Consider the following 144,179-nt stretch of genomic DNA (forward strand, 5'->3'; position numbering starts at 1 on the left):
CAAAAGAGTGGCTGGATTCGAGTGTGCTGAGCTTACAAAAACGGTTCATATGAAAAAACATAGAAATTCGGAGAGATTCAACAAAACTCTAGTTCGATCAGCGTCGTCAATACGAACAGAAACTTATGGTATTGCTATTTAGGGCTTGTGTGAAAGCACAAAGTGATAATTTTGAATAAAATTTTATACATCAATAAATTTATTTGAAAATGTGTATTATGATTCATTCTTTCGCATTCATTTTTGAGGCGGTCTAAACTTGTAACAGAACTTTTGGCTAGACTTTTCAATAAGCTCATCTAAGAAACTATTTTGGCAATAGAATATAAAAAGACATCTGGAAAATATGTATATTTCTAAAAAATTAAAATTGTTCTTTTGCACTCTGGTGGTTACGTTTAGACATATCAAAAATTTCCGTTATACGCTAAAGACAGGTTTTTATAGTGGCACCTTACGTTTCGTGCTTCCAGCCGTTGTACAGTTACGTTGCGAAAACAGTTTTTTACATTCTCAATATTTTCCGTCTAGTACTTTTTGAAATGTCCTCTCTACCCCCCAACCAAGTGAAATTTACCAGCATGTGTAAAACACCAAAATAAATTAAACGAAAATATGCTCTAAAGAGAGCATTAGCAGAGTCTGGAATTGCTTAATTTAAAAAGATTTATAGTGACATTAAGAGCGGGTGCGTGAATGTGTGTGCATCCAGAGATGCATTGATGACAGTTATTTCTGCTCGAGCTCCATCTGCATTGTTTTCTTATGAATGCTTTACACATTTCTTACATATACTATGTATATCTACTTACATATAGAAGTGGAGAATTTTTTTATATAAATTGTTTTCAATGGCAGAAAAACACTTTAAAATAAGGGATATTAGTGAAGTTTTTTTATTTTTTCGATGTTGATTCAAACAGGAATCGAGCCGTACTGCTTCGTAATGGTTACACTACTCTGATCTAGGCAGCCACCAAATTTCTTTTAGAATATATTTATTGATTTCAACTTTAAAGTTTTCCAGATTTATACGTTGCTCTGTGCTTTTGTGTGCAAATTTGTTCTCAGTGTACTCGTTGGTAAGCTTGAATGGCATTTACTGGTGATTATCGGGGTATTACAGGCTCAATTAGGCATGCCGAATTGAATCAAAATGAAATGGAATAAAATCCTTTATGCAAACATATTCACAAGCGAATTCATACACACATGTGCCTATACATACACTTATATAAATAAATGATTGTTTACATGAGTGTGCCGTTAATCGCCGTTCGCTTTGTTTTAATTATGAATCCACCGCATTGCGGCAAATAGCAGTTGTTCAGCTTCATGTGAACCTCCTGGTACAAGGAACAACAGTTAATTAACAGTTAATACCACGGGAAAAGGGTAAAATTCCGTTATTTTTGAAATTTCATTAGCTTTATATTTATATTCGGACTTTTCGCTAGTTCTTAAGAGCACAAAAATAATTTTTTCCCCATTTCTGCACATCCGTTAAAAAATATGGGTTGTTATCAAATTATGAGTTCAGAGAACAATTTTTAGTTATTCGCTTAATTTGCCAAGTTGTGTTCGAAACAAAATGCAAACACTTCTTTATGAACATATAATATTTCAAAGCAGCGATTCGAGCTCTGCTACTCTCTACTTAGTTTGTGTCGTAAATATCTAATATAATCGTCTACTTTCAAATAGCGACTAGGTTACTGTTAAATTGTCATCAACAAGCTGCAAACCGTCTCGCTCAAATCGGCTTTGAAAACTGAACTGCCGTTCTTATAGCCGAATAGAGAGCTGAGACCGAACACCAAAAGCGGTGCAGATGTGGAGGCTGCTCTTGGAAGCTGCGCTGCTCTTTGACAATGTGTTGGTGTTGGCGTTTATCCACGTGGTTCCTGACGCTGTTAGTGGCGTCGCTACCGTCAAAGTTGCCGGCGCCGCTGATTCCATCGTTCTCTGCTAGCAATGCTGTTAAATTAACTGCAGGAAAATCTACCAGCTTTTACAGAAACTGTTATGTTTACGTTGCCTGCGTTTAGGCGCATTTGCATTTGCGATAAGCCCAAGAAAGAGCTTCTGCTTCGTGAACTTGAGTTTCTTTGCGTATGGCGACACTAATGTTACATAATAAATAAACAGAAAAGTAAAAGCATTAACATTCAATAAAAGGGTTCTAACATTTCTTTGAAATTTGCGCTTAAACTGGATGTTGGTAGTTTTTTCCAGCTATTCTTAGCTCCCATATGTAAGGGAACGTTTACGCGCTTATTCTGTTAACTCCTCAAATGTAAACAAAGAGAGATAGACTCGCAATCACGTGTTCTTCCCAAAGCTGAGAGCATGCAAAGCTTTTTAGAGGGTGACTTTTTTAGAAATTTTATAAAAATCTAGAATTGGTATAAAAGATACTTAAATTTGTATAACCTTTTGATTTGAGTAATTAAATCTGTATTTAGTGGATTAGATTTTCATGGTGATTTTTTCAGATTTGTCTCTCTTCTGATCTATACGGTAAGAGGTGGTAAGGAAAAAAGTCTCATAATCGAAATTTGGTCTACAACTGGTTTTCGAAACTAATATTTTCTTTTTAATTCGAAGAAAAATATTGAAAACTTTGCTAGAAATTATTTCAAAAAAAGGATACTTTTAATTGGCAACTGCACTGCAACAGCAAACCTTGACTTTCAATGAGGACGTGGAGAGAAAATTTGGCACGTGTGCCAAAAAGTTAAGTGAAATATACTTTTTTGGTTGTAATATAGTGTACCGTTAGTCCGCAAGTTATAAAAAATTCTTCAATTCCGTTTAATACAGCAAAACGATTGATGGTACTTTAAAGTACCGTCAGAAGACAGGGTAACCCCTTCTTTTTGTTATGGATTCCAAGTAAGTAAGTGATCACGCATATAAAAATAGCACAATAACACAATACTAAAAGAAAGGTAACTGAACCAGCATAAGTGAGACGTGTCTGTAAGTCTAATGAATAATGAATGAAAATGTTGGAAATTCGCAGATTTTCATTTTCGCGCCAGCTGCTTCTCATTCTAAATATCTCAGTATGTGCACGTGACTCGCACACAAATGTTGTGAATAGACTCATTCAGAAGACCCCAATATTATCTGGCGGAACTGAGTTGTATGCGTTAGCGCCACGTTTTTACAGGTCTATATAAATCATCAACACAGATCTATTGCCAATTTAATTTGTAGGTGCAACATGTGATAAAACTCACGTTGCCAACGCAGTACTCATTCACACGCGTTTTTTATGCTAATTTATATTGCTACACATTCGCATTTGACATATTTGGTATTGCGATAAGCCCCAAGGCGATGTATTTTACGTGCCTGGAAATTCGCCTTAACAGTGGCAACAAACAATTTGCATTACAAGCAGGATGAAGAAGGAATTTGTGGATTTCCTTGAAGTTGTTGATAGAGAGCACAATATGTTTACGAGATACAAATAAACGGTATGAGACGTAACAAAACACATACGTACACATATATGCATATTTATTGGCTGAAGATATCATACTTATATATTCTGTATTATTATCCACAGCGAAGTTAGTACGAACGAATTTATACGGGTAATAATCCAAAATAGTTTTTCGTCCATAATCCGATATTACAACCGAAAAATTTGCATTTTCTGTAAAATTTAAAATTAAATGCACTGTGTAATTTCTATAAAATCGATAGTCAAGTGGAAAAATGGCAAACTAACTTAAATGCTTATTTGCTTAAATTATAAAATTCAGATCCCAGATGTACACAAATCCGAGAATAACTTCCAATTAACAAAGTAATGCAAGAACAAAGTATAATTTTGCCACTATTCATTAAAATTCATACACACTCACACCCATTCATATTTGATGTATTGAGTATTACTACATGCACACATTTAGGCCAAAATAATTAAATGTCACAGTACATACGTTTTTCTATCAAAACTATATTTACACATCTGCCTTGGATAACAAAACATCTACGGATGTCATACAGGTAACAAGTTAGTGTGACCAACGTCAACGAGGACAACCGAAATGGGCAACAATCTGATGGGGTGATCAAGTTTGCAAATATCTGCAAACACATTCGCACTTTAAGGAGCTCGGTCAGTCAGCTCAGAGAACAGAAATCAATTATGTTAATCACATATACAATAAATATAAAGGCGGGCCACTAGGAGATTCAACACACATCTTGGTTAAGGCAACATTATTCCAAGAATTTGTTGTTGTTGTTGTAATGGCAAAAACATTCCGGATGTAATTTCTATGAATGATGCCGATTTGGTAGTCTTTGGTGGATAAAATTCCGGCTTCGTTCCGGTTGCTTCGATATACATCCATATATGACAGTGAATCAGCGACCTTGAGTAATTCTTAACTGATGTCATCTACTCGTCGAAAACTTTTTGGTATTATAGATTCCCAAGTTTGGTTTTCTTTGTTGTAATTCGTAAGCCTTCGTGTACAAATTGATATGAGAATTAATAATTCAGCTTTGAGTCTTCAAAATACCCTTGCGAAGAAACCTTTACGTCTGTTTAATTTGGAAATTGCGGTCGAGTATGATATTATGAATATATTAAAGCTTAGGTGATTATCTGATAGTTTTTTTTTTCATATTAAGATTTTTCACACGGACACTGGTTATGGAATTTATATAACATAACACGAATTTGTGGGCAATGTGTCTGATACTGCCCATATGATATAATAATCTCTTCAGAGAGCTTCAAGAGAGATAAACACTTACATAACTACAAGTATATTATGTATTACTCTATAGTATAACAACACATAGGTGAACAAAGCTATTATGCTCTGTGCAACATAAAAAAAAGGCATTATGGTGCCAACGGAAGCAATTGCCGTTCAAAATTTTTCTAAAAAAAGTTGTACTTTTGCTCTTCTCTGTTTTTTTAGCCTAATTTATGTAAATATTAAGATAGTTTTAAACTGTGATAATAAATCAACTGCTCTAGTTTGAATTGTGCTTTGAACAGTCGGAGCTTAGAATGTTTTCATGAATTCCTCTTGAGAGGGGGGAGCAAATTATTCAATGAAACTGCTGCAGATGAGATAATCAAAAGCCCCACATTGCGTTCTTGAATTTTAGGCGAACACAATAGGAGTAATGGAATTAACTTCTAAAATGTAGAAATTTCAAATTTGTTTCGATTTCTCCACAAACGAATTTAGAACCTTGTCGTAAACAAAACCGCTGCAAATGTATTTACTCATTGCCAACAGCTTCAAGACAAATGCATAAATTTTATCGACAATTATCGCGGAAGAGAGTCGAAAAAAAGCGACTCTGGCGTTCGGCCAATTTAAGATGTAGTGTACTCACGCGCAGTATGAGCGATGGAGAGGTCAGCAAAGAAGGCATTGTCAAGAGGTATTCAAACCAAAGCAACGCCTGCAACAGAAGCGAAATAGGAAAACAATTTCCGTTTTCGTTTGCAATCGAAAGCCATTTCCTGTGAAGTGTAAGTGGCGGATTGTCGGCTTGACCGTTTCTGTTGGGTGCTTGGCATTTCTGTTTTGGATACTCTGAAGCGATTACTGCCAAGATGGTGGCATGCAATTCCATTGTGGGTTATTCCTTTATGTTTAACGCACTGACTTTCGCTTTTCACAGATTTCCATTGTATAGTCTTTGCCATTACACCTCGTAACCGATTAATCAATGCCTGGACTTTAGTCTACAAGTGGAAAGTGAAGCTGAAGCATCGAGTGCCCCTTAACAAGGGTGGCAACAAGACTTGAGGTGAAACCTGTTTGAAATAATATATTGTCGACTATTTTGAACTTTTTTATGTATCGACATAAATTTCAATAAATTGCCTTCCACATTTTTGGATATTGAATAAATATAGACCTTCTCAGTAAATATCTGTTAAGTGGCGGTTCAATGATGTCAAATGGTTATGTCAGCTTGCAACCTGTATTATTTTAATAAGTGAAGTCATATTTTAAAAACTAATATCGACGCTGCTTTAACATATCCTCTGTATCATTCGAATTGATCGTAATAAGTTCACATTTACAGATTCGAATTTCGACTACATATTTATGCATATTTAAAACTGTCGGTGACATCGAAGTGTGTAAACATTCGCCTCCTTTCTCCGCTCTCAGCATCATTGCTGAAATTATCTTTTTATTTTCCACTCTGTTTCTCCTGCATTCGGCCACTTACACTTGACAAAGTGAACAATCATTTACACAGAAATGATTCCCAAATTGAATTTAATGCCACATTCATCATATTTTTATGACAACTGCGCTCCTGAAGGCAGCAGTACATTTTCCGCTAACCGTAGTTGAAAGTGTCGCTTTGAGATTTGTGCTTATGTCAGGCTGAAAGTTAGCGGGGCAGCTGTTTGTCAGCAGACTTCAAGTCCCAAAGCACTTGAGAAGGAGACCTTGAAAATTTTGTTGCAAGTTTTCTTGAGTGACGTACTCAAAATTTTGAAATTTATTTTGCTAAATTTGTTCTTTGTAGAGTAAGTTAGAAAGCGATACATAAAAGTTTTAGAATAATTAATAAGTTCTGAACAGTTAATAAGTGTTAGTTTCTATAAATTGACTACAACTTTATAATAAAAATATTTGAAGGATTTTTCTAAACTTTTTTATTACTATCCAAATAAGTGTAAGAATTCAGGAGCTTATAAAAGTATTATGTGGAAAAGAAATACCAAATAGAGAAATGGCAAATCTGCTAAGCTTCGACTGACTTCTATATATAGCTACTAAACTTTGTCTAAAGTTATTGTCCGAATTTATTTTCTTATTAAATTATGAGTTGAGTGGGATTTTCGCTTTCACTTTACGAGGTCACGAGTTTTAAAAAATCCGATTTTTTTATTGTCTTATTAAATTCTACAAAAACTCTTTAATATTGTCGTTAAACGCGTTTTTCTCGAAACTGTGTTTTTGAAGTCCATTGACAAGATTTCTCAAGAACTACTCAACCGACCTTCCCAAATTTTACACAGGTCTTTGTAGATACAATTCTTATAGACTTGGACGAAGGCTCTTTTCGATTAAAACTAATATTAAAAAAATTTCGCGAAATTTGCACTGAAATTTTCATGTTTTATTTTGTAAAAATATTTGCCAAAAATCCAATCCTTTTTTACCTTTTTCCAAGTTCCAAAATATTTTCTTCTAAAAATTCGGAATTTCTTTGTCAACATTCTATGTTCGTAACAATAAAAAATTCTAATAAAATGTTTCATTTTTTAAATGAGAAAGTAATTTAAAAAAAAAGCTGTTTTTAACCCGAGGAAATACATGGGTTACATGGAAACAAATCAGCCTATTGCTACCATAAACTCTAAAACCAATATTACTTATATTATTCCAAATTCATGTAAGTAGAATCTGCACGTAGATTTGAATGAATGAAGCCCCTGGTATTTGGACCCGCTTTTGCCTTCTGCAAATCCTTTGGGGCGATGAAAATCTTTTAAGGTTTTTTCCCATCTTAGCACACGCCATCACATAAGAGATATTTACATATATTAAGAATAAAAGCAATCCCGAAACTTAAGGTAGTTAGGTTTAATGTTCTTCAGTTTTTATAGATACTATAAAGTATGTTTCTACCCAAGTGTTGCTTGAATGCTCAACCTTTGGACCCTCCACTATTTCAATGAAGTTTTATAAACTATTAGACTAGAATATTCAGATTTTCATTGAAAAGACATCTTTGATTCATAGCTGAAAATGCTTCATCGATTCCTGTATTGAGAAGATTTTTTGTGCTTAGCCAGATGACACCAAAGCTGTTCACCTAACACTCAGCATCATATTGAAATGAAGTGCGCGCCAAGTGGTGTGTTAATATTTGATTACACCCTATAAGGCACTTCATTTATAGGAAAGCGTGTACTTAGGAAAATATAAGAGGCGGTGAATCAGGGTATGTAAGTCGTGTAAATGCAATTTGCAAGCAACAATCGACGTGCAATAATTCTTAGAACAATGCGCCCAAACTTAAAATACTTTTTGCTTATATTTGCATATAATGTATTTTATTGTTTCCTAAAGTTACGTACAAAGGATGCTTACCCAACCTTTCGCGTTATGGCATTGAGCTCATAGAATATAGAGCCGAACCGCTTTCTTACTTCTTGTTTATTCAATTTACCATCTAAATGGTAACGAAGATCACCTTTTTTTCTGAGGGAGCCAGTTAGCATTCCAGAGAAAATATAATTTCTTGAAACTTTGATTCTTTATTAATTTATTAAAGCAAATATAATAAAAATTTATATGAACTTTCAGGTTAATCAACTTGACATTTTAATTTTTCGTCCCACCGCACTCAGTGCATTAAAACACTTTGTGGCATTAATTGCCAGTCCCTACCGTTCACGACTCTTAAAAAAATCACTGAAGTTAAAACAGACACGCAGAATAAATCGCACTGCACTTGCAACTTGTCGCACTAATGTAATAACACGTTAAAATGCTGCATAAACACAAGCTAACTAATAGCAAAAATATACTCTTGACAGAAAATGCTTCATCTACCGCTCACTTTCTCCTCTCATCTATTGGCGCTGAATCACAAGCATAGATGCCATTAAAAGTGACACTTCGGCTTTTCACATTTTTTAGTTGACTTTCCTGTCACTAAGCATCCATATAAACTCTCAGATAACAACGTCAGGGGTGTTAATCAGGTTCAAGGTCTCTCGCAGAATCAAAGTCGTTCAGTATGTATGTATGTCTGCGTGCTGGTAAGAGGAAAAATACTATCTGAAAAGTAGAAACTATGAAAGGCGGCGCACGAAAGATCTTAGCGTAAAATATACGCAGTGAGACAGCAAAGTTAATCGTCGAAGCACTTGGGAATTACTCAGAATTCAGTGCTTTATTTCAAAGGTACTAAAACACCATCTTAAAGTCCTAAGTTATATTTTTCTTAACAGATTTGTTTTTCTTTCAATTGCTTTATGAAAATGAAAATCTGGACTTTTCAGAAGATTTTACTGGCCTCAGAGCTTTTCAAATATAGAACTAACCATTATGCTTTTCCTTCACTGAAGTGAGTTGGTGAAGCTATCTTCTTTATTAAAATAAACTTCATTTATAATTTGCTTTTTTTTTAACTTCTTCCGTTGACTTTTTTGCTATTTCTTTCCACCTTTTGAATTTACACAGACGTTTCACTGGCACTACAAGAGCGATTAACGAAGACGTCAAACCGTTTATTGTGACGCCATAAAACAGAGCCTTTAAAGCGGTCATCATCAGTGACATAAATCCAATGTGAGAAAAACGACTGATTAGACTGGTGTTTTGGTGGCGGCGAGTACTTCGACCATTGGCCAACAGTAAAGGTCGAGGAAACCGCAGCACAATTAAAATGCTTAGCTGCAGCTTTGCAGTAAAATAAAAATTAACATTCTACAACGTTCTTGTAGCAACGAGTCAGAGAAGCATTAAGCTCGTAGCACGTGATCGCAATCAACAAACGTTTTATTTGTCATCACAAACTAAATTTTATTGCTTGGTAGCCAGACTGCAAAGTCGGTTTATATAGTACCGTAAAGATATTGCAAGAGGACATGTAAAAAAATTATTTTGTAAATGAAAAAGCTAAAAAATGTCAGACAAAATCTTTATATACCGTCCTTTTTGTATAAATCGAGAACGAATGTTTATTAATTTATATTTTCTCTGTTTAGCAAGCTGTACTCTACGTCAAAGAAATAAAATTTCTGCATCTCAAATCATATTTGTTTCTACTTTCTAATTTATTATCTGCTTCTTTCTTGCTTTAATAATGGAAACTACAAGCGACGCAATTAAATGCTCTTTTGGGTTTACCACTGCAGCTCAACGAAGTGCACAACAACCACTTCGCTCCTCTCGCGGAAATAAATACTCAAATTTAAATTTCGCTTAGGCAAACAAATACTCACACTAACTTATTGTTGTAGTAGTTTTTAGTGCGAAATTCAAGACAAGCGACGGCAATAATGCGGTTGCTTATTTACTCAGTTTGTTACCGAAAAAGGAAGAGTGGAAAACCCATTTTGAAAAGTGTGCTGCAACTTATTATAAAAGCAAATTGAAAGCAGAGCAGAAGCGGGAGGGGAACCTTAGCATAATCTCCTTTCCACAGTACGTTTTGTGCTACAGTTCGTCACACACGCCAGGATTTGGTTCGTACAAAAGCAAAACGAGAAAAGGTGTTAATCAGCATTTATCGCAAGCAAAAATCCCTCAACCTTCCACACTCTGTTTCATATTTTTCACTTCCACTTCTTAGTCACATAAATACCGCACTAACTTTACATAATTTCACATTTTCAACATCCATCTTTCGGAAGAGACTTATTATTTCCTGTTTTGTTTTTTTTTTTTGGTAAGTTAATTCCGCACATAAAAACTCCATTTGCTCCCTCCATAACTAGTGCCAACTTTCATTCTTGGATTTTTTCTTTGCTCTTTTTCTAAAGGCATTTTTGCAAATTTTTATACTTGAATTTATTTCGGTTTTGCTACTTTTCTGGTGTAGGGTTAATTGGGTTAATTTTTTCCATCAAAACTTATGCAGCTGAAACACTATTTATGATTTGATGCTTTTTTCCTCAACAGAATACGAAATATGAAAAACAATTGGTTGATCACTCCATCCACAAAGATTCATATGAGTAAGGAGGGATCAAAGAAACAGAGCAATGGCAACAGATTTTATTGTTGCAGTTATAGAGGGGTTTCCAATAAAATATATATAATTCGTTAAAAGAAAATAACCAAATTTTTAAGGAAATCCAAATGTTCTGATTATAACATCATTCAAATGGCCTCTACGACTTCTTTTGCGGGAACGAATTCGATGAACCCAATTTTCAAGTATTTTTTCACTAATCATAGTGATTAATAATCAACTTCTACCAATTGCGGCCATAAAAAGTTAGTTATCGTTGATCTTTACTGCTCTACATTGACGGGTTCCTCCAAGCCAAAAACCACACCAAACTGTTAATTTAGGTTAATGTGATGGTTTTTTTGTAAAATAATTTGTAGATTTTTTTCGCACCAGAATGCACAGATTTGTTTATTTACCGCACCACTCAAATGAAAGTGAGCATCATCGGAGGCGATGATTTTCTTAATAATTTGTAATTATTATGATAATAAAATTGAATAATTTATGAAAATTGTTTTTGCGTATATCTTTCCACGATGAAATTATAATAATGTCCGAAACGACACTTAGAAATGATATCATTCCAATAGGAGAACTCGATAATTTTATTGGTTTTACTTCTCTTTAGTTAGTTTTCGGTAATTTTTGCTTCATAATTAAGTATTTTGTTCTTTGACTTGTCAATTTTGAACTCACCAAAGCAACGTTTAATATTATTTGAATTTTTATTTACTTTTACCGCATTTGTCAGTTACTCCGTCGTCGTCACATTGCCGTCCAAATAACTTCAAGTAATTGTGCATTCGTGTAACAACTTCAGCTTTTAATTACCGCTCAGTTTCACAGCAACTACAATTACAATGGCCAAAGTCAGAAGATTCTTCGAACTTTCTTCACTTGGACATTTGTGGAAAAAAACTTGTCTAGTTGAATTCAAACAACTTTCGATTGCCTTTCCACGTCAGTCAAACGCAGAGAGCTTCAAAAAAGTAGAGAGAAAGCGTTGTGTCACTTCGGAGTTGTGTTTTGAGCAATCTATGGATCAACTACAACAATAGTTGCAAACTTGGTACAGCTGAAATTGACTTTCTTTCAATTTTGCAATTTACTCCAATGAAAAAGACGAATTTCGCCTGCAATTCGCAAATACATTCATTCATCTGCGACCAATGGAGCCTGGTGTGCTGACAGAATTATAATCACAACTCGATATTGTGATGCCATGATGCCTGCCTTATTGTGTGAGCAATGGTACGAATTCACATTGATCCCTTGTGGATCGTTCCACCTTCCTTATCGCTCGACACATTGCCTCTGTCCTTAACCATATTGCATTGACTTTTGAATCGACGTGCATTCAATCCATTCGAAGTACTGGTATTTCATAAGTCATACGTCAGAGGCGGCAAAAGCAAATATGTAAATTGAAAAGAAATTTTCAACAATGTGCGAAGCAAACTCAATCGAAGTCTAGTTTGAATGGTGGTAGTCAAGCAATGGTTTTATGAACTGTGAATGGTAGAATTATTTATTGGTTTTTCGTTTCATACCCATGTATAATGGCTTTACATCCAAAGTCAGTTCAGGTGGGTAACATCAAATACCATGAAAACTATAATTCATATCGCAAAAATTTCGTCCACCTGAGGAGCGTCAAAAGCGTTGAGGAAATTGTTTAATAATTTTTGCAGTGGATAATAAAGTAACTTTCTCTTAGAAGAGGTGTGCAGCCGTTACTAGTAGTACTGTTTAGGGTTTTTTTTTTGTACTGATCCACTTCACAATACAATAGTTTTGCCTCTACAGCTAATGGTTTGCAAAGAATTTACACTAAAATTAATGTTTTTTTAATGCAACCATAAGGAAAGGAAGACATTTACATGCAAATACATAGGTGACAAATAAAAAATATGCGAGTAGTGCTTTAAACTAAAATGAAAGTGTAGCGGCAAGATGTTACGCGTAGACAGTGGCACCCACTTTGATTTACTCAACTTGAAGCATATATGCTACCAATACCGAAATACGGTAAAAAATCTATAACACATATACTCGTTACCTCACCTATATTAGTCCTGGACTAATGGACTCTTAAATACGATCTGCACGAATTGGGCAACTTCGAAGCAACAAAACACCTCTTATGGCTCATGAGGTTGGTGAAATCGAATCATACGCCACCTGTTTTATTGCACGCTAGTGCCTATTAAACGGTCTATAAATAGGGAAGACACAGGGAAGAAATAGAGCTGTGTCCAACTTGTACGAGGTTCTAAAAAACTGTGGAGTCCAAAGCCCATCATCTCCTAATGGTGTTTACTTACTGCTTATAAAGTGATGAGTGACGGTGATAACACATTTAGACACACACAAGAGGCATGAAAAGAGCTGGCAACAGAGAATGAGCGAGTTCTGATAAAAAAATGCCACAGCATAAATTATGCAAAATACTAGAGCCTTTTCACAGACTTCTTCCCCGCCACACCCATAACGTCCCACTATAGGGCATTCAGATTCAGTCCGACTCGGCGGAGCCTGAACACACACTTTGCATACCTATGTATATGCAGCGATTAGGGGAGTCAACAGACACGTCTAAAGATAAACTAGAAGCAGTATGCTCTGCTGCCGTGATTAACTTTTACTATGCAAATGCACTTTAATATATATATCCATTACAATTTGCACTTCTGAGTGTTAGCTGCACAGCTTTCACCATCTGCTGCGAATCGTGAGTATTAAACACAGATATCTGCAAATCCAAGCTAAAATTTTTTTCCAAGAACAAACTTCAGTTTGTATTTGAACATCGAGGAAGGCATATGGAAACAGAAAAGTGTTTTGAATAATTATGTAAATTCGAATCGGTCCAAAGACTATTAGACTAACTATTCAAATATATGAATGATTATTATTATCTTTTGTTAATCACATCTTTGGTTGTCTAGCAAATCGCAATACAAACTTATCCTTTCAACTAGAGAACTTATTCGTTATGCATTTCATTTTAGTATTGCAAATATTTGGAAAGAGCGCTTATATAAGTAACAAATTGTATTAATGAGGGACTTGATAAAAACAATGCACTTTCTTAAAAAATACCAGGGGATGTGGATGAAGATACTCCAAACTAAAGTAAAATTTACATTTAGACAAATGGCATAAAATTAATGAATGCGAACACGAATAAACGAATGCCACACAAAGTTAACAGAAGAAGTATAAAATTATTGTGGAATAATTTATACAATCCTTTTGTTCAATTGTGCACAAGTAAATAGAATTTCCATATTTGTACTTATGGAGCTACAAATAAATGTTTTATTATTTGATATGACAATGAATTATTGGCTTAAGGGTAGGGTAATCCTTTTTCATTTTTTTTTGCATTTTCTGTTCCCTTATACCCTTAGAATTATGGTAGAAACCCACTTTACGATTGGAAGGTTTCGAAAGAGGCCCAAAAATAATAATACCGCTCGTAAAAAACATGGGGAAAATTAAAAAAAAAAAACGTTAAGACTGTTTTTATTTATCAACATTTTTTCAGGATTAGAAATGCAATGGTGAGTTTAGTAAATTGCTATTAGCGCAAAATAATGTTTCTTTGTAGAAAAGCAAATCGGCCTAGCTTGTGCCATTTCAAGTACGTTAAAATTAGCAAAAACAAACTTATTGGAAACCAATTTATTGCACCGATCGAATAGGTTACCCAGCAGTCACATCCCAATGGGATCATAAACTGATGGTATGTACATATAAATTTTATGTACAAAATTTAGGCACCTTCTGTTTTCAATGAAAGTTTTAGAACAGCTTTTCCAATAATACATTTGTCATGAAGTGAAAGTTTTGGAACGAGTTTTCACAGAGTTTTTCCAGTACTTTAACCTTCTTATTCTTTCATTTAGTCTAAACAAACAACATTTCTAACTTCACAGTTTAGTCTGAGCAATAAGATTCATTTAAATATTTACGTCAATTACTCTCCTGCTCTAAATTACCTTTAGTATATTTAACAGAACACCCTCAATGTAGCTTTACTTGACTTAAGAAACCACATTACATTTAATGCTAGGCGGCTATGGTCATTGAGATGTAGACATACTCAAATATGCAAATAATTATATGTGTTTTTAGTAGTAAGTTGGGATATATATCAAGTTATGGGCTCAGGTTGCATCCTAATACCAGTGATTACATTCTAGAGTCGTCATAACTAATGCAATTTGAACTTGTTTTGCGACATACTGATTAAGTGTAGATGCTTTTCTCAGAACTGATTTAGTCAGCATTTCAGGTTGCTCCTACGCCAAGGTATACTCTTCAAATATTTATTCGCAAGTGGCTCTGAACCAAGTGAGACACATGTTTAGCTAAAAAAAAAGAAATTAACTGGAAATTCAGTTTCTAAAACGCTAAACCGCTTTTGTCCTTTGACAAAACAAAGACAAAACCACAAAGGTACGGAAAGGCAGGGAAAAATGAAACGGAGGAGAAGCTTGTTAAAATAATTCGCACACAGCAGTAAATTGTGCATCCCATTCAATCCAAATGCTACCCAGCATCGCATACGCTGATTTGTTTCCTTAAAACGAATATATGTATAATTTATATCGATATTTTATTTTTTCACTAAACATAGTACTTTACTAAAATTCACTTATTAGTGTATATAGAAATATATATAGCTTGTTTTTAAAGAAACGAATTCTTGCAACACAAAACCAACTCTTTTGACCTATTCGCACCACCCTGAATGGATAATTTTCTTAATAAAGCTGCAACTGAAGCTACGCACTCTCCAATGCAAATTTATATAGCCACATGTAGTCGGGATATATAGCCCTACAAAGTTAGAACACACATACCGTTACTCTCAACATTCATAGGTCAATTCATAATTTTGCTTCGCAAGCCGCTTGTAACTTGCCATATCTAAACAAGACACATATCAAGTGGAATGTTACAAATGAAGCGACAACGCGGAAATACTGGAAAAATATGAAAAGCTCCCATCTTGGTTTTTACACAAAGTTCTGAGTTGTGCAAAAGGGCAGTTCCAGAGTAGAGTATGAGTATTTGCATTCACATGGAATGGAAGTAGAACTTCAGCTTCAGAGAATCAAAAGCCAATTCCATTTATAATTTCAAATATTTCCCATTTTCCTACATTCAAAGTTTAGGGAACTCTCCATCAAAGAAATACAGCTCAGGCAATACTCGCTGCCTTGTATTGCCTGAGCTGCATTTCTGGTATTTTTATGCATTTACTTAACTGCGGTGAAGGGTTAGAAGAGAAAGAAATAAAAAATTAAAAATTAAATAATTTGTCATTTTGTGAGGAAATGATAGTTGTGGCTTTTGCATATGCATATAATTTTTGCTTTGTTTTGATTTATGCAGGTTCATCCGCTTAACGGTTTGTTCTTCTACCTCTCCTCATATGCTGGAAATGACAAATTCATCAATGCTGGTTGTGTTTCGGTGACGATCATTAAATGAGTTGCTGTAGAAATGAAATCACTGGCGGATTGTGGCAAGGACGAGCAGAGAGCAGCTCGTCCTTACATGGCATATATGGTGGCATTCATTACAGTTGCAGTGACATTTTTATGGTGACATTCGTTGTAGTTTAGTTGCAATCAATAATAATATGAAATTAGAATGTACCTTATATACGGGTATGTGTGAGTGCTTTGTTGCTTTGTTGCTCATGTTCATAAAAATATTTTCTCCCAAACAGATAAAATGCATGATTTCGCCAAAAACAAAATCAATCATCAATGCTGCTGACAGCGCCGGAAAGCACACCAAAGCTGCCGCTTATATTTTTGCAATCAAAATTATATTTTTTCTTGTTTCGGCTTTTCCAGCATGTGAGCTCGCCTTTTGTACTCTCGATGGAATACGTGCATGGGACAATGCTTTTAATGGAATTTGTGCACCTGCTGATTTTGCTGACCCGCGCGTTTCACTAGGAAACGGTGGCTGTTGTTTGCTTCTCTGTGATTTTTCCATCACAAAAGTGTAGTCTAAAGCCGAATCAACCAGCAGTTTAGGGCAAACATTTCCTGCATAACTGTTCTATTTTGTATTATGATTTCATTTTTATTCTGCTGAATACGGCATTCAGAGCTCTCATGTACGCTTAGATGCACAAAGTGCTGCGATACATTCCTGCAACGATCGGCATTTTTAAGCCATAGAATTGTTTGCTGGGCCGAATGATTGTTGATAAAAAACATTTTTTGTTGTTGTATTTACTAGTTCAATTCGTAAAACCGAAACAAAAAATAAAGAATACAGGTAAATTTAAGAAGCTTTTTCAATGCTTTTAAGGTTTCAAATAATGGCTTTACCTTCAATTTACGAACTAAAGTGTTGTAGAGTGTTAAAAGGTTAATTTAGAAATTAAACCATGTATCTATTGTAGTTATGTACTCAAGGTCATATTATTTCAGATATACTGAGAATAAAAACCTCAAAACTCGAAATCACTGCTCTGTTATAAGTGTTGATTTTACAAAAGCTTTTGATCGTATAGGTGTCCACTCTATACTCAATCAACTTGATCAGTGGAAAGTTAGTCCAAAAATCTACAACTATACAAAAGCTTTTTTATCAAATAGAACATTTATGGTCAACGCAAACGGAAATAAATCAAACTTAAAAAAATTAGAAAATGGAGTACCACAGGGTTCTCCCCTAAGGGTGGCGTTATTTCTAATCGCATTTGAAAAAATAAATGCTTTAATGGAAAAAGTTGATAACACATCCCACTATTTATAAGCAGATGATCTCTATTTTGTTTCGAAAATGAATGATGCAAACACTTACATTAATGATTTGGAAAAGTTGTCTACTTTATCTACAAATTGGTCATTAACATCGGGTGCATCTGTTAATTTTGAAAAGTGTAAGCACCTACATACATATATGCAACATATATTTCAAAATCATATAATAGAAAGTGTGCGCTATCTTAAAATCCTACGAATAACCTTCGAACAAAAACTGACTTGGAAATACTAAATTGCAGACCTATGTCAAGACCTTTCAAAACGTATAAATCTACTCAAAATCATATGCAGAATGGAAAGTGGTGCACAGCCTCTATTAAATATCATGAAAGCCTTGATATTGGTGAAAATCTACTATGGCCTCATTATATCGGGTGATTTTTTAAGAGCTTGATAACTTTTTTTAAAAAAAAAACGCATAAAATTTGCAAAATCTCATCGGTTCTTTATTTGAAACGTTAGATTGGTTCATGACATTTACTTTTTGAAGATAATTTCATTTAAATGTTGACCGCGGCTGCGTCTTAGGTGGTCCATTCGGAAAGTCCAATTTTGGGCAACTTTTTCGAGCATTTCGGCCGGAATAGCCGAATTTCTTCGGAAATGTTGTCTTCCAAAGCTGGAATAGTTGCTGGCTTATTTCTGTAGACTTTAGACTTGACGTAGCCCCACAAAAAATAGTCTAAAGGCGTTAAATCGCATGATCTTGGTGGCCAACTTACGGGTCCATTTCTTGAGATGAATTGTTCTCCGAAGTTTTCCCTCAAAATGGCCATAGAATCGCGAGCTGTGTGGCATGTAGCGCCATCTTGTTGAAACCACATGTCAACCAAGATGCTAACAAACTTTTTGTTGCCAAAAATGGAAGAACTGAACTTGGTTGACATGTGGTTTCAACAAGATGGCGCTACATGCCACACAGCTCGCGATTCTATGGCCATTTTGAGGAAAACTTCGGAGAACAATTCATCTCAAGAAATGGACCCGTAAGTTGGCCACCAAGATCATGCGATTTAACGCCTTTAGACTATTTTTGTGGGGCTACGTCAAGTCTAAAGTCTACAGAAATAAGCCAGCAACTATTCCAGCTTTGGAAGACAACATTTCCGAAGAAATTCGGGCTATTCCGGCCGAAATGCTCGAAAAAGTTGCCCAAAATTGGACTTTCCGAATGGACCACCTAAGACGCAGCCGCGGTCAACATTTAAATGAAATTATCTTCAAAAGTAAATGTCATGAACCAATCTAACGTTTCAAATAAAGAACCGATGAGATTTTGCAAATTTTATGCGTTTTTTTTTAAAAAAAAGTTATCAAGCTCTTAAAAAATCACCCGATATATGGCAAAACATCCAAACGCTGTTTGCAGAAAATCAAAAAATATTACCACATGGCAGCGCGCATAATTAGTCTCGCGTTTCGAACAACTCCAATTGCAAGCATACTCTTTGAACTGAAACTCCCTACTATTGAAGACCGCATTTTTAAATTAACTGCGAATAAAATATATAACTGCATACAAAACTCAGATAACATCTTGTACACAGACTTTAAGGCTCCAGCTCACTCGAAAAGGTGCCTAAAAATTAATCCTACAATCACGGAAATCTTCAAAATGGATAAGAAGATGGATGGTTTGGTTTACCAAAAATAGAACGAACCCACTTGCTTTAAGGAAACTACATGCTGAGGTAGTGGGAAATGCACCTCGGAAATTGCAGCAATTGAAGAAGCTGCAAAATTAAAACCCAAAGGCCGTAATCTAATAATATGAGCCGATAGTCTCTCATCAATAAACGCTTTAAAATCGGCAAATATTAGCGAAATTCTCACACATAGGGTCAAAGAGACTCTCAGACGAGGCAAAAACATAAAAATTTTATATACGCCAGCACATGTAATGTGGTAATGAAAATGCCGATCAATTAGCAAAAGACGCACACACTCATCCTAACTAAACTGAAAAAGATATTAAAAGGTAGTACCTCGCAAATTTCATTGAAAAACAACGTGTCTCAAATTATGAAAACAAAATTAATGCTCATTATAAAACTATGGATAAGTTATCTCAACAACATGGCAGCAAATCGAATTTTAAGACAAAACTCTGGTGTTTTGATGAGACTTAAACTCCGCCATACAGAACTAACGCACGAATATCTACTTTCAAAAGAATCACCACCACTTTGCAACAACGACACATCGCAAAATGTTGATTTGAATACCGCTACATATAGCAACACTAGATTACGATAATATAAGAAAACATCTACCTTCTGTACTATTAAAATTAATTTAGAGTTGAAATGTAAATATAAGTAAATTAATATGTATCTATACAAATGGGATGAAGGCCCTTTCTTTTTTTTCCAGTATGTCTGTAAATTTATTTACAGTTCATATTAAAATAAATAAATAAATAATAAAAACCTTAACGATGCAATTTATTATTTTTATTCAAAGTGTATAGAGATTCGATAAAGTTTTTCAAAATTTCTAGATAACTACCATAAATAACACAGTTCTACAAAATACAATATTTTTTGTTGCCCTGGATGGTTTCAAATGTTCAAATTATGAATCTGTTCATGAATGTATTGAATATGATCATATTTTCGATATTTTAATTTCTAATATTTTGTGCCATTATTGGTAGCAATGAAATATGAGTATCGAGTTAGAGCATATCCGTAATCATCTGGATACATTTTCGGATAATTTGGATAATTATAGTGTGGTATGGAGAGAGTGGTTCCATTAAAATCTAAAGGTAATTGAAGAAGGGTAATATAGTTTGATAAGTTCACCCTGTTATGGCATATCTAATAAAAGATTGTCTGCTGAGAAATTATTATGGAAAAGCTCATAAAAAGCATTTAATTGAGATACAACATAGTATGTTTTTGACATAAGCCTCTCTGTTTTATTCGATGCTTACCTCAGACTTACTTATGATACATGAGAACTGTCACTTCATTGTGTAGGTTGAGAAACCTCAGTAGAGTTCCCAACTCTCAAAACACGTTCTTCCTATTTTTAATTAATTATTTAATTTTAATTATTATTAAAATAAATAATAAATTATTTTTACATTGGTTAAATATTTAATTATAATAATATTTATTGATATAAAAAGTCCAATATTACTGAAATAATAATACATATTTAATTATAATTAGAAAATAAAAATCGTTATGTGCAAAGGTGCAACAAATTTTTGTATAACAAAAATAGATCTTTAAATAAAGTAGTAGGGTCAACTTTATCACTTTGAAAAAGATTTGAGATTAATATGCCTACTGCAAAGCTATGAGTGTATAATATAAAATATATATATAAATTATAATATGTACATAAGAGATTCATAGAGCAAAGTATAAATACATACACTCGTGGTCACGCAAACCTTACCACTCAAAATTTTTAATTATTGTGCATATTTGACTCCATTTTATAGCGGTACTTTTTGCGGTATAGAAATTTTTTATTTACAATGACATTAATAACATGTCAAAAATTTTAAAAATTTAAAACAAAACACATTCAGCTATAGATAAATAAATTGAAAGATAGTGAGGTACAAATGTACGAAACTAACATGCGTTAAAAAAAATTATATTTTTTTAATTTAATTTCATTTACGCAATATTTGAAATTAATATTTTATTTTATTTTTTTTTTAATTGAAACACGAAGTTTAGTAGGTGTATCACTTTAAAAACAATATAATCGGCCGCTTTTGTTAAGAACAGAAAAGCTCATTTGTGTTTTACTCATTAAACGTAAAAATATATAAACTATAATTATAATTAGAGAATATATTTTAGTTTACTTATACTTACTTAAAAAATAAAAAATAAACAAAATTGAAGAAAATCTCAAAAGAACAAAAAAGTCCGAAAAAAATTTTAAGAAAGTATAGTGGTACAGTTTGCGTGGCCACGAGTGTATTTATAAACTTCCATTTATTTCAAAATGTTTATACAAAATTTGCATTTTCGCTTTCAGTGCCTACTAAGAGACGCAACTTTTATCTTAAAATTCAGAATTATACTTTAAAATAAGAAACGTGTATTTCAGAAAGTCTTTGGAGCGAAGAAATCCAGAAAACCATTATGCCACAATATCACCAACTGTTGTGATGTAGTTAACTAAAATAAACTTACATGGAACAAGCTCTTGGCTATACTGAAAACAAATTAAAAAATTAAAACAACGCCGAAAGAGAAATGGCTACATATACTCTATTGCATTATTTCCACTATATTTCTGTGGCCACTGCAGATAATTATCTAAATTTACAGCCAAATGTTTGAATCTACAATATATAACATTTTATTGGCTTAATTAGCTGTTTATCGAAAAGAGAGAAATTTTGCAAGATAAGTGAATACTGAGAAGAGTCACAATATTATTTGAGAGCTGTATGCCAATAGTTCGAGAGTTGGTATATCTCTAGGCCTATTTATTAGCGAAATCTTCTTCGATGTAGCAGATTTTGCAAGAACTTGTTTCGATGAATATAAAAAATCAGTGAACAGAATTAATACAAAAAAATTTTAGTTTTTCTGAAACAAAGGATGCCTTTAGTGTCAGTAGTGTTTTTTTGTCTGAATATGTGTCCAAAACAATCTAAAGTTAAGAGACAAATCGGAAACGAAGCACAAAAGTATGACTCGCTTAATTTGTTTTAGGGAATTCGAAGGAAACTTATTATAATTTTTTGGCAGAGGTGAATATAATATTAAAGTTGGGTCAAATAAATTTTAAAAATTAGCGTTATATATATTACTAGTAGTTCACCTTATCAGCATCTTAATTATAATCTTATCTTTAAACCATAGCAAACACGTAGAGGGACATGTATTTTAAGCTTAATAGCAAGGACATACACCTACTAAATTAAAGATGACAAACTTACTAAGCTTTAATGTTGCTATGTTAGTTACACTAATATACTTGTATGCCATAACCATTAATGCAGGTAAGCTTGGCAGCCTTTAGGGAAGCTTTTGTAGTCCCATTTGCAAATCGAACAGCTTTGAAAGTTTCCTTCAAGCATAAAATTGAACTTTTCAATATTAACCTTTGAACTTCAATCAGCTAAATACAGTTACACAATGAACCAGTTACAAAAAGCTCGGTATATAGAATTTTTGAATAGCCCGACCGTAAGGAAAGAGTTGCCGACTGATATTCATTTGAAATTCTTTATTGTACTTCAATTTATTTATTCCTTTCAATCATTATGCTTTGTCACATTATATGTATGTATGTATATATCATCAATATAATCAATATATTTGTTTACCATAATAATTTATTTAATAATAATAATAATTTGTAATAATTTCTTCTTGCTTTTTGTTTTAAATCATTTATTTTTTGGTTTTCCGTATTTTTGCTGCAGTTTTATATATTTTTATGCTTTATTTTGCCTTATTTCAATCAATCAACATTTATATAAATTAAGTACTAATATTTTCTAATCAATCAATTGTTATTTTTTGTTCTGTTTTGTGTTTTCTTCATAGCGCTAAGTTAATACGTTTTGCTTTGACCCATTCAAGTTGTCTCATTTATTGTTTGTGTGTGTATATGTATATGTGCGTCTTGTTCGTGTAAATATGAGCTAGTTTCATGGTGATCCAACTAATCTAAATCTATATAAATTAGTTTGTTAATTACGCTACTGCTGGTTTGTTACTCAAAGCATTTACTTTGCAAGTTTTTCTAATTTTCTGTTTTTACACACAGCACATACATATAAGTACATGCATATGTCCTTGTGTGGGTATGCATCTGATTTACCTATGAAGTTATACGTATTAGTACTGGCTTGCGGCCGTATTTATCAATTTTCAACTTTAGGTTTCTTATTTTTTTTTTAATATTGAGTACATTATTTGTCATATTTTTGCTGTTTTTGCTTTCGCATTTGACTTAGGAAATAGACAAAGTTTCTCTTTTAGTGTCCTTCTGCTATTGAGTTTGATACGTAATTCTAATTCATTATTTTGGCTTAATAGGTAGATAGATAGTTTTTAGTTGTAGGATTTAAAAATTATTATTTGTTTGTGTAAATGTGTGGGTAAGCTAAAATAGTATGTGTTTATGTAAGCAAAAACGTTCCAATACAATGCAAAAGAGATTTTCTTGGCTTTTAGATTTTGAGTTTTACTTCAATTTCTTTTGCTCTTATAATTTCTGTTTCAGTTTCTGCATTCTGTTTTATTTTCTGTTTCTATTTGTATTTCAATTTCTGTTCGTTTTAATCTCTGTTTCTGCTGCATATATTTCCTTCGCATTGTGTAGGGTGGTTAGTACTCAATTATTCGCTGCTGTCAATTTTGTTCACCTTCACTTTGTTTTTTTTTGTGTATTAATGCTTTAAATGCTACATGGGCTTTGCCACACCTTTAATAATAATGTATATATTTATAACCATGTTTGTAAGGCTAATTATCAATTATACGCAATAACAACAATTACTAGTTCTATCATAAATATTAGTTGTAACCTTTATCCTTATAATTAACGAAAACATATCATTTAAATATTTTTAATTTTGCTCCGAGTTCCCAAGGTCAACTAAGGAGTTAACCGTAGGAATTTTCTTCGCTTGGCTCTCCTTGGCTCTTTCTTTACTAATCTCTTTCCATTCTTCCATCTCTCTTCATAGCACTCGGGCATATATGCATTTACACATATCTTTCTGTTTATCACGTAGCGTATGCTAACTGTACCGTTACACTTCAGCTGTTTCAAAAATTTCGAACAACAAAAATTATAATTTTTTTATGTTTTCTCCAACTAGTTAGATTGTTTATTCGTCTACCCCTTCAATTAATTAATATAGCTTATATTTTAGTAAAGTATATAGATCCATATTTCCCGCTCTGTTTTTGCTCCGTACTCTGCTCCTCTTCAAAATCTCCATTTTTGTTTTTTTTCATAAATGTATAATTTGGCATTTTAATGGGTTGAGACTTGACGAGCATCTAAACTAACCACACTTCCTACATTCATACCTATTTCTACTGCTAATTCTTCTAATTTATTCTATTTCTGCTCTTCTGCCTTTCTGCTGGGTCCATGTGACCTTGTTTGCTTACTTTACCCTTGAGTTATTATTTATATGTATATTTTATTGTTGTTTTTTTTTTTTGCTTTAGGTTTCTCGCTTCGCTTCATTTGGTGAGTGGTTTTGAACGGTGGTTTCAATTATTTTCTGTATTTTTAGAAATATTCAACATTTACTTTGTTGTGGTTAATTTTTCTAAGTTTTTTTTCAGTTATAACTTGCTTACTTAATAAATATTTTTTTGTTGTGGAATTTTCTCAGTTATATTTGCGTTTTGTCATTATACGTGTGTGAGTAAGTTATCACCTTTAAATTCAGCCAACTCTTTTCTAATTTTGATTTGTTTTATGTTTAGCTTTTTATATAGTTAAGTACATTGTAATTGTAAATAAAATAGATACTCGAGCGAGCTTAATGGGAGATAATTGTCTAGCCAACAACCAATTGTTACTTATTTCCTTTAGCTCGTTTTTGATTGAGAATCGGTAGTAGCTCTGAGAGTCTGAAGTTCAGTGTGCGTGAGAGATTGAGGTGAGTTTCAGAGTGTGATGTGTGGATGTTTGTGACTGACTGTATTCGTATGCGTGAAGCAGATCAACTTAAGCTAAATGAAAATTAAACTAAATAACTTAGAAAAGCTCCCAACAGTTTTTGGCAACTTGTTTGCATAATTTAACAAATTAATAAATGCCATTTTTTATACATTTCTTTAAAATTGCTGACCTAAATTTTTTTTTCTTGGTATTTGAAAGTTTGCGAGTTGCTCTTAAATTTTTTTGGTATCTACGAAGTGTTTTCGCCTTTCGTACACAAATATTTTTAAAACTTGCCTCTATCGTTAACTAATAAAGCTTATTTCTAAGAATGCTTGTAAGCATTTATTTTCTGTATTTTATTTTAGTTAAACACACAACATTCAGTTAGTAACTCCTTCAATCTAAGTTGTTAAATTTTATACTGGAAATATATATGTATGTATGTATGCTAAATGCTAGGAATATACCAACAATTTTTTTTTCTAATTTTCAAAGATTTTATATTTTTTTATATTTTTTTTGCGTTTTTATAGTTTTTTTTTTCGTTTTATTTTATTTATTTGATATTATTTTGCGTAACATTCTTTATAAGTCAGACACTTAAGTAAACGGCTGCAAGCGAAAACTAGTAAGGATTGATTAGTGAATATTGTGAATAAATGCAACACCAAATTTGCCAATTTTACTTGAATAAACAACGAACACTAAGCCCTTCCAGGCAATTGCTTATAACATAGTAGTGTATATATAATTTTTCTCAACAATCGAACAACGATACATTTGCTTAGTTAGTGCATTTTAAGTAACGTAGTAGCATATTCAGCATGCAATATATTTATCATATTTATTAATAATAGTATATTCAATGACCCTAACAGCTGTTGATTTTCCAAGCGGTTGTCGTCTCGTAAAATGCCGTTTTATTTGCCTTGGCTCCAGTCTGTTCTAAAGAGGCACGGGCCTCCTGTGAGGACTTCCACCGTGTTGCCGCAGTTGCCTCGCATTGTTGGTATCTCGCTTTCGTTGCATACATTTTGGGGCTCGAAAGTTGTGTGTGCACGAACGCAAAGATATTGCAGCTGGAGCTGTCCCACCCACACACATGCATGCGGAAGGTGCATAAAAATGTGTAGGCGGGGTGTGAGCGCGTAAAGCATCATTTTACAAAAGGTGTGCGTTCTTACAAAAGTTTTCAAAAATATTTGTGTACTAGTCAGGAAATTGAGAATTGCAAAAATTGAAAATTTTTGGTCAGCTGACCTCATATTCTCGTTTAAATAGCAAACTTTTGATCAGTAATGGAAATGATAAAAGGAATTCAAAAGTTACATTTATTAAAAAAATTATTTCTCTTAAAAGTATTTTTTATATGGGTTACCTAACATATGTATGTATATAATACTGTAAATAAGTTTTTGATAATTATTTGAAGGAAACATAAAAGAAATTATAAATAAGTAAAGAAATTATTATGCTCATAACTAAAATTTGCTGTTGTTAGTTTGTAGTGTTTTGCTTATACTTTGCTTATTGTCGCACTGTTTTCCTTCACATTTACCTAAAGTGGGAGAGTGTGGAGCAAAGTGCCAAAGTGACAAATCCTATACTCGCTTTTCATCTCTCTCTTTCTAATTCTTCTTTCAAAATAACCTATTTTTTCTCATTCAAATTTCTCTTTGTTGAAGTTAATTCATCACACTTCGGCTCCGTACGCTGTTCGGCTGTGGCACTCAATTTTTCCACCTAAATCTCGCTCCCTCGTTTCCTTAGAACTTTTTAGCATTATTATTTGTTAAATGTCTATAAAAACTAGTTGTGGTGGCATTCAATAACTGTCTACCACCGCACATCACTTTTAAGGTCCGCGCCAATAGCATAGAAGTATCCAATATGTGATCTCATTTTACGAATCACCGATCGCTAAGTTTCTAAATACTAATAATAGTTATGTAACGCAAATTCCTAATAATTTTTATATTTCCTCTTCTCTGCACTTGGTTGGCTTCGAGGTCTACTTAAATAATTGTGATTTCAGCAATAGACAATTCTCTTTATATAGCTTAAACATTTAAGCAATCAATTCATCTTATCATCATATTATCAGTTCTTCTTCTTCTTCTGGAGGAGTACTGAATAGAGTATATGTGTGTATGTGTCTGCGAATGGTAAATGTATAAGTGATTGGTGTACATGTATAGATGTCTTATTATTAATTTCTAATAGCAGATTTATTTATTCTATTCTTTAGTGACGGCTTAGTGAATGTGGCGCGTGTGTATTTGTGGGCGTGCTATAAATCGACAAGCTGAGAGCAACTCTACTACTGTGTAAATCGAAAACAAAATCATGGTAACGGGTTCAGTGTTTTGCGTAAACAAAACACTTCAAAGGAGAGATCAATCCCATCAGTGCTCATTCTAGCGCTGAAGTGTGTATGTTTGCTGTCTATGAACGATTACGTGTAAGTTTCTGTGTATGTGTTTTGGGTTGCGTTGCAAAACTGTCATTTCTTTTGATTTTTCTTTTTCTTCAGTATTTTGTTGACCACGGACTTGAAAAGGTTCTGCTTTATTCATAAATATCCGAGCGTGGCGTATGTCTTCACGAAAGTACCATCACTGGTTGTAACATTTCTGAAATATGAAATCGCGAAATAATGGTTAATTATCCACCCTAAAGATGTCACGTCGACTGCACTTACTCGTCCTCCCAGGGGCACACCGCATTGCGGTCAGTCTCCGACTTTGCTCCGCTGACAACTTCTGTAGCTCCACCGGCCGATGTACTCGCCTTTTGCTCCTTTTCATCCACGGATAGTATCTTTTTGCCTTCGGCACTGCGCTTCTTTCGTCGCTTTTTCACCTCTTCAGTGGCCATTGGAATTACACTCTCAATGATGGTCGGCGACACTTCGTACATGTTGACAGTTGGCGTTGGTGTTGTTGGTATTTCCGCCAATTCCTGCAAAGAGCACATTTCTTCGCATGGCTCATCGTCTACGGTGTCAATATCCATTTCGGCAAGTGGTGCCATGGATGGCGCCGGCGTCGATGCTGGAGGTATATAACCGGCTTGGCTGTCAGTGTCAATGATGTCATATTCGTAGTCTTCCTTGCCATCGGTATCGAATTGTAAGCCCTCTTGATACTCGTCTGTAGTTGGTGAGAGTTCATCCTGTGTCTCTTGTGCTGCTGCTATTTCTTCCTCAAAGCGTAGCTGCTCTTCCTCTTCCATTGGACCGATGGGTGGCGGTGGTGGCGGTATCACTGAAGCGGTAACTAGCAGCGCGCCCGAAGATATGGACGTATGCAGTTGTGGCGATTGCAAAATGTCCGGCGTGGTGGCAGCTGGTAGCGGCTTCTGTTCAATTTCTGGCGTTTCCGGCCGCGAATTACCTCGGCTGGTTGTGGCCGTTCTTTGAGCTACAGCCTCGATAAAGTCACCTTCGGCCGGCGTCGGCTCTGTAAACATTACGTTTGCGGTTCTTTATTGAAAGTTTTACATAATTAACTCACCTGCAACTGGGTCCTCAATTGGCAAAACTTTCAAGTCCTCTTCAATCTGTATGGAGGGTGTTGACAGCTGCGGACTTTTTCCTTCCTGAAGGTCATAGCTTTCAATTAGCTCTATTTGTACCTCCTGCACAGCTACCTCCACATCTGTCTCTGATATGACAATGCTACTATTGTCGCTATTGCCGCTTCCACCACTTCTTTCTGCGCCGCACACATGATCGCTTTGAGAACTCTCACAAGATATCACCTCAACTGGCTGATAGTAGGAGCAAATATTTTCGTCCGGAGGAGGTGGTGTCACCTTAGTAATGGGAGGTGGAGTCGGAGTAGGTGGTGGCAGCGCACACATTTCGGATGCTGAAGATTCACTATTCCTCTGCGATACAGTTAGCTTATTCAGCTCCTCCTCTACTTCTGCATCCGAAGAGGAAGGAGGATCCTTCGTCACAATCGTCGATGAGCTATTAATCGCCGTTACTGCGGCCATGGTCGCAATACTTTGTGTGAAGAGCGGTGGCGGAGGTGCTGGAAGCGAAGAGTCCACAACACTTTGGCTACCCACTGTTGGCGATGGGCTAGAAGAAGTTTTCGCTGAAACAGATGTCTGACCGAATTGATATTCCGAAAGACGCCTGCGAGATGTACATATATAAAGAATGCTGAAAATATTACAAAAATTAAACTTACGACTGTGTGAAGGACATTGAAGCTCTGCGTTGTTCGGTGAAGTTTGGAACAAGACGTTTACTCGCCTCGCCGCTGTCTACGGTGTTCTGATGTCTTATACCCAAGTTGCGTTGACTGCGATCCGATACATCAGTGTTGTCCGAAGATGTGCTAGAAAAAAATAAAATAATTAATGTTCTGACTTAGGTATCTATTTGTTGAACTTTATACCTGGTGAGACGGTGTGTCGCTGACTTTGCAATATTAGCTGCGATTGGCGCAGGGTCGCTTTCCTGCTCCCAGGGACATATGGACAATTTAATTTGAGACTTTTGGTATGGCGTGGGTGCCTGTGTGTCAGGAGGCTCATCTGGCACATCCCATGGGCACACTGCGCTACTGGAAGACTCCACCGTGGTCTCCAAGCGAGCAGGCTTCGACTTGGTCGTCTCCCTATACAATTTTAGTAATCGTTTAACGAAAAGTGACTTGGAAATGCCTGCACACAACGGCTTTAGTAGGTCTTTACAAGTTTTATCATTTCCATAGCAAACAAACACACATATTTACAACAGTGCGGAAGTAATATTCAAAAATTTAGCATAGCAACCAAATTACAACAGATTTAAGAAAAAAGAAACAAAAGAAATATGATTGATTTCAAAGATGAAAAATATGGGTGGTTTCATCAAGTAAGAAAATTAGTACGGTTTCGTCGGCTTGCGGAGATATTATATAATAATCGATAAAGTATAATTGAACAAAAACACAACACTGAAGTGTATGAGCAATGGATCGGAGCAAGATATTCATTAAAACGAGCAACTAAAAATGAGGTTAGTAGAAAGTATGTGCGATATAGAGGTGATGAGTTACGATGGAGGGTCCAAAGTAGACCCCCTATCAGGTATATGGTTAATACAACACGCCAAGTTTGACAACAATTGTAGTTTGGTAAATTGTAGAGCAACAGCAACATCAGTTTTGAAGCAGTGGGTAGATAGTTGAGAGTTGATCAGAGATGCTGGTTGGGTTAAAGAGCAAATAACGGCTTACTGAAGCGAACGTGAGCTGCTCTCGCGAATTCCGAGTGATGAATTTTGAACAGCGACATCTGTGACCTGGAGTTGTGGCATATCTCCTCTATAAATGGACTCACTGCTGCGAGATCCAATTCATATTTGACATTTGCATTGGAATGTGGATTGCCCAGTATTTTATGTAGGTATAATTTTTTTTCGGGTGCACACAAGGCGATTGCATTTGATTTGTGTTTCGAACAAAAATTTGTGTATGAAAATATGCGAAAAAGAAAATCAGATTGAGAATTTGAATTTAAATGTTTAACCAATTAAATAGTGTTTTAAGCTGCTTAAAGATTTATTATATTTATACTTTATTAGATAATTATTTAGCATTAAATTTTAGTTACATAATCTAGCAAAACAATTCATAAAAATTTTAATGGAAATTATAATTATAAATGTATGTACTTAATATTGCAGAAAAAGCTACATTTATGAGTATTGCATATTTGTCTCACGAGTCATGTCAACTGAAGCTTTTGCGTGGAACCGGCAAAAGATTTCGTGAGCCTTGAGATCTTCCAGCCAACTCACCTGTATGGCATCTCACTCAAATTGCTTTGTGAGTGCGAGTGTGGCACTTTAGAGGTTATGTCCTTATTTACGCCAATCACAGCCAGCTCGTGAGCGGAGCCGGTAAGGCTGCGGTCGCTGCCCCGTCGTCGCGCCAAGTTGCCTGGAGGTGGTGCTGTCATCATCGAGCCGCTCGCACCGCCGATATTCTTCGCAGTTGTGCCGTCACCAAGATTGGGTTGGCTGGAGAGTGCGGCTGTCATCTTCTTCTTGGCACCTCCCACACCACCGAAGTTAAAGAAGCGTTTCTTGTGTGATGGGGGTACGCCTGCCTCCAGTAGACGCTTGTAGTGGTCGGATCGTATGAAACGTGGGTAGCAGTCCTTCTTTAATAGCAGCGTGTAAATATGTTCCGAGGCGGAATCAAATGTGAAACGTGATGGATTTTTTAGACCCTTCAGCACACTCTCCATGGTTTTACCATCAATATTGATTTCGCATGGCGCGCCTGGTTTCAGAAACTCTCTGTACACAAGAAACGAGACCAAATATTAATGTCAAAGTACAAATATGGAATAAAAATAAAGCCACAAGATTAGCCGATCTTACTCATAAATTTCTTTAACTTTACGCGCCACCTGAGAGTGAGCCGAGCGACGCAATCGATTCACTGCGATCCAGAAACGTATATTTTCGTGAGAGTACTCTTTCTCCAAAAAGCTTGTAAACTCCTGCAGTCCTGTTGGATCGGAAACCAACTCTTCTACTGAGATAGCCCAACGCTTAACTCGCTTCTCAGTGGGTGTATCCACAAAACTGTTATTCAGCTGCCAAAATGTGACATCTTCGGTCACCCAAGGATTGGAGGGCAGTACCGGCTGCAAAAAGAAGTCATACTCGGCAAACGTCTCCGAATATGCCACGAGGGATTCGCAAGCTTGTGACATCTTCATGCGTGTGCGATTCAACGACTTGCGTAGATAGTCCACCTCGCGTTGCACATCATCAACTGTTTTCTTCTTATTAGGCTTGAAGCCTTGACGATCACGCGAAGGTATGGGGCATGGTTCCAAAGGTGTGAATTGGCCGGGCGGTGGACGGTGTACACGCCAATAGGCGCGCTCCTATTTGACCAAATTCCAATTAAACAAAGCTAATAATTTCATATAAATTTATATTCTTACCTGTGAGTCAACGACGATCTTATCACCCTTCTTACGTTCCTTCGCCAACCGTACCTGCTCTTCAGCTTGCATAGTGATGAAATCCCACTTACCTTTCAAGCTCTTATGTAGCGATGCCAAGGCTTCAGTCTCGTACTCTTCCAAGGCGTGACGTTGCTTATTGCGCAACGAGCGCTTCGCCAGGTAAATGGCGTACTCCACATTGTCGGGAGGTTTGTGCTGCCATGGCCAATAGTATGGCGTCTGAAAGCGATACAGCGAAGAGTCATCCTTCACGGCTAGTGTTTTGGTGTCATTGACGGGAAAGAAATAGCCATGCAAACAAAGTTGGTTGGCGATGCTCAATGCCTCGGACTCCTCAATCATCAAGCGGTCCATCATCCACTCTATCAAATCATAGCCTAAAGCAGAAACATGTATTGAATCTCACAGGCAAATGTTGAAAGTGGCAAACCTACCCATGAACGCCGATGGAATATTGCTGAGAAAAGTTTTCTGCACTCGCACTGGTACGGGTTTTTCATCATTCTGCATAGTGCGCACCAGTGCCTCCATCTATAATGTTAAAGAAAAGTGATGACTATGGACTGTATGTGTGTATGCAAACACGAATAAAAGTTGAGTTGGTAACGATAATGTGCCATCTGTCTTCTCTGACAGATTACTCATTCACAAGCAATAGTTGAGATTTTGGCCCCTATGACACTTGGTTATGAGCGGCTGCCATGAAATTATGCACCTGAATCAGTCAATTTGAATGAATCCACTCGAATCCATGAGAACTCGTCGATGGATTCAAGTGCCACACAATGATGCACCCCGCCATGTGTGACGTGTGTGTTTAGAAAACATTTCAGATCTGTGCATAACTATGCTTAAAATCAAATTAATTAAGTTTGAAGGATGCAGCAGGCCAGAGCCATACAGTGATGGCTGCGGCATTTGCTGCACCAACTTGGTTTTGTTTAGTTGTAATTGCTTCTTTTCGTCATTGGTGTTGTTGTTTTCTCTTTGTGGTAAGGTTTGAAGGCTCAACTAAAATTTTTTCAATCAGCTGTCAACGTCATCGGCATCAATGTCAGCTGCGAAATCCAGTTTATATAAATTATATTTGTACCACTTGGGGTGCCGTATGAGTGCAAGGTCAACGCAGAGTGAATGAACGATACTCGAGCGAGTTCTCGAATGCACACACGCGCACGTTCTTAAAGTTGTTCGTGTGTATGCTACACACAGTCGGCAAATTATTCGATAATGGGACGCAAGTTAAAGGGCGAAGAAAACTGTATGAAAATTGATGAGCTCTAATGGGTTTCTAATACTCCGAAACGTTAGCAGAAACTGCCTAAAGGCGTTCGGCCAAGCAATTATTGATTGGAAGTTGCAACATACATATAGAAGAAGTTACTTAGAGCTACATTTGTATCCTATCTTACATGTAAACAGTCAGGCCAGTGTCCAGTGTGTAATATGCAAGCTCCCAATCCCTGTGCCGTAGGCTCAAATTAAACTTTAACTCATGTACCCCTCACTTATTCGGATGATCAGTAAGACGTTCTACATATACTGGCATACTCTACTGTTTCAGCACTTGTTTTTCTACTAATAAATTTGTGTTCCTCGCCTTAAAAAGCAAAGCGAAAAATTCCTCCTCACTTTCAAATATAACATACATACATATATTTTTCAAGCCAATAAGGCATATTTTTAGAGACTATAATCCGTCAGCTTACAACAAACCAACGAAACTGCATATGTATATTCAACGCAAAATGCACAACACCAGTCTATTGCTCATTTTCAGCGTGTGCCTTAGTAAGTATTTCGTGGTTGCCTTCGTAATTAACTCCTGAAGATTTACAGGTCTGACCCTGGTCGCAGTTACATTTCAGCAAACGGAGGCGCTGCGCCGCATCAAGCGCGGCTCTACTGTCTCCCAAAACAAAACCAAGCTTTCCAGTGACCTTCTGTCGGATATAGACAACACTTCAACCGACGTGCATTTTAGCGGACATTCCACGACTGCCCTAGATAATCAAGAAGGCATAAAAAGCCGCAATGAGCACACATGGGCCAAGAAAGCGGTGGCCGCTGTTGAGCATGCCATTGATAAAGGTACTCACTCGCTCTAGGAATTCTTGGTGTCAACTGCGTTTTACTAAAACACGTACACGTTTTGTATTTCCTAAATTACTTTAGCGTTTGCTTCACTCAGCCACAAGTCCGATGCCGAAAAAACGAAGAGGAGCGCACACAATCCCAGCAAGCCCAAAGATGGCAGCATCGCCGGCCACGAGGTGCACATGACTGCTCTATCGCATCTGCTAGCTAAGCGAGGCATCGGCTCACGCATTTTCGAAGACATGCAGCGCGAGGCTGAATTCGCTTCCGGCGAAGGCCCCGCAGAAGTGCTCATCATTGACAATGGCTTCCAACCGATGATGAACATGCAACACGGCATCAACTCTTATGCATTGCATCAACCAAACTTACGAAACGTCGGCGGTAGCCTCAAGCACTTGGCCGAGATTAGCAAGGAGTCCAAGTTAAACAATCAGCAGAGTCCAAAACTAACTTCTTACACCTCCGATATAAGTGACGACGTTATGGCCATTAAGCATAGCAACGATAACGGGATTACTGAGTTGAATGGAAACAAAGAAGTTGCAGTGGTCAAGAACAACAAGCATAGTGATAACAATGATGATGACAGCAGAGGCGAGTACAAAACGGTCGACAGCCACAAGCGGAACAATGACCATGTGACGCTCACAATTGGAGCACACAATGGAGAAGCAAAGCACAATAGCATTAACAACAACAACAACCATATTAAGAGTAACAATGATGAGCTTATCGCCGACAAAACTCATCCTACCAATACTCTACAACAACACAGTCAACAATTGCAGTCGCAAAAACTACAAGAACAACCGTTGGAAAACAAGGATTCATTTCCTTCGTTATTATCGCATTCGCAGAAGTCGGTCGAAGGCATAGGAGCGACGAACAAATTGCAGGAGGAATCAGAGGGACTACAACAACGAAAGAAGCACGAAAACGACAAATCAGTGGAGGTTGGAAACACACACAACGTACAGCAAGCGACCGCATTGGCAACGCCACACCAACAGCAAATGCAATTCGTTAAACATTCCAACGGAAAAATGCTGCCGATGGAAAGCTTTCTCAAGTTCGCAAATATGATGCTTTATAAAATGGGAGCCGGTAAGGAAACTTGTTGTTCCTTTCATGGACAATTAAGTATCACCCTGTAACACAATATTTAGCAGAACAATGCGATCCGCCTTAATTTTGAGCTTCTTTCTATTTCCATGCCTTAAACAATAATTCAGAAGCTGCTTAGATCAAAATATTCCTCATAAACTTAAGTAGTGACCAGTTTTTAATAGGCAATATATAAGTACCTAAAAGGAATAGCAATAAACAATTTACCAAGCGATAGAAGCATCAGTCAAAGTCAGAGCGCTTCTTAAGCTCTAATTCACGTATAATTAAGAGGAAACGATGGAGATTTCATTTTTATAAGGTTACCTTATGAAAGTGATCTTAAGACGTGCGCACTCCTCATGAAAATACAAAATAGAAAAAGTTTGTGTTTAAAATTATATAACAACAACTCTTAATTTCTGATATACTATATAAAATTATAGCTAAAACATTATGAGAAACTTCTTATGAGCAGTAGGTTTGCTCTAAATTCTCAGAGATGCTTAATTTATGTTCTCTTGCAACTAATATTACATTTATTAAAACCATCTCGAATCAATTCTTTCCAGATGGTATTCCAATGCATGCGCAGGGTGCTCAACTCGCTGTAAGCGGCAATCCAACAACATCTGTCATAAGCATTGGTCCAATTGTGGATGGTGCTGAAGAGGCAGGTGCTATGGATTACCTGTACAACCCATTCGAACCCCAACTAAACTTTTTACGTAACCCAGGATCGTTCGTCGCTCCACCTACCCTAATGGGAGGCTCTACCAATACCGCTTTAGTCTCGCGTCCCTACTTGCTGCCCCCATACAGCTTAGCGAGTTCTAACCAACCTATTAACTTAATCGAAAACGCTTTAGACCTTCTGTTGAATGCCGAAGAGGGAGGAAATGACGAAATGGAATTAGTTTGCCCCATACATCATCCGAAAAAGAAGTCCAGCGATGGCAATGTAGATGGAAAGGACAAAGATGGCGTTATCCAAGTATGTTCGTGCCGCTTCTTCAAAAAGAACAAGAACTAACGCTGCTCACATAAATGCACTTCTGATGTGAATATATTTTATACGAGGCTAACGTTCAGATCCTCAACATTCAATTCTATGCAATAAATATATTTGTTCTTTATATTTAAAATGCCACATACAGTTATCATTACAATAATGTTCTCCCCTCACCTTATCGAAAGCCATGGGTCGCGCCAACTTCTCGATGGTTTGTTGCTGCCCACCAACCGAAGTGCTGCTGCTGCTGCTGGCCGAGATACCACCAAACAGGGACGAAGTTGTCGACGAGTTATGCGCACCGTACGTCTGTGGCTGATGGTGTGGCAGATGGTGCATCTGATGCGTGGGATGGGGTGGATGATGATGAGGCGGGTGCTGATGATGCGGCGTGTGCTGCACACCCACCGCGCTTCCGCTGAACGCGGTGGCCGCCTGCGTGGTGCCCGATATCGCTATGGCTGCAGACGCCAGTGCGGGGCTGGTACTTGTAGCCATCGCCGTGCTACTGTTGCCCGCAGCGATTACACTAACAACGTTACTCGCGGACGCAAGCACAAGTGCATTGGTGGTGCGGATCGATGTGGTAGATGAGGCAGCGGCATTCTCAGTAGAGGCATCTGCAGCCGGCGTTGTGGCAATAGTTGAGGACACGGCCTGGTCCTTGGAGTAAAGATTCAGTGCTAGGGTCGGCTTGACTTGCGGTACCAACGGTACCAGTTGTTGCTCCTGCTGCTGGGGGCGCAGCACTAGTTGTCTGTCTCGGTCCGGCGGTAACCCACCAGGAGGCTCCATGGCCACTGCACAAATGAACAATTGCGCCCTGATTGACACAATTCGCACCTAACCGTCAGCTGCGTTGGGGAATTTATTTTGCTCAATTTTATGCGTAAACGCCAAGTTTGCGGCGTCCCTGTGGCTGTAGCAACACTATGACCGAACTAGACGACAAAGTGCGAGCAACGTTGGTGGTATTAAATGATATAAGTTCAGTGGTTTGCGCTCAAGTAGAGTCAAATTGATACAGTCGGATTGATTTAAGTCAAGACGAGACGCGGTAAGGTGGCGAATCAATTTGAGACAGAAATTAAATTGAATTCGCGCAAGATAAGAGAATAGTTACGTTAGTTATACTTTTCTATATTTATGTTTTTATGTTTATTTATATGTTTCTTATTCTTTATACTTTTTTGGAAATTTCTTCACTTTTTCTTTTGATTTCGGCGTTTAATTCATCGGATTCTCTTTAGCCGTATTCCATCATATCCTTATGTATAAAAATATTTGCTGCAATTAACAAAGCACAAGAGTTAATAATTAGTCGCAAAGTTGAAATGAAAAATAACAACAGTTAATAATTATCTCTACCCAAGGCCACGAAGGAGTAATTAAGGTACAATCAGTAGAGTTTTGCTTGCTGTCATTTTCACAAGTTCAGTTGTCCCTTTTTGAATGATGCTCTCATTTCATTTTATGCAAAAAACTACAACATTTGTAGAGATTAGATAAACCTTTGTCAAATTCCAGAAAGCAAAACAAAAAAATATCCCCTTATTTACTAAATTTGTAAGCAATGAACTACAAAAATATGAGGTTATGTCATTGGCACCACCTTCTTCATTCCATCTTGCTCAAGGCGAACTATTACAAGGTGAAAACAGCAGCACAAAAACAATTGCACAATAAACTAACAAATTTGGCAATCAGAACATGAAAAGGAACGAAAAAAATAAAATCATCAATTCTTCCCCTTGTATGAGTTCGCCTTCTCTCCCACATCTACGTTAGCGGCTATCGTACTTACAATGTTTCATTATCTTAGGTTTTTATTCCGTTTGTTCTCCTAAAACAGCATTTGTCGTTGTACCCGTTTTCTGTTATTGTTTTTCCTTAGTTTCTATTTCACCTGCTTCTACTTCGGGCGACTTGATGCCGTCGCTATTGGCAGCAGGGAGGTTATGTTATATTCGCCTGCTTCTTCGAAACAAGCTAGTGTTGAATCTGATGGCACATTCGCGGCTGTAACGTCGTGGCCCCACAGCGTCGCTTGTGACTCCAACTACGGTGCTATAGGGACGAACTGCGGCGTAGCCTTTGGCGGCGTCAAATGTGCCTACTTTTCGGGTATAAAAAATGGGCCAATGGCGGATTCTGGAAATGTTTGGTTTTTCTCGTATTCTATTTGGAGTTGTTGGTGTTTTTTCTGAAGCTGCAGCCGTAAAAGCCACTGTTGCTGCTGACGTTGGCGCTTCTGCTTCGGTAGCTGCTGCCGCTTTATCGGCAGCCTCAATAATGGGTGCGAGTGTTGTTTTGGTACTGAAGAGCGCCCACTTAAGGCCGCAATCCATTGCGTCATCACAATGGCATCAATTGCAAAACCTACAACGAATTGGACAGAAATACATATTATTAATAATTGTAGGTTATGTAATTTTACACGTAATATATGTAGACCAGAGCAGAAGTCCTTTGAAGTGAAACAAATTCGTAATAGGTTGAAGCTCATTGGAAATGATAGATCAAATACCAAAATGAAAATAAAAACTATTTATTGGTGATCTGTGGTCGAGAAGGTTTGAATTTTTAGGGGTTAAAAACGGTTTAGCTCGACTTCCTGCAAAACCACGACGACTATTTAAAACCGTAAAGTGATAAAGTTTTAGACAAAAAACAAATCGACAAATTTTTTATTAACACCTTTTGAAACATTTTGAATGGTCCGATGTCCAGGACTAAACAATAAACCTTCCAATGAAGTTCATGTAAAAGATCAACAAATTTTGGACCTCCTCTATTTTTACAAAAAGATACACAAATAAGCAAAGAAAAAATTAGTTCAAGTGCAGGCGAACACTACAGGGTTTGTCCGGAAGGTATTAGGACTGAGTCGATTTAAAACAATTTATTTAACTAATCGTTGCAATTCTTTAAAAACTTTCAAAATATAGTATGCTACTTATGCGTCGATGCAGCGCTGCCAGCGCCATGTATTGAAGGCGTCACGTAAGGCATTCTCCGGAATAGCCTTGAGAGCCAAGGTACGTGCTTGGACCCCCTCTGTCGTCTCAAAATGCTTGCTTTTCATCGGCCTTTTCAGGCAAGGACACAAAAATATTACGGCCTTGGTTAGGTAACTGTTCATAAGAAAGGAGGTGTGAACCAGGCCGTTGTCGTGGTGCAACTTCCAATCGGCTGCGATGTCTTTTCCGACCCGATTGACCCTTCGTTTGAGTCTCTTGAGAACTTCCACGTAAAACTGGGCGTTGACAGTTTGTCAAGGAAGAACAAATTCATGGTGGACGATGCCTTTGACGCCAAAACAACAGAGAGCATCTCCCAACACAGTCTTCATCAACGACTTCTTCTCGGCCCTCCAGAAAGGCCTGGTGCCACCGAAACACACCACTTCTTGCTAAAACAACATCTGGGTAAGCCTGCTTAATCATATTAAACGTCTCTGTTGCAGATTTACCGTGTTTTACACAGAATTTAATCGCGTACCTCTGCTCTAACGAACGATGCATTTTCAGCTTGCACCACTGACAGAAACACGTCGGGCGAACATGTTTGTCTTGAGACAACTGACCAGCCGCTCGTTCGTTGCAATCGCGGCGGCAGAAAATCAGTACTATTACTTTCCGGACAAACCCTGTATATACGGTAAGTTACAGCCCAATATCCACCACCCTTCCATGGAATTAGCATCAACCTTCTCCACAGTAGCGATGTGGACGGTCATGCCACACATGTTCACCAGAAAATCAGACTTTCCGCATTACTCGCGTTTAATTCCTGATTCTTCCATATTCATAGCTCCACTCAGCGCACAATGAATAATGATGACAGCAAAAAGTCACATACATGACGCATAAAGCAGTGCATACAAATATACACACATACGAACTGGTCAAGTATTGTTTGTCGCTTACTGCTGCCTGCTGAAATCTTCGGTCGTTTTCCCCCCTGGAGAAATGCTAAAAGGTATATTAGTGGCTGCTCTTTACTGCCAAAGCAAAAATTAAACGCATGCACCTGCTTACAACACACAATTCTGGTCAGCGCTTTTGGCCCACTTTTGTAGGCCTTTCATTTGGCTCGTTCATGCTTAAGTTGCCCCCACGCGACTGTCGGCTGAGTGGCTCGACATTCGACTGGCTCAATAAGCATGTGTTGTTGGTGTTGTTGCCTTTTTCATTGGTACTCAACGGAAGTCTAATTAATTCTGCAGGAAGCACAGTTAATATGGTAATTTCCGGTTACCTGCACACATGTATCTACATGAAAGGGGCTAAGTGAATGGCAGCTGTGTGTATGTGTTCGCACATATGAAAGTGTGAACGTAAAGTAACCAGTGTTAATGGGCATGTATATTCATTCACATATAGCAGTGCAACTCATTATGGTAATACGGATATTGGCAATTTTCAGTATTAACGAAGCACCCTTTTTCACCAGAATAAAAATTTTGATTTATTGCGATCTTCGCAAAATTGTATTAAAAAGGTGCGAGCTCCTAAAACTAGACTTCAATTTATTATTTTTGTGATTTTTTTGTCAGTGTTTTATTGCAAGAAATAACTTAAAAAAATAAATTACAGTTTGTTAGAATTAAATAAGTTCATTCAATAGAAATGTGAAACATTTCCAGCCGCGTTTGGCCAAGATTATTCATCGACTCCCCAATTCTTGATAGCTGGTCACATTCTGTCACTCCTTTCGATATCTTGCTTAATACTTCAAGATCATCCTGGCTATCAGTGTGTTGCAATTATTCGTTTTAAGGGAAAGTATCATTATTTTTTATTGCAAACTATTTTGACGTAACCTTTTCAGGAACCAAGCTCTATTCAAATATTTGTATTATGTATAAATTCGTAAAAAGTGGCAACTAGTAGTTTTCCAACTATCACTGTAAGCTACATTTGTCTTAACTGTAATTTTTTCTTGCTTTCGTCCTTTGAGTTTGTGTATTTTTTGCCAATATCTAAATATTCTAATCAAGCAAATGCACCCAAAACAATACTAAGTATAGAAAAAGTTCTGTATTCTAGGGTCAGCAGCAATAACAACAGCAGCAGCAGCAGCAGCCACAAAAGACAAGGCAACATAGCTGTAAACAACTATCGATTGTTGTACAAAGTTTTGACAACACAACGGCGCTGTTCGCAAGCCAACGAATCGAAACACCTTTAAGGGCCTCGTTGCTCTAGGGGTAATGGAGTGGCAACAACTTCGGTCAGGGCGGAACATTTACTTATTAACATTAAGGGTAAGGTCGCTAGTAAGTTTAACTGAAGTGACAATCTCTGCTGTTTTTCCATCACTCATTCATGTTCCCCATGCGACCTTTCTAACTTTCTTTCTCTTTGCCCTATCTTTTTGAAACAAAAGTTTTACTTATAATTTGTTCGCCAGCGTGTGAATTGCGAGATTATTCGGGTTCAAGTTCTTTAAGATGAAATGACAAGTATGTCAAGAGTGCGTCCACATGTGTGAGGGATGTGTGCGTGCGGCTACACTTACAAGTATACTTACGCGCATATAAGAGAACTTAAGCATTAGCGCGCGCTCGGAATCTGCCATTTCATGCAACAAAGGGCACTATTTGTTACATGTCAGAAAAGGCTGCGCTACACGAGACGGTGAAGAAGAACGAAAGTGCTGTTAGTTTAGTTTTGAAAATTAGAAATCTACTTTTGAGTTACTGAGGTTTAAGGAATTTGTTCGAATAGCTTTCGATGAATTTAGCAAACTCTACTTTGTGCGCATAAAATATTTAATTTTTGCTTCGAAAACAAAAAAATAAGAGAAACAATGGTTTATATTTCAGAAAAAATTAATAATCAACCCAATATATTTCTATTCTACAAATGGCCAACGAAACAAAGATTAAAGTACCACCATTTTATAGAATTTAGCGTTATTTTCTTGCAATCTTTCTTGAATTGCAAAATCCTAATTGCGTGAAAAGTTTGTGTCGCGACTTCCACATCCTTTGTCAGCACTTTCCTTTTTTGTGCGCTGTCACACTAAGTTTTCGTGATAAGTTTTATGGCATGCTGAATTTTAGCACTTCATACCAACGCACGAAGCTTGCCCTTCCAATTTGGGATACATAGATACAAGTTTAAGTTATTCCAGCGCGTTTAGAATGCGCGGCAATTAACAAGATGATGATTCGCTCGAAGGATGGAGGAATAAAAACTTCTCTCCTTCGAAATTTGTCTTTTTGCTTCTCTGCTTCCGGTCACAATAAAAGTGAACCGGGTGACCGGGTTTCATTGCACTCTAGTTTGAAACATTAAGGCATGTGAGTAAAAACTCAATCTAAATTTGCTATTGTTTATTATTTATATCTTGGACTCTCTCTTAGACTCTCAAAGCAAGCATTCAATATTTGTTTCGTGGGCGACTTGCAGAATAGGTATATATTATTAAATAATAATAAATAATAACGGAACAAATTATTAATTTTGTAGATTTGAAAAGAGAAAGAAAACAAAATCCGAATTTTTATTAAACAACTTAAAAAGAGTATCATAAAACGGGTTTTGTATGTCGACATTGGGAAAGGTCGTAAGTAAAATTTGAAGCTTTTTCATTTACGCTTAATTGATTTGGCTTACGCTTCAAATATTTGTTTTAACAAATATGATTTTATATAATTTTGAAAATTTTCATTTTCCGCGTCATACCCAACGGTATTTATGCAACCAGCCTCCGAGCAAAAACAATTTCCAACAAAGTTTGCATGTTGACAGTAAAAAACTACCTAAATGAAATTATTTAGAAATTAAGTACACACACATACATATATTTAAGCGAATACCGTTGAGTTTGCTTTGCCACACGTACTTCCGCTTTCCGACTCCCCTTTTGGGGGTCTCCAAAATGTCTGTTTGTCTGCAGAATATTGTTTTTGTATCATTACATAACGTCGATACTTTGCAATATGCCCGAAGGTGTGGGTATGAAAATGCTGTGTATTCAGCAAGCAGTTGGCAAAAGTTGTCAAAGTTCATTAATTTTTAATGAATTGCATGTCACACGAATTACGATAATTTTCAAAACAACGTACATATGCATATATTAATGTCCATCATATGAAAATCGTCCTACTAATTTGATGCTGAATTTCTAGTTCTATAAACGTAGACTCCATGCCCTGCATGATGGAGGTAACAGATTTCACAGGCACAATATATGTTTTCAGCTGTTCATCAGCACATTCACTGCAATTTCAAAGTAAATGGGAAAGGCTAAAGTTAGATAAGAATAAACTTTCGATATTGTAGCCGCTTTGAAGTATCGTAATGCCGACCGAGCGAAAGCGTATACCAATTTTTCATTAACAACGACCAATATTCTCTCATATTTAGAAAAAATATTTTAATTTTCCGAAATTTAGTATTTATACTTTTGCAAGATTTTGATAGATCAGCTTATATGCCAGCTGTTGTAGTTCAATAAGCAGTTCCTTTGGACGAAAAGTACGTGTGCAAAATTTCATAAGGATATCCTGCATGTTTGGAAAATGGAAGGACTAGTTTGTGTAACTCATACTACTACTCTATCTTAAATTCACCTCAACGCCTTGGTAGTAGAAAAAGTTTTTTCGTGTTTCTAACCAAACTTCGACTTATTTTTTTATATTTATACTATAATGTCCGCTAGAGGCCTTATTCTACATATATACGACTGTAACGAAATCTATTGACAAAATACGAAAAGACTTTTTCGACTATCCGATACATAGTTAGTTAATCGTTAGAATTAAAACTTTTAGGAACATTATGATTTTATTGAAGGGAACAATCATAAGTTCTCTGCAAAGAATAAGGTTTCATTAGGCGTCTTGGTTGCTATACAGTAACGAAACGTAATAGTCCTGCTTTCAAAGATTAACCGGTGGTTTGTTGCAGCAGCAACCATCGTTTAAAGAATCCGAATGAGTCATTAAAGTGTAAACGGCTTTTAAGTCTCAGTCGGTGTCCGCATGACGATTAGCACGCAGTATACCGATTACGGCATAAATTGAGTAACATGTAAAAATTAAAGATCAGTTGAGTCCATTTTAGGGAGCCAAAGATTTTCCTTGCATTTCAAAAAAAACGAAAATTTTATAAATTTGCCAATTGATTCACATCGCTTTGACTTTATGTTTGAAATTGGTTTCAACATTGTTCTTCTTCTTCTTTACGGGCGTAGAAACCGTTTACGCGGTTATTGCCGAGTTAACAACAGCGCGCCAATCGTTTCTTCTTTTCGCAATTTGGCACCAATTCGAGATACCAAGTGCATCCAGGTCCTTCTCCACCTGATCTCTGCAAAAGAGTAGAAACTTCCCCTTCGCAGAACTTTTCTCTCGAAAACTCGCAACGTCGACTCATCAGATGTTGCCATCGTCCATGCCTCTGCTTTAAATAGCAGGACGGGAATAATGAGTGACTTATAGAGTTTTTTTTGCTCGTCGAGAGAGGACTTTACTTCTCAATTGCCTACTTAGTCCGAAGTAGCACCAGTTGGTGTGTGTGGATGCGAGTTCCAAGATAGACGAAATTATCTATAACTTCGAAGTTATGACTGTCAACAGTGACGTCAGAGCCTAGTCGCGATTGCGTTTGATGACAGGAGATATTTCATCGTGCCCTCGTTCACCACCAGACCCATTTGCCTCGCTGTCTTCTGAAAAAAGCAGAACTAACGGCGCGGTTATGATATCAATATCATCAGCATACGCTAACAGCTGTACACTCTTATAAAAGATTGTACCTTCTCGGTTTAATTCTGCAACTCGAACTATTTTCTCCAGAAGTAGGTTAAAGAAGTCACACGACATTATCCAACATTGTTCAAAGAATTTATTTTGTTCCAAGGCAATGTAATACTGACTTTTTACATTCTTGACTTCCCAGCGTGAAAGAACTGGCACTAATTAAAAGCAAAATACACCATCGACACCCTTCACTTGGAGATGTTCAATATCTAAATTGAAAGCCTGAAATTGAAATCATAAAAATTCTCATAAGAATTGCAGCGATTATTAGTGGAAGAGGGAGCGTTTCTTTGCTATCATTGAATTTATTCATTAGATTTGTCCACGAAAGGCATAAAAGTTGAATAGACTAAATGTCACCATAAAACTAACAGAATCACGAAGCTGCAAGGAAGAAAGCATCAATAATAAAAGGAAGCCGAAGTGAGAGCGGGTGTAGAGCGAGAGCGCAAGTTGGCAGAGACACGTTCAACGCATAAAATTGCCTACTCAAGTCAACACGATAGGCAAGTTTTATTGTCAAAACCGGTCGGTGGGGATTCATACAAGTGACCGCACATGGCTGCCAAATGCCGCTCTTCGTTAGCTCTATTGTTCCGAAAACGCACGCATTCACCACATTCGTGCTGGATTCATTCGAGTGGAAAATGCTTTTCAATTCTTCAGCAAAAATAGAAAATTTTCTTCAGCAATTTCTTCACGCTTTTAGGTGGCTCCTGCCATATCTCCAAGTACATTTAGTAGAGTTCGCTTATGTTGTATTGAATTTTAATATTTGTTTATACCCTTGCAACATGTTGCTATAGAGTATTATAGTTTTCTTCACCTAACGTTTATACGTATCAACCACTGCCACGCTCACAAAACTCTATTAAAATAAAACCTATAAAGTGCCATAACTAAGCACGTAATTAAGATATAAAACTTGCACAGAAGATACATAACGCAAATATTATAAGAACTCCTACCGACAGTGTGGAAATGGATGTAACCGGACGATAACCCCGCTCGCTGTCCATAGAACGGAGCTCGAATTTCAACCAAATTTGGTATGCCTCTGACTCCTGACGCTTTATGGTGCAGTGTAATATATCGAGATAAAACTTTGCACGAATAATGCCTTTGAGATGTGCCACCTTATGACTAAAAATTGCCCTAATCGATCCAAAGCTGTTTCAGTTTCCTGAATATGTGGACCCAGTGCATATGGTTGACTTTTTACCAAAAATATTGGTCAGTGTGTCAGATTTATAACTGAAATTCAGAATGAATTCTTTCCTGACTACAAATGGGTTGAATAGGGTCAATACTTCCTTTGGCACCCATATACCTAATATAATGATTTTCTAATCTCCGGGTCACTTAATACTACATATGTCGACCAATATATGAGTTATCTTAATAAAATTTTGACAGTGCGTTTTTCATAAAACTATGCATTTTTGTGATTAGACTGAGTGAAATCGGTTAAAAACTCGCCCTTGACCCCATATAACTTACAGGCCTTATGTACCTGAAGATACTACCCTGACTTTAATCTTTGCAAGTAGCAAGAGTATGAAAAGTTTGGTTATACCCGAACTTAGCTCTTCCTTACTAGTTTTTTGAAATTCATCGATGACCATCTGTGGGCACTATTAGATAAATTGCATGAACTTCGTCGATTGTTGGAGACTGCCGTACCATGGTAGGGCAAAGGACGACGTTTGTATGATTTGTTGCATGCACCATCACTTGCCACATCGACAGCCTCTTAGCATTGGACATTTTGCTTCTGTCAGCATACCGCCCTCAACATGGATGGCTTACTGCAGCCGGCGAACATCTCCTTGATGCACACGAATCGACAACAATTCGAATAGCAGAAATGTGAGAGCTCAAGCATGCCTACATATCTGGCGATAGATGTAAGTGGTGTACATTAATATATTATGTACTGACGGCTGCAAGTGGAGCGAGAATTTCCAATTGAAAAATCGAATGTTTCGAACAGAGTATTTCATAGCATCGGAACTGAAACGGAAATAAAATCCATAACATTCAGACAAGTACGATAAGAAACGCAGTCGGTGGCAAGAGTGGGCGGATATATAAAAAGTTTATAAGGAAAGTAATGAAGTAAGCGAAAAAAGACTGGGTCTGTAGAGGGTAGAGAAGGATATAAACTTATTTTAAGTGGAAGAGGAACTTACAACTTCACATATAATATAACACTCTAAAGTTAACCAGAAGGACGAATATTACCGTGTTGAGTACTTTTCCAAGTTATCTCTCTTTTCATAGATCGACGATTTTTAAGGGGGACGCCGAACAAGAAAAGCTCACCAAATTAAAGCGAGACAAAAGTAGTGTTCAAGATTTTAGAACAAAAGTCTCCAGATGAGAAAACTGGAAATAGATTAAAAGTATTGAATTCCATTTTTTATGAAATTTCGGAGTCCAGCTTACCGTAACTCTAGTCTTAAATATCCTACGTCTCAATCTTCTCAAGGCCTTCGGAAATTGTGGAATATTATCAGTATTAAATTCGGTGAGCAATTTGAAGCACACTTGACACAAATATGTCTCCTAGTTTACTTACGTAATGCATGCACCAAGCCATTCTTGCCACACAACCATACATCGTCATGAAAGTAATGCAGTGAGCCAAATAATTTGGTGAAAATAAGAATAAATTTTTGTTCTGAAAAATCAATAGGGATCACTGAGGATTTCAGGCGTTTAACGAGTATTTATGTAAGTGCAGCTGCCAACTAACTACTAGCGCTAACGACCGTCGGATTGCCCCGACAGCAGCTGCAAATGAGGTGCTGCGCAGCTACGCCCCCGCAAGCCCCAACCAGTCGAAGGAACGTCCAAGTACAATAGCAGCAACAACAATCGAAAGTTTACTTTGATGTTTGACACTCAAAATTCCACTGGCACTCGCAAGTTCAGCTGACGTCGCCAAAGGATTACGCGGGTGTTGCATTCTGCGAAGAGGCCGTCAGTAGGAATCACTTGGCGCGCAATGTAAACTTGCATACACACCCTGCAGGAAAATATTAATCAGACGGATGAGTTTTAAGGCCTAGAGCGTTGAGTGCCACTATCGTAAAGACTGAGGGAAACTGCACACACATTTAAAGAGTGCGATCTTGTGGAATAAACTACGATTTGAGTTAGTCATGGCTGCAGTTTCGAATATCGATGAGAGAAATTAATGTGCTTTAGCAATATAGGCTCTAATATTAGTAAATATTGGAATTTATTCATGTTGTTCAGTTATTCAGGTGATTGTATGGAAAGTAGTCCAAGTTACAGTAAGTAGTGATGCCAAGTCCGTTGAAACTACGGTCTCTTCCTGATGGGCATGTGGAATTTATCTAAACGCATATATGATGGCTCTCTTTCTACATACATTCAAGCGACATATTTATTTTTATGTGCTTGAAAACTGAAAGGAATTTAAGTGCTCTGTGCCTTGCAATTTGCGCTTCAAGTGGGAACTTATATAATATATAGACGCCGCTGACTTGTGAATTGGCAATTTCCGATTGGAGCGAGTGCATCAGATCGCACATGCATTTGTGTGTGCAAATATATTTATTTTTCTTGTGTGTATATGAGATTGTACTGCGTGTGTGGGCAGATGCTGTACTCTGCCAACGACCCAGCGAGGCGCAACCAAAATGGCAAAACCAGCGTCATATTGGCTGTGACTGAGGTTCTACTGGTTTTTCTGTTTGGCTCGCCACTGACGTCATTCCAGTGATTTGTTCGCCAGTGTTTGTCAGTGCGTAGTATTCTTTTGTGACATCTTGATTGTCACTCGCCAGGCTGTCCGTGAAAATTTTGATGGAAATGTCAAAAACATTATTTTAGAAGTGAGGAAGTGCTGAGTTCGAGTGCTGCTTAACCTAAGGCGCGCACGCTGAATGATATTTGCAAAACTTTATTAAAACTTCTTTCAAATAAAATCTAAATTGATATTTGTGCAAAATGTGAGCCGAATGAGCTCTTAACTGGCATTAGGTTTACTTAGACAATGGTTAACATTTTATTAAAAAATATGTTCATTATGAATCTAAGGAAAGATATAACCTATTTTTTCAACTTTCCCTTGAAATACCAACTAAAGTCATAAAGTATCTTCATCTTCCGACTGATATACGGCTAAAAGTTAATTGGTTGAACAAAGGTTATCTTCAGCGAGTCTTAACCGATCTCACAAGTGGAAAGTAATTCAACTGTTGCCACTCATAAGTATCAGTAGAAATGTTTCATAAAGATTAATGCTATCCCATCATGGTATTGATTATCCATTCTTTCTTTTTTCACGTTTCTTTAGCCTTTTAAACTCTTGTACTTTCTGTCAACAAAGCAAATGATAATTTGGAAAGCTCATGTTGAACTAAGCGATAATAAAATCGAAATGAAATTTCATAGTTAATTTTCAATTTCAAAACAGAGCAAAACATTTTTCTTTCCGCTGCCACCACCGTCCCACTCTAAACATCAAACGCTGCCAACCAAACTAGCCACAGCAAAGCCAACCAACATTTACGAAGAGAGAATGTGGACGGAGAACTATCGTTTGGAGCAGCTAAAAATAACCCGTTTCCAGGTATTAAATCGGAATTTGCATGAATATGCGCGAAGATAATTACTTCATTCGTTCTCGAAAGACTGTAACTACATACAAACACACGAATTATCTATGAAAGTATGACTGATGCGGCATGACTAAACTTTTAAATCGGCTTTGACTTACACAGAACTAACGAATTCGGCTCAGATATATGTCTTGCTAAGATTTTTGGAGGCATATGAAGACGGGGAATAACTAAGCTTGTAAGAACCTGTCGGGCAGTGAAATATCTAACGGAGATAATTAAAAAGACATTGTAACTTATCGGACCTTAAGGTATTTAAACCAGTAGATATTTGAGTTGCAGGATCTGGATCAATACAGAGAACAAGGAGAGAAGGTTTAAAAGAATCCAAAATAAAATAATTCCTGGGAATATAAATTGAATTGGATAGATAAATTAATTAATGACTTTGACTTACTGGGGACTTTATTTATGCGTCTCAATTTAATAATAGCTGGGATTGTGGTTATTATGTTATATATCCTTTTTGACTGAAATGAAAGTGATGTAATTTTGACCGAAATTCAGGCAATTGGCTTGCTTTAAAAACCATTCGGCTAACTACTTGAGCTTCTGGTTTATAGTAACTAGTTTTAAAGTAATCTATAACTAGTTGGTTTTGCCGCAAACTATCGGGTATACCTATCTACATGGCACAATACTAAATCTCTATGACGTCGTGTGGTTACATAAAAACAGACAGAACAAAAACACATTCACACAACAAGCTGAGACACAGAGCATCAGCGTGACGATAACAAGGCACCCGCTACTCGCTTCAGCCGCAAAAGGGGATTGTGAGAGGGTTTGGATGATGTGTTCAGTTTTTTAGTCTAAAGGTGCGCTCTTGAAACATTTTTATTAAAATTTGTAGAATGTTGACAAGATATAAAATGCCACTCAACCTCAGAGGCTCAGTCGGATGCAGCAGCGCCACAGTGTGGGAATGAAAGTGGTGGCGAAATGCTCATGAAAGCTAAAATGTAAAAAACGACAAAAATGTTCAGTGTATGTCTGTAAGTGCCAAAGCGATGACTGCAAACGACCACAGCGCACGAGTGAATGTGTTCATTGAAGCCAGATTTAGTGTGGCTGCAAGCGCACCCAACAGAGACTATGTGCAACAACGAACAGATACAGATGTGTGCAATGACATTTGTATTCGCATGAATGTATGCCTTTGGCGTTTACAGTTACATTTCGTTTTGTATTATCGCACGGCACACAACCGAAAGCATCTCTCGGCCAAGCCCAGTGGCAGCATCTGCCACTTGCAGCACCGAAGCCATGACACGCTCACGCGACACATGTAATTGCAATGGACCCAGCAGCTGTAGGGAGAACGTGTGTCGGCATTTCGGAAGGCGAAGACGGGGCGCGTGAGCAGCAAAGAATGTCACCAAGCGCCGGTTAATGAAAAGGCCACTTATAAAGCACTTTGCCTCGTATGCCATGCCTGGCCATTGTCACTGCTCGGCGTTGTGTATGCGTGTGTGTGGGTGGGTGTAAGTGAGTGCGCTTAGTCTAACCAGCGCTACGCTCACGCTCACTTATTCACGCATGCAAATGTTATTTCTATGTTTATTTATGTCATTTACAACTTGTAATTACATTAAGTGCACGCACATAATTACATATTTTTACACAGATGCATGAAAACTCAACCAGCCGCCGCTTCCTACATCAGGGCTCACATGTTCACTACACGCATAAAAGCTTTAAAAGTGCAGAATGTAGGAAAGTTTTTGTAGTGGAGTGTAATTCATTATGCAAATAAACACACACGCATGTGCCCATTTGCGTTTGTTGCTTTTAAATATGTTGAAAGCACCACACTTTATTTCAGTTACATACAAGCATCCGCGACCAAGGTCTAGCAGTTAAAGAGTGAACCACTTCAATGGTTTGCTGGATGGTTGGATGAATGATGAAGCATAGCGAAGGGAAAAGTAAAAACTTTTTCACGTATTTGAATTAATTTTTGTTGTTACTTAGCGGCAGAATTAAGCTTTAAGACGCTTCTGCTGGGCTTAAACATGGGAATGTTCAATTTTATAAACAGAGATCACTCTTTTAATACCTTTGCACCAAAAGAAATAAGAACTGACGCTCTGCTATTAGGTGAGATCGAAGGGTGCTGAAACTAGCACGGTGTTCAGACTTAGTCAAACCGCTTCTAGAGGAGTGAACATTGGTGAAATGTTTTGACGAATCTTGATTTTTAATCAAATATTAAGGCAGCTAATTCGATTATTGAAACATCAATCGTGACGAGCTGCTTCGGTTTACCAATATTCGTCTCTGTCTGTATATTCGCGAACTAGTCTCTCAGTTGCAGTATGCATATGTTTATATGAAATTGATATCTCCAGATATCTTATTTGTCTATGTTTTAAGGTCATTTGTTGCACGTGTCTGCACGTTATACGCTCGGATTTAAACTGACTTCGAAAGGTTGATGTATTTTTACTATGTAGTTATATCGGTCAAACGAAATATGCAATTCGTTACAGGGTGTCTGCTAATGCGTTTTTAAAAATGTAACTCATACGACATGGAGTACCCAAACGACAGAAACCGATAATCTTACGCATGAATGTATAGTATGTATGAATTGCATGCCGCAACGAATTAAGCACAAATTCATTATACTCTTGCAACCAGTTGCTACAGAGTATAATAGTTCTTTCACCTAACGGTTGTATGTATCACCTAAAAATAAGCGAGATAGATATAGGGTTATATATATAAATGATGAGGATGGAGAGAAAAGTTGATATCCGGTGACTGTCTGTCTGTCCGTCCGTCCGTCCGTCTAACTTGAGTAAAAATTGAGATATCTTGATGAAACTTCGTATGCGCGTTCCTTAGTACAAAAACACAATTACAAGTCCGCAGATGAGCGTAATGGGACTACTGCCACGCCCATAAAACGCATTTAAAGGAAAAAACCCATCAAGTCCTAAGCACTAAAATATGATTTTTGGGCGTGGTCCCGCCCTCTAATAGGTTTAATGTACCTATCTCGTAAACCACCAAAGCTATAATAGCCAAATTCGCTTCTTCTAAGGACTACTCCCGACAGTGTAAAAAATAATGAAATCGGATGGATGGGTAAAAGCGCAATAAATCAATAACTAAAGACGTGAGAGACAATAAATGTTGCGCCCGAGATGGTATGGTAAGATTAGATGGTACGTGAGGGTTTTTAAGAGCCGATTGGACGATGGGCATGGCACTGCCCACTATTAGGTAAAATCACCTGCTCGATTTATTTCAATCAAATTCGAGAGTAACATTCTTCTAAGATTACTATATTACAGTGCGAAAATGGGTGAAATAGGACTGCAAGCATACCCACTTCCCAGGTAATACATTTTTAAAATCCAATGGACTCTTTCCTTTTCATTTTCACGAGTAATGCCTTTAGCGTATGCCACCTTATAAACTGTTAAAGCCTCTAGATACCGAATATTTGAGCCCCACTATAGGTACATTGTTGACATTTTATAACAAACATCAGTCAATGTCCCAGGTGACTTTATACTTTATACTATATATCGGGCAACATGTGAGTTCTTTCAATCAAATTGAAAGAGCGTATTTTACTGATAACAGTTTATCTTTTTCCTTGTAATGAGTAAGATTGGACGAAAACTTGTCTAAGCCCTAAATATCAGGATCAGGATTTTCGAACTCCATATGATTGTGATTGTATGTGAGATACCTTAATGAAACTCAGAGAACATTTTATTAGTATGTGTCATACTCGGTGTATGTATTGGCAAAAATATATAAATTCGAGTCGATACCACCCCCAACGCCTACATAGTACATATGTATAATGATCTTCGTTTTTGGTCGAATATGTCGATCAGTGTAAGTGTTATATACGAGTACTATATATACACACACAGCAACAAGAGTCACCACGAATCCCACGCCAAACTCCTTTATATGGCCACTGTAGTAAATTCCACAAGGACCTACTCGCCTCAGTCTTTGTCCCGTCCATCGCGGTGATGTCAGCCTTCACTCTAACGAGGACATCAACCAGCAGGGCAGCGGCACCTTCCCAATTAAGGGACCGAACGTTCCAGGTGCATGCCCTCAAATCGTAGTCCTTATTTCGTTTGCCATTGTCGTCATCAAAACGGGGTCTCTCATCCGAGGCAGTTGGTAATCTTTCACTGGGAATGTTGTTTACGTGGCGGGTCCCAAACCCAGCGCACAACCCTGTGAAAGGGGTGTTTCGCCTTCTCACTTTAGCTCGCCTTCTAACGGATTTTCTTAGGCTACACAGAGGATACTTTGTCAAAGACCGGAAGTCGTGAGCTGCTTGAGCCATATGTAAAAGAATCGTTTCTGGCCACTCCCAAGTGAATGGGGATCAGAGAACTTTCCTCACTTGCGTGAACTTCTACACATGACTTCATCCTCCTACATATATCCTAATATATGTATTTATATATAATTGCTTGGACTCCGATCCTCTGGTTGACGTTTTGCGGCTGAAAGTCTTTCTTTGGCTTTGATTCTTTGCAAGTTACAAGAGTACAAAATGTTCAGTTCCACCCGAACTCAAGCACTTCATTACTTGTTTTAATTATGTTTTAAAAAATTGTGCTACCTCAAAGTAGAGAGTTTGTAGAACTAGAACCGGAATACATATAATGGAATCATTTCTGAAATAATTTAATTAGTTTTGTATATTAGAGCACATTTTTGGAAGTTATGGCAATTTTACAGATTACTGTAGGAATATACAATTTAAATTTTCGCTGCTTCCGCGCTACAAGATATTTGAGTGGTTGAGAAATAGGTCTGCGTTCCTTGACGCATAACCAAATGTAAGCCTCTTTTAATGCCAATGTAGATATTTACATGACTACATGACTCATTGCATACACATTCTCACATTTCGTTTTATGTGCTCCTTGTAATGTTGTTCGAGTGCGTGACGCACGGCAAACGGTTGAGACACCGAAACGTCTGCGTCTACAAATAAACAACTTGCTTGGGCATATGTGATGTAGTCGTGGTTGGCTGAGCACATACCTACAAACACACAAACACACTATTAGTGCACAAACACGTTCATCTGGGCGAAATGGTCTAAGAAAATAACAAATAACAAGTTGGCTATGTAGTGAATTAAATTAAAGCAAATAAACAAAATCGTAAAGTGAATTTGCAAAAATGCCCACATAAAATCCTACGAACTCGTAAGTGAAACTCGCACATGTTCATCTATGCTTTGGTAGAACATGTGGGCTTCCTTTTGCCTTGGCAATTGGCTACATTTACACTCAACCATGCGCGTGTTTTCGTGGAAATTTATTTTATTGAAATCTCTTCACCATAAATAAAGCTTTTCTCTGCCCAATTTGGTTGCTCAGTGTGTAATTGCTCTATCAGCTATTACTACTGTAGTCAAAGACAAGGACATTATAGAGACCTTGGTTTCTACAGAAGAAGTGAATGAAGTCTTCATTTTTGACAAGTGGTAATGCTTAAAACCTTTTACGAAATTTAAGGAACGGACTTACAGTTATAAGTTTAAAATATGCTTCTTAATTCATTCACACACTTCTTGAATTCCTCGAGGTTTACTCCTCAATGAAAAAGAAACTCTCTCGCTATAACTATTCTGGGCAAATCTGTTACTATTCAAGTATTAACTCAGTTTCACTCAAAAATATTAGTTTTTTAATCACCGCTGCTCAAAACAGGGACCATGATGGTATGAGAGGAAACATATTAAAATTTCAGACACATTTAATGAAATTCTTAAAATTGTTTAGCAGTTGCTGTTTAAATGATTAAAATAGGTAAGCCTCTTCGAACATGCTGATAACATCTTAAAAAATAGCAGTGATTTATTTTACGTTTTAGTTGCTGCACAAACAACAGGAGAAAAGGTTGCTCGGTTGTATCGATGAAGCGCGAATCAAAATATATTTTTCATTTATCTTAGAAAACGAAAGCTCCGCGTTTTCATCAATTCCGTTAGCTGTCAATATTTATTCTACCGTTTTATAGATTTTCTTCAACCGATGCCTCCTTTGATAAAAGGTCCAGATAACAAAGTAAATATAACGGGTGATCCAAGTAGTCTTTTTCGAGATCACGCGTGAGTCGAGTCAAGCTGTCATATAATTTTTTTTAGTATTGTTTGTCCTTTATTACGAGAATTCCCGTTCTGTAAAGAATGTGTCTCGCACCTCGCTCAACTTATGTTCAACATAATCGGCCTACTGAGCGTACTATTCGCAACACTATCACCCATCTTGAGACCCAGCATTTATTATTAGATAATATACGAAATAGAATAGATCACGTCCAGCATGCAGTGCAGAAAATCTAGCAGTCGTAACTGAAGATCGTACATACCAAAAACAGCTTATGTGAGAACTGAAGCTGCTCGACCTTCCCAAGCGATACCACTTCGCTGTATGGGCTCTTGAAAAGTTCCAAGAAGATCCGATATTTTCGAGCCAACTTTAATTAAGCGTTGAGACCCATTTCTGGCTCAATGGATGTATAAACAAGCAATATTGTCTTCATCCCAAAAGCAATCTGTAAACATTCAAGAGCTGTCATTTCATCCAGAAGTCAGAAAAAACAACGGTTTTTGCGCGGAATCATATATATTTCTTCAAAAAATGATGCCGCTGAGTACGTAACCATCAATGATGACCGTTACGCCACCGGCGACGCCACTTCCCACACATCGCTTTTTAGATTTATTGAATGAACACTTCGGTGAGCAGATAATTTCAGGTGTCAATTAGCCACCAAGATCGTGTGATCTCACACCGTTAGTTTGTGGAGATGTGTAAAGTCAAAAGTCTATGCGGAGAATCCCCCTTCGATGTGTTTGAGCGAGTCATCGAAGGTTCAACTCAACGTATGGATCATCTGAGACGCAGCCGCAGCCAACAGTTAAAAGATCTTCCGAAAAAAATAAATGCCAAAGAATGTTCTTTCAAATGATAATAATGATTCTCCTCTCTGGTTTTTCTTTAACAAAGTAGAGAGCCTCGAAGTGGATCACCCTTTATATGCGCTTCAGGATGGAGCAGTTATTATCAAGCGCCAAAAGCATTGTAATACTCACACATATATACATATATATATATATATATGTATATCGACCATACACACACACACTCACACTCAGTAATGCTTTCGAATGATAAATAAAAAAATTGAAGAAAAGCAATCGGCAGCAACGACGCGACTAGAGGCCCATGAAAACCATTTTAGAGTTTTCTCACGTATAAAAGCAGAAGTTGTAGACATTCAATGAGTATTCTGTGCAAGCAATTCGGCATGTTCGTGCTCTTGCAAGCGTTTCTCGCTAATGCTCGAATGAAACCTCGCGCTACTGTGGGATTCGCTCCATATAGAGCATTTAAAGCATGCATGGGCTGTTTGAATGTTTAATTCTTTTGTTTTTTGTACGTTTCTCTTGAAGAATTCTTGCAGGCAATTATTTATCAGTTTATTTAAACAGATATTTATTTCGACTATTTTCCTAACAGATCTGCATAATTTGCTATAATTGAATGTTTTTAATAATGGTTAAAGGAGCAGCAAAAATGAAAAGAATAGTATGTTCAAGAGTTATTCAAACTTTAAGGTGAATTCGAATTTCCGAAGCTACTCCCTCGTCCATGTTCACGATATCTTTAAGTACATAGTAAAATGTTCAAACTTTTTTCGAAGACTATTTGCCTCCCACTTGCAACAAAGGTTTAACATCCGTTATTGTCCACCCAAAAGTGACAATCTGCATAATTTCGCTGTCACTATGAAAGTCGTGCCTGAGCTTTCATTCGGCTGTTTAAATATCTGTTACTTAATATGACTTTTGTTGTGTGGAATTGATTTGCTCCCTTTGAGCTAATAATAGATGGAAAATCCTTGCCTGCTCTCTATTTTTTCCATTCTTTCACATGGCATGAGCACATATGCATGCATGCGCTTAAGTGCTTGAGTAATTCAATAACTGCAGCAACAGTTGCAATGCCTAATCAAACAACAACAGTTGCCAATGCGACCGCAATAAAAAAGTGCGGAGCGGTGCGGTGATGGTGACGGGTCCTGCCAGCCATGCTACAACAACAATAGCGACAACAACGAACACAATGGGCCGGCAGCAACAGGCCGCACACAGGCTTAACCGATCGACCAGCGCTGAAAGACAGTCTGACACGGACGGACGGGCGCACAGCCAGGCGTAAGCGGCCAGCCCATTGTGCATGCGAGCATGCAATAGCATGAAATAATGCGAATACCAGGTAGTGAGCGGCGGCTGAGGGCGCTTGTGAATAACAAATGGCGCAGTAAATGCATTTCTCATAGGGAGCGAAGGCAGCAATCACATCAGGAGCAACAGCGCCGCGCAGTATGCAACAATTGAATTGTATTGGATTGGAATGCTTTTTTATTCCTCTTTTTTGCTTCATTGTTTTTGTTTTTGCTTTGTCTTCTGCGTGTGCTGAAAGCTCGTATTATTATTGCGTTTCAGTTATTCTGTTATTTCACATTCTTTGTATTGTATAATTACAGAAGGAAATTCTTTGTCAACCTGTGCAGCGATTATTCATCTGGATGGGCAGCTTTCACATCTCACATTTTCCATTTTCATTCTCGCATTTCCCATTTATGAACAATGGCCATGGCTGCTTATTGAATAAGGTCACGTGGAAAGATGTTTTCTCGGGAATAAGAGCAATTGAATGGACAGAAAATCGCTATTCATGCTGCATTTAAGAAAAAGAAGAAAAATAAGTAATCTATGCACTTTTGCTTCGTAACCATAATTATGATATAAAGGCTTTCAAGAATTATCAATAAGTCTTCAAAGACTTCCAGAGTGAACAATTTCTCTTTTCTTCAATTAAAAATCTACAGAAGTGATATACAAGTCAGTAAGTGGACTTACCTTAGACCCACGGCACGTGTCAACGAAGTAACTGGTCACTTCCAAGCCAGGTTCTGTTGGTGAGCTTAATTCGCCTAGAGCTGAAATTTTTCGACGAGCAAGAAACTGCTGAATATTGAACGCGGCCGTTGGCCAAACCAAGGCACAAGTGTAAGTGCCAATAAAAACGAACCCACACACGCACACAAGAGTCAAATTTGTTGAAAAGCAGCTAAAGTTATGTTTCAGGTGAGGATGAGGTGTGGCCGGCGCTAAAAGGGCTGTAACGTTGTTATTGTTGCTTGGTTACTGCTTCACTGCAGTTCGTAAGCGTATCACAATGACTCCCGAATATTTATCACCGAATTCTCGTCTTAAGACACATTCACACGCACACACAAGTGGCCAGCGCTCCACGTGTGACCTTACTTTTCGCAATGCAGTCAACTACACAACGTCTCCGGATGGCCTCCACGCCAATTGTAAGTCCACAAAATTCGAGTTCGTTCGAGTTTGAGCGAAGAAACGAAACGAATTTCCGAGGCCTTTTATTTTCACACCATCAACTGCTGCCCCGTTTTGCGTTTTTAATTAATTTGCTTGCGTTTAATTGTGCGACAATTTTAATGCTTCTACCGCGCCTTCCCCGGTTGCCTTTCGGTACTGTGCCTCGGCCTAACACAGTCAACACCTCTATTATTGTTGCTCTTTTATATAAACTTTATGGTTGTTGTTTTAGTTGCTGTGTGTATTGCTGTATCAAACTCAAACTCTTAACAGTTGTGCGATTTCATATTGCGTCGCTCGAATGGTTGTTGGTATTTGCTGTGCTTAACTCTAGACACCGGAAATGTCCGTCCAACGAAAGAACCGCTCGCAAGCGCTTATGTTTAAACGTATTTTTTTGTTTTATTTTGAATTTTAGTTGTGGCCGCGTGTTGCTCCTTTCATCACTTCGTCATTTTTTAAGACTTTATTAGCAATTCACCTTTAATGTCTGTACTATTTATGCTTTGTCTTTTCTCCTTTACATATTGTGCAAAAAAAATCCCAAAAATTATTAATATCATAAAATTTTAACACTCACTTATCATCTTAAAACACAATTTATTGTTTATTTTCATTTGGATTGATTTTATACTGCGATTATAAAGAACGTAATAGGTTACTCATACGCCACGTCGTTTCCTCAATTCTGCTCTCGAAATGTATGTATATGTATGCAGCAAACAGTTAACCGGAAAGAAAGAAAATTTTTACATTGCATATATGGGAGCACACAAACTCAAAGATTCCAAGGCGATTTTACTCAATATTCACTCTAAATCATTTCAATTGATGACGAAGCCTGGGTATATACCCGCTGCATCACTCTCATTTAAATTTAACATTTCTGCAAAGTTCCCACGTAGTTTTATTTTAGTTTATATTTACATTAAACAAACTTTTTTCCAAAACAAAATTCCCAGTTAGCCTATGGATAAGTCATAAGAGACCAATAGGTTTCAAAACCATGATGCCACAAGTTGTTCTTGGGTGTAGCTGTGGTCTGATTTCGCACATATAACTTACTTATTTGTATGCCAAGAAAGACTTGTACAAAGTTTTATCAAGATGCCTCAACTTTAACTCGAAAGTACAAAATATATAAATTTGTAAGTGGAGGCAGGTAATATACAAGTATTTCTACCAAAATATTCACCAAGGAAATGTAAAGCGCGTAAATTGATTCCCTGAACTGGGCTTTGAAGCTGCTAGCTAACACACAAATTTAAAAAGATTTATTATATCTTTATATATAAAAATTACATGTCACGTTGCTTGTTGCTTGTCCGCGATGGACTCCTAAACCACTGAAAGGATTTTATGAAAATTTAGCACACTGTGTCCAGTTTGAACCAACTTAGAAGATAGGATAGAAAAAACAATTCATAAATATAGGGCATAATGAAGGCTCTATTAAATGAACGCTATATTAAGCGGACATCTCCATTAACCAAGCACATTGGCCGATCCCACAATTTGTTGATGCTTATTAAGTACAATCTATAAAGCGGAAAACTCTATTAACTAAACAGAAAGGCTGGTAACCAGTCATTTAAAAAGCAGCATTTCATTTTTATTTTCCAATGAAATTTATTTGCATGAACATATTGAAAATTCAACCTCAAGTACAATCCCTTGGTTTATACCGACAAAAACGAGAACAGAAAATATTTCCTGAAAATTACGTTGGCTGCGAAAGCATTTCGAAGCTTTCTTTTTTTCGTCCTTTAAATAGTTCAATAATGCTATGTAATAGTCACTGCTGATTTTCTTTCTTTTTTCAAGGTACTCGATCAATATTATTCCATGCGCATCCCAAAATACAGACGCCTTAACCTTGCCAGCCGACTTTTGCTTTTTTCCATGCTTTGGGGCGGTTTCATCGTGTGCAGTCCACTCCGATGACTGTCGCTGGATTTCGGAGTGAAATTATAGAGCCAAGTTTCATCCATTGTGACACTGCTCTGAATAATCAACTCGCCGTTGTTTTTGGTCAAAAGCGAGCTCGCGTGGCACTCACTTTACACAAAACATTCTCACCAACTCTACCCAAATATTCGTCAAAGGTATGATGCACACTTTCAATTGATATTTTTAGAGTACCTGCTACCTTCAATAGCTTTACTTTACGGTTATTAAAAATTATTTTGTGGACTTTTTTGATGTTTTTATCGGAAACAACCTCTTTCAGTCGTCCACTGCGTTCACCGTCTTCGATGCTCATTTCACCACGTCTAAACCAAACCTTGATAGTCCATTCTCCTGTACCAGTGTCCGAAAACTTTTCGTCAAGCCAAGTTTTTTCCCCTTTAAAAAGCAAAATTTTATCAACACGCGAAATTACTTTTTATCCACTTTCACAATAACAAAACTGCTTCACTCAAAATATATAGTAATTCACAAGCTAATGAGGCGACAAATTTATTCACGCGCCTTTTTGAAATTAGCAGGGATTTAATTCTAGTGGCGCCATCTATGTGTGAAGCTGGAGACTTTTCAATTGACCTGTTTTGTATTATCTAAGCCATTTTTTAGAAACCACTCTTCCCCCGCTTTGACCATATTAGAAGCCCTTGGCGTGCAACGGACCCACTACGAAACTTTTGCGTATCTAAGTTGCTAACGGTAGTCACTGAGTAAATTCTTGCCATAGTTTCACCAAGTTTATTTACTTTAATGCAGCATTTGAGTTTATTGACTTTTGACAATTTGACTTTTTGTTGTTGTCTCATCAAGTGACGTTGCGGCGCATAATTTCGGAAGATAATACAGTTATTGATAAAGACTCTGGCATTAAACCAATGTTCCCACAGAGCAACCATAAATGGAACAACTTTTGTGTAGATTTCTCCTGCGAACATTTACACGAAGTCCTCTGTGTATGTACCTGTGTATCAGCACACTCGAATTGACATTTCTTTGATCAATGTCTACTAGACTACAGCAACAACATCAACAAGCTACTGAACGCTAAAATTTCGCTAATATGTGCTCGTTTTTGTTTCTCATTTATTCTTGCCGCACACATGGCACACACACACTCAGCTGTGCCCATCTGAAGGAAACGTGAAAACGTCTGATGCTGGCAGCTGGCTTCGCCTACAGGGGTTCATCGAGCCCCATCGGTCTGGGCGGCTTGCCGATACAAATGTATCCAGCACAGCCATTGGCCGGCCGACGGTTGGCGTTAATGTAAATAATTTATCTTGAAAACTTTATTATCTTAAATAATTAAAAGGCAAAAACAAAAGTGAAAGGCAAATCATGAATAAATCAAGACAAGTACAGCTAGTGCCAACTAAAGCAACAAAGAAGAAGCGACGGGCAACTTTTACAGGTGCCCAGTCGAAACTACGAACAATGCAAACATACATACAAGCAGACATTTCGACAAGTGTGGTCAGCGAATGGTGAGCGAAATTTCGGGATTAGCACCAGAAAGAACTGTATGAACGCGAAAATGTGTTGAAACTGGAGCTGAGCGAAAGTTATTGCCTTCAGAATATACAGGGTTTGTCCGCAAAGTAATTGGACTGATTTTCTTCCGCCGCGACTGTACTTCAAAGCGTGCGCGCACCGACTGGATTCGGTAAAGGGCGTTCCTAGCTATCGAACGAGTGGCTGGTCAGTCTCCGAGCACCTGAAGAGTCAGAACAAACATTTTCGCGCGGCGTGTTTCTGTGAGTGGTGCAAGCCGAAAATGCAGCGTTCGTTGGAGCAGAGATACGCGATTAAATTTTGTGTGAAACACGGTAAATCTGCAACAGAGACGTTTGATATGATCAAGCAGGCTCACCCAGATGTTGCTTAAGCAAGAAGTGGTGTGTTTCGATGACACCAGGCCTTTTTGGAGGACCGAGAAGATGTGGCTGATGAAGACAAACACCGACAATGTAACTCGTGGGCGTAAAATTTTAAACTCGGCTCTCAAGGATATACCTGAGAATGCCTTCCGTGACGCGCTGATCAAGGCTGAAGTAGCCTACTTTGAAAGTTTTTAAAGAATTATAACGATTGGTTCAGTATATTCTTTTAAATCGGCTCAGTCCTATTACTTTCCGGACGAACCCTGTATGTGGATAATAAACGATTTCATCGAGATCAATCAATCGTTATTAGTCGAATGTAAATTAAGCTTCCAAGGCTGTAATGCTTCCAGAAAATATAATTTAGATGAAAATGTTTATGTTAATGCTTGAGTATTTAGTCAATATTAATTCACCTTAAAGTAGCTCTCCCAATCGGCACGACTGTAGTCTTTATTCGCAACAATATTCTTCGGCGAATTGATTTTTACACTAGTCCACTACTTCTCAGTTCAAGTTGAATGGGTTGGTCAGCATAGTGTATTCAGAAGTTAGTAGCTTCTTCCAGAGTCTTTCGATGACTAATCACTTAATAATTTCAAATTCAAGAAAAAAATTTAAGAATGGTGGAATGGAACAGAGCTGTTGAAATGTTTGCATTACGAAAATGAAATTACATGATATTTGAAATTTACTTTTCTTTGAATTGAAAAAATGCATGTCTTTACAATTAAGGAACTTTAGTATAAGTAACAGAAAAAATTAATGAACGAAGTTGTAAACAAAAGTAAAGAAAAGTACAAACAAGTCGTTTTAGACATATTCGGCAAAAAGTTATCTTAAATTATATGGATATCTCCCATAGAGCTTGTTCGATAATATCTGATCGATAATTTGAGTTAAAAATAAAGATTTTAAGAAACGTGAATATTTGAAGAGCTTGAAGGAACTTGGTCCCTATTTTTTCAAGCCCCCCAAATTGTAATGAGAGTGGTATTCGCCTTTGTTTCGCCCGTCTTCAAAGCGGTACTACTAAATATTTTCGCTTGATTTTTTTAGCGATCTAGCACAATGTACATATGTATGTACGTATATAAAAAAAAAGTTCCGTCTTTTTTGTTTTTTTTTTTTAATTTTTATTCCATTTTACTATACCTTGTTACGAATTATCAAAAAACACAAAACGAAGGCTGGCTTTCAAACACTTCTTTCAAGATGTTTAGGTGATTTAAAAAACATTCGTAATTCTTCGTGGTATACGCCCTCAGCCTATACTGAACGCCTCGTATTTACAGATTATTTTCACTTTTTCACAAAAATTATTTATTTTTGTTGCCTTTAGTCACACAATCGCTGAGGTTTTCATTAATGGATTCGGCCGGTGAAGGCAACTCTCCATTTCAGCAAAATCTTGTTATTTTTATTGAAACTCCTTCGAACGCGGTATTCATACGTACACACATACACATCGTACACTGCTTTGCTTTGGACTTTTGTTGTCACCCACGAAAGGATGCTGGTGATTATCGAAAAGATACACACACACACCGACGGAGAAAGAGCTTTTCTTTAAAAAAAAAGATCCACCAGAATGAAACTGTTTAAAATCACTTGAGAAATAACGGTAAAACAATTTAAATGCACCGTGGACGCGTTCACGTTACACCGCTGCTGAAATCGAGTTCTGCGCGATTTGTGAACGGACGGACGTACATTGGCGAACTGTCGACTGCGTCCGGCGACCAGCTGCCAAGCAATGGCTGTCGGACCAGCACTCAGCCTTGTAGCGGGAGATGAGAGCACAACAACAACGATCGCCAGACTTACAATTGAATGAATAAAGTGAATTAAAATGACACTGAAGCCGAAATCGAATTCGAAATCACAACGAGCAGCAAACAACAAACGGTTCAACACGGCATATGGGACAAACGAAGTGTCCGGTTTCTTGGAAGAGCGCCAACGCACCCACACACACGCCATACACACACATAGTAAGTATCATTAATGTGCATAACTACGCACTCACTACAAAACAAAATCTCAACATTTCTAGATACACTTGGTAACTTCAGTTATTGCAAAAAACATATTAAAAATATTGAAACATTAGAGAAAAACACTTGTCTTCGAGTAGAGGACGACTGCGACTCCGAAGGGGGAACTACTTTTATTTTTGTGCAGTCGTATGGTTAAAGCGTTTACCATGAAAAGTCACGAAACTGCCTGGAAAGTTAAAAGTGAGAGAGACAATTTCGTGAATAAGTGCGTGAGAGCGTTAAATGTAACAGCAAAAAAATTGAGAAATGTGGCTGATTAGGGTAGCAGATAATACATGAGCTGGTCAAATTTTGGTCATTGGCGAAGTCGGAAAGTGTTGGGATAAATTAAAATACTTAATTCATAACCGGAATGCAGACGATTTTTGCTCAATAATGGCGGCCCTTTGCAAGGAGGTAAATCCGTTAAAGCTTAGACCAAATTAAACGGAAATGTAAGCTAGATTTACTTAGTTACGTCCGTCTGCATCCTATTCTGCGTTAGTACTGCATATAACCTTTCATCACAACTGCAAAATTTGTGTCGGAAACCAGCAGCGCCTTGGGTGGCTTTGACTCTGGGAAGATGAAACACTGTCTTTTCAGTGATGAGAGGCTGCTGAAGTGGGCAGTATATTAACAGACTTTCAAGGAGTATTAAAACTTTCATATTAACAAAATAATCCAAATTTGTTTAAAAGAATAATTTCACTCATAACAATCTTCACTTTACGTTCCGGTCAAGGCGAAAATTAACATTACGTGCTTCATTAAAACTCAGAAGAACTAAATTTTTTATTTTTGAATACTCAAAGATATTTGTTAATTATGTAGAAGCGCCAGTTAAGAAATTATTAAGATGGAAAAATTATATTATATACCGCGGCAGGGTTGCATTTGACTGTTAAATGCTAGATAGATAGAAGCTAATTGAGGTTTTGCTTCTTATTTAACTCTTGACAAGTGCGGGTGGGCTGGCAAAAAGTCATTGCTGTTGGTTTTGCACCAACAATATTGTCGTTGTACAACCCACCAACTCAGCTGATTGGCATGGCACCTATGTAAGGCCCAGAGCACTCGCGAGCCTTAGTGTAAAGGAAGCTCCCACGATTGTGTTTGCACTTCATCTGTATGAAATGCGCAAAATTTTGAGCAAATGAAAAAATTACGAATTCGACCTTGCCGAATGCCTCAACCTAAGTTGGGGCAGTCCGCGCGGCATCGGGCGCAAGCAACTACACAAAGTAAGCAAATGGAGTGTGAGCAACATAACTTCACGGCATACATTCACATTTTAGCTACAAAGCTTTGGATATCATGGATGTAGAGAGTTTTGCTTGCTCGCACTAACATTTTTTTAGGAAATTGTGCTGAGGGGAAAGCAAAAATATTTAAGCATTAGCCGTGACTTAATTAGCACGCATACACTCGCACACAAGTGAATAAAACGTATTGAATAGTGTTTTTGGTGGATTTCGCATACCCACATCATTACAAACAAGATTTCATTTTCGTTATTCATTTGGATAGAGTTCGGAATGGCACAGACCGACGTAGCGTCTGCATTCACATCGGTCCACCGTTTACGTTGCTAACTTCGTCCTAACTTCGCCCTTGACACCGTCCCCCGTGTAGGCCTAAGGCAGATTTCCATGAAAATCTAAAACTCACTGAAAATTCCTCAAAGGCGTTAGAAAATTCATCTTCATGCTTCAAAGCATTTATTTCACGTTTTGTTTACGTACTTCTAGACTTTGTTTTTTCTACCACACTTTGTCTGCCTGCGTAGTGTATTTTCGCGATTTCTTATTAATGCACGTATTTTCACACATCGCATAATACAAACAAACCCGAAACAGTGAAACAGCGAAATAGAGGCAAAAGAAACTCGTCGATTCTCTGCAGTAAGCGCGCTGCTGCCGCGCCAGCCGCCGCCTCTGCCGCCCTCCCCCACAAGCTGAACGCTGGGCTGCAAAATTCGGCGTTTTTTCACGACTTCATTGGCCCAGTACTTTTCTCACCTTTCGCACAGTTTTCGTTTTATCGTACCTTTTGCACTTTTCCTTTGATTTGCACTTTTGGTATATTAGAATTCTTCTTTTTACGATTCGATTTTTGGAAATTATTATTTAGAAAATACTGCAACTTTTATTTGCTGCTTGGCTAGTTTTGCCTTGTACAACATCAAGGCGTCCACTCACGGCACACACGACGCAGGACAAGGACGTCCGCCGCACGAACGAAAGTCAGAGCCTTGTCTGCTGAGTTGGAAAATTTCTATTTTCCTCTTTGGCGCTATCGTCAACTCCGCTATAGCGCCCGACCGTTGCTCGTCAGTTCGGATGTGGCTCTCTCGCAAATTTGTATACACCGCATTCCAGTGTGCTCTGGGGCTTTTCCGCTCTGGTGGCGAAATTTGTATGACACGCAGCTCCACACATACATATTATTTATTTATCTGCACATACATATACATACATAGGTATTTTGTGTCTATCGCGAAAGTGCTAAATGTGACTAAATGCGACTGGAAGGTTGGCAAAGGAAAACGGGAGAGTAAGAACCAGCTAGAGAATTGCTATGGCGTCGTTTTCATTTAGGGCGGTTGCTCAGCTTTCTCTCCGCTCTTGCTTCCAACGCTGCTAGCGGCCTTCGGATGACAAACAATATGCGTGTGTAGAGCACCCACAATCTCAAGCGTCCCTACAAAGCTGCATTACAACGCTGCTGGCTGCAGAAGCACTTTTGAGTAATGCGTCTCTTCACCTACATACATATGTGTGTGCGTGTCATATCATGAGAGTCCCCACTTTCACGGTTTGTTTATCAACGCAATTCGGCAATTTCGCTCGGTTTCACTATCTTCTCGTTTGTGTTTTATTACTTCTGCTTCTGCCGTTTACACCTCCATCGCGCCGTCGCGGTGAATGTCAAAATTGTACAGGCCTGCCCAGTTCGGAGTTTTCGTTTATATTTATATTGTTTACCTTTGCAAGGTGTGAGCTCTGTGTTGTAAACAATTTATAAACAATTAACTTTTTAGAGCCAATAAAAAGCTTTCACCAGCAGATGCGATCGTGATATACACGAATATTTGAAATATGTTTGCATTTCGGATTCACTTTTTTATGATTATTTTTATACCCCAAACAGGGTTAGTTTGCGGAAAGTTTGCCGGGAGTAACCGTCGGATAACCCATAAAATATACATTATAATATGTATGTAGTATGTATTTAAATGATCAGCGTGACGAACTGAATTGTATTGGCTTGTTCGTCTCTCCGCCTGTATATACGCAAGCTGTCTCTTAGTTATTGAAATATCGATCTGAAATCACACGTCCTTTTCTACCCAAGAAGCTGCTCATTTGTCGGAACCTCGGATATCAGTCCACTATATCATTTAGCCGTCATACAAGCTGAGCGAACAATATCAAATTTTTGTAAGGTAAATTTTTTTATTAGAGTGATATCTTCACGAAATTTCGTATTCATTATTATTCAAGGCAACGGCACAAACTTCGAAAGAATTTTCAGATCTGACCTTATATGTAGAATATAAATAACTAGTTGGGTTTTTTGTATGAAAAAACCTTTTTTGCATCGAACACTTTTTTATTTGTGAGGGTATTAAGCTTCAGCGCAGCCGAAGTTAATATTTTTGTTTGTTTCATAATTTTTTTACAATACTGGATTATGTGTATACGCCTGGTTTCGTCATGTAACGTTCGAAAGGTTTATAACTCAGAAGGGGACTATAAAAACGCTTTTATCATAATGAGATGTTGAAGATGTTTTTATTCGAAATCTTGAATTACCAATCCATCGTTACGCGGAACTCTAATATATTGAAAGCATTTTCATCGAAACCAATACATACTCACTCATTAACCATATGAGCCGAAAGGATTGAATGGTCACAAGTACAAAAAAGTTTCGGTTAGTTTTGTCAATTCGTTCTATGAACGCTTAAACCTTAACCTTTGGTAGCGCTCTCTTATGGCATTGGCATGCAGGGATAAAATATATATATTGACTTTATAATGGTATCTTAACTTCAAGAGTTCGTGACGAATTTTGACATTTGACATTAGCACGCACACAAGTGAATAAAACGTATTGGATAGATCCATATCATTACAAAGAAGGTAAGAATTCAATTGCGTTATTCATTTGGAATGGCACAGATCGACGTAGCGTCTACATTCACATCCAACGTTTACGTTCCTTCGAGCCAAGCGATGCGCATCTATAGTATCTAAGGATCCCAAGTAAGAAACAAACTGTATTAAAAACCACGGAAATATCAATAGTTTTAAATGCCTATGAGTTAAAAGAATGTCCAAAAATGCCTATCTACATATTGCTTCAAGGCAAGAGGCTCACTTTATTTTAAACAATTAGTTGATTAATATATTCTCTTAGGTTACCAGGCATTATTACTAAGACTTCGTATTCGATTAGCGTTTTCTCTTAACGGAAGCCATTAGCCACTTAAGTAGCCTTTGCCGAACTTCCTCTATAATATCTTTTAGGGACCAATACTCTTGGGGTGACCTTCAGTTAAGCTTTCCCCAAGGTGTTAAATTTACTCTGATGGCATGCGGTCCATTCTTTTGTGCAAGAAAGCGAACACTGGAAACCGCTAACATTTAACTGCAACAATCACGAGCCCTGCAACTGAAATTTAGTGCATACTGCGCCAAGTACAACAGTAAGGCGGAATATGTATGAAATAATAAAGTTGTCTGAAAGCACGTATTACCCTCAATTCACGATGAAGTGGAAATAATGGATAAGTATCAGTCATCAGAAAGAAAACATAACTTTCACAAAAAGCAACAAAAACAAGAACATTCGTATCTGTGGAAATGAAGATGCCCAGTAGGGATTAAATGTTGTTCGAAATTTTCTTGTTTCGCTTTGCTATTCGAGTAGTGATTATTTATTCAAAAAACTAAGACATTTATATTTTTTAATTCCATTTGATTGTCGATTCACAGCTCTTAAAATATATTGGAAATCGATCATCCACTTTCGCGGTCAGCTCCCTTTTGGGGTCGCATGTAGATTTGCGTTCAACAACAAGCCAACATAACAGCATCAACAAACACTCATGCAACAACAGCCACCTCAACCAACAATGAGTATCATCAAGCGAGATAATCAACAACAAAACGGACGAACAAACGAACACTGAAGGTGCAACACACGAGAAATGCTGGCAACACGGTGAAGTGGGACCGACCACCACCGTCCCAAGAGCTAAGCACAAAAGCCCGAGCAGGTGATTGCATGGATAGGCACAGGCTTATGAACCCCGCAGTAAACATGTTTCAGCGCTGAAGACGCACAATTCACATTTTGTCCGATTTTGTCGTCTCTTTTAAAATGACTTGAAAAATTTAAAGGTTATTTACTTAAAGACATATTGGGCATTTTATGAAGGCGAGCCACTCCCTAAGCAGAGGAATTACAATTTCTCATCATATTTTTGTATGCTTAGTAGGGTATACAATATTAAGTTTGTCCAAGTCGAAGTCTTTAAGAATTGTATCTCAAGGCCTGTGTAAAATTTCATGAAGAGAGCATTTCTCGAGAAATCTTGCCAACCGACTTCAAAACATAGTTTCAAGAAAAACACGTTTAAAGACGGCGCACTTAGCCCAGCTACCCTCGAGCGCACAAGTGCTCAAGACTATATCTCGGAAACTACTAGGTATTAAGCAGTCAACTTGAAAATTTAGGACAATATTTTAGAGATTTTGTAGAATTTAATAAGACAGTAAACAAATTTATTTTTCGAAACCCATGTAACCCTTTAATATAAATGATCAGCGTGCCGAGCTAAGTGTCTGCCCGTCCGTCTGTATACATACGAACTAGTCCCTCAGTTTTTGAGACATACATATGTATATCATTTGTCATTTGTCAGAACGGCCGATGTTGGACCACCATAGCAAATAGCTGCCGTACAAACTGACCAATCAAAGTTCGTGTAAGGAATCTTTTGCATTTGTGAAGGATATTAAAGCTAATTTCCTGTTACTTCAAACTTTTACTACTGGGATGTATTTAGCCAAGTTAACAGACCTAAGGCATGCCAACTGTGTGCATCTGTATGTGTATATGCACATCCGTTCATTTATTTAAAATGGTGGGTTTGACACGACACAAATATGTTGTTGTTGTTGTAAAGAATATTCAGATCCTGCTTGGGTGAAAACGTAAAGTTAGCAGTCATCGACATCATACGACATTCCGATTTAGTCCTGTTAAGATCGGAACGACCCAAAGATCCTACTGAACGCCTGTTAAACCGAAACTTATTCTCGCAGGTTTAAGGAACCAATGCGCATCATATTCGATCATTGGAATTGATGAGAATGTGATAAGCTGGACTGATGAAATGTTGGAATTGACTGACGATATCGAAATAGTTAAGCAGATTACAATCAAGCTGAGACCGTAGCGTCCAAATTGAGTGAATATGCATTTCTCAATTGATGTAGCGACCTGTAAAGAGGCGTTTTTCATGAATTATCCACCCTCCATCAACAAATTGATGAACAGCTGTGAAAAAAGTGAGGTTATATATTTAATATTGGGATTTTCGCCGTGATCCAACAAAAAAACAAAGCTTCATTTTAAATAGACAGTATATTTTGTTTGTTCAAAGGATTAAAAGACAACAATAAACATATTAAGTGAATATTATCCACTAGCATAATGATTACTTGTACATTGAAATTGCCGTAAATCATTTGCAGCTAAGATTTGTCTCGGAATACCTTGGAGATCCAGTTACCGACTTTTCTTCGAAAATATTCGCTAATCATACTTAATTAATACATATTTTGATTACAACTAGAAAATACATGTAAATACGAGTTTATTTATGTTAAACAGCTTGAAAATTTGCATAATAAAAATATGTATGTATGTTTGTTCCCCACAAAATTCACTATAAATTTCTTTTACACTTACCACAACACGTTATCTAAACATTTTCAAAATGGTAAATTTGTCTAAATCAACCGCTTACAATACTTAATTTCAACACAGATAAAAGTTCGTTCAGAGAATATAATATTTAACAAATGTACAAGTACGCAACAAGGATATGTATCAGTACCATAGCTTCACTATATAGTTTAAAAAGTAGACTATGCTAGTTATAAATAAGTTAACATTTCGAAAATCTGTAATACAACACAATAGCCTTTTGAATTACACCTAACTACAAGTACCGCTAACATCAGCAAGAATATGCGAACGGCAAATTGAAAAGTACACCACGTATTAAGTATCATTGGAGTTGTGGCCAATCCAATGTTTAGGAATGATTACATTGAGAAATTGTTTGCTTTGCGTACACTTGCAGCATTACTAGGTAGCCTATAAATTTCAGATAAACAATTTTTTTAACTTTAGCAAAACGAATCTTGTGTCTGACAAAACGTAGCGAGTCACAACTTATCATTATTTCTGTTTGTTTGGTCTTGGAATGCATAATTAAAACACCCGTGACACCAACTTACTCGGGCCCTTCGTTTTTCTTTTTCAGTCTGAAAAGTGTTCTTTATTGCTGGTTGTGCATGCCTCTCTAACAGCAAACATTGTTTTTGTTTTTACGACATAGAGCTGCGCGGTCAGCGTCATATATAAGAAGGTGAGGATTTCCGAGATCTTGAACGCGGCTTTGATGGGCTCTTTAAGCTGTGACGCGAACCGCTTCGCGACTTGAAGCCATCACTCCAGGGCTCAGAAACACGTCCATACCAATGCACCAAATCCATGACCTCCAACTGTGCGAGGGGATAGCATGAATATTTAAGACTTCGAATCGAACAAAATTAACCGGTTTTACCTGTAAAGTCTGTGGTAACTCCTTGAACATTTCCTGCTTTGTGACATTCGCATGCTGTGATAGGAACGATAGGCAATTCGACTTCAAAGCGGTGGCCATGTAGCGATCCGCAATGCCCAACAAGCAAAGCACCGATTCTTCGTCAACCAGCGAGTTCAGTGTATTCTCGCACAGCTCCTAGTAAATGAAAATATTATTAGTTTTATAAGTTTTTGCAATTGGTTTTTATTACCTTCAAGTCGCAAATTGAATAACGATCAGCAAGGAGCATTAATTCGCAAATTTGCTCGGCTCCTACCGTTTTATCAATGGGTGCGCCATAGATGTAGAGCAACAAGCGGCGAAAGATCACGGGCGAAGTGTCAGTTATGACGATTTTTCTGCAATGAGTAACCCCATTCATTAGCGCTCCTCTTGTCTAAACAACATGTGCATTTATATGCGTTCGATATACTTGCCTCTTGATGCTCTCCTGCATGCCGGATAGTAGCGCCTTTTTGAACCACTCGCAACGCGCTGAAACAATCACTCTATGCGCGCGAAATGTGTGCACTTGGGTTGGTGGCCGCTGTAGTTGCACCGGATGTGGCGATTGGATCACTTCAAAACTATCCTTGTTCAAAATCGATATGCCAGGCAACTGCGCGCCACTTTCCGCATAGGTATGCACTTCAAATTCCATGTCCGCCAGTTGGGCTGAGTGCAGCAGACGCAAAGCGTTCTTCGATAAATTGCTATTGGCGGCAATGGGCGGCTCACACAGATGTTTCGTTAAATTCAACTGCCCACCGACGCAAGTAAAACGTTTCGAATGCAATATATTTAAAAAGATAACTCCAGAAAACGCTTACCTTAACATTTTTGTAGTCATATGAGCGCCGACGTTCCATAGCGAAATCGTCAGATGCAGCATCCATGTTGTTATCCAACTCTGGTAGCTTTAATTCATGCTCAAGTATATTGGAAGCTTCCAAAAGTCCGAGTTCAATTAAAGATTCCGTGAATTCGTGCTTTTGCACTCGCTTACATACCTGCAATATGGGCAAAGCATAAAGTATAACGGTATTCAAGACTTTTATTATGTCACTTACGTTGCTAATGGAGTCACGTAGCGCAGACTTGTGGTCGAGCAGCTTAACAATCACGCCGTTCTGAAACATACCAAAATAGCTCTTCATTATTAAGACTTTCGCATTGTGCTTAAACATGCTTACGATTTGGCTTGTCGCTAGTTTGAAACAGAATTTGAATTCTTTCCAACCTAATTTTTCGTCAACTCGATCAGAAAGATTTTCCATAATCAAAATGTATGCGGGTATGTCTATGATCAGCTGTTCCAAATTTTGATTTATCGTGCTTCGTTTACTTAGAAAGTCCATTTCGCAGAACGACGTCCTAAAAATATAGAGAATTTCTCATTTAAGTGATGTCTATTGCTATGGTCCGGATCTAACTTTTTGTCCCTAATAATTTCGAGAGCCGTGGCGATCCGCCCATAAATATCACGCATCTTTCGTACTTCATACATATACAAAACAAATTTCAAATCATTTTCCGCCGTCATTAGGCGTTTCTTATCTGTTGGATTATCGTAAAGTGTCAGTCCCACGGGTGGGCCACGACGTGGCCTTGGTGACATGGGTGGCGGACTGAACAACGGTGCCCCGTTGTCTTCTAAGCCCACATTGGCACTGATGAAAGCATTGTTTTGTGTTTGTATTGCAAGTGCACTATCTGTGTTCTGTCGCGCCGTTAAATCCAAGTGTGAACAATTGATATCCTGTGAGCGAAAATTTCACACTAAATTTTTATTTAAAAAACAATTGTTGTCTACTCACTTTACACATTTTTTCCAAAGAGTTTTTAATTTCCTCAACGACATCGGTTAATATTACTAATGCAGATTCGATCTAAGAATATACAAGAATTTACTTATTATGTGTGCACTTTATAATTTCCATACCAGTTTTGAAAACTTACTTCAGGTACTAAATAATTCACTAATTCCGCCTTTTCTTCTGCCGTTAGACTCGTGAAAACATTCAAAATATTTCGCAGTAGTTGATGAATCTGCGACATAAAAATAGGAATACGTGTGCGCACGTATTTGATGATTTCGTTTTTCTGGTAGCGCGTTATATCCGAGGCGTCTCGAATGAAAATATTACAGAACTGCAACACCTTGGCACATCCTGCATAAAGCGGAACCAAATGTAATTATGTTAAAATAAGGAACAACAATAGGCTACCGATTGCGGACTCTCTCAAGCAGTCTTTAAAAGTCGCATAGAGTGAGGCGGGTTCGTGTAATATCGTAACAGGATTGATTGCTTGTATTATATGGTTGAGCACGGCATGCGAATCCATCAGAGTGTTTACGACAACTGTAAATAAGTGGCAATTACTTAAGTATACGTACAACTATTAAACATAACCTTACATTTCTTCAGCTTTATGAGCTTCAGATACTTTCTCGTCGGCTCCACCATTTTCGTAAGAGATGGCTGGGTCTCCGCAAAATTTATTAATTTCTCACACGCATTTTCATCCAAATCGGGCATCAACGATTCCGCGTACAGCCAATGCAACACTGGTATCAGTAGAAAGTTGGGCAAATTGTAGAGTACTGCAACTGGAGTCAATGGTGAAGAAGGCGGTGTATCCATTGAACTAGGAAAGGGCGAAGGACTGCGTACACGGTATGGTGATAAGGGCGGCCGACGAGTGTTGCACACAATAGTTGTCTCTGTTGGCTGCTGTAGAAAGTCTTGGCAAAAATTAAATATATTTTTGCAGTGGGACTGCGTTTCAAGATGTGAATCTGAGTTTGATGTTGGTGGAAAACGGCGCATACCGCCCATTTCTCCAAGGGCTGCATTCTTGTCAAGACCCACTCCAATATTGCTGGCCGTAAGACAATTAAAGGAATTTGACAGGTGTGCGCCGCGATTGGCAATTAAACCACTATTACAAATCGTATTGGCATGTTCAGATGGTGGCTGCAGGTAAATTGGAGAGATATTGAGTCGCGGTAAAGACATCTGGTTATCATCATAGTTTTGCACATTAGAAATGGGTAGTGTGACTGAGATCTTAATTGGGTTTGATGTCCCTAATATAGCACTGACGCCATCACTCGTTTGGCATTTCTGCACCTTTTGATATTGCTGTTGGTGCGATATATCATGGGCTTTGCAAGAATTTACATGCCCAGAAAGTGCAGGGCCGTTGTACTGGACACACATGCTGCAGTCGAAACCACTTAGCCGTAATACAGATGAATGTACGTGGAACTAAAAAAATTGGTTAGATATATACATTATTAGTTTAAGCATAAGTCAACTATCTCACAAAAATTAAGAGACCTTTGAACATAAATGTAAACTCAATATTCAACCAAGCGAAATAAAAACCAAACGAAATAAGGCCCGCAGCTTAAATATGACTGCAGGGAATTTGCCTACATCAAAACCATCCGAGCTTTTAATGATCACATCCGTGAAGTACGACTCTTGCAACGCCTCTGCAAACGAGTATTCTCGCTCTTGGCCAGCTGCATGACACTCTTTCAGTCGCTTACATTCCAATGCATACCAGTTCTCACAATCCAAAATTAGCGTATCAGTCGGTGTTAAAGTGTTCGTCTGTATAACAAAAACCTTATTAGGAATCTTGGTTATGTGAAACACGCTCTTACCCTAAATTCTATGCTATGTCCCGCAAACGCGCCGAATACTAAACGTGGATTCGTTTCGTTCACATCGAATGTTTCACAACTAAATAAGACACTCGCCGAATCGCAGCAAGTGGCACAGTCTTTTGATTCAGGAAGCGGGTTAACCAAATCATTATACCAGGTTATATCATTCGTATCATCTAAACGAAATTTAATCCTAAAAACGAAGGAGCGATAGTAATAATTACTTAATATTTAAAATTCACAGTTTACCCCTCCAAACCAGAGATTTCCTTTTTAAGCTCAAATGTGCAAGAAACGATCTGAAAATATATATTGCATATAAATCTGCGCATAGAATTAAAAATTCGCTCCTGATTTACTCACCTCCCAAGTGCCAAGGAACGAATGCTCCGCCATGGCGCTGGTTGACCACTGCTAATTCTCTTAAAGTATTTATCTATATTCGTCTTTTTAAGGTTTACAAAAGGCTTATTACAATTTGTTCACTATTGCGAATTCAGCGAAAATTTTTGTGTACCTATTACTCCTTTGCATTTTTGACGTTTCGCTAGACTTCAGACCAACTGTCAAAAAAGAAATGACAAATTTGACATTCCTTATGTTTTTAAAATCGTAATAAATGCTGAGATGCTTTCTATTAAGGCGAAACTCCAGGGATTGCTTTCTACTAGTTATACGCATTATGCCACGTTCACACTCATGGTTTGACGGTTAAACCAGAATGTGCAAATAATGGTTTCGGGTAAAATCTTACTTCAGAAAATAAACTGCCTTGAAATAGGTGAACTATTATCGAGTAGTTCTAAGCTTTTAATTTGTGCACGGACAATTCTTCGCAGATATTTCATTTTGCAAATTACCGTTCGATTTAAAGCTCAATGTGTTGATGGGCCCTTAAAAAGTTGCAGCTGTGTAATAAAATTATATATCGAAATAAAACAAGTATTTATGTTGTATATACCATATATAGGTGTATATTATATCTGTTTCGTTTATTTTTTTGTGATTTTTTCTTTCTTTTTATATATTTACATATTCAAGCACATATTTAGGTATTATTATACAAAAATTTTAATATTACAACGAACTAGTTTGGTCCGTTTTTACAATAAAACTTCGTTATAAATAACAACTTAGAAATCTAGCCTTAAAGTAAATTTGAATATTGTAATGTTATCATTTTTTTATATTTTATTTTCCAACTTTCGTTCGACATATTTTTACTTAATTGTTGCCTCGAGATTTTAGTAAGTAAATCAAGGATGATTGTTAGAAAATTATGTATTTTATTTATGATTTTATTTGCTAGTGTTGTTGTTTTTGTTTATTCGAAAAAAAATTTGTCTCTTGAGACTCAAAATGTTTACAATAATAACTTACGCTAACATAAAATTAATATTAAAAATAATTATTATCAAAAATAATAGATTTCTTAAAACTATATGAATTAAAAAATTGCGTTAAGATTCACGGATACTCTTTAAATTTTAGGACTATAAAAACTGTACATACAAGTTATCACAGCTAACATAGCTAACAAAATATACAACAACAAAGTTGTCGTAGCTAATAAAATATACTGGCAAGAATGTTGCAACTATAAACAGAAATTCAATTCAGTAATATTCTTCAAATAAACAATATCATTGTTGCTCAATAAAGTTGATTTCCAAAATTTACAACAGCATATTTCGTCGGCACTAAACCAGAGCGGAAGCCGTGCCGCCGCAATGTAGGCCGTTTCTCGACCAAACTGAGGTTTGCTGTTTTGCTATAATTATTGCTTACGTTATCATTATAGAGTATATAGAAACAAGTACTAGTAAATAAGCAAAATTCTGTATAAAAGAAATGTATTCAATAGAGAAATTTGAGTTCAACTTTACAATTCAAAAGAGCGCGTAATTAATTATTTGGAGGCAACCATTAACTTACATACTCGTATATTGCAGGAATATAATAAAAAAAAAAAAACAAATTATACATATTAAAATAACAAATCAAGGAATCATTTATATCCTTATTGTCATAAAAGAATAATTAATAAAAGAAAAATGAAATAATGGCCTAAATAATCTAATTAGACCACCTGTGCCAAGGAATATTATTCCACTGCACCAACAGGACCTTTCAGTTCTGGCACCGAAATTTCGGTAGAATTGGCACATTTATTTAAAATTATTGTTAGCCAAGGCATTGAGATGATAGAACCAACCCTTGTTAAAAAGAATGGAAGTTTATTTAAACATATGGGTTTAGAAACTCCCACACCACCGCATACGCAGGGGTTTCCAAGAACTCGGAAATCATAAAAAACGGAATACTGTTAACATCATGTTCTGCTTTTACCGCAAAAGTATACGATTTAAAAGTTTAATTGTTCTGTTTGTTTCTTTTCAATATATTTTGGTATTCGTTCAATAATAATTTTAAAATAAACTTGGTATTCGTTTGATAATAATTTGAAATAAACAATTTGGACATTCTTGACAAAAGCATTGAAATTCATATAAACTACTGTGAAGCATTTGTCTGGAATAAATCCAAAAGTCGAAAATTTATACAACCCCTAGCGTTTTTACTCCAAAAAGGTGAAAGTGCAAAGCAATTGGTAAGTGCAGGTGTGCATTATTGAATAAGTAAATGCGTACACATACAGTGTTGGAAAAAATAATAGGGACATCCCCATATTACTTTATACTATTCCATAATTTTTATAATTCTGTGCTATTTTGTTGGAAGCCACTGTTAACTTCAGTTACTTAACGGTACTTTACTTCATACGCACTTAAAGCATAGTAGGCAGCACAACTATGAATAATTGCGTTTTAAAGCTGATGCACATGTTTTTGAATGGAAAAAATAATAGGGACAGAATAAGTTTGGTCGTTCGCGCTGTATGCATTGCGGAAATTTTCGAAAGATCATTATTAATTCATAGTGATTTGCTGTGTTATAAGTTTTTACAAGATAGTACTAAAAAAAATCCTAAAATTATCTGTAATGGGTCGCGCCAAACATTGCTCGGAAACCGAACGTAAAACCATAAAAAAACTACGAAAAATTGGAAAAACCATTCGCGAAATAGCTGCAATAATGGAATGCTCCAGAAATATGGTGTTCAACGTAGTCCCGTATTTGAGCAAAAAGAACGTGAATCAACGATTGCAGTTCGCGCAGAGGCACTTGTTGCGGGAAAACTGGAAAAATGTCCTTTGGTCGGACGAGACCAAAGTAAATTTATTCGGATCCGATGGTAGAATGTTCGTTCGACGCCCACTGAACGCTGAATTTAACCCTTTAGACCATTTAACCCGAAAGACCATTAAACATGGCGGAGGTTCTATAATGGTATGGTAGGACCAGTCTTTTGGATAACACAGCTTAGCGTACGTCATCATCACGCAACCTTTCGACAGTGGCGCTTAGCAACATCAACACCTCGCGCATATGTTTTCTAAGCTGTCCAACATCGGAACAGTCCGGCGCTTAAGAACACTGCGCAGGCAATTAACCTTGTCCATGTGTTTGCCTAGCAACATCGCAACGACGCAGGATAGCGCGTAATTCTATCACCACCTAACAACAGCAACACCTCGCGCATGTGTATGCAGTCTAAGCCGCCCAGCAACAGCTCTACCGTGTGCATGGGTTAGCCAAGCAGCCCGCCAACAGCCCAACTCGGCGCACAAGTTCATCGCTTGCCTTAACAACAGCTTCACCATGCGCTTGGGTTAGTTAGGTAACCCAGCAACAGTATAATAAAGCGCATAAGATCACTGCGCGCAACAATAACAACAACACCTGAAAACCATTAGACGAGAGGGTGTTTAAGGCTGCGCTGTTAGCATAGCAGGACAGTTCTTCGAGACAACTCATTAGTTACAAGTGATAAATTAATTAATAAAGTTTATTAATAAAACCTAACCTGCTTAACTGGCGCCCAACTTACGGGAACGAACACAAAAATAAATCCTTATATAAAGGATATAAAATCGTGCCCACAAATATTTAGTGATTTGAAACCAAAAAAAAAATCTTTATAAAAACGTTTATAATATCCTTAAAAAAGAAGAACAAATGTGTTTGAAATTTGTGTCCGCTTAAATAAATTTTGCGGTAGACGTGAACAAAATTAATCACTTAAAGTTTGATAAAAAAAGGAGGGAAACCAAAATATTTTACAAAATAAAAACTAGTGGGTGAACTAAGTGAAAATTTGAGAAGACTGTGGATATTTAGAACTGCTCATTAAAAACAAAATAAAAAACGTTAAAAAAAAATCTGAAAATAACTATCTTGCAAAGTGTTAGTTAAATATCTAGTGATCAAATAAAAAGCTGAAAAAAGCAACGAAAATATTTGACAGCGGTTGAACTGAGTGAAAATGAAAAAGTGTGTAATAAACAAAGTACCCATACCGATCTGAGTTTAATCAAATCACTACCAGAGTTTAGAGGTAAGATTTCAGAATATCCAGCATGGAGAGAAGCGGCGAAGTTCGCGTTAAGTTATTAGAATGAAGGATCCGAGTCGTATTATATGGCGATGGGTATTTTACGCAACAAAATAACATCTGCAGCTAACGAAAATCTTAGTGCGTTTAACACGCCACTTAATTTTAAAGCAATAATTTCTAGACTAGATCAGTTATATGCAGATAAGCGACCCCTTCACATATGAGAAAATCAACTCAACACGTTGAGGCAGAGAAAAATGTCTATAAACGAGTATTATGACGCGGTTGATAGGCAACTTACACTGATAGTGAACAAAAATATTATGACATACAGTAGCAATGAGGGGCTCACCAATGCATTCAACGAAAAGGCTAGGGAAAATGCGTTGAGAGTCTTCATTTCTGGCCTCAGACGTCCACTTTGTGACACTCTATTTTCAGCGAACCCATCAGACTTACCCAGCGCCCTTGCCGCAGCACAACAGTTGAAGCACAATCGGGAAAGGTACCAATTTGCACATACATATGCGACTGGAAGATTGCCACCAGTTTATCAAACTACACCTTTTTCTACCAATTTTACTAACACAGTCCCGCAACGGAATCAAACAATTCAAAATGGTTCAATACAAAATTCCATCCCCATGGAGGTTGATGAGGAAAGCTCTTATTTCAGGAGACATCCACAGTTCAGAAACAACCCTGCTGTTCAGTCAAATCGTGGTTTCCAACAACAACCAATGCAACGAGGAAATATGTCGAATTCATTCCAGCAGCGGTCACGGCAACAAACCTACAACCTTTCTAAACCTCAACAAGAATACAGCTTTCATAAGAGACCTCATGTTCAGAGTAATAAAATTTCTATACAGGCCCCTTTGCATAAAGTCCAACGGATCAACGCCATGGAAAATGAACCGTACTTCTCTGAAGGGGAAGGTATGGAATTCGAAGAACGACACCAGCCATATCCCTTTGAAAATTAGTCCCTAGACGGGCAAGTTCTTAATATCTTAATAGACACGGGAACAGCGAAAAACTATATAAAGAAATATAAATTCCTGAAAGGTATAACCAAAATAAATGGCCCCTTTCATCTAAAATCTATAAATGGGGTAAATAAAATTTCCGACTAAACCTCGTACTGAGCAGTTGAGTAAGCGTCTTTCTCTGAGTTTACAGCTATTCAAATAGCTCTCTTTTGGTGTTTTTTTTTTGCACCCCGGTCTGTTTACTTAAGTAACGCGGTTAATACTTATTTTAAGTGAGAAAATTTAATCGAATACTTATATAAGTGTATTATAATTTTTCCACTATGCCCCCGGTGGGCTTCCAGTTCGGGGACAACAGGTTTGCTGCGCTGGCCCAAGGTCCCCAACCAAAACGTAAAAAATCGTATCAAAAACTGCAAGATGCTTTTCCTGACTTACCGCCAATAAAAAGTGATGACCCAAAGTATATTGTGATTAAATCCGATGAGAATACTACACCCCTTTCGAAAGTTTCTTGTTTTCGTGTTTACAATGCCTTACTTACCGTGAGCAAAGATATAATCAAAATTAGTGAATTACGCGACGGCAGCCTATTACTGCTAGTGGAAAATAAGCAAGTAGCAGAAAAGTTTATAAAAACGAAATGTCTTTTCAACATTGGCGCTGTTAGCGCTAGCTATCATCAACATCTTAATTGTAACAAAGGCACCATTTATGCACCGTTTTTAAGCGATGTGCCTGAAAGCGAAATAATAGAAGGACTGAGTTCTTACGAAGTTTCCGCGGTTTATAAGTTCACTCGCAAAGTTGAAGGTGTTATAAAGCCTACTGGTGTTATGCTAATATCATTCAACAGTTATTCCCTTCCAAACAAAATAAACATCGCAAGGAGGATGACCTCTGTGCGACCATACGTGCCTAATCCAATGCGCTGCAGGTCATGCCAAAAATTGGGTCATACGCAATAACATTGCAAGGTTCCCCAACATGCGAAATTTGCAATTTTCCTTCTCCACACGATAATGACTGCATCCGAGTTATGTGTGCGAATTGTTCTGGCGAGCATCGCTCTTCTGATGTCCAAAGTATATGCAAACTAAAGAAATTTTAAAAATAAAGACACTAGAAAAGTGCAGTATGCACGAAGCCTTCAAAAAGTATAGAGAAAATACTTCCCTCCCTTCCCTCACTGCTAGCTTTGCACATGTGCTTCAACCTACAAAAGAGGTATCCTCTGTAACCACCACACCAAAAAAAATTTCAGCCATCAACAATTCCACAAAATCTAAAAATACTCATAGAACTGCCGACAATGACTTGCCTAGTTCATCAAAACAAAACGCAGAGGTCACCTCTCACTCACCTAACGCCAACCATAAGCATATTTCCAACAACAAGCCTGCATCGATCAGTTCAGACTACAACAACGTCTCACATTCAGCTAAAAATATCAGCGAAAAAAAATTTTAAGAAGGAAGGAAAATCCTTACGTGAAATTGCTTTAATAATTGGAAGAAGTCATAACACAGTGAAAAAAATTATTGATAAGCAAATAAAGTTTGGTAAAATAGAAGATCGACCACGTTCGGGTAGGCCAAAACGGCTTAGTGCCACAGAAATACGGTCAATTGTGAGAGCTGCGAAGGTGGATCCAACTGTCTGTGCTGTCAAAATGTCTGAAGAAGTATCCAGAATATCCAGACTGAATGTTAGTGCCAGCACAATCAGGCGAGCATTGCATGCTAATGGTCTGTATGGCCGGGTACCGAGAAAAAACCACATATCTCTACAAAGAATCAAAAGCGACGACTGGAATTTGCGGAAAAAACAAAACTAAAGACAAATCGTTCTGGAATAATGTAATTTTTTCTGATGAAAGCAAGTTCGAAATTTTCGGGAAGAAAAAATGTACTAAAGTTTGGAGAGTAAAAAAATTAAGAGTTTGAACAGAAAAACATTACATTCACTGTAAAGCATGGTGGGGGTTCGGTGATGGTTTGGGGGTGCATGGCGGCAAGTGGAGTGGGAACGCTGGTGTTTATTGATAGCACAATGAACAAAACAGATTACCTAAACATTTTAAAAGAAAATTTGCTTCCCAGCGTTGAGAAATTGGGCTTAGGTCAATCCTGGATCTTCCAACAGGATAACGATCCTAAGCATACGGCAAAAATAGTGAAGGAATGGTTGCTCTACCGTACACCTAAATAGTTAGATCACCCTCCACAATCACCGGACCTCAACTCCATTGAACATCTGTGGGAACATTTGGACCGGCAAATAAGAAAAAGAAGTATAACCACCAAAAATTCTCTGAAGGAAATTTTACAAGAGGAGTGGTCAAAAATTTCCCCGGAAGTGATGTCCAACTTAGTGGAATCAATGCCAAGGAGGTTGGAAGCAGTTATCAGAGCAAAGGGAAGACAGACGAAGTATTAGCTTTTAATTTTTTTAAATATTCGCAAACTGTACACTTTGTTTTGACGCGTGATATACTGCGTATATTAGGTTTTGTTTTGGTTGCTTTTGTTGTTGTAGAGTTTTTTTGGATTGCTGTTAATTTTTTTTAAGAACACTATCTATCCATTTGTAAATGAAAATTGATTTGAAAAAATTTAAATTTTTTTATACTGAAATAAAGAGTCAAATGTATGGGAAGAAGGTGTACAGTTTCTTTTGACGCTGACAGTACATCTTATGATTCCTATATTGCAATAGAATTTAAACGGCTACACTAATAATTACAATGAGCTTCAATTATTAATACAAGACCATGCCCCAGCTATTATACTCTTAAATGAAACTCACATCTCTTTCAACTTGTCGGCTTTTACTCCTAAGCAGTACATTGGCATGTTTCACAATCTTCCATCTCTTCTCATAAGAAGAGATATTCCACACAAAATTAATGCCATTCAATCCAACTTGCTGGCTATGTCGATCGAAATTATCTTAGTTAAAAAAATCCCCATTATCTGCACTTATATTGCACCAGACGAACAATTTACCAGTACAGACATCCTGCAATTAATCAACCAAGCTTCTGCTCCTTTAATTTTCGCTGGTGATTTTAATGCATGGAGTCCACTATGGGGCTCTCCAATAGCCAACAAGAGGGGCAAATGCATTGAAGACGCTTTACTTTCCTCTAACTTAATATGTTTGAATAACGGATCCGCGACACACTTTTCTACTCACTCCACTTTTTTCCATGTAGATCTTACAATGTGCCCCGACACACTTGCCACAGAGTGCGAATGGAGTATACTCGATCACCTGCATGGAAGCGATCACTTCCCCATTGTACTAAAATTGCACCTAGGTTCAACAACTAAAAACCACAAAATAAATAAGGTATTCAAAACTGATTACGCTGATTGGGAGAAGTTTCAGACACATTGCGAGATAAATGGCAATAATACCCCAATATCTGACAACCCTAACCAAGAAAGTGCGACGTTAACAAAAATTATCCGTTCAGCAGCGAATGTTAGCATTCCTCATACAAAGCCAACAGCAAGTTCAAAGAGTGTTCCTTGGTGGAATAAAGAAATCGCTGAATTGCGGGCAAAAAAACAGACAGCTTGGTATGAATACAAACGAGCTCGATCACTAGTCAACTTAATATCTTTCAGAAAAGTCAATGCTCTTTTCCGTCGTTCCGCGAAACAGGAAAGCGTAAATGTTTTCAGGATTTCACAAGCAAAATAAATCTTTCGTCTAGTCCTAAGTTAATATGGAACGCTTTAAAAAAACTTTCTGGAGTGCCTAGAAATCTAACCGTTCAGTGCGTAAAGGGGCCAACAGGTTTGGTAACCAATCCATCCGATATTTCCGAGTTATTTGCAAACTACCAAACCTCTAAAACCACCACACTGTCCGACACTTCCTACTCTGTCTCCCCTCTTTCTTTTTCTGCTAAACAAATAGAAACCAGCATTTCACTGTCTGAATTCGAGTTCGTTGCATCTACCGTTAAGGGTAAGTCCCCGGGGCAAGATAAAATTTCTTATCCAATTATCAGACATATGCCAAAAAGCCTCAAGCTCCGATTGGTAAAGCTTTATAACAAAATTTTCAATACTGGTGTCTACCCCCAATTTTGGAAAACGTCCTGTGTCATACCAATACTTAAACCACACAAATCCTCCGATGAACTTGCTAACTATAGGCCGATTTCCCTCCTTCCATGTATGGGCAAAATTTTGGAAAAGATCGTGGCTAACCGCTTGATGTGGTATGCTCAGCGAAACAAGTTCATATCACCGAATCAAGTCGCCTACAAAAAAGGTCAAGGCACGTTAGATGCTTTAATCCAACTAGACTACTTCATTACTAACGCTTTGTCCAGCAAAAACCACGTGTCCGTACTATCTCTGGACTTTCACAGAGCTTTCGACAAAATTGGAGCCCATATTATTATTCGACAACTAAGAAAATGGAAAATAGGCCAGAATATGATACGTTTTATTACTAACTTTCTCACAAACAGAAAACTCAAAGTCAACGTAAATGGTTTTCTTTCTTCAACACTCCCGCTTTCTAATGGTACGCCGCAAGGCTCACCTCTTTCAGCCTTCCTTTTTATCATTGCTTTCGATGATATTAGTAGGATGATAAAAAATTACATAGGAGTTGAGCACCAGATCTATGCTGACGATGTCCTAATCTACACAAAAGTCTCTGACGCTAATTTAGCTCAATCCTTATTTACTAATATACTCGCCAGAATTGAGACTTGGTCACTGGAGTCTGGTGCTTCACTTTCCTTAGACAAAACACATATCCTTCATGTATGTAGGAAGCAAAATTGCAACGGTATTTCACTTTCCCACAACCAAACTAACATCGAATGTAAAATACAGCTGAAAATACTAGGATTAATTTTTGACTCTAATTATAACTTTAATGCTCACTGTAAATATGTCAGAAACTCGTTAATGTCACGATTAAATATTGTTAAATATCTCTCGTCTAAGCATTCATTTTCTCATCCGAACACACTAATCAATGTTGTCAGAGCTCTGCTAACTTCAAAAATAGATTATGGGCTCCTCATCTATGGCAATTGCTCCAAGAGCAGTATCAACCTTTTAAATGCACCATACCATTGCGCAATACGGCGAAGTCTCCGGACCTTTCCAACCTCGCCAATAAAAACGATAATGGCTGAATCTGGTTTACCAACTATTCAAAATAAAATTATAGATTCTTCGCTCCAAATTCTTGCGAAAACGGCTGAGAACACCAACCCATTACTAAATACAACTATCACGCATGCCACGAAAAAAAGAAAAATTCCAAGAATACAATCGGCTATTTCGAGATGCTTAAGTTTCGCTGCAGAAAATAATATTTTACGTAACGCAACATGCAAATTCACCTCTCGACATCCTCCCTGTCTGATCAATGATAAAATCCTACAGAATAAGCTTATGTTTTTGTCCAAGCAAAACACACCAAACTGGAATCTGGAATCACTGGAATCTAATTATACAAATAATGGCTGGAAGTTATTGTTTACGGATGGCTCCAAGTCCATCGATTCCACTTCGTTAGCAGTTGTCACTGCCTCAGGAGAAATTATTTGCAATTGGCTTCTCCCCTCAACGAGCTCTGTATTTACCGCTGAAGGAGCTGCTATTCTTCATGCAGTTAATCACGCAAAAAAGACGAAAGGAAAGTTCCTCATCTGTACCGACAGCAAATCGTGTATGTCTGCAATAACGTCTCCTTCCAATCGCAATCCCATAATAGAAGTTATCAGGGACGCGGTCATTGGTGCCCCTCAGAAAATCCAAGTAATGTGGATCCCTGGCCATGCTGGTACTACAGGCAACCACTTTGCAGACCTCGCTGCGAAAAATGTAGCCAGAACTCCTGCCTTAACATACTACGTCTCAACCAAGCAAGACATTTCTAACCTTATTAAGCACAAAAGGCATCAAAAAAACGCAAGCGAATGGAAAACATTTAAACATCACTACGCGGTCATAAACCCAGCCAGAAATCGAATAATCTACTCGTCAACAGTTCCAACTAGCGCAATGAAGACATATACTCGATTAAGGATTGGACACACTATCATAACACACGCCCACCTACTATCGGGTAAAGGCCCATCCATTTGCCCCCTTTGCGATGACACCGCTTCTATCAAACACTTACTCACACTCTGTCCGATGCTTCACTCAACGGCCCACAACTCTGGCAACATTGATCTCATAAAACTACTAAGTGAACCTTCAGAAAAAAACGTTATGATTGTATATAGATTCTTAAAAACCAACGATTTGTTAAAACATATTTAAGCAACTTACATCTTTACTAACCCTTAGCAAATAGAATTTTTCACCTAGTTATAATTACAAGGCGGCTGAAGGCCTCGTAGCCAGTGCTGCGTTTATGTATTTATATAATAAAACTCTTTTTGTTATATGAATTATTATAAATAAATAAAATTTCCGAAAAATGTAAAGTCAATATTATAGGAACAACGGACACCTTTTATATCTTACCGTAATTAGATTCCTTTGATGGAATGATTTATTGAAAGATATCCATGCCATAATTGACACACAAGCTGGACTCATTTTCCATAAAAATGGAAAAGAGGTTCTCAACTTTTTTCAGTGTCAACAAGTAAACATGACAATAGCAAAGACAATAGAAATGCCTTGCAGTATAGAAGCACTTATTAAACGTAACTTTAATGCATTTGCGAATCCTAATAGATCACTTCCATATAACACAAACGTAATAGCAACAATAGATACTATAACCGACAATCCCATTTATTCAGGAAGCTACCCTTACCCAATATTCGCGGCAAATTTTATAAACAAGGAAATAGAATCTCTACTTAAAGATGGCATAATTAGAAAATCTTACTCACCCTATAATTCACCTGTTCATATAGTTTCGAAAAAGGGTCTATGAAGGAAAACAAAACGTCTATGAAGGAAACAAAATTTAAGAATGGTCATCGATTTTCGAAAGCTAAATGAACAAACTACATCGGATAAATACCCGATCCCAGACACTAGCGTAATACTTTCAAATTTGGGAAAATCGAAATTATTCACCACACTCGATCTGAAGTCTGGTTTTCATCAGATTTGCCTTTCAGAAAAAGATAAGTGCAAAACAGCTTTCAGCGTAAACAACGGCAAGTATGAATTTTGTCGATTGCCCTTTGGCTTAAAAAATGCACCAAGCATATTCCAGAGGGCCATAGATGACGTTTTACGGGAAGATATTGGAAAACTATGCCATGTTTACGTTGATGACATCATAGTTTTCTCATCTGATGAAAATTCACACTATAAACACGTTAATTCCATATTAAAAAAATTGAGGGAGCAGGAATGCGAGTGTCCTTAGAGAAAACCAAATTTTTAAAAGAGGAAGTCGAATTCTTAGGTTTCAGCGTCTCATACAAAGGTATCCGAACATGCCCCAGCAAAGTCGAGGCAATCCTAAATTATCAAGAGCCGAAATCATTGAGATCCTTACGTTCGTTTTTGGGTCTTTCCGGTTATTACCGCAGATTTATAAAGGACTATGCCCATATATCTAAGCCCCTTACAAACTATTTAAGAGGTGAAAATGGCCATGTTAATAGTAGGCATTCTAAAAAAATTAATATATCACTCGACGAAGATGCAATCGCTGCCTTTAATAAGCTTAAGAGTATTTTAGCTTCAGAAGATGTCCTTCTTCAACATCCAGATTACACTAAGCCATTCGAAATAACCACAGATGCTTCCTCCGTCGCCTTAGGTGCTGTACTTTCCCAAAATTGTAAGCCGATAACAATGATATCTCGTACTTTATCTAAAACAGAAGAAAACCACGCCACGAACGAACGCGAGCTTCTGGCAATAGTTTGGGCCTTTCAAAAGTTAAGGCATTATTTGTACGGTATCAAAAACATTCACATTTACACGGACCATCAACCATTGACGTTTGCCATATCGGATAGAAGTCCTAACTCAAAAATTAAAAGGTGGACTGCATTTATAAACTCGTTTGCGCCAAAATACTTCTATAAACCTGGCAAAGAGAACAAAGTGGCCGACGCACTTTCACGCCAGTACATTCACAACCTCGACGACTCAATATCGACGGCTCACAGCGAGATTTCTCTTTCAGGTGTAATAAAAAGCATCAAAAATCCTGTCAACCAATTAAAAGCCCAATTAGTACTCTTACCATCCGAAGTTAACAGCAAGTCTACGAAAATTTTATTTCAAAAACACATTAGTCATACCATAAATTTTAAAAGCGCAGAATTTCTTTTACAAACCATACGGGAAAAGATAAATCCAAATGTAGTTAATGGAATCTATTGTGAACTTGAGACTTTAGGCCGAGTACAATCATTACTTCTGTCAAACTTTCCAGGTGTAAAATTCGTGCACACCGAAAAATTAGTAATAGATCTGATCAAAAAAGAAGATCAAATCGAGGCTGCTCCCATGGAACACAATAGAGCTCACCGCTCAATCCAAGAGAACTACAATCAATTGATTTCAGAATATTTTTTTTCAGAAATTAAGAAGACTTTAACAACAATAGCCAAGAATTCTAGAACATGTTTGGGAAACAAATACAATAGACACCCACCAAAAACAGAAGTAGGCAAAACACCAATACCAGAATATCCCGGACAAATCCTTCACATGGATATATTTTCTGTAGACAGATTTCATTTCTTTACCTGCATAGATAAGTTTTCTAAATTCACAGTCACAATTCCGATCGACTCCAGATCAACAATTGATATAAAAAGTGCATCGTACTAAACAAGTTTAGAAAAACGAAGTTAATTGTTTCCGATAATGAAAAATCCTTTCAATCGAATAGTAGTCAATTTGTTGAAAGATCAATTCGGAATCGAGCAATTTTTTATACCAACCTTGAATAGAAAAAGTAATGGCCAAATAGAGAGAACGCATTCCACCTTGGCAGAAATCGCACGATGTATAAAAGCAGAACAAAACATAACGGATATTAAAGAATTAATCTTACTTGCAACGCATAAGTATAACAATTCAATACATTCGACCGTCGATGCCAAACCGATAGATATAATAAATAATTTTTCAAAAGATCACCTAGACTCAATTAAGGTAGCACTGCATACTGCACAAGAAAATATTATTAAAAAATCTAAAGTTGACCAAAGGACGTTTAAAGAAGGTGAAAAAGTTTACGTTCGCCGCAATAAACTACTTGGAAATAAATTAAATAAGATTTACGTTGAAAATGTAGTACAGAAGGATTTAGGAACAACCGTGTTAATAAATGGTAAAAAAGCTGTCCAACAACGGAACAGTCCGGCGCTTAAGAACACTGCGCAGGCAATTAACCTTGCCCATGTGTTTGCCTAGCAACATCGCAACGACGCAGGATAGCGCGCAATTCTATCACCACCTAACAACAGCAACACCTCGCGCATGTGTATGCAGTCTAAGCCGCCCAGCAACAGCTCTACCGTGTGCATGGGTTAGCCAAGCAGCCCGCCAACAGCCCAACTCGGCGCACAAGTTCATCGCTTGCCTAACAACAGCTTCACCATGCGCTTGGGTTAGTTAGGTAACCCAGCAACAGTATAATAAAGCGCATAAGATCACTGCGCGCAACAATAACAACAACACCTGAAAACCATTAGACGAGAGGGTGTTTAAGGCTGCGCTGTTAGCATAGCAGGACAGTTCTTCGAGACAACTCATTAGTTACAGGTGATAAATTAATTAATAAAATTTATTAATAAAACCTAACCTGCTTAACTTATACTACATAAGTATGTATTACAAACTGTCTTTTTAAATAAACATGTACATACATACATATGCAAATAAATTTGAACTCAACTTAGTGTATTTTCCATAATTCGAATTTTCCGTAACTCGAACTCTACTTTCTGTCCCTTGGACATTCGAGTTAGGGAAGTTCCACTGTATAATATACATATATATGTAACAATATCACCTAGCAACAGCACATCATGCACATACAACGTGAATAATCAAACAAAGGGAGATAATATCATGCCACAAGAATCTACAGCAAATATCACGCCACCTAAAACAACCAATCACAGCACGCCACGCTACATCAGTATAAAGCTATAAATACAATGGATCGCACACTGTGTGTTCTTTCAACTCAGTTTAACATAAACTTTAGATATAGTCAGATGTATTGTATAATACTTTTATATTAAATAAAGAGAAACCCAGGAGTGATATCCTGGTAAAATATATATTTTTTAGAATTGCCTAAATAGCATTCTTAATTCGCGTGATAACAACAAAATAAACGCAATACAGCAAAGAATTGGGTAAACAGTTGCTAGTGTAAGCAACTAAGAAGTCACGCGGCCAATAACGTGCAGCAACTAAAGTTAGGGCAAAGTAGTGTAGGTATTTAGACGCTAACGTCGCTCTTATGTAGTCAGTTATTTCAACTCTTCCGCTGAGACCGGCTGCCCTTGGGATTACCAAGGGAAATAAAATTTTCTAAAAACAAATTCTAAAGGAATTGTATTACTTACATATACATCTGCATAGCAGCGATAAGCACGACATCACTCAATCACGAAAGCAATACATGATCAAACAAGACTTAACCAATCAGAATACGACACGCTACTTAAGTTACACTATTTTATCAACTAACCAAAGTACGACACGCTACTCTAGCCATAACTATAAAAGAGCAGAGCGCATGCAGTACTTGTTCCCATTTTGAATATAAGTATGAGTTAACACAGCGCTTCAGACAATTCCCACCATCGGTCAGCTACTCAGTACGAAACTCGAAACCCAGCAATAGCTGACGTCGCATCAGCAATATTAGCGGCTTCACACGCGCATCCGATTAACTGCTGACTATAAGGAACGTGACCCGGAACAAGCGTAGGTTTAATTTAGACTTAAGGTTAAAATTGTATTCAGTCTTAAGACAACATTTTTATAATAAAGACGCGGACGCGAGTCCGCTATCCTTTTTTTAAAAATCAAAACCACAAACTAATGGTTTAATTTATGTACATATCTATAAGCATAGCCGGTAATAATATTGTAAAATATTCAATAAAAAACCTAGAAGGAATCCTGGTGAAATATATTTTTAAATAATATCTAAATAATATTATTAATTAACGCGAACACGAACCAAAATTGATGCAGTCGGTAGGATCCTTTTAAAAGAGAGAACCGTGTTCAGAAAAACAAAAAAAAATTCCCCTCGAAAACCGTTATATTTTATACAATTCCCTATAATAATTCAGCTCAGGAGTTGACCAGAACCTCCAGAATATAATTAACCGAAGGTGCAGTGAACATTTATTGTGAAATTACTTTGGAAAAAGTGTGCAGTGAATGCTAATAAAGCCGACACTACGCTATATATACATATGTATATAAATATAACATAATATAAAAAAAGTTTAGCAGTGAAAACCACCTCGAAAAATTAAAAGGCATTAATTCACCAGAACATATATAAAAAAAAATTGTGAATTATTTGCAGTGAACACGTCTTAAAAAAAGAGCGCAAATTCACCAAAAATTTTAATTTAAAAAGCAAAGTAACCAAACCCATCAAAAAAATTAAACCATCAAGGCAGCGATGTTTCGACAGCAGAAGAGGCATGGAGTCCGAACAGACTCAGATGGCAGCGGTCAATTTAGTAGAGGAACTTGCCCGCAGAGAGCAACAGTTAGAGCAGATGCGGCAAGCCAACCTTGAACTCGGAAACCGGACTGAAAGAAGTAATGGCAACCTGCCTATATTTACGAGGACGAGAGACATAACCAAAAACTCGTTTTTCAATATCATTGAATACCTGCTATCTACATCAAACGATATCGAGTCACAGATGGAAATGGTATGATCTGTGCACTACAGGACCATCCAGGGAGAAGCGAAGAGCACGATTATCAACATACCGCAACCGGACAACTGGCAACTAATAAAATAAACACTAAAGCTGAGATATCGACCCGATGTAGAGCCGCATCATATCAAAAGGATATGAAACCTTAAGATATTCCAATTGGCAGTAATGATACAGATATGGATACCATTGATTGAAGGACTTTTGACAACTACAGAACTGACAGAACAGTTAGGATTTATAGACATTAAAATTAGGACACAAGAAATAGTCAAAGACACAGACATAGTAATACATCTTATAAACATAAAAGAAATGGAAAATATAATTAACGATATGACGGACAACATTATTCTAATGAAAACAGATAATAAAGACATATTACAACTAGAACTATTAGAAACAAGACATAATGAACTGAATCTTTAATATTTCGCATGTAAGTTAATACAACACCTATCAACAATTCGACAACATAACTTACTGACTTAAGCAAATCGCCGCAGCAGTTTCAGTAACAACGACTTGACTTCCACGCGCATCCGAAATGCTTATGCACCTTCACAAGCCAATTCTTGGAAGTGCATCACGCCACCACACTGCAGGCTAGACGGAATTTAGGTATAAAATTATGTTAAGCACTAATTTTAGACACACTTTATGTCAATCAATAAAGTAACGCGGTCGCGCTACGCGTTGTTAAACGCGAAAACAATTTGGTTTTTTTTTAGCTTTCTCAACGAGAGAAAGGATAACTTGTACAAAACAATCACACGTGAGTTACATATGTATATGAATAACTTGCAATATAAATACTTGTTCACAATATTTCTTTCCGATCAATAAATTTTCATAAAATTGTCTGTATTCAAACAATTAAAAATGGTAAAAGTTCAGTTCAAAAACTCAATACAAATCAACTGGTTCTCTTATTTAATTTTTAGGGAATATTTTTAAAACATTCGAAAACGACGTAGTCTTCCACAAAACTGAAGGTACAGTGAATTTGGATTTGCGAATTGTATTGCTTTGCAGGTGTTTTTCATTCAAACGCCAAATAACGAAAATGTTATTATGACTAGTAATAGTACTTTTTAATTTTTATAAAATTAACCATTTCGGCAAACGTGATCAGCGAGGAGATTACGTTTTTGTTGGCAACTCTTTACTGACATTCCACAAAAGTCTTGGTACAGCTGATGTAAACGCGCTTTTATTAGTAAAAAGGGGAATCCCACAATTCAATATTATTGCTGTGAATTAAAAGCTGCAGACTGGTACTTTTAATATTGTATTCGCGTTCGTTGAGTGTTATTTGTTATAAAAATCAAATAAAAATAAAAGAAGTTATGGGCCGAAAATAATTAACAATTAGAGAACGGGAAATCATAATTGATCTACATGTTAGGCAAGGTAAATCTTATTCACAAATATCTGAGCTTGTATCGCGTAGTCGGTCATCAGTCCAAAAAGTGGTTAACCGATATAATAAGGAAAACAGAGTTGAAAATCCACCCAGGACTGGCCGCCCGCCCAAACTGAATGATACTGACAAGAGGAAAATTTTGCTTATACTAAAAGAAAACCCATTTGTAAGCTGCAGAAAAATTAGTGATGTCTTTGCTGTTTACGACAACAAACAGGTTAGTGCAGAAACTGTGCGAAGAGCTGTCGTAGAGAATGGATTTTCATCTAGAACGCCCAGGAAGAAGCCTCTTGTGAGTGCTATAAACAAAGAAAAGCGTATAACATTCGCAAAGACATATTGTGACAAGCCTGTGGAGTTTTGGGACAAAATTTTATTCTCAGATGAGTCTAAGTTTTGCATCTTTGACGTAAATGGGCATAAAAGGGTCTGGCGCAGAGCAGGAGAAGCGCTCAATCCAAAGAATACGGTTAAAACCATTAAACATGGAGGCGGTGGCGTTATGGTATGGGGGTGCATGGCAGCTGCGGGGGTAGGAAACCTGGTTTTTGTCGAAAATAATATGGACCAGAATACCTATTTGGATTAAGCACACTGCTCACAAAGTACGAATGTGGTTGTTGTACAATGCTCGTATGTTTCCTACCCCACCTCAAAGCCCTGATTTAAACCCCATTGAGCATCTTTGGTATGAACATGAGACTAGAATTAGAAAAAGAAAGATTTCAAGCAAGGCGCAGCTTAAGGAGGTTATGTTAGAGGAGTAGAACAACATTAGCAGCGAGCTCACCAAAAAATTGGTGCATTCAATGCCTGAAAGGTTGAAATCAGTAATAAAAACTAAAGGATATCCTACAAAATACTGAAATAGGTGAGGTTTGAATAGAAAGCAATGCCATAACTACAATTTATATATATTTTCTTTAGGTGTACCTTGACTTTTGTGGACTCAATATAATGGCTTATCACCATATTAGCATCATTTTCTTTTCTTATATACTGGATTTTTACATGGATTCAAAGTTTATTTGTTATTGTTGAAAATACGTTAAGAAAATTTTACTTTTATTTGATTAATAAAAGCAGATCACACTGTTTTCAAAAATTTACTTGCTGTACCTTCCCTTCTGTGGAAGACTGTAGTTATAAAAGTCACGCGCAAAATCAGTTTTGATGACCAAGCGTCTTACAGACTGTGGGAACGAAAACAACCATTGACACCTTGCTTCACTGCGGCATCATCGTTGCAAAACACACCTCCAATAAAATCATATCTGTGCTCAATAAAACAGAAGTTTTCGCTCTTTAAATAAATAAAACAAAACACAAGTTTTTTTTTTAATTTATATAACTGGCGCAGTCGGCTTTCGATAAAGAATCCTTTTTTCAGTTTTCGGTCGTGCATACAAAGTCAAATTACAACTCTGGACTGAAATGAAAAGTCAACGAAGCGTCGTAACGCTGGCGGACAATTAAAGTTTTCATTCTCAATCCGTATCTCTCCACTCAACAGTAAATATATATTTATCATTGAAAGGGAAGAGATTCCTACAAAATTGGGGGCTCGTGTCAGGGATTGGAAATGCAAAGGTAAGAAGTGTAAAAGCGTTCTAGTTTGACAGTAAATATAATAAATCGGTGAAATAAGTGAGAAAAGATAAGGAATAACAGGTTTCTAAAGATTCTGCAGTCGAAACAAGTGGAGTTCAAGCAGGTGCTACACGGAGGATAAAACCATTAAAGGGTAGTATTAAAAATAAGAATACAAATTTCAAACGCGTAGTGGACATATTTTATATACAATGAACAATCGATACATCAAACTCATGATTTAAAATCAATTTGATTTAAGATGGTGTGATTTAAGTTTGGAAGCTTAAGCTAAATAAATCGGACATTATCCAACGTGATTTTCGCGAAACAGTTATTACGGAAACTTAAAAATTCAGCCACTGTACATCGGATGCCGCTGGTTGCTTCGATGCGGTTACCAACTATATGTTACCTCGTTTAAAATTTAATTGCTTAAACTTTCTTGATATATCATTAAATCATATCAGTGGTACTTCCTGCAAATGAGAGCCTCATAAGTCAGCATTCACCTATGGGAAGGCCGACTTTTTTGAAGTTGAAGACATAGGCTATGAATGCATAAGACAAACTTCAGCATTTGCGTTCCTGCTTGAGTAGTGCTTCCTTTGGTACCATATGATCTTTGGAAATAAATGAGACTAACTATAAAATCGAATAAGATGTCCTCATTAAACGACTCGATAACAAAAGTCTTATTTTTATGGTACATATCAGCAAGACTTTCGGAATGGACAAAGCAGATGCCACTGTCGCCATGCTGCGAGTGCTGACAGACAAGGTCCATCGCGTATCTGCACACTTTCTTCTTTGTTTGTTAATAAATCTTTTGTTTGTATAAACAATAACACGCTTTATTTTTTAATATTTCTCTACTCGGGGAAATTAATTTGTGTGGAGATCTGGCAGCGCCTGGAGATTCGGAGAGGAATGGAAATGGCGCGGTTGGAGAGGTCTGTTTTGGTTCGGTTAAGTAAAAGGTTCTATGAAACTGAAGTCTGATGAAATAAAGTCTAAATCAAAATAAATACTGTATTTGTCTTATTACTGGTGGTAAAGGTGAGTTGTTACAACTTGCTTTGATAAAATAATGTGAATTTGAAAATAATTCATATTCAAAGCACGTCCAAGGTTAAGTGTAAACCCTGCTGACGGAAAGACTACAAAATTTTAGAGGCTCCCGTGAAAGTGGAGGCAGTGACCATAGAACCGACATTTCGGTGCGAGGAATCTCTTCCAAGTAATTAAATCTCTGTTTGAATTTGCTGGCTATAAATTGTTCGAAAACAACGAATATACCTGTAGTTGAAAACACTACCAAGCGGTAGCAATTATAAAGAATAAGAAGTCCATGAGCGATATCATGTTCTCATCGCAACCAAAAGATATGCCTAGTGTGTTGGCTCAAGAATTGATAGCAAATCACGCTCGATATTCTTTTGCAAACTCTTCTACAATTAGATGGATACAACTCCATTCCCTACACAGCAGATTCCAGGTTATGTGATGGTAAGTTTCTCTTGAATATTTCACTTGTCCGTAATAGATGCACCTTGTGCATTAAACTTGTGCTCGTGAAACTAATATCAATTGGATTGGCAAAAATTTTAATGGTTTGATTTTAAATTGATTTTACAGCGGAAAAGACAGTGCAGTCCGTGTTTTAAGAGGAGGGAAAACAGCACAATATTATCGTGAATACCGAGCACGAAAGAAAGCAGAGCGGGAAAAGGAGAAATTGGAAATAATAGCTGGCAGTCAATCGAGTAAGAGATTATGAAAGTGATGCTAGTGATACTTTGAGCTTTTCTAGCGATGTAGGTTCTGATTCTGAGCCCGAAGCGTCCACCTCTATAGGGTTTAGTGTCGTTTCAGAAAATAACGACGAAATAAATAAATGTAATGAAATTAAGTCGTGGGCTATCAGAAACAACATAGCAAATCGCTTTAGAAGATCTTCTAAAAACATTGCGCAAAGTAGGTGTTGATGGTATGCCACTATCTGCAAAAACACTACTAAATACCAGTAAAGAAAAAATAAATATCACTGAAATGCAATATGGGGAATTTTTGTACCTAGGAATTCAAAACTATTTTGTTTCAAGTCCTTTTAATTACTTGGAAGGGAAAAATGAGGTTTATTTAGATATAGGAGTTGATGGGTTAAAATTGTACAAAAGTTCAAACAGGGTATTATGGCCTATCTTGGGTTCAGTTGTAGGTTTCCCTAATATAAGCCCGTTTATGATAGCATGCTATTCCGGGTTCAAGAAGCCAAGTAACATAGATCAATTCATGTCCGAATTTTGTGCCGAGGTCGTGTCGCTAAGGGCAACCGGCATTAAAGTTGGATTTAAGCCAAACGTTTTGAAATTTAACATTCGTCTTTTTGTTTGTGACTCCCCAGCGAGGGCTTTTGTAACAGGTGTTATATCACACAACGGGAAAAATGGTTGTCCAAAATGCTGCCAGGAAGGTACTTACCAAAAAAATAGAGTAAGTTTTCAAAAAAAAATCGGTTCCTTAAGATCGGTTACAACGTTTATGTTACGTTCAAATCCTGCGCATCATTTGGAAGATTTCAAATTCAAAAAGAGCGTTTTGGAAGAATCAGATTTTGGGATGGTTTCTCAGTTTCCCCTTGATAGTATGCACTTAGTCGACTTAGGAGTAACAAAGAAATTACTTAAACTTGCAACAAAAAAGGCCAATCATACTATTATTAACGAAAAGCTTGACTATGTCTCTAAATTTATCCCATCAGAGTTTGGCCGCATATCTAGAAGTTTAGATGAGATTCATAATTGGAAATCGACTGAGTTTAGGCAGTTTTTGCTTTATTCTGGTATATTCGTTCTTAAAGATTGTATCAGTACCGATCGATACTATTACTTCCTGCTGCTACATAGTAGTATTCGACTTTTGTCAAATGAAATGGGAATATCAAGAACGCAACAAAACTCAGGTCATTTTTAACATAAAGCTTCTAATAAAATATACTATATATTAACTTTTTAAATTTAAGATATACTTGAAGCGTTAAAAACGATCGCCAAAAGAATATTCAGGAAAGACTGGAAAAATTGGAGGAAAATGTATTTATAACTTTGCAGAACCAAAAAACGCTTAGTGAAGGCCAATCGTCACTGGTTCACAACCAAACTGCAATATTTGAAAAACTGAATGAGATGGAGTCGAAAGTAAGTGTTTTACAATATTGTATGTACACTCAATAATAAAAGTAAATCTAAGACTTTATTTATATCTTTTCGTCTAAATTTATTTCTTATATTATCGAAAAGGTTGAGGTTTTGGCGCAAAATAAGTCAATCAGAGAATGCAAAGTTCCCTTAAAACGAGTTGAGCAGTCAGTGTGCCGCATGACCGGTGAAGTGACTGATAAAGAGCTGGACGACGTCGCTAGCACTTTTCCGATGGAGTCGCAAGCAATAGTTGCGGAAGTGGAGGATAGACTGCAAAGCCAGGACTATCCCCAAACAATGGTAACCTAAAAAATAAAATATAATAAGTTTACTACTAGTTACAATACTTTTACTTCTTTTAAGACTGCATTCCTCCACTAACTTAAAGGCGCCAGTGATAATGTGGCTGACGTAATACCTAAGGTTTTCTCAGATGAGCTCATGGAAGGTTATAATTGGGATGGCAGGTGGAGCAAGAAATCCCTATGCAAGTTGGCGCTGGTTGATACCATTTTAAGAAGTACTTACATATACATAATTGCAACTTAATGTTTACTTAAAATGTTTACTAATATATATTTTTCTTTTAATTTAGATGTGTTTCAACAACAAGTGATGTAGGAGTTTCGAGCAAAATATAAAGCGGTCAATACTGCTCAGCCATCACAGGTTAAAGCAGCGTAGTTATTTAAAAAAAAAGAAACAATAATTACATTTAAAAACCAAGCAAATTAAAACCAAAAAATTAAGCTTTAATTTTATATTAATTTGTTTTTACTTTTTGTACAATTTTTTTATAACATGAATTAATGAATATTATATGAATTAAAATGAATTTAATTTTTTCTAAATAAAATAAATTACAATAAATTAATAAATACATAATTTTTACATGTGCTTACATCATATATGACTGTCACAACTGCATGATATTTACATCATGTGATAGTCACACATGCCTGAGTTTTACATCACATATGATTGTCACAACTGCATGATTTTTACATCATATGTGATAGACACATATGCATGATGTTGACATCAGGCATAACAGGCATTCATGACAGAGATTTATATCATTAATGACACAAATTTTTATTCTAAACACCGTTGGAGTGAGCAGTGTAGCTATATGTTGTTCGGGTTGTTAAACCCAGTAAGTAAGAAAGAAATGCAATATCACATGTATACAAAAGTTTTGTCAACTTTTTCATATTGCCCTTAAAAATATGATAGAAACTTGCACTGAGCCAGTGACAGAAAATTGTGTCACTAGTGATTGTCATATGATTGATCATATGATTATCATCGTTCTTGTAGGGATCGCTACATACAAAAACCGGTTTTCGCTAACTAACAAGTGACAAACAATCGCAAGTGATAAACAAACGCTCAACCAAAAGGGAAAAGAAAATAAAATAACAAAAACAATACACGCAAAACAACACAAAAAACCATTGGTTGACATACAATATGCTTGACCCACCTGACATTTGGAGGAGAAACCTTCCAAATTTAGATGAATCCAAATTCCTAATAATAACTAGAACGGACAATGAATCATTAAAAAATTATAGACTACACATGTGATGGTGATGTACATAGAAAGCTGCAAAAAGACACGCGACTCAAGCAAACAAACTACTTAAACTTACCTCAATGCATAACAATATCTCAGTTAGTGTCTCATTACACAAAACACTAAATGTAAGCAAAGGAGTAATTTACTGCAACGATTTACGCGGAATAAACGAAGCGGACATACTCGAAGAGCTAAAAACACAAAACACAAGTGAAGTCAAAAAAATACTGAAAAAACAAAATAATGAGCTAATCGAAACAGGTCTAATTATAATTACCTTCGATTCCCAAAAACTCCCTGAACACATAAATATCGGGTATGAAAGGGTAAAAGTGCGCACTTTCATTTCCTTACCTACCAAATGCAACAATTGTCTATGCTTCGGTCACATCAGCAAGTTTTGTCAAAGCAAAAAGCTATGCAAAAACTGTTCGCAAGTCTGTCATTTAGATCTGGAATCAAACGAAGCTTGCAATGCTCAACCAACCTGCGTAAACTGCGTTGACAACTTCCTGGAAGACGCAATTCATGCATCAACAAGCAAAATTTGCCCTATTTTCATCAAAGAACATGAAATACAAGCTATTAAAACGCTACAAAAACTCGACAAAAAAACCGCGCACTCAATCTATATAAGCCGACATCCTATAAACGATTCAATGTATTCTAAAGTCATCAAAGCCCAACCTGTTTCCCTTCAAACCAGCCATACCCACACATCCCATACAGCACACACAAATCAACCGAACAGACCAATAACAACATACGACGACATAGCGACAACCTCACATGGTGGAAACCCTACCACATGCACACTTCCAGCACCAGCACTCAAAAATACTTTATTTAACTCTCCAAGCACCAAAATCAAAATACTTCCAAAATCCACATCCCATAGAGCTATATCAAAACTGAAAGCACAGTTAAAAGCAAAAAGCAGCAAAATAAACAACAAAACTAACCATTTAAACCAAAAATCAGCTGAAACGTTCGACATCGACAATAGCTCAGACTCGATGTCATTCGACCAAAACATCTAAACAACTCCACTTAGTTTATCTAGTGTACTAAAACGAGAGTTATACGATCATCCTCAATGAACCTCAAAATCCTTCAATGGAATTTGAACGGCTTCAAAAATAACTTATATGAATTACAAATCCTCATCAAAACAGAAAATCCAGACATCATAGCCTTACAAGAAACCCACCACAAAAACGAAGATATTAAAATCAGCAACTATGTAACAATAAAAAGCCCACCATCACCGACAGCAACTTGATCTTGATCAGGAAAAATATTCAGCACAAGCCCCTCCCCGCACCACAAAACACACAAGCAGCCATAACAGAAATAAACCTAAACGTAAAAATAGTAATAATATTAATATATATTCCACCATCCCAAGCCATTCCACAAGCTGAACTGTAGATGAGGTTAAATCAGCCTAATAGCCACAATATTCTTTACGGAGATTTCAACGCACACAGCCAGCTATGGGGATCTTCCAAAACCAATACAAGAGGGAAGGTTATAGAGACTCTCACAACACAATCCAACTTGACAATCCACAACAACGGTGCACCCACTCACCTATCCACCCACTCCACCTTCACACACGTGGACATTTCACTAGCTTTTGCTAGCCTCACAAGTTTCCTGGGTTTGAAAACTCTAAAAGACATGCACGGAAGCGATCACTATCCCATAATCATAACAAATGGCGACAACACACAACCAGCAACTAAAAAACACATTTCACGTTACATTGTAACTAAAGCAGATTGGCCAAGATATCATAACCTGATAAACTCTAAAATAAAAAACTATGACATATCTAACAACATAAATAGTGAAGCTTCGAAACTCAGAAAATTAATAATGGCAGCCGTAAATGAAGCTATTCCTCATACATACCCACAACACACCACAAAAAAGAAAGTGCAATGGTGGAACGACCACTTAACGGAACTAAGGTCAACCAAACAAAATCTCTGGTATATATTCAAAAACAATATGACTAGCGAAAATAGAATAGCCTACAAAAAAGCGAATGCAATGTTTAAGAAGCTAGCCAAAGCCGCTAAAAGAAAATCATTCTTCGAATTTACCAGCTCAATAAACAATAGAACATCAATGAAAGAACTATGGCACAATGTTAATAAATTATACGGAAATTACAATACAAACACCATCAGGACTATAAAAGATAACTTTAATAATGCTTTTACGGATCCTAAGGACATAGCTAATTCCTTTGCCAAAAAATGGTCGTCATATGCAAGTGACAGCAACTTCGACAGAAAATTTATTGAACTCAAATATGCACACAATGCAACAGGATACATCACCAACGGACAAAACAATGATGTACAAAAAATGGAAACAGATATTACTTTATCAGAATTCTACACTGCACTAAACGCACCAAAAGGCAATACCCCAGGTCCCGATAAAATAAATTACAAAATGATTAAAAACCTTCCACTCGTCGCGACACGAAGGCTTCTAAACCTCTATAATAAAATACTAAACACGAACATCATCCCACAGGAATGGAAATTGGCAACGATTATTCCACTCACAAAAGCGGAAAAAGAAAAAAAATTCTCTAGAGGGCTACCGACCAATCTCACTAATTTCATGTGTCAGTAAACTGATGGAAAAAATAATAGCAAACAGGCTCACCTGGGTAATGAATAAAAGGAAACTATTGTCACAAAATCAATTAGCATACAAAAATGGCAAAAGCACCACGGATGCATTACTTTTTATAGACTATGTAACAAACAAAGCATTATCAACTAGTAACCATATTTAAGTGATATCCATTGACTTCGAGAAAGCATTCGACAGAGTAGGCATACACACAATTAGAACGCAACTTCACGATTGGAAGATAAGTAAAAAGATAGTAGAATAAATAACAGCCTTCTTAACAAAGAGAAAGTTTAGAGTACTGCTCAATGGACATTTTTCGGAAACTTACACGCTGCAAAACGGAATACCACAAGGATCCCCACTGTCAGTTGTTTTATTCCAAAATTTGCGCAACAATTTCAACGAACTAAACAGGGATATCAATGATTGGTGCCTAACAAGTGGAGCGAAAATTTCAACCACGAAGTGCAAAGCTTTGCACATTTGCAGAAAAACAACATGCAACCCCGTAACCATAACATTCAACAATACAACACTCGGCTACGTCGACAAATTAAAAATTCTAGGGCTAACCTTCGACAAAAAGTTAAGCTGGTCAAACCACGTTGAAAACCTGAAAAAAGATCTAACAAGCAGGTTAAACCTAATAAAACGTCTGGCAAGCTTTCACAGCAACTGCCACATAAATGCAATCATAAACATCTTACTATCCGTATACAAAAGTTTTTGTCAACTTTTTCATATTGCCCTTAAAAATGTGATAGAAACTTGCACTGAGCCAGTGATAGAAAATTGTGTCACTAGTGATTAATCATATGATTGATCATATGATTATCATCGTTCTTGTAGGGTAGTTTATTCATGAACACATACACAAATTTAGCGCCTATGTACTTTTTTGTTTGTGCGTAAAACAAATAGGCTGTTTTCGAAAGCATCAATTGCTTTGCATACGAACAAACTTCGAAGTTCGATGAAGCATTCGCACTATTTATTCATTATATCTTATTTTGAAACGTATTAACTCGGTAGTCGATGCGCAGTGATTCAGAAAATCGTTTTGATGCTTTTCAAAGTTTAAACGCAACAACGGCGGACTCAGATGGGTAAACATTGTTATTATTGGTTTATTAATTTATATTTATGTAAATGGTTTATTTTAGTGAATCTGGCAAAGAATGGAATTACGAGCGTAAAAAGCTGCTTCTGACCAACCGACTGCGTTATGAGAGCGATTTCGCTGCCAAACTCAAAAAAGGTCAGTGCTGAGGGAAAGAATACTAAATCCTATTAAAGAAGTTGCCGCTGAATTTCTATTCAGCCATGATGATAAAACCAGGAAATTTCTGGAAATTTCTTCCTGAATTAGATAGCACATTGCCAAAGACAAAATCAAAACTGGATCGAAAAAAGTGCGAGGTGCTAAGTTTTTTTGGAAAAAGAAGCCTCTGCTGCAACCAAGGAAATTTTAAAAGAGTTGATGCAGGTAGAAAAGGAAAAGCTAGAAGTGGAAAAAATGCGAAGCCTCCGATATGCACAGCATATTTATGACTTATTTTAAACGTTTAACGCTTTAGCATGGTTTGAAGTTTCTGTAAATGTATTCTTGTAAAATATATAAAACTTAAGGCCTAACTATAATATTGCTTATGCTGGCTTCATCTAGCTTTTTATTATTATTATTATATTTTAAATTATTTAAAATGCACACTCTTTTATATTTTTATTTAAATATTTTACGAATAATCTGAATGTGGTGTGTGCATTTATTTTCAGAGGAACCCAAAAAATGTTTATACAGATAAACCTCCTACACCGCGGTTTCCTGTAACGCGTTTTCGCTACAACGAACATTTTCTTTCAACACTACTCTAACGTCGCAATTTTTACGAACTTTTTTTCAAATATTTACTATTTTAATTTGAAAAAGGTTTTCTTGCCCGAATAAAATTCCTTGCATTTTGTCCATACTTTGATATCTATCTTTTTTATAGCATTGCTACCCTGCACTCGAACATGTGTTTACAAAGTTACAAACAAATACGTAATTGTGTGGTCAACGACAAAAGTAAAAAAAAGGGGTTTCCCCGCGGTTCTAAGAGTTATGATATCCACTCACCATCACACAAAATATTAACATAAACATACATGTATGTATGTTTACATACATGAGTTGTAGACAGTTACACATGTATTTGGTTATACATATGTACATGTTTACAGATACATTGTTTACAACCTAAGTGCAGCTGAGAAAACATAAATATTTATGTATAGTTATAAGTACTAGTTATAGATAGTCACACATGTGTACAAATACTTATGTTTATCAGTAAAAATCAGAACAATAGAATGTAAATACAGACAGTCCCAAAACCATAAATATTTCCCTTCCTTTGTTAGAAGTAGATAGGTACACATAAGATTTGGAAAACAACTGACCTGCGCGTCGGTACTAGCATAAGTATAAATAGAAGTAGTTTGAAAAAGAATAGCAGAATAAAATTGACCACTGAGCGCAGAGCACCGCGTTCAATCATCTATTTAATTGGCGCGAATTTTTGTAAGTCTGTTCCCAAAATCCTTATGTCAGGATAATAGAACAGCAGAAGTACACCCAAAAAAAAAAAAATCAAGTGAAGTCAAAAAATAGTGCATCGGGAAGAAAAAAGAGGTCAACAATCCCACGCCAGGACAACGGGACATGAAGCTGTACTTAATGTAAGCATACCTATTATCTAAGAGAATTGAAAGTGTACGCTAGGAATAAGATCCAATTTTGCCAAGTTTTGTGAAAATAAATAACATTTGTGACAAGCGAAAAAAATAGGTGTAATATGTCGTTAACCGCAGAAGCCATTACCGATTTGGTTACTCAGATCACTACAACTGTAGCGAATCAGCTGGAACAGCGCATATCTGAACAGATTAGGCAGGTGCAAGCTAATTTTGACGCGTTGAGTTTAAATGTTTCTCCACCAAAAGTTTTGAGGTACGATGACATAGAGATAGGTACAAATATCCAATGCGGTATTGGATTTGATGTTGTGAAGACTGTACCCGAGTTTTCCGGTGAGTCGGTTCGATATCCATCATGGCGACAGTCTGCAAAAGCAGCTATGAACCCTTATGAAAAATACTTATTCTCAAATAGGTATTATCAAGCCATAGCCATAATACGAAATAAAATAACAGGAGCGGCGGATACCATGTTATCATCATTTTGCACGCCCCTGAATTTTGATGCTATAATAGCAAGGCTTGACCAAATATACTCGGACAAAAGACCGTTATATCTTCTAGAGCAAGAACTCTCCACTTTGCGACAGGGAAGACGATCCATTACGGACTATTATGATTCAGTAGAGAAGCATCTGACACTCCTTACAAATAAAGCAGTTATGCAATATAACGGGGACAGAGAAGTATAAGAATGATGCCTTACGTGTTTTCATTTCAGGGTTAAATCGACCCCTTAATGATGTTTTGTTTTCAAGTCGCCCGGCAGATTTATCAACCGCTTTAGCCTTAGCACAAGAATTAGAAATGAATCAACAACGCTATACATTTGCTAACACATTCGCAAATAGAAGCAGTGGTTCTTACCGAATGTCTCATCCTCAATATCGCACGGCACATAATCATGAAAGGACAGTCTTGTCACAACCACAACCAGAGCCTATGGATGTTGATCCCAGATTTTCTCGGCTAAACAACGCGCATAATAATAGGCAGCAAACGCGGAACTATAGAACAAGATCAGGAAATCTCCAAAGACAGAACAATAATAATAGTAATAATAATAGACAAAATAATTGTGGTCAGCATGTGAATCATTACCAAATATATGAAAGTGAAGGAATGAAGAATACTTCCAAGGATAGTCGCACTAAATTTTTAAATACCAATTCTCAATTGCCGTATGTGTTAATTAAAATACGTAATGGGAAAGAACTCGAATTACTTATTGACACGGGAACAGCGAAAAATTACGTATTTAATCATGGATTTTTAACGTCAATCAAAAAACTAGAAAAACCTTTCAGTTTATCATCCATTAATGGTACCACAACTATTTTCGAAAAATGTTGGATAGAAGTATTTGGTACAATAACAGAATTCTATATTTTAAAGGATCTAGAAAGTTTTGATGGAATTATAGGATTTGATTTCCTTAGGCAAATTGGCGGAGTTTTAAATACAAATACAGGATATTGGAACTATAATAATGGCAGGGAACAGTTAAGTTTTTTGGAATGTGTTCAAATTAATACATTGCAAACTATTGTCGAAAATGTTCCGCCCAGGGCAAACCTAAAGTTTCAGAATATGTTGAAATCATATGAAAAAGTATTTGCAGACCCAGAAGAAACTTTATCGTTTAACACTAAAGTAGTGACGACAATCAAAACAACAACTAGCGAACCTATTTATTCGAAATCTTATCCTTATCAACTGTTTGCAACAAAATTTGTAAATTCCGAAGTCGAGTCACTTCTCGCTAACAGAACCATATGCAAAAGTCGCTCTCCCTATAAGAACCCAGTATGGGTTGTAGACAAAAAAGGAATTGATGAGACAGGTAGCAAAAAGCTACGGATGGTAATAGATTTTCGCAAATTAAATGAAAAAAATATTCCTGACCGGTATCCAATTCCTGACACAAATGTGATTCTGATGAATCTTGGAAAATCAAAGTATTTTACAACGATCGATCTAAAGTCGGGATTTCACAAAATTTTTCTAGCTGAAAAGGATTGAGAGAAAACAGCCTTCTCCGTGAATAACGGCAAGTATGAATTTTGCAGGTTACCCTTTGGGTTGAAAAATGCTCCTAGTATTTTTCAGAGAGCGATAGACGACATATTGAGAGAAGATATCGGGTCACGTTGTCATGTTTACATTGATGACGTAATAATTTTCTCTCCCGATATTGAGACTCACATATACGATATAGAGAGTATCATTAGAAAACTGCTGGATGCCAATATGAGAATAGCATAGGAAAAATGCAAATTTTTCAGAACTAGCGTATAGTTACTTGGTTTTGTAGTTTCCGAGAATGGCCTTAAGACAGCTGACGATAAAACACTTGCCATGCTAAAATTTGACGAACCCAAAACTCTTCGGGCATTACGCTCCTTTTTAGGACTGTTAGGAGATTTATTCGAGATTATGCGAAAATTGCAAAGCCGCTAACGGAAATATTAAGGGGAGAAATCGGAAATATAAATACGAAGCATTCAAGTAGTAAACAAATAACATTGTCAAAGGAGGCTCAAAAGGCGTTTAATAAACTAAAAAAAATCCTTGCATCTGAAGATGTTACTCTTCGCTTTCCAGATTTTAGTAAACCTTTTGATTTAACCACCGACGCTTCTTCTGTAGCAATCGGAGCTGTACTATCGCAGGAGAGAAGACCTATAACCTTTATATCCCGCACACTATCTTCTGCAGAGCAAAACTATGCTACTAATGAAAGAGAAATGCTTGCGATTGTTTGGTCGTTGCAGAATTTACGAAATTATTTGTACGGCGTTAACAACCTTAACATATTTACAGACCATCAGCCGCTAACATTTTCCATTTCGGACCGTAACCCCAATACAAAACTTAAACGTTGGAGAAGTTTTGTAGAAGAATTTGCGCCCAAATTCCATTACAAACCAGGTACTGGAAATGTGGTAGCAGATGCCCTTTCGCGGCAGTACATTCAACACATGAATCAATGCGATAATACCGATCAATACAGTTCACAATGCTGCACAAGCAGCGAGCTTTCTTTTACCCAGTTTATTCAGACCGTACCGACAACTATCAATAGTTTTAGAAATCAAATTGTTTTATCAGAAGCGCAAACTTCTGACAGTGTAGTAACTTCTCCGTTTTCTGGATATACATAAGCGTCACGATACTCAATATTTATATCAATTACTAAAGGATTCTATTAATGCAGATGTTGTTAATGGTATTCATTGCCCACTCACTGTGCTAGGAAAAATACAAAATGAGATTGTAGAACTATTTCCATCGGTTCGCTTCAAACACACAGAAAACTTGGTTATGGACTTACCAAACGAAAGTGATCAAATTGAAGCAATCGCTACAGAACATAATCGCGCTCTTGGGCTAGGTTAGATTTAAGTTGAGCATAAGCTGGAGCACATGGGGCCTGGCCAATCAAGTGTATTTGCAAAACATACAACTAGTGTAATTATTGCCGCGGCCGACGACCGGCTCATACACATCATATAGTGATTACAGCATACATCATTAATTGGCGCCCAACGTGGGGCTCGAAGAGGAAAATTAGCGATCAACAATCAACAACCTAGCCTCAGAGCAACGGAATTACCAATTTATTGAAAAATCATGTAAGTGAATGGCACAGCCAATCGTCATCATTTGGGAAATTAATAAAGCAGCATAACATAAAGAGTGAAGTGATCTTTTTTTTTTTTTATTGTTTTGGTGGCCGTTAACGATTGTGCCGCGTTTGAGTGAAAAAATACTTGTGTGTGTCAGTTTGTTCAGGGTCTATTGAGCCACCCCCTCACGATAAAGAGCTTTACGATAACTCAGTGCAGGAATTGATAAACCATACTAGCAGGTTACGTGTGGCAGACGTAGTGGAAACCGAAACGGGTATGGACGCAAGACAGGTACAAGTGGTGTTAGAAGCCGCACAGGCCGCTCAATGGAAACAGGTTATTGCTGAAAAAATTAGTGAATTTAGGAAAGAGATGAGTGCATTGAGGATCACGACCCATGAAGAAGAAAGCTACCAGAAACTTGCGATAGTGCAGGGAAAATCGTGTAGTCAGACGTTAGACCTCGCCAAGTCATTGCCAGAGTTTGATGGTAAACAAGAGGAATATATTTCGTGGAGGCAGGCAGCGATGGCCGCCTACGAATTATTCGAACCTTATGAAGGCAGCGTAAAGCATTACGAGGCAGTAGGTATTATTCGGAATAAGATGAGGGGTTCAGCGAATAATATACTGGCCTCATTTAACACAGTTTTAAATTTTAAGGCCATTGTGGTACGGTTAGATTTCACCTACGCTGACAAAACTCCAGTGCGCATTCTCCAACAAGAGTTAGATGCCTTGCGTTAGGGCGATTTGAGCTTGTCACAGTACTATGATGAGATAGAAAGGAAACTGACCCTCATAATAAATAAAACGCTTATGACATATGATGCAGCTGCTGCAGCTGTCCTAAATGAAAAATTTAGATGTGATGCCCTAAAGACGTTCGTAATGGGTTTAAAAAGACCCCTACACCAGGCTGTATTCCCAGCTAGACCAAAGGATTTACCAAGTGCCTTGGCACTAGCCCGCGAGGCCGAGTCGAGTCACGATAGGTACATGTTCGCGGCAACTTACGCTAAAAATGCCGAAGAAAGAGCTCAAAAGTCAGGGGGTCAAAAATCTCAAACTCGGCGGCAAAATAATTATTCACAGAATAGTGGCGGCGATGCTAATCACCCAAAAAATCCACATTACTTCAAGAGAGTTCAGAAATAATGCAGGAAAAGCTTCATCATTTAGGCAACGCGAAAATGATAGGGATTTTCATGGTAGAGGCCCCGAACCTGTAGACGTCGATCCTAGTTCGTTTAAATTTAGGCACCCAACGGAATACCAACAGGCACAAGCTGCCGGTATTCACAATGCTCCCGTTCAGGGAAATAAGAGACAGAATAATTCAGAGCGTATGACAGATTTTAGGCGTCAAAGGATCAACAATTTGAATCATTCGGATGTTGATCAGGATTTCCAAGCGTATGAGGTTGCTGCCGCAGCTGCAGTAGCAGAGGTAGACAATGAAAATGGGGTTGACTACGAAAGTGACTCTATTAATTTTTTAGAGGCCACTCCCGTCTACCGTTCCTTGAGCGGACGTTGGCTGGGAAAACACTAAGGTTTTTAATTGACACGGGGGCGGCAAAAAATTATGTCAGGCCCGTAAAGGAGCTTAAAGGCGTAAAGCCGGTAGACTCCCCGTTTAATGTGAACTCTATGCATGGGTCCAATAACATCAAACAGAAATGCCTGATAAAAATTTTCGGAGTAACATCCCCATTCTTTTTGTTGGATAGTCCAACACTGTTCGACGGAATCATAGGCCTTGACCTGCTAACGCAGGTGGGTGCGACTATTGACATAGACGGAGGCAAAATAAATTATAGTAGCATGTCAGAAGATCTGCAATATCATAAGTACAGTAACGTTAACTTTACAAATGTCAACGACATGCAGGTACCAAGTTCAGTGAAGGCAGAATTTAAAAAAAATGATCCTGAAAAGGATTAAGGCATTCGCAGACTCTAACGAGCTGTTGCCATTTAACACTTCGGTTGTGGCCACGATCCGAACCAAAGATAACGAGCCTATTTATTCGAAGTAGTACCCTCACCCAATGGGAGTAGCAGATTTTGTCGAAAAGGAAATACGAGAATTGCTACGCAATAAAATCATTAGACCGTCAAAGTCCCCTTACAATAACCCAACCTGGGTCGTAGATAAAAAGGGTTACGACAGTTAGGCAACAAAAACAAACGTCTGGTTATTGATTTTAGGAAGCTCAACGAGCGCACTATTGCCGATAAGTACCCAATGCCGAATATTTCAATGATTCTGGCAAATTTAGGGAAAGCCAAGTACTTTACGACTTAGATTTAAAGTCAGGCTACCATCAGATTGTCCTCACCGAGCAGGATCGCGAGAAAACGTCTTTTTCCGTTAACGGTAGGAAATATGAGTTTTGTCGATTGCCATTCGGTTTGAAGAATGCTGGAAGCATCTTCCAGAGGGCGATTGACGACGTCTTACGCGAACAAATTGGCAAATCATGCTATGTTTACATCGATGACGTCATAATTTTTTGCGAAAATGAATCGGAACATGTCAAACATATAAATTGGGTTTTGGAAAAACTGTGTAAGGCCAATATGAAAGTGTCACGAGAAAAAAGACATTTTTTTAAAACAAGTGTGGAATATCTCGGTTTCATAGTAACAAGTGGTGGGGCAAAAACTGACCCCGCAAAGGTCAAAGCCGTTTAGGAATATCCTTTCCAGGGCTAGCAAGCTATTACAGGTGTTTCGTAAAAGATTTCGCCTCCATAGCAAGACCTCTAACTGAGATCCTAAAAGGTGAGAATGGCTCAGTAAGTAAACACAAGTCTAGGGAAGCGCAACGCAATGCCTTCGAAAGATTAAGAAACATCCTGGCATCTGAAGATGTCATCTTAATGTATCCAGATTTTAAAAAACCATTTGCCCTACGACAGACGCCTCCGCTCACGGCATTGGCGCAGTCCTCTCGCAGAATGGTAAACCCATTACAATGATTTCAAGGGCGCTGAAAGATAGGGAAATGCATTATGCAACAAATGAAAGAGAATTACTGGCCATAGTATGGGCTTTAGGGAAACTTCAAAATTATCTCTACGGAACTAGGGATAACAAAATCTATACAGACCACCAGCCTCTAAGTTTTGCGGTTTCTGATAAGAACCCGAATGCAAAGATAAAACGGTGGACACCATGGAACATAATGCTAAAATTCATTATAAACCTGGTAAGGAAAACTCTGTCGCAGATGCTCTCTCCCGGCAGAACATAAATGTGTTGGCGAACTCAAATCTGACGCGGCGACAGTTCACAGTGAATTGTCACTGAACTACACGTACGAAGCAACAGAAAAACCCATAAACTGCTTCAGGAATCAAATAGTTTTGGAAGAGTCGGTTTTCCTCTGAAACGAAATTTTATACTCTTTGTCGGAAAAACCCGCCACGTTATTCACTTCATGGATAGAAACAGCCGCATTGACGAAGTAAAGGAGGTTATTAACCCCCTCGTGGTGAACGCGATTCACTGCGAGCTACCGGCGCTAGCCAGCATACAACACGAATTGGTAAGATGCTTCCCATCTACCAAGTTCTGGTACTGCAAAAACATGGTGTCGGATATTACGAACAAGGATAAACAAAGGGAAATAGTCACTTCTGAACACAATCGTGCTCATAGAGCTGCGCAGGAAAATGTGAATGTGAGCCGATTCCATCATACGCAGGTGAAATGCTACACATAGATATTTTCTCTACAGACAAGAAGCATTTTTTAACTTGTGTTGATAAATTCTCTAAATTTGCAGTAGTTCAACCGATACCGTCGCGGACAATAACGGATGTAAAAATACCCATCCTCCAGTTGATTAATTTCTTCCCAGGAACAAAAACTATTTATTGTGATAATGAGGCGTCCTTCAACTCGGACACCATTGTTGAAGAACCAATATGGGATTGATATAGTAAACGCTCCCCCTCTCCACAGTACTTCCAACGGACAGGTAGAGAAGTTTCACAGTACCTTGGTAGAAATTGCTAGGTGCCTTAAACTTGAAAGAAGAATAAGCGATACAATGGACCTGATCACTCAAGCTACCATTGAATTCAACCGAACAATACACTCGGTCACAAATAAAGAGCCTATTGAGGTAATATACGCTTCAACCGAAGAATTCCGAAAGGACGTGAAAGGTAAAATTGAACAAGCACAACAGGCTCAGCTAGATAGAAATAACCCGTCAAGGCAGAACAGGGTCTTTGAAGTGGGAGAATAGGTAATGGTAAAAACTAATAGAAGGTTAGGGAACAAGTTAACCCCCCTGTGTGAGGAGAGGAGAGTAGAGGCAGATCTGGGGACAACAGTCCAAATAAATGGAAGGATAGTCCATAAGGACAACCTTAGATAAAGTACTTAGCCTTATAAAATGACGACATTAATTTCTAATCACCTTATATTGCTTCTTTAGGTTTTCAATCACAATACTTCTCACTTTCGGGATAGCGACAGCCAAATTAACGGATTACTCACACTCGCATTACATACCGGTAGTGGACGGCGACGCACTAGTATGAAACGAATACAATTACCTGAGGCACTCAACTAATTTGACCGAGTTTATGCGCATGACAGACGAAACTGCCAACATGACGGACTTGTTCCCGCAGTCGCACATGCGAAAGTTGCTAGAGACTGACAATGGACATGTTAGAACATTACTAGCCGATATAAGCGTACATCATAGAATGGCGAGAAGCCTAGACTTTCTGGGTTCAGCCCTTAAATTTATCACAGGTACCCCAGACGCTGACGATTTCCAGCAAGTTAGAATGACAGAAGCCCAACTAATAGAATCCAACAATAGACAGGTAGTGATTAACACAAAGACACAGGAACAGATTAACGCACTAACTAGTACGGTAAATGAAATCCTCAAAGAAGAAAGAAAAAATCGATACGACACACCTTTTTGAAATTTTACTTACTCGAAATAGGATTATGATCACGGAAATTCAGAATATAATGCTCGCAATAACCCTTGCGAAGATAAAGGTAGTAAATCCAGTAATCATTGATGACGAGGGTTTGAAATTCATATTGGTTGGGCCAATCACAGATATAGCAATCACTGAACTAATGGAAGTGTCAACCGTTAAAGCTATCCAGCACAATGATGTAATTCATTTTATAATCAAATATCCTAGAATTGAGTTTTTGTGCAGGAAGGTTTCGATTTTTCCGGTGGTACACAACGGCGTCGTGCTGCAAATCAACGAAAACACAGTGGTCGAGTGCAAGAGCGGAATTTTGGCGGTCAACAACTGTGAAGCAACAACAACTTCAAAGTTCTGCAGATTAACTACAAATACAACATGCGCTCTGCAACTTCACACCGGTGGAACAGCACATTGTAACAAGCAACCGAGTCACTTTAACGCTAGCACCATAGTTGACGATGGAGTCATAATCATTAACGACAGCCCAACCAGAATCGCCATTGATGAAACACCTGAGAGAAATCTAAGTGGCACGTATCTCGTCACTTTCGAGGACGTTGTGTTCCTGAACGGCACTAAGTACGTTAACAGAATGAGCCGGCTGGAAAGGGCTCCAGGTATTGCTGCTTCACCCCTGCTGAACATCACTGGGTCTGGGAGTAGCTGCGTTGATCAGTGGCCTCGCTTTCCTCTGGCAGTACAAGAAGAAAACACGAGCATTACACGAGATCAACCTGGTAGTGAAAGATATGGCAACGAACGAGGACGATCGTGTTTCGAAGGGGGGAGTGGTTAACACATAATGCCCAATTTCCAGTTGGGTACGAATGTGGTGAGGCCAATACAACATCTTGCCTCATCAGCAGACACTAAAGCAACGACATATCATTCGCCGTTCTGCAGATTACGTAAACAATAACAGCCACACGTAAGCGAGCGTTCTTACATAAACAGTGTCAATAGCCGATTGCGTAAACAGTTGACCAGCGATCGTTTCTTGCACTATCACCAATTGGATAAACAATGGTATGAAGCAGAGTCAGCACGACGCAGACGTCAAAGCCGGCAGCGTCGACTACTGAATATGCGTTCTTAGGGCTTAATGGTTAAGTTAGGTTTTGGGCTAGGTTAGATTCAAGTTGAGCATAAGTCGGAGCACATGGGGCCTGGCCAATAAAGTGTATTTGCAAAACATACAACTAGTGTAATTATTGCCGCGTCCGACGACCGGCTCATACACATCATATAGTGATTACATTCAGCATACATAATTAATTTATAATCTTAACGGAAGGAAACCAAACGAATGAATTGATGGGGACATTCTTAATAATGTACGACAACGATATTTTAATAAATAATACAAAGTACCCGGTGAGCGAAAAAACTCCGTCTATGGTGCCTGAATTAACGAACCGCTTCAAATTGAATATCTCCGAGCATGCCACAATCTCAACGCTGCCTTACCTGCATCAAATACACATACAAAACCTACGGAAGATAGACAAATTTAGTGAAGATGCATCAAAACGAAATATGTATTGGTATGTCCTCATTGCAATAACAGGTACATTAATAACAACCATAATTGTGTATCTAAAATGTAAAAGATCAGATACAGTAATCAGCACATTTTCCAACCCATCGCAGCCAAGTAACCTTTTTACAAATGAGCATTTTGACCTGATGATGAAAACTATCGAAGGCAACCTAAAGCAGATTCGGGACGCATCTGTTTAAGGGAGGGGATAGTTATAGACAGTTACACATGTACACTGGGGCCCCGGTTTGCGTCGACCCGATTTGCGTCGTTTCGATTTGCGTCGCAAAATATGTATGTACACACTAGAGACCTCTAGTACATACATATGTATTGTACAATGTTTTCAATTTGCGTCGTTAATTTCAGTTTCGGTCGTTTGAATGCCTACGTATGCAGCAATGTACATATGTATATACATACATATTCAGTTACAGAAAACAATTTTTCCGTAAAAAGGGGATTCCCAATTATCGGCATATATGCAAGTGCTGCACATAGAAATATGAATTTCGGCAGAGAATTTCCGTCGCAGTTGCGGTTTCAGTTGGCTATTAATCACGCGAAAAAATGAGTCAAAAGCGCAAACAAATCAGTGTCGAATTGAAATTAGACATACTAAAACGTTTAAAGTCGGGTGAAAAAGCCATTGACATCGCAAAACATCTTAACTTAGCTTCGTCTACTGTAAGGACAATTTGCAAGCGAGATGCTGACCAAATCACAAAATTTGCAAAAACTGCTACCTCGCTACAGTCACAACAAGTCAAAGTAAGAAGTCCGCTGTTGATTAAAATGGAAGCTCTTCTGTCGGTTTGGATTGAAAATGAGAACCAAAGAAAAGTGCCCCTGAGCAAAATGATTATTCAAAATAAGGCCATAAGCATCTTTCATAATCTACAGAATGATACTCCATCAACAAGCAGTGGAAGTTCCGAAAAATTTGAAGCAAGTAACGGTTGTTTCCAACGCTTTAAATCTAGGGCAAATTTGCATAATATCTCTCTAAAAGGAGAATCGGCTAGCGCTGATAAGCCAGCTGCGGAAAAATTTAAGCTTGAACTACAAGCTATTGTCAAAGAAGGGGGATATTCTCGCAAGCAGGTCTTGAATGTCGATGAAACTGGCTTGTATTGGAAGCGGTTGCCTAAAAAAACCTACATTTCCAAGGCCGAAAAATCTACTCCTGAGTATAAAGCCTCTAAAGATCGACTTACCTTTCTTCTAGGTGGAAACGCAGAAGGGGATTTTAAATTCAAGCCATTTCTTATTTACCAGTCTGAGAATCCAAGAGCCCTTAAAAATGTGAATAGAAGTGATCTTCCGGTTCACTGGCGTGCTAATAAGAAAGCATGGATGACTGCCACGCTATTTACAGATTGGATTAAAAATTGCGCTGTTCCCGAACTGAAAGATTATTGTTGCTCTCAAAAGATTGATTTTAAAATGCTGTTACTGATGGACAATGCTCCAGGACATCCCATATAAGTTAGCACCCCATACATTTAAAAAGTATCATATGATGCATTAATATCATATGATACAAAGCTATTATATTGCTTTGTATCATATGATATTAATGCATCATATGATACTTTTTAAACTAAATCGCTGAGAGTGCGACACGTGTAGTGGCAACTCATGGGAAGCGCAACGTCAGCGAAGTGCCAACCTGTGGGAAGCGCAGCGTCAGCAAACTCCATACCCGTTGCAGCGGCAAACGTAGGTTTAGAGTTAAGCGTAAATAATTGTAAAATTCAGTTCTTGCACAGAATTCAATAAAGGAGCATAGCTCCCAAATAAAGGGGCATTGCTCCCAAAATAAAGAGCATAGCTCCCAGAAAACATTTTTTTTAGTAAAAATAACTAAACGTTTTTTAACTGGCGCCCGAGCAGGGACCAGCGCGCGTAAGTGGTAATTGCCTGAAAACCAAAAAGTAAGGCTTTGCGAGTTAAAACAAAAAAAAAAAGTGTGTAAAAACGGAAAATACAATAAATACTGTGCTAACGAGCGGCTACAACGCACAACGTGGGATTTTTAAACGCCGAGGGACCTCAGTACTGTTAAAGAAAAGGGACAACCCCGGAGCGCATCACAACATCCTATGGAAAGCTGGAAACACCTAATGTAAGATTTATAAAATATTATCTTTTAAGACAGTTATAAAGAATATTATTATTATAAAGAATACGGAATTTGAATTGAAAGAAAATAATTATTCGACACAAAAAAGAAAAAAAGAAATTATAAAGAATTTTATTATTATAAAGAATACGAAACTTGAATTGAAAGAAATTAATTTTCCGACACAAAAAAGAAAAAAAAGCCTTAAATTAACGTATGCTTTACAAAAAGATTCTAATATTGTCAAAGAAAATACTATTACAAAGAAATTTTTTTTTTAAAACTAATTAACTTAAAAGAAAAGATTATCATAATGTCGGATACAGCTGAAGAGCTAACTGAACAAGTAAATCAAATGAGGATAGACTATGGGCACACCACCCATCCTACAAATCCTAAAAACTAATAATAAATTCTTCTATTCTATTAAATGAATAAATATGACAATGACAATATTCCGTATGTAAACTTAGACGAAGCACTCGAAAATTCCGAAGTAAAAATTGCAACTAATGGCAAAATTATAATTTATATTGTTAGCCTCCCAACCGTAGATAACCAAAATTGTAAAACATTACATACTAAGCAGTAAAACATAACGGGAGAATCAATAAAATCAATTTTAATGCAATTTTAAACTGCGAAAAGGGAATTTATGGAATAGAAAATTATTGTAAGAAATACAATTCCCTACAAATATGCTTAAGCAATAATGTAGTAGATTTAAGTAATGATACTTGTATGAATAATCTTTTAAAAGTCGTTTGCCAAACTGCACGGAGGTCAACAATCAGCATATCCCAACTATAGAGGAAATGGGACCTGGAAAATACAACGGAGAAATTTCAATAAACAACGAATTTACATTTTTAAACGGGACCAATAGAAGGACTCAACCAAATTTTCAATACACCTAAAGACTCAAACGAGGACGTTTGAATTTCAAGGGGGGACTAGTTAGCACCCCATACAATATAATATGACACCACTAAATCGCTGAGAGTGCGACACGTGTAGTGGCAACTCGTGGGAAGCGCAACGTCAGCAAACTCCATACCCGTTGCAGCGGCAAACGTAGGTTTAGAGTTAAGCGTAAATAATTGTAAAATTCAGTTCTTGCACAGAATTCAATAAAGGAGCATAGCTCCCAAATAAAGGGGCATTGCTCCCAAAATAAGGAGCATAGCTCCCAGAAAACATTTTTTTTGTAAAAATAACTAAACGTTTTTTAACTTATATTCAGATGATATTTCTGAAAATATAAAAATTGTTTTTATGCCTCCTAACACCACCTCTATCATACAGCTGATGGATCAAGGCGTAATATCCAACTTTAAGTCTTACTATCTACGGCGAACATTTTCTCAACTTATAGAAGCAACTGATAAAGCAGATAAATTAACCATACCGCAGTTTTGGAAGGATTACAATATCAATATGGCTGTCGAAAATATTGGTTTTGCATGGAAAGAAGTTAAAGTGACTTGTATGAATGGAAGTTGGGGAAATATATGGCCAGAGTGCTTGCTTAAAAACAATGTTCCGATTAACGATATACCAACTGTTCGGGAAGAAATTGCTAATCTGGCTAGGGAAAATAATATTGAAGGAATGGGGATTGAGGATATCAACGAACTGTTAAACTTACAGGATGAAGAGCTCACAAACGAAATGTTATTAACTTTTGGTACTGAACATACGTTGGATGATGAAACTGATCCGACCGTTATCCAAACAGAACCAAAAAAGCTAACAACTGCGCAAATTGCAAAAGCGATGGAACTGGTAGAACAGGCGATTGAAATTTTTTGCAACAATTATCCCGATGAAAATCGTAGTGCCAAGGCAAGTCAATCTCTTTCCGACGCCATACAATGCTACAAAAATGTTTACATGGAGAAAAAAGCAATTTTTATACAACAAACTTTGGACGCATTTTTATGCAAAAATGTAACTCAGCCCGAAGAAATTATGGACGACTAAGGTTTTAATTTCATCGCATTTCTTTTTTAAATTGCTGTTTTGCTTTAAAAATGTGAGTTTGTTTTTATAGATATATACATATATATAGATTAAAATAAATGTTTTGTATGCTATGTAAATGCCTTCTTAAAAAGTTGCATTTTTTTTAACTCAGGAACAAATTAAAAATATTTTGCAGTAAGTATATGGGGAAATGTGTTTCGATTTGCGTCGTTTCGTTTTGCGTCGCGTCTCTACGGTCCCCATTAACGACGCAAACCGGGGCCCCAGTGTATTTGGTTATATATACATGTTTACAGATACATTGTTTACAACCTAAGTACAGCTGAGAAAACATAAATATTTATGTATAGTTATAAGTACTAGTTATAGATAGTCACACAAGTTATATATAAATATGTCAAACTGTTTCTTTTCTCGCTCTCACTCTCGAATAAGATTTACTGCTAATTTTAAATACTTAGTTTTTTTTAAGTTTGAACTCAAAGTTGTTAACAGATTTTTGATAACGTTAAGTTAGTTGAAGAGTAATGATCAAACAATAAAGATTCATATATTTGTATTTTCAACTGCAACTTTCAGTATTTAATTCAGCTGAATATTTCTGGCGACGAGGATGGGATACGTCGTGTTAAATTTTCGTATCCAAACCGAACATTTTGCGTGCAAAGCAAGTTAATAACTTTTTGGGATTTAATTAAATAAATAAATGAAAAGTACACTTCAAAACTTAACGCTACTAAAATAAGTACTTTGTGTCTGTGGTTTGAGTTTGTTCTTAAATTTGACCACACATATAAGTTAATACAACAAATATTTATTTCAACATAACAACAATCATTGCAACAATGTTGTTGTTAAAGTTGAATAACATAAACAAACATCCGCTGCAACTCCCAAAAGTGATCGACATTATTGCTGATCAATAAATAATAATATCAACAACAATAATCAACTTCAATTCTGCTGACCATTCAACATCCGTTAAACTCTGCCGACGCCGCTGCCGTTGAACCACAGCTAGCTTAGGGTATTTTTAAGATTCTTTGTATCAGTTTCTTTTAGAAATTCAATAAAGAAGAACTTAACTGGCGCCCGAGCAGGGACCAGCGAGGATAAAAACTTAAAAGTAGACCTTGTTGGACAACATCGGTGGACTACAAGTCTTGTAAGGCAAGCCCGCAGGACACCTTCTATTCAAGAGTACGTTGCAGGATCCCTAGTAGGGACAAGAAAACCAAACGGGAGAGATCCGGACTACCAGGAAGGGCAGCCACACCAAAAAAATAGCAATGTAAGTTAGATTTAAGTAAAAATTAATTGTGAAAATTTAACATTTTTAAAATCTTATTATTATATTAAATCAGAAATTAAAATTTTAAAGTGAATATTATCTGAAAATTTTGAAATTCTCTATAAAAATTAAAGTATATAATTAAGTAAAGTGGAAGATATTGAAAAATTATAAAGTGAATATTATGTGGAAATTTTTCAAGTCTATAATTAAGCAAAGTGGAAATTATTAAAAAAAAAACTTCTAATTGGAATTTGGAAGCAATTCAAATTATAAATAACATATTTCTAAAAAAGGCGTAAAGCGATAATAAAATAATTACTTCTACTTTTGCAAACAATTAACTTAAGAAGTTTTGTACGCAAAAGTAGTATAATTTAACCCAATTCTGCGATTCCTACCCAAAGGACCCTCCAGGATAAAAGGGTAAAACCAGCTACTGGTTTTCAAAAACAATAATAATAAATTAAAATAATGATATTGATTGATTAAGGCGAATCAAGAAAAACTTATGGTAGTAAAATACTCCAATTAAGTTAATAATACAAAATTTAATTTTGATAAAACGGATGGCTAATCCAAATAATTTAGTTAGACCCCCATTAATTGATATTGAAGAAAATCTCCACCAACGACAAAGACAGTTACAAAGACAAGCGACATTTCAACACAACAGAAATATGACCCAACCTAGCGACTTAACAAATGCCATTCGGCAAGTGTTATGTGAACAATTACCGATTTTATTACAACAAACTCAAAATCAAACATTTGATTTTACCAATGTAGAGAGTCAAGGAATTGACCAAGAGCACCTAGGTAATTTAGGAGAACTAGACTAGAAGTGCCAGACATAGTAAAAGTTTAAAAGAATTTTCCGGTGACCCAGCCGAGTTTGGCTTATGGAAAAAAAGTGTAGACAGAATTTTAAGAACTTACGAACACACAGTTAGTACGCCAATATACTTTGCTATTTTGCATACCATTCGCAATAAAATAACTGGTAACGCAGACACTGCGTTAGAATCGTACAACGTACCTTTAAATTGGAGTGCCATCTCCAAATGCCTTACGCTACATTATGCAGATAAAAGGGACTTGGGTACATTAGAGTACCAAATGCCCACCATAGCACAAGGTGCTAACCAGTCTGTTGAGGAATTCCATCAGGCCGTCTATAAACATTTATCGTTGATCCTTGATAAGATAGGGTGTATGGAATTAGGCAGAGAATCGGAACAATTAATGACCAAGTTGTACAGGGATAAGACTCTTGATACCTTTATTCGCGGATTACGTGGAGACCTTTCACGTCTTCTCGGCATGAAGGAGCCTGCTGATTTACCAACTGCATTGCATTATGTTTGAAACTGGAAAATCAAGCATACCGTACCAATCATGCGTCAAATAGAGGACAACAAAACATATTTAGAAATCAACCCAATAGACCAACGTTAGTACCACGCCAAGTTCCGACACCTCATTTTTCATATTTTCAAGCTAGACCATTTCTTCCACCTAGAATTAACACACCGCAAAACCCAACTATGAATCCCAGACAATTAAATAATTTTTTCGAACAACCACAACAAAGGCCATATTTTACTAATATATGTAACCAATTTGCACAGAACCATAACATACAACGACCATTATACCAACCACCTCGTCCTATGGTTGCCAAACCACAACCACGACCTGAACCGATGGACATTGACAGAAGTATCCAAACTAAGCAGATTAACTACATGAACCGACCACAATTTGATTTAGGTAAAAGACCACCCATGCCCACTGCCGAGATAGCCAAACGACAAAGGAATTTTAATATTCAGACAGATACTTACCAACAAACAGGCACAGAAGAACCAGTACCAACTATGACTGATTATCAGCAAACTATCTCACAACAAGAAGAACAAACAGATTACGATGAAACACTTAGCGACTATACCGAAGTTATTGAAAATAGTGACCAAGAACAGCAAACCGATTCTATTTATAATAATTTTTTAGAAATAACTGACTCCTCACTTCCATATTTCGAATGTAAGGTGAGTAGCGGACAAATGCTTAAAATACTGATTGATACCGGATCCAATAGAAATTATATTCAGCCAAAATTTGTTCAGAATCCACTACAGAATGAAACCCCATTTAATGCTGTATCCGTAGGAGGTAAAATAAAAATAACCCATTACAAAATGGCTAATTTGTTTAATGATCCAAAATCAATAGTTAAATTCCTTTTATTACCCACACTCAGAACATTTGACGGAATATTAGGAAATGACAGTTTGAAGGAACTTGGTGCAATTATTGACACCGAAAGAGGTAAATTGTTCCTTAGAAACGACATGAGTATTCCCATAAAAGAGAAAAATTTTGAATCAGTAAATGCAATTATACCCAAATTAGATCATCTCGCAAATTATCAACGAAAAGAATTAAATCATTTGTTTAAAAAATGCCCAAATTTGTTTCCAAAACCCGATGACAAACTGACCTATACCACTAACGTTGAAGCCGAAATACGCACAAGTACGGATCACGAGCCACTTACATATAATTGTAATTGGAAAAAGGTGGAATAGCGATTAAAAGATTGAAGTCATACCTGGATGAGTACAATAAGGAATTACTCTATAAACCAGGAAAAGAAAATATTGTAGCCGATGCATTGTCTCGAGTACCAAAACAATATGAAATTAATTCAATAACAGAAACCCATCACAGTGCTCAAAGCTCTTCTCATAATCTTATTCCCAGCATCGAGGTACCGATAAACGCTTTTAAAAACCAAATTTTTATTTACAAAGAACATCCACCGGACTATAAGTTTACCATTCCATTTCCTACATTCCATAGACACACTGTTTTTCAACCAACATATTCTGATGATGATCTAATGAAAATATTGAGAAAGTACTTAAACCCTTCAGTAACAAATGGAATCTACCCGACAGAAGTCATAATGGGACAGATTCAAAGACTGTATACGGAAAATTTAAGATCCTTTAAAATCAGATTTACTCAAAATGAATTTCTAACCTTTTATAATTCACTGTTCCAGGATAATTTTACTCTTATTGTGGTTGCCAATGGCAAAGGCAAATCTCGACATTACGAACTATACAGACGCACATATCATTACTATCTATAAAGGAATAGGGAAGCTACAAACGTCATCCATAAAATTAATCCACTTTATAGATCTTCAGCAAATAGAAATTGAACTTCTAAAAATTCGTGAACATACCATTAAAGATCTTAAAACAAGTTATCTCTTTCATACTCTAACTCACGAAATCGTACAATCACTCACTGCATTAAATACACTCACTTTGCAAGACCGCCAAACTAGATCAATAAATTGGATTGGATCAGCCTGGAAATATGTTGCAGGAAATCCAGATCATGATGATCTATTAATAATACAAAATAATCTAAATAGCCTTAATACAAACAATAACAACCAGATCATTATAAATAAACAACTACAGAATATAATTAATGACTTAACTACAATTTCAAATATGTTAAAAAATGCAATAAGGAAAGATAATTTGTTTAATAATGAAATAGCAATAAGTTTCCAAAATCAAGTAAGACTAATCAAAGAAGAAATAATAAATGTCAAATATGCAACTCAATGGGCAAAACAAAATATAATAAATACCTTACTTTTAAACGAAATAGAATTACAAGAAGTCCACAAAATATTTCAAAAAAATAATATAACAACTCTATCAGTCGAAGAAATGTTAGAGTTCACTGAAGTATCAGTCTTACATAATAAAACAGCTATTGTTTACATTGTAAAAATTCCAGAATTGGAAGCAACCAATTATCAAAATCTATTAATAAAACCAGTTGTAAGAAATAAACTAAAAGTTCACTTAGAAACAGATGAAATATTTTTGTCCGAAAATTCTATGTTAAAAGTACCAAAAAACTGTAAAATATCCAACAATATAAAAATTTGTAAAAAAGATACAACCATTAACTTAAGAGAATCCAAATGTATTTCTAAATTAGTTGAGGGCAAAGAATCGCTGTGTGATTTCTGTAATGCAGACCATATCCCGGAAATCGAAGAGATTGACAACAGCTTAATCCTACTTAACAACTTTAACGGCAGTCTAATACAGAATAATATAACCCATCATCTGAAAGGAACATATCTCGTACACTATTGGAATGAGAACATAACCATAAATAATAAATAATTCAGCAACAAGGAGAAAACTATTTTGAAACCCGGAGCACCACTCATCCAAATGACCCCAATAGAATTGGAGCGTCTTCAAATATTATCACTGGAATCCCTACACGCACTGAACATAAAAAATAGGAAACAATTAGACCAAATAAATACAGATTCCTCCTCAAACCGATTAGCTATAATTTTTCTATCGGCCATTATTATAGCAATAGTTGTAATACAAAAATTTTGTATAAAGCCAAAGGAAAACCTAATCCTACAAATTGGAAAAGTTCCGACAGAAATCATGAGTGAAACGAACAATTTTCCTAGATCTGTCCAACCACAATTTAATAACACACCATACTTTTAAAGCTACTTGAGGACAAGTAGGAATTTGAGGAGGGAGAGTTAATACAACAAATATTTATTTCAACAATATTCATTGCTACAATGTAATTGTTAAAGTTCAATAACTTAAAAGTTGACACAACAAATATTTATTTCAACATAACAACAATCATTGCAACAATGTTGTTGTTAAAGTTGATATTGCTGATCAATAAACAATAATATCAACAACAATAATCAACTTCAATTCTGCTGACCATTCAACATCCGTTAAACTCTGCCGACGCCGCTGCCGTTGAACCACAGCTAGCTTAGGGTATTTTTAAGATTCTATGTATCAGTTTCTTTTAGAAATTCAATAAAGAAGAACTTAACTTATATATTGTGGAATAAACATTTATCGAAAGAAAAGAAAAACTCCAAAAAAAAGAAATAGTGTTAGAATTACAAACGTGGTTTGCATAAGTTAACAAAATAAATATTTTGTTATACAGTGTGCTGTACCATGTAAGCTCTGGAATGCAGGTACATAATTTGGCAAACACATCACGCCACTTTACCGCTACCCAATAAAAGAACGCCAAACTAAAAATAGGGATTTTAATGACGCTACTAGCACGCCACTAACAATATGCGTCGCTGCCGACGTCTCGTTCTGCCGGCGCTTAGAATATTAAGTTGGTGATAGCTTAAGCTTAGATTTAAGTTTCACTTTTAATTCGGCTATCCTTCAAGCAGGTTGGACATCGCTCCAAAAAACTTTAACTTTAACGAATTATTTTTTGTACAGTTTTTTATAAAAATGAAATTAATGAAATAAAAATTTAAGTAAAAAACTTAAAGACATTTAACTCATATAAAAGCATATAAAAATTGTAAAGTCAATACAACCAGAACAATATATTACAACAACAAAACCACATATGTTCTAACGAAAATAGGTGACTTTAATCTGACCTTGAAAAGACAAAATTCATATTTTCACATTCATTCGAACTTGGAAAAAAAAGGGGAATAGAGCAATACCATATTTAATATACAGAAAAGAATCATTTCATCTTGAGAGACAACAAAAAAAATATATACATATATGTATATACATAATCATTGTTTGCATTGTAAATTTTTTAACGTCAGCAAAGCGAGAGAATCTATAACAACAACAACACAAGATCCCTTTGCACTAACTGTAGCGGAAACAAAACCTTTTTGACAAAAACAAAACAATGGCGTTGACACTAGCCGAATGTTTACGAGAAGGGAGGAGCCTACCGCCGTTTACTGGAAGTTGTGAGTACTCACTTAGTTTAAGAAATTTAAGAAATTATTTAAGAATAGATGCTCTTAATATCGAAGCCATAAACATTGAAGCGTTACATTGTAAGTTAGGAATGATATTAAGCCAAATGAACACGAAATACTCTTTAGAACCTAACGAAATGTACATACATATACTCCCTTAAATAACGAAAAATTAATTTTTGATGTTTATGCCAATTATTTACCAGTACATATTAAATCTCTTTTACTGTAAAATAATATAAGCTCGATAAATACAGCTTATACGTTTTATTTACAAAATAATTTATTGAAAGATATCCAATTAGTAAATTATAAACATGCAAATAGCTTTCCATATAATAATTTGCAAAAAAATAATAACTATTCAAGCAGCAAAAATAATTCCCATAACATTCGAAATAGACGTAACTATTCAAATGGTATGAATGTTCAGCGGTATCAAAATTCTAACAACTTGCCTAATTTGGGTAGTCAATATAATAACTTTAATAATCCCAGAGCACAGTCGAAACCGTGTTGTCATACCGTACGGTCGCATTTTTTTTCTCTCGCAGTGCTGTTGTTGAGCATCTGAATTCTAGCGGTGTCTGTGTTATAACGCTACTTTACAGTTGTGCAAGTTATTCAGCCCTATTCTGCATTTCTACTCGAATCGAAATTTTCTCCGATTGGCAACTTTGGTATTCTGCGTTTCGATTCAACTTCGAAAATTCCAATTCTATGTACTCTGCATTGCGATCGTAATTACGTTTTTGTACGTTGAAGTTTTGTCGGCGGAAAGCCGTTATATATTCATTTTCGTGCACTTGGATAAAATAATTTCCTCAAATATGTAAGTAAAACTTTATGATTATGGTTGTAAGACATAATGGTGGTGTCCTTGGTTATTTGTGCTTAAATGATATTTTTTGATATGTTTGCAGGTCAAAAGTAACAACGGCAGAGCAATACGAAAAATTGTGTGATATGATGGCCACGAAAAGAGATATTGCGCAGGGCTTCCAAAAGCGACCGAAGGAAGAAGTACAGGAGTTTTGGGAGGAGGTTGCAAGGAATTTAAATGCACTTGGCCCACCAACAAAAGATTCCAATACATGGAGGTAATATATTACCTACAATTAATTTTAAAAAATTAAGTTACATCTAACGTTTTCGTGCAGGTCTGGATTGACTGAAAATGCTACATGAAGCGAAAATTATCGCATAACAAAAAAGAAAGGATGAGCACCGGTGGAGGTCCTTGCCGTTTACAACACATAAGCCCACTTGATGAAAAGGTGATAGCTTTGACGGGTTTGGAAACGGATGATATCCCTTCAACCAGTAGAGCTAGCAGCCAAAATAGAGAGGCGAGAGCAAACAAGCAGAGCACTTCTTCATTACTTAAGCAACAGATACAAATCAAAAAGAATTTTATGCAGAGACGAAAAAATTCAATGAAGCTGCCTTTGGTAAAATGGAAGAAGTTACTTCATATTTACGGCACATGAATCGTTCTCTAGAAACTTTGGCGGAGACTGCAGTGAAGCAACTTGAAGAACAGAAGCGACACAATAGAATTAAGGAAGAGCTGGTGAAGGAAAAAGTAGAAATAAAAATGCAAATGCTAAGATTAGATCCAAATTATAAGCCGGATTCAAAATAGTCATTTTTTAATTGTTAGCCTTTTATTTATTTTACTATTATTCATTTATATAACGAGCAGTGAAACGAAATAAAAGCATTTACTTTTTTAATATAGGAGCTGTAAAATGCACTGAATGCAATTGTTTTTATTTAATTGAATAATGTAGGGCATATTTTGAATAATGCATTGCTCTCCTCCTCAAGTAATATCGCAGCCGCTACTGATTCCATGTTAGTGTTAAAAAAAACGCGATATAATTTCTTTATTTTAATAAACCAACAATAATTTGTGTATTTTTGCTTTGTTATGTTTCATTTTCACACGTTTCAAGGCAAACAGCTGACTTCGAAAGAGCTACAGCTCTTCCTCTTCTTCTTTCAATCCAATCGTAACTCAGAATACCTATTTTCGATTCAGACGGAGCGTAGAGCGGGAACGTAATCGAAATGCAGAATAGGGCTGATTATATTGCGCTCGAATGCAGCATTGCAACAACACAGCTTAGCGTCTGTCATCACCACGCAACCTTTCGACAGTGGCGCTTAGCAGTTATGATATCCACTTCACCATCACATAATATATTAATATAAACATACATATATGTATGTTAACATGGCATATGTTAACTTTGCCGAAACAATAAAATAATTCATCAGCAATATTACAAATGCAGGTAGAGCGGATATGGGACTCAAGTTACACAAGGTTTCCCACAGCACTGCCCAGATGCACTGTCAGCACACGCGCCACCTAAATTCGCGAATTCGTGGAATTAATTATGTTTTGCCCGGTGCATTTAGCTAAGTTTTTAGATTAAGAACATTGTAAGATTCAGTTTTAAAATAAAGTTAGAACGAGAAGGTCGTGCAGACCAAAAAACGATTTTTTTTCTTTAAATAAGCTGGAAAATCGTTAAGTGGCGCCCAACGTGGGGCCTAGTAGTAAATCGTGAGTGAAGTGCAGGGAAAAGGACACGGTAAAGTCCTTACCGTGAACCAGGAAGGACTAATAAAAGTCAAGGAAACCGGCTCACCGCGGACTTCAGGTCCATAACGTCGTAACAAACGCCAGGACGAAGCAATATCAGCACTAGGCCCCAGAACCCGGTGACCAAAGTCACCACCCCAAGGAAAAAAGTGTGCAGGAAAGGGCCCCTCAGTAGGAAGTGAACAGGAGATGCTAGACATCAGCCGCCGCGCCATTATTCTAAGTATTCTAATGTAAGTCATCTATTATAATTAAGATAAGTGAATTAAAAAAAAAAAAAAAATAGTGAATATTGAAAATGAATTAAAAAAGTGGAACTAAGTAGAAATTAACAAGCTTTTGTTGAAAGTGGAAGAAAAAATATTTTTTGCAAAACTATCTCAAAAATTATTTGAATTGGAATTGTAAAACGAAAGTAACAAGTGAAATTTAAAGGAAGTAAATTAATTTAAAACAAAAAAAAAAATATTTAAAATTGAAAAGGAACGTTTAATTGCGTATAATAAATTCTAGGGTCAGTTTTTAAAAAAAAAGAGAACTTAAACTTAAATATATACAACTAATTAGTTTGTTTTAGACATCCTAGTTTTAATATACATAAACACGTATATAACTAAACAAAGGCTTGTACAGCCAATAACTTACTAAAACCAAACCATATAATATAGCTTAATTCTGCGATTCCCAACACCAGGGACCCTCCAGAATAGAAAAGCCCTCCTTCTCAGAAGGAGTAATAAAAGCAATAATAATCCTATTCATAAATAAGGGCTCGTACAGCCGATAACTTAATTCAAATCAAATATAATATTTGCTTAATCCTGCGAATCCTACGGGACCCTCCAGGATAGAAAAGCCCTCCTTCCCAGAAGGAGTAACTAAAATAAATAAAAATAAAACAAATTAGATTCGTAAGATCAGTCAAAATTCAAGCCAAACTTTTAAACATATTTAAGAAATGGCTAATCCTTCAAACCTCGTCCGACCACCCGTGCTCAGCACACTCCCTCCTCAACCAGCTCCTACCACCTCGAACACATTTAATATGGACCAACTGACGAATATAATAACGGGGGTTGTAATTAACATTTTTAAACAAGAAGGGCGAAACTTAGTTCATGCCGCCCTCAATCCAAATGCGAATTTCTCAGATTTTTCCGATATTTCAATTGATTCTAACTTCGCAAATAACGTTAGCGAATTAGATAAGATACCGGACGTAGTGAGATGTCTCCGGGAATTCTCGGGAAACCCAGGGGAGTTCAACTCCTGGAAGAAGAGCGTGGATCGGATCCTCCAGATCTACGAACCACAAAGAGGAACCCCCAAATATTATGGGATCCTCAATGTCATTCGCAATAAGATTGTAGGCAATGCTGACATTGCTTTGGAGTCATACAATACTCCGCTCGACTGGAAGGCCATCACCAGATGTCTGACGCTTCACTTCGCAGATAAGCGCGATTTGGGTACACTGGAGTACCAAATGACTTCACTTGTGCAGGGTAACCTCACAATCCAGGAATTCTACCAGCGAGTGTACTCTCACCTTTCTCTGATCCTTAACAAATTAGGATGCATGGAAGCCGGCGCCGAAGCCGTACATTTGTTAACGCGCACATATAGGGATAAAGCCCTCGATACCTTCATTCGTGGGTTAAGAGGAGACTTACCCAGACTGCTTGGCATGAAGGAGCCAGCGGATCTCCCCCAGGCTCTCCATTTATGTTTAAAACTAGAGAATCAGAACTACCGTTCACTCTACGCCTTAAACAGCAATACCCAAGCTAGAAAAGGCCAGGACATTCGTCCACCCCTTCCCCCCAGAAGGATTAACAGCGAATTCTACCCAGAATTGGCATACATTCCCAACCCAACCATGTTGTATAGAACGCCACAACCGAAGTATCAATACCAGCAACAGCTAACCCCATATACGCAACAACCGAACAATCCACCACCGCGACCTTTACAAAAACCCTTACCGCGACCAGAACCGATGGATGTCGATCCATCGCAGCGTACCAGAAATATCAATTACATGAATAGACCACGTCCCGTTGACCCGACCAACAAAAGACCTCCGACTGGTAACCCGCCAGTACCAAACAAAATACAGCGGAATTACCACATAAATTCAGACCCCGTGCAAAGCCAAAATCAAGAGGAATATCCTCAGACGCCAACTGACCAACACACAGATAATGACGTTGACTATTATGATGAGGGAAGACAGGACGACAACTATATTGACACTACAGATTTACATTTTTTAGAATGAATCACTCTTCGCTGCCTTACTTCCAATGCAGACTGAAGAGTGGAAATATAGTGAAATTTCTAATAGATACTGGATCAACGAAAAATTACATACAACCTTCTATCGTGCCCAATCCTATTAAAAATTAAACAAATTTCTTCGCCAAATCAATAGCAGGAGACATTGAAATAAAGGAACACACCTTTATAAATCTTTTTAACGCAGACACCAAATTGAAATTTTACCTTCTTCCATCATTGCGCTCGTTTCATGGTATCCTTGGAAATGACAGTCTTAAAGATCTCGAAGCTGTTATTCATGTCAAAGGAAATTTCATGGTAATAAAAGGTAATACTACAGTAAAGATCAATCAGCTTGTATCAAAGTCAGTAAATGCAATTAATATCGAAAAGGATCACATGACACAAAATCAACAGACCAAAATCAATAACTTGGTGGAAAAATTTTCACAACTCTTTGCAGAACCTAACGATAGACTCACTTATACTACAAAAGTCATAGGCGAAATTAGAACAAATAAGGACACCCCAGTATATACAAGATATTATCCCTATCCAATGGCGTGAAAAAGCGAAGTAGAATCTCGAATTAAGAAAATGTTAGATGATGGTATTATTCGGCCATCAAGGTCACCGTATAACTCACCCGTTTGGGTTGTAGCAAAAAAACCCGACTCCCAAGGCAATAAACAGTATAGAATCGTAATCGATTACCGTAAGCTTAACGCAATTACTGTAGCAGATCGCTACCCAATACCCCAAATTAACGAAGTACTGTCTCAACTTGGACACAATAAATACTTTTCCGTGTTAGATTTAAAAAGCGGATTTCACCAAATCCCACTCAAGCGATCCGATACTGAGAAGACCGCCTTCTCAATAAATAATGGTAAATACGAATTTACGAGATTACCATTCGGACTCAAAAATGCCCCTTCAATATTCCAACGCGCTCTAGATGACATCCTTCGTCATCATATTGGCAAGATATGCTACGTGTATATTGACGACATAGTCGTATTCAGCAACTCCGAACAGGAGCACGCCCTCCATCTGCAGCAAATTTTTAAAACGCTTGAAGAAGCCAACATGAAGATACAGTTGGACAAATGCCATTTTTTTAAGGACTCAGTCGAGTTCTTAGGTTTTATTATCTCATCAAAGGGAATAACAAAAAACCCTGCAAAGGTGGAAGCGATAGCTAAGATACCTTACCCCGAAACCATCAAGCAACTCCGCTCATTTTTAGGTCTTTCCGGCTATTACCGCCGCTTTATAAAGGACTACGCCAAGTTGGCCAAACCTTTAACGTTACTCTTAAGAGGGGAAGAGGGACGTATATCCAAAAACAAATCCGCTAGAATACATATTGAATTGGATGATGAAGCAAAAGATGCCTTCAACAAAATTAAAAAATCCCTTATGTCCGATGATGTTGTACTCTCATACCCTGACTTCAGTAAGGAATTCCATTTGACTACCGATGCTTCAAATTATGCCATCGGTGCAGTGCTTTCACAGGATAAAAAACCTGTTGCCTTCATTTCCAGAACTCTCAATAAAACAGAAGAATCATACGCTACAAATGAAAAGGAATTTTTGGCCATAATATGGGCCTTAAACAATTTTAGAAACTACCTTTATGGCTCAGCCAAAGTGAAGATATTTACAGATCATCAGCCTTTAACGCAGGCACTTAGTAACAAAAACAATAATGCGAAGATGAAACGCTGGAAATCCATTCTAGAGGAATATAATCATGAACTCCACTACAAACCAGGTACAACTAATGTTGTCGCCGACGCTCTATCAAGAATGCCGCCCGAACCAATAAACTCCTTATCCATAACCCAACACAGCGACGAGAGTTCTTCTGACAATTTAATTTCTCATGTAGAAACTCCTATAAACGTTTTTAAAAACCAACTATTTTTAAACATAGGTACGACTTCAACCTATCAGTTTAAAATAGTATTCCCTACGTACCACAGACACATTTTAGAAGAACCAGGATACGATTCAGAAATACTAATAAACCGCCTCAAAAGATACCTTAATACCTCTGTAGTTAACTGTATAAAAACAGATGAACGCATCATGGGGAAAATTCAAGAAATATACCCAATACACTTTAGCAATTACAAAATCCGATTCACACAGCTCCAAGTTCAGGACGTGACAAACGAACAAGAACAGGAAGAAATCATAATCAAAACCCATCCTAGAGCACGAACTAACCCGATCCCTCCAAATCTTAGAAACTATTAAGCCGGTTGAAAAAAGATCTAGAAGATCAATAAATATTTTGGGAACGGCTTGGAAATTAATCGCCGGATCCCCCGATCATGAAGATCTGGAAATAATATCCAGTAACCTAAATGAAATTAATAATAATAATAATAAACAAGTAATTATAAATGATATCTTTGACGAAAAATTAAATAACGTAACTAAAATAGTAAATAAACTTTTTAATAATATAAGAAAAGATTCGGATGTAGAAAATGATACAATTATTAATTTACAAAATAGAATAAGACTAATAAAAGAAGAATTGATTAACGTAAAATACGCCATACAATGGGCGAAAAAAGATATATTGAATACATTATTGCTAAATAAAAAAGAAATTGAAATTGCTTTAAAAAAAGTAGAGAATGATGAAATTCCATTCAAAAATGCAGAAAAGGCATTAGAATTATCGAATACTAATATTGTTAGCAAAAATATGAAAATTTTTTACTTGGTAAAAATACCACTAACTCTTAAGGAAAATTTCCAAAAAATTATATTAAGACCTGTTCTTAAATCTGATAAATCTATTATTAATATTGAATATAATAAAATTTTAAAAGGAAAAAAAGAAATATATGGAATAAAAGAAAATTGCGATAGCTTTAAGAAAATTGAAATTTGTAAACAAAATCAAGTAATTAACATAAGTAATAATACCTGTATACCTAGAATAATCAGTAGTCATAATTCAACTTGCACCAAAAGTAACGGGCACCACATTCCACAAATTGAAGAAATAAAAACCGGAATTTTACTACTTAATGGCTTTCAAGGGCACATAGATGCTGACGGAACGATCAAAAACTTGTCAGGAACGCAGCTCATCAATTTCCATAATTCAACGCTGAAAATCAATGGTCAAACTTATATTAACCTCGATTTAATTCCACTTCCCGCTATCCCAGCAGTCCTGCAACCCGCACCAATTGAGAAAAATAGAATTGAATTACTTTCACTAGAAGCTTTGAAAGAACTCCACATAAGTAACATTCGAAGAATAAATCTCCTGAAGGCAGCAACTATATCCAACGGCTCACTTTCGCTTGGAGCAGTTGCAGCTACCTCCATCGTCGCAATAATTTTTTGCAAATTTTGGAAGAAATCTCAAAATAAAATAATCATCTCATCCAATAGCGATGCTAATCAGATCCCGGCAACAAACCTCAGGATGAATCAAATCAAAGATTCCCCAAATGATCAGCCAACATACATAAATTTCAACAACTTACCTTATTTTTGACAACGCTCGAGGACGAACGGTTTTAAGAGGGGTAGTGTTAACATGGCATATGTTAACTTTGCCGAAACAATAAAATAATTCATCAGTAATATTACAAATGCAGGTAGAGCGGATATGGGACTCAAGTTACACAATGTTTCCCACAGCACTGTCCAGATGCACTGTCAGCACACGCGCCACCTAAATTCGCGAATTCGTGGAATTAATTATGTTTTGCCCGGTGCATTTAGCTAAGTTTTTAGATTAAGAACATTGTAAGATTCAGTTTTAAAATAAAGTTAGAACGAGAAGGTCGTGCAGACCAAAAAACGATTTTTTTTCTTTAAATAAGCTGGAAAATCGTTAAGTTGTATATGTTTACATACATACTTACATACATGTACACTTAAACATACTTACGTCATTAAAATAAACTAAGTTCTTTTGTTGTTTTCCACTTATTTGTGGGTAACGTATTTTTCATAAGAGGCATCGAACTCTTTAATTTTATCATTTGTTTATAAAATAGTCGAAATTGCATTGACAATATTTGTAACCAAAATTCTAAAGAATTTTAAGTGCATTTCCGCTTTGCTTCAAGTATGTTTTTACGATTGACATTCTTAAGAGGCGTTGCACTTATTGATTTTACTGATAAGAATTCTTTAGAATTTTAATCGTATTTTGCTTTGTGTCTTTACTAGTGATTTCGTATTTAAGATTAAGAATTTTGTAAACTAGTTTAGTCACATTCTTTGATTCAATAAAGCAAAAGCTACATGTTCTTGGAAGAAATATTTCAATTAATGTTTTAATTGGCGACGAGGATGGGATACGCGGAAAAGTATCTTTGAAGAATCAAGGACCTTTTTTTTATTTCAATAATAAACGCGTACCAAATAATTTTTTTTTTTTTTTTTGAAAAAAAATTTAACTCCTTAAAGAATTAAGGCAGTGAAGCATACTATCCTTAAAGAATTAAGGTAGTGAAAAACAAAAATCTTAGTGAACAAACCAACAATTAACATTTACGAAAAATCCTGCATAAAGTGAGTTATTTGGACGAAATTCCTACAAGAAGAAGACAACATTTACGAAAAATCCGGCATAAAGTGAGTTATTTGCATATATTATAAGTATAAGTTTTACAAAGTAATATTTAAAAAAAAAAAAGAAAGCCATTAAGATTATTAAGCGAAATTGTAAAGTGAAATTTTAAGTATATATATTCATTTTATTTTTAATCATGATCCAAGAACCTTCTGTTACCCTTGACCCTATCAAATACCTCAAAACATTACCTGAATTTAACGGACAACGACGTGACCTTTACAACTTTACCACTCTTATAGATAGAATACACCCCTTACTAACGCAATATGACCAAATGTCCCAACTTCTCTTCTCTAATATAATAAAAAGTAGGTTACAAGGTAGAGCTAGGGAAATAATAGAAATAAATTTTCATGTACAGTCGTGAGCGGACATTAAGAATGTCCTTATAAATAATTTTGGAGAAAAATTGAGCGTAGAAGAACTTTATGATAGAGACCGACCGATTAATCGGCCTTGGTATCGGCATCGGCCAGTATCGGCCACAAAATTCAGCATCGGCATCGGCCGTATTTGGCCGATTCTTCCATGTTTAAATTTTATCTTTTTTAACTATTTTAAAGTTTAAAATATTAGTTCATGTGACGTCCCCTGTAATGAACTTATTCCATGCATCGTTCTCATTATTTCGCTGTAATTAGATATCTAAGTTTTCAATTGAGTTTGAGCTTTAATTCGTTGTTGAACTGTTTTGTAGATTTTAGTAAGTAACAGATTTTAGTTTTGTTTGAAAGTATTTTAAAATAGAGTTTTGTATAGGAGAAATGGTGCGACCAAATCCTATTTGGAAATTTTTTGAAAGAAATGTTAGTACGGCCAAGTGCAACACCTGCCAAAAGACAATTTCATTAGGAAATTCCAGAAAAAAACAACAGACGACGGTAAATATAAAAAAACATTTGCAAATTGTTCATCAAGAGCAGTGGGTATTGTATGAAAATGAACAAACAAGTTTTAACGCTTCCAACAAGAAGCAAAAGGAAGATGAGCCAAGTTGCAGCTACATTCAGGAAACCATACCAAATCTGTTGAGGAAAGAAAATGAATCGTTTTACCCAGATGACCATCCTATAGCGGCGCAAATCGATAAGTCAATCATGGACATGATCATTGTCGACATGCTGCCCTATAATATAGTAGAAGGCAGCGCTTTTAGAAGGTTAAATATAGCAGATCCAAATAATGTAAGCAGATATCGTTTAAAAAGTGAACAGTTTTTTCGTACATCATTAATGCCGCGAACATATAACAAAGTCAAAGAAAAAGTAGTTCAGCTTGTTGCATCAGCCAAATGGCTAAACTTCACGACAGATATATGGAGTAATTCCACGAAGACGTGTTCTTTGCTAAGTTTCACAGCTCATTTTGTTCAAGGGCCACGTAGGCTAAAAGTTATTTTAGCAGCCAGCGTATTAGATAAAGATCATACAGCAGAAAATATAATAGCTGGATTAAACAATATACTCGAAGAATATAATATTACAACGAAAATCCATATTGCTGTATCTGACAATGCAGCCAACATGACAGCTGCGATGAGATTAGAAAAAGTCAAGTGGTTAGGATTCTGCGCACATACGTTACAACTAGTGATTCAAGATAGTATTTTAAAAATGGCGAACATTAAAGAATTAAATCAGAAATGTCGTAAAATTGTGGGCCATTTCAAAAGAAGTGAACAGGCTTGTCGATATTTAAAACAGTTTCAGGACACCATTGGTTTGCCAAACCATACCTTAATCCAGGACATTGTTTGCAGGTGGAACAGCACATATATGATGTTAAATCGTCTATATGAACAGAAAGCTGCCATTAACCTATACATTGCCGAGCGAGGTTTGGTAGATTTTCTAACAGCAAACGAATGGGATACCGTTTGCAATCTAATTTCAATTCTAAAGCCTTTTTATCAGGCAACTCAGGATTTGTCCTATGCCTCTACAAGTGCGCCTGTAATAATTCCGTTAATTGCAATGTGGCAAAAAAAGCTAGATCATTCTGATGATGATGAGGCAGAAATTTCAATGCTAAAAGATAAGTTAGCAGCCTCTTTACTACGACGATTTGGGTTTATTAAGACAAATCCAGAGTTGCTTGTTTCTACAGTTCTTGATCCTCGCTTTAAAACCAAATATTTCTCAATTGAAGAAATTAATAGGTGCGAGACGATATTGAAATAACAAGCAGGTTCAATAAATGATGGTAATCACAGCAGAACTTTTCCATCAACTTATTACGCTAAAAGTTCCCATAATAATAACCTTTGGGACGCCCACGACTACGCTATGCTAACGCAAGAGGGAGAATTGGAAGAGTTCTGCTCACCTTTTAAAAAACAGTTCGATTCATACCTCGCCGAACCAATTATTCCTCGCGATAGCAATATTTTCGAATATTGGCACCAAAGTTCGCATGTGTTACTTAAAGAAATTGCCCAAAAATATTTAACTGCACCTGCAACAAGCGTTGCAAGTGAACAGTTGTTTAGTGCTGCAGGACAGCTTTATAGCGATAGGCGTACCAACTTGCTTGGAGAAAACGCAAATAAACTTCTTTTTCTACATTATAACATAAAATTATTTAATTTTGATTATTAAATGTCCATATACATATAGTGACTCTCACCTTTGTTCTTACATATGAACTGAATTTTTTTTTATGTTAACTTAAGTATTGTTCTAATCAATCATCATTATTTCAAAATATATGGTTACTAGATATTAAAGAATTGAAAAAACATATAAATATGTGAATCTAGTCAGCAGAAGTTACTACTATGAGTACAAATATACCCAAATTTATATTTATGTTTTACAAAATAAGAAAACTACTATGTATTAATAAGTTAATATGTTTTTGGATAAATAAAAATAAATTTGATTTTGTGATGTTATTTGTTTACTAAATACATATCCTTATGAATTAATATTCAGGTATTTTTTTATGGAATTAGAATCGGCATCGGCATCGGCCGATTCTTTGCTTTCTGGCCGATTAATCGGCATCGGCATCGGCTAAAAATTTGGTATCGGTCGGACACTACTTTATGATAATATGAGAGCAGTAGTATTCAGAACAAACACGACAGAATTCTATAACGAAATAAAAGATAAGCTACGGAGATTAAGTAATAAAACCAATTTAATAATGGGAGAAAATACTGCCACATCCGAAATAGCCAGAAATAACATGAAATCAGCGCTTAACATTTTTAAAGGAAAAATTCCCGAGCCAATGAAGACTATATTGATTTGTAAAAATCCAAACACGCTGGAGGAAGCAATGGAAATTCTTTTCCAAGCAGGCTACGCATATAATGGCAACAAGACCAAACAAATCGAAAATGAGCCACGAAATAGAAATTTTAATAAACAAAACTACAAAAATGATAACAGAAATAATTCTAATTCACAAAGACCAAATTCAAATTTTCAATATAAACATAATTTTAATTCTAATAATCATAACAGACAAAATATCCAATATAAACCTAATTATAATCCGCAAGAAAATTATCCTAGACAAAATTTTCAATATAGGCCTAACAATAATTCAAACCAACAAAGAAATCTTTATAGCTCTTATAATACACCCAATATAAGTCACCAGCAAAATAATCAACCACAACCTATGGACGTAAATATTTTCCAAAACGTCAAAAAACAACCAACATATGAGAATTTTCGATTTCCAGCCTCACGGAAAAATTACCACATATAACAATAAAATCTAAATTAGGCTGCTTAAAATTTTTAATTGATACAGGAGCTTCACATTCAATTATTAATCCAGACATATGCCACCCAAAATGGAATATATCAACGAATGAAATAACTATTAAAACTCTACAACATATAATCAAAATAAATAAAAAGGTTCGTATCCCTCTTTTTGGAGAACTAGGTAGTAAGGACGTATCAATTGCATTTTTTATTTGTAACTTCCATGATTTTTACGATGGATTGATAGGAAATAATATTTTAAAGCCATTACGAGCAATAATAAATTTAAACGACGACGAAATTATTATAGGTGAAAATAAAACACCTTTAATATACGTATATGGAGATCAACAAGTGGAACATCATTTTGGAAAACCATGAATATATCAAGTTGAATTACCAGTAGAGTGCAAAGAAGGATTAGTGTACAAAAACCAAGAATTTTCAAACGATAAAAGTCTATAAATATTAGAAGGCATATATGAAGCAGATAACTTTAAAATTAACGCTACAATAAATTTTAGTGGAGACACCCTAAAAATAATAAAATTTTCACCTTTTAAAATTGAAAACGCTAATACAAACAATTTTTGCATATATAATGTAGGGGAGGAAACCCAACAACTTCCAATTTCGGAACAAATAAGAGTTGAACACCTCAATAGCGAAGAAAAAGAAAAAATATTACAGTTAATAAAGAAATTTAAAAAAATATTTTATTCAGAAAATAGCGATTTAACTTTTACCAATGCAATAAAGCATGAAATAAGGACTGTGAATAACATTCCAATTAATACAAAAACTTATCGATACCCATACATTCATAAGGAAGAAGTGGGTAGAAAAATTAAAGAAATGTTGAATGCCGGGATAATCAGACCCAGCCATTCACCATATTCAGCTCCAGTATGGATTGTACCGAAAAAACTGGATGCAAGCGAAAAGAAAAAATGGAGATTGGTGGTTGGCTACCGTAAGCTAAACGAAGTCACCATTGATGATAAATATCCCATTCCCAACATCGACGAAATTTTGGAGAAATTGGGAAGATGTCAATATTTTACGACCCTTGATCGTGCTAAAGGCTTCCATCAGATTGAAATAAATGAAAAAGATATTCTAAAAACCGCATTTAACCTAGAAGGCGGCCACTTTGAAAGAAGTAAATTTAAAGATCTAGTTAGATAAAAGCGAATAGCTAAAGAGAAACTAGTTTTTTAGGGCATATAGTAACTGAATCAGGAATAAAATCAAACCCAGATAAAATTTTATGCGTACAAAAATTTCCATTACCAACAACCCAAAAACAAATTAAGCAATTCTTAGGTCTCGCAGGATATTACCGCAAATTTATTAAAGACTACTCGAAAATTGCACGACCAATCACAAAGTATTTAAAGAAAGACGCTAAAATCGATGTTAAGGATCCTGATTATAGAGAAAGTTTTGATACTCTAAAAAAATATTAACTAATTCCCCTGTCTTGGCATATCCAGACTTCAATAAAAAGTTTGTTTTGCAAACGGATGCAAGCAACTTTGCAGTGGGAGCAGTGCTGTCCCAAGATGGACATCCTATTTGTTTTGTTAGTAGAACACTTAATGATCATGAGCAAAACTATAATACTATAGAAAAAGAATTACTAGCAATTGTATGGGCTACTCAACAATTGAGACCATATTTGTTCGGCAGGCGATTTCTGATAGAAACGGATCATAGACCCTTAACGCCGCTATTTTCTATTAAAGAGCCGAATTCTAAATTGGTCCGATGGAGACTTCGTTTACATGAATATGATTACGAAATAAAATATAAAGAAGGAGTTTTAAATGGTAATGCTGATGCCTTATCAAGAGTTGAAATAAATATTAATGAAGAAACCCAAAATACTGAAATGGATGAAACTGTCGAGATGACTCAGAATGAAAATATCATTTTAGAAACTAATTACCCAATAAATTTCTATCGACGGCAAATAATTTTTAATAAAACTGTATCGAGATCACTAAAAATAAAAAACGAAAATATTTTTAAAAATAAAAGAAAAACAATAACTGCAAAAATATTCGACGAACAATCACTTATCACCATAATAAAAAACCATTTTAATCCTAATAAGACTAATGCCATACCTATTAATTACAAAGGAATCTTTATTTAATATTTTCAATGAAACAGTCAAGAAATATTTTAACGAAAATAGGCAATTCAAAATCATTAGAAGATAGACTAGAAGATATCGCAGATTAAAATCAGTTAACAGAAAAAATTGAAAAAGAACACAAACACAAATAATCACAGAGGAATAAATGAAAACTTTGCTGA

At 36.8% G+C, this 144,179-nt stretch overlaps 3 protein-coding genes and 2 long non-coding RNA genes across 12 annotated transcripts; 3 read left to right on the forward strand and 2 right to left on the reverse strand.

The window, feature by feature from the left end:
* Positions 1-27,658: 27,658 nt before the first annotated feature.
* Positions 27,659-67,295, reverse strand: LOC120775105. 6 transcript variants are annotated; one of them, XM_040105118.1, is made up of 14 exons: positions 67,088-67,295; positions 58,697-59,700; positions 38,138-38,712; positions 36,508-37,620; positions 32,552-32,648; positions 32,094-32,494; positions 31,519-32,033; positions 30,931-31,434; positions 30,368-30,472; positions 29,543-29,764; positions 29,333-29,482; positions 28,646-29,277; positions 27,832-28,591; positions 27,659-27,763 (listed from the first exon to the last, which is right to left on the reverse strand). In XM_040105118.1, exons 4-14 carry the CDS (start codon positions 37,126-37,128, stop codon positions 27,703-27,705), a joined length of 4,068 nt encoding a protein of 1,355 aa, XP_039961052.1. In that variant the 5' UTR covers positions 37,129-37,620; positions 38,138-38,712; positions 58,697-59,700; positions 67,088-67,295; the 3' UTR covers positions 27,659-27,702. The 6 variants fall into 6 exon arrangements, with proteins under 6 accessions (XP_039961052.1, XP_039961053.1, XP_039961051.1 ...); XM_040105119.1 differs by lacking the exon at positions 67,088-67,295 and adding an exon at positions 63,444-63,514; XM_040105117.1 differs by lacking the exon at positions 67,088-67,295 and having other exon boundaries at positions 58,697-59,850.
* Positions 32,679-36,432, forward strand: LOC120775106. Of its 2 annotated transcripts, none has more exons than XM_040105125.1 (4): positions 32,679-33,908; positions 33,975-34,208; positions 34,293-35,321; positions 35,894-36,354. In XM_040105125.1, the coding sequence occupies exons 1-4, from the start codon at positions 33,848-33,850 to the stop codon at positions 36,352-36,354; spliced, it is 1,785 nt and encodes a 594-aa protein (XP_039961059.1). In that variant the 5' UTR covers positions 32,679-33,847. The 2 variants fall into 2 exon arrangements, with proteins under 2 accessions (XP_039961059.1, XP_039961058.1); XM_040105124.1 differs by having other exon boundaries at positions 33,848-33,908; positions 33,957-34,208; positions 35,894-36,432.
* Positions 39,908-40,622, forward strand: LOC120775108. The gene is made up of 2 exons (XR_005705294.1): positions 39,908-39,993; positions 40,054-40,622. It is a non-coding gene; the product is annotated as an uncharacterized LOC120775108 (long non-coding RNA).
* LOC120775107 lies at positions 61,022-65,849 on the forward strand. Its single transcript, XR_005705293.1, has 3 exons — positions 61,022-61,287; positions 64,370-65,021; positions 65,084-65,849. It is a non-coding gene; the product is annotated as an uncharacterized LOC120775107 (long non-coding RNA).
* Positions 67,296-71,970: 4,675 nt separating the features above from the next.
* LOC120774105 lies at positions 71,971-77,032 on the reverse strand. 2 transcript variants are annotated; one of them, XM_040103462.1, is made up of 16 exons: positions 77,000-77,032; positions 76,886-76,935; positions 76,634-76,829; positions 76,401-76,580; positions 75,377-76,229; positions 75,186-75,320; positions 74,917-75,128; positions 74,775-74,846; positions 74,391-74,716; positions 74,151-74,331; positions 74,028-74,087; positions 73,788-73,967; positions 73,395-73,717; positions 73,169-73,316; positions 72,937-73,113; positions 71,971-72,874 (listed from the first exon to the last, which is right to left on the reverse strand). In XM_040103462.1, exons 1-16 carry the CDS (start codon positions 77,030-77,032, stop codon positions 72,725-72,727), a joined length of 3,276 nt encoding a protein of 1,091 aa, XP_039959396.1. In that variant the 3' UTR covers positions 71,971-72,724. The 2 variants fall into 2 exon arrangements, with proteins under 2 accessions (XP_039959396.1, XP_039959397.1); XM_040103463.1 differs by lacking the exons at positions 76,401-76,580; positions 76,634-76,829; positions 76,886-76,935; positions 77,000-77,032 and adding an exon at positions 76,302-76,388 and having other exon boundaries at positions 72,725-72,874.
* Positions 77,033-144,179: the final 67,147 nt, after the last annotated feature.

This window comes from Bactrocera tryoni, chromosome 4 (assembly GCF_016617805.1).
Source record: "Bactrocera tryoni isolate S06 chromosome 4, CSIRO_BtryS06_freeze2, whole genome shotgun sequence".
Classification (NCBI taxonomy): domain Eukaryota; kingdom Metazoa; phylum Arthropoda; class Insecta; order Diptera; family Tephritidae; genus Bactrocera; species Bactrocera tryoni.

Coding starts and splice junctions, on each gene's coding strand:
- LOC120775105 (XM_040105118.1), bottom strand. CDS start 37,128: ATGGAGCCTCCTGGTGGGTTACCGCCGGACCGAGACAGACAACTAGTG. Junction 32,649..36,507: donor GACCCATGGCTTTCGATAAG/GTGAGGGGAGAA, acceptor TTAACATTATAG/ATGGAGGCACTGGTGCGCAC. Junction 30,473..30,930: donor TTGAGTGAGATGCCATACAG/GTGAGTTGGCTG, acceptor TGGATCTCGCAG/CAGTGAGTCCATTTATAGAG.
- LOC120774105 (XM_040103462.1), bottom strand. CDS start 77,032: ATGGCGGAGCATTCGTTCCTTGGCACTTGGGAG. Junction 74,088..74,150: donor AACTAGCGACAAGCCAAATC/GTAAGCATGTTT, acceptor GGTATGTTTCAG/AACGGCGTGATTGTTAAGCT. Junction 73,114..73,168: donor ATTCAATTTGCGACTTGAAG/GTAATAAAAACC, acceptor TTCATTTACTAG/GAGCTGTGCGAGAATACACT.
- LOC120775106 (XM_040105124.1), top strand. CDS start 33,848: ATGTATATTCAACGCAAAATGCACAACACCAGTCTATTGCTCATTTTC. Junction 33,909..33,956: donor CATTTTCAGCGTGTGCCTTA/GTAAGTATTTCG, acceptor GAAGATTTACAG/GTCTGACCCTGGTCGCAGTT. Junction 35,322..35,893: donor GCTTTATAAAATGGGAGCCG/GTAAGGAAACTT, acceptor AATTCTTTCCAG/ATGGTATTCCAATGCATGCG.